Here is a 144,179-nt window from a genome sequence, read left to right on the forward strand (position 1 = left end):
GCCACTCATCCCATCCCCTCCATGCTGCCACTCCTCCCCTCCCTCCCTCCACACTGACACTTCTCCCCTTTCCTCCCTCCCTCCATGCTGCCTCCCTTCTACGCTGCCACTCCTCCCCTTCGTCCACACTGACACTACTCCCCTTTCCTCCCTCCATGCTGCCTCTCTTCACGCTGCCACTCCTCCCATCCCCTCGCTCCACGCTGCCACTCCTCCCCACCCTGCCACTCCTCCCATCCGCTCACCCCACGCTGCCACTCCTCCCATCCCCTCCCTCCACGCTGCCACTCATCCCATTCCCTCCCTTCATGCTGCCACTGATCCCACTCCCCAAGCACTGCAACTGATCCCATTCAATTCCCCCCAAGCACTGCCACTGATCCCACCATCCCTCCACACTGCCACTGATCCCATCCAATCCCCCCAGCACTGCCATTAATTCCATCCCCCTCCCAACACTGCCACTAATTCCATCCCCCCCAGTACTGCTACTGATCTCATCCCCCTCAGCACTGCCACTCATCCCAACAACCCACCAGCACTACCAGTCATCTCACCCTCCTCTCGTACTGTCACTCATCCCCCCCACATCCAATCCCCCCCGACATTCATTACACCCCCCCCCCAGTACTGCCACTGACTCCATACCCCCATCACTGCCACTGACTCCATACCCCCCATCACTGCCACTGACTCCATACCCCCCATCACTGCCACTGACTCCATCCCCCCATCACTGCCACTGACTCCATACCCCCCATCACTACCACTGACTCCATACCCCCCATCACTGCCACTGACTCCATACCCCCCATCACTGCCACTGACTCCATCCCCCCAGCACTGCCACTGACTCCATCCCCCCAGCACTGCCACTGACTCCATCCCCCCAGCACTGCCACTGATTCCATCCCCCCAGCACTGCCACTCAATTCACACCCCCTCCCCAACACTGCCACTCAATTCACACCCCCTCCCCAGACCTCCCACTTGATTCATACCCCCTTCCCCTCCCTCAGAACTGCCACTCATCCCTCCCCCCCAGCACTGCCACTCAATTCACCCCTCCCCCCCCCCAGTACTGCCACTGATTACATCTCCCCCCTCCCCAGCCACCAATGGGTTAGTGCTAAAAATGTGCAGTAACCTCTAGCAATCAGTGAGCAGTGACTGTAGCAGGCTAAATAGAACTAAAAGACATTGAGAAACTGGTAGTTGTCATTAGTAATTTGGTTTTAATTAAAAAAAAAAAAAAAAAAAAAAAAGGCTGCTCAGTCTTAAATGCCAGGGCCTATTTTTTGTCCCAGTCCGGGCCTGATAAGGAGTCATCATGAGTAAGCAAAGAGCGGTTTGATTATAATGTGCATGCAGCTACAGTGAGTGTTAGACTGATCTTCTGTTCTCTCTGAGAAGCTAGCAGAGCAGCCAATACATGGAAAAGTCTAGATGTTAAGAAGAATAGTTCTGGTCAGAAATGAGTGGTGTCTTGGTGGTGGAGGGTTCTATTGCTTGGCAGTGGCAGAAGAGACTCCCCTGGTGCATACACCCAGCAACCTGAGCCTCCATGCTACATGGGCCTTGGGTGTTCCTTGGAACCCCCTGTGGACTAAGCCTGGAACCACTGATAATGGTGAGGCCTCTGACATGGGCTGAGGGCTGAAGTGAGTGATTAACTTGAAAAGTAGTGAACAGGATGGCTAGTTATTTAGAGCCATCAATGAAGGTGGCTCTGTCATCTAACAACCAACCGCAAGGTAACGCTGTCTGTGAATATACGTTGCCAGAGAAGAGCAACAGCGCAGGGAATTGACTTTATAAATTCTCCTTGTTGCTCACCAAGTTTTTTTCCAGCATCAACTGATGATCTCTGTTGGAGTATAAAATCTTAGGCCCCTTTCACATCTTGCCAAGCAGGAACTTGCGTTCCTGCTTGTGATTTTTTTAACTGACCCTACGGATGTTGTGTCATTACACAGGTTGCTGTGCTTCCAAAGTTTCTGTCCAAAGAGAGATGTAAACAAAGCTCATGTAATTTCTCATTCACACTGCCCGCACGTTAAATGCTCCATATTAGCGTACAGGCAGCTGTCAGTTTTGGGGTACAGTGAGGTATGGCAGGTTGCGGTGTGATTCACGTTTTACCGCATCACACAGTTCCCTTTGTTATCAACCTTATTTGAAGTGCACAAAGTCACATGTCATTCATGTCACCACACAGCAAATCTGCATTTTATTTGAAACTCACTGCACTGCACCTCTGGGCTATATTGCATAGTAAACAAGGCCCATAGAAAACAGTTCCTACAAACCCTAGTGGTGACCGGTGTTTTTCCAGTGCAGTTAATTGCCAGTCACCACATTGTGTGAATGAGCCCTAAATCATTCATGCTGCATCCTGTATTTATTGGCTGCCAGGAGAAAAGCTATAGGTGTGCCTGTCAGGAGAGGGTATGAGACTAGAGAGTAGGGATGAGCTTAGTTTTTTTTTTTTTTGGATCCTAGTTTAGGCCCACCTGAGCAATACATAGAATTGAAGTTGTGTCTCCCTATTTTCAATCATCGCACAAGAAAACTGGTTGCCAAGTCGCAAAATGTCTTGTTGACAACCTTCATCTTTCATGCTGCATCCTGTATTTATTGGCTGCCAGGAGAAAAGCTATAGGTGTGCCTGTCAGGAGAGGGTGAGAGAGGGAAAGGAGGAGATGTTCCTACCAGGACAGGAAGATGGAGGGAGTGGAGGAGGAGCTGCCTACTAGGAGGAGCTGTGAATGCCAGAAGAGAAAGGGAGAGGAGGAAGAGTATCAAATTGGGGACAGTCCTCCAAAATCAGGGACAGTTGGGAACTAAACATTACATATATCTGTCTCCTGCACCCTGTACGTAGACCAAGTTGTAAGCTCTTCCCACTGTTAGCACAATTTTGTCACGCCCAAAATTCCCTGCAGCATGCCCCACCAATAACCCCACCCATCACTCCTCCCCTATTCTCAAGAATTCGGATTTTCAAAAGTTCCAAGGTATGCTAATCAGCAAAACTCACTGTCATCCCAATATTCTAAGATGAAGGTTGTCAACAAGACATTTTGCGACTTGGCAACCAGTTTTCTTGTGCGATGATTGAAAATAGGGAGACACAACTTCAATTCTATGTATTGCTCAGGTGGGCCTAAACTAGGATCCAAAAAAAAAAAAAACTAAGCTCATCCCTACTCTCTAGTCTCATACTGGCCAAATCTCTGCCCTTAAAGGCCCCTTATAGAAGATTTTCTGTCTTCCACAGGATTCTAGATCCTTCTCTTTTTAAACTCTTCCATCCCTGCTCACGGACTAACAAAACCAGCAAGATCTAAAAATCTTCATTATCCAAGATTTAAAGCAGTTTTAAATAAATAAAAAACCTTGTCAATATCGAATAGGACAAAAAAAATCTTCTGTTCATTTTCAAGACCCTCCCAAAGGTTGTCCCAGATACTTCCCTCTGGCAATAAACCTCTTTATTATCATATTGTTACTATTACTTTTACGCTTCTAAAGACTTGCCCTTGTCTTGTGTTTCTCTTTACATCTTTCTTCTCTTTTCTTTTCTTTCTCTTCTTGACTTCCTATGGTCTTCCTCTTCATTCTCATCTCTTCCTCTCCTCTATTCCTATAATTATAAGTCCTGACATTCCGTGTCTTACTGCTTTTATTTACCCTATGACCTATGTGTGCAATAATTGCCATTAACTTTCATTTATTTTTATTTTTTTCTATGCCTTTTATTAGTATTTCTCATTGCTTTTAATGGTATATCTTGTTTGCTTTATTTGCACACTATGTTTCCGACCCTCCCATAGTGTCCTTGTTTTTCATTTTTCGATATTTCCTTGTTATTTTGTAACACAATAAAAATGTAGTTGCCTCTAAATAAATAAAACAAACCAAACAGTTCCTATATAGCATCCCCCCCCCCCCCTTTATAACCATTGTAGACCTCTACAATGACTGTTAAATCCTGGCCTTCACCCATTCCAGCCAGTGTTGCCAACCCCCTGAAGTGAAATTTACTGACAGGACATCCAAAAATTTACAAACCGTACCAATTTTCTACTAGCAAAAAACAGGAAATTTACTGACAGTGCTACATTTTTTACTGACACTGCAAAAAAGTACATAAAATGGCCATTTTCAGCGCAAATATCAATATTTTAACTATAGACATGTAGCTAGTGCTATTAGCAATGTGTTCAAGTTCAAACAAAAGTAAAAAACCATATTTCGCCATTTACATGACGGTCAGGTTAATATAACCCCAGGTTAATATAACCCAGCCAGCACAGAGTTCCCCTATACATCAGAGTCTGCAGAATTCTCCATTACAGTGCAAAGGGAACTCTGATGTAAAGGGGAACACTGCAGATCATGATCTAAGAGGGAATGCTGGTGTGGGGGGGGGGGTCTAGTGACCACAGACCACCTTATATCAGAGTCCGCTGCGTTCCCCTTTCCATCAATGTTTCCAATAATATCAGGGTCTGCAGCATTGTCCTTTACATCCGGGTCCAGGGAGTTCCTCCTTGCACTGTAAGGGGGAATCCTGCAGACTCTGATGTAAAGGGGAACTCTGATGTGGCTCTCTCCTGGCTCCAGCTTGGCAGCTCTGGTTTTATACTATAGTCTCCTCTCCACAGTCCACACATGTCTGACTCCTGCCGTGACCCCCATCCGGTGGCGCTCTCACTCTTAATTCCTCTCCAGGCTCCCCCTCAGAGACTGCAGACATGATACAAAACAAGAGATGGTCTGAGATGGAAGACATGATACAAGAGATGGTTAGAGGCTGCAGACATGGTACAAGGAGATATTCAGAGAGGCTGTGGACATGATAGGAGGTGGTTAGACAATGCGGACATGATACAGGAGGTGGTTAGAGGATGTGGACATGGTACAGGAGGTGGTTAGAGGAAAACTCACCAGGCATTGCCACTCTTGTCTGGTAACCGCTGTCCTTGTGCCAATGTCAGCCCGCAGCCATACTTTTTACGGGTGGCCACTGTCTGTAACGAACATTTACGAACAGCCCGTAAATGGTTGGCAACATTGGATCTTACCAACACAATTTTTCAAAGTGACCTCTCTAAAAATACCTTGGAAATACTAATACTCCAAGGTACCAGATAACCAGATAACATTCCTAAGAAAATCTTTAATCCTTCCTCATTACTCATACCTTCAAAAATTACTATTGTAATAGCCTGGTAACCTTTAACATATATGAAGTAAAAAAAAAAAAAAATGAAACACTCTTCAAATAAACTCACACCTCCATGCTGCTAGATAAACAGACCTTATTTCTGTAGATATTACAGCCATGGATTATAAATTCAAATCTCTCAGACACAGATGGTAGACCTCTCTTTTTATGATTATCAAGGGTTTTCAGCAAGTATAAAGGGGGATTAGCAAAGGGGATTCTGTTTACACTGTCTTAATAATGTGTTCACAATGATAAATCACTTTCCGGGAGAAAAGTGCATGCACTATTTTAGGATCCTTCTATATAGTACAACCAAGGACTCTACCAATGCTAGTAACTTTCATCTCTTGTTAACCAGAGCCATGAAATCAGCAGATACCATTGTACCAGGCGTGAGACATAAATAAATTCTCCATCAACAGAGCAGCACAAACTCTCCTCTCCCACTCACACATCTGTAATGTTCTGGTACCGCTGATACCCTTGTTCCATATATTTCTCCTTTTTTGATTGCGTCTCATCTTGTTGCACAAGAGACGCATGTACCTTTAAGACCGGATGACATCATTGCTGAGCCCCGCTATGAGCGGCTATTTCAATCGCCGGTTTTCTCTCACTCATTGCTCGTTCAAACCACATGTTCATCGCACCTTCTCCTGTGAAGTCAGAGCTGCTGGCATTTCCCTTTGCTGAACTGAAGCCGGAACCTCGCTGCTGATCCGTGCCCCGCTACGGGATCACCTCTCACCATTGGACTCTATCCTTACTAAACCTATCTGTGTGATAAGTACCCCACAGGGGAATCCTTACTAACTGAACTCCTACTGTCATCTACTGCAACTACCAAGACTATCTATATCTATCTATCTCCTATCATCTGCATAAGACTGTTAGCTCTTGGGACTACCTACACTATCCTTGCACTAGGTTACTCTGTCTGAAGTATACTCCATCTGTGTCCTCTTACCATCTGCATTATACTTGACATCAGAACCTATCTGCCTATTATTACCACCTGCAACTCTCCTTATTACTCCTAAGTGCCCACTATACAATTGCCTGTCTCTCATCTATACTTCTCGTATATTCTATCCCTCCATCTATACATCTGATTGAGTATATGTAATTTGTATACAGGCTGTGCACAATGATGAAGTCCTGAGAGTTGGATATGTTGCTCAACAGATCTCTAAAAGGATACTGAGTGTAATAATTCTGCAGCTGTAAATCCATCCAGTAATCAAAAACGCATGAACGTTACAACATCCAGCTCTTTTGTTCTGCACGCTCGGCTTCTGGCACAGTGTGGCAGGAATGCGTCATGGCATTTTCGCAGGCCTCCCGAGTAGGTGTGTCACACAGACTCTTCCAGACCCGCCCCCCAGGCCCGGGCCCCCACCGGCAGCGGTGTTCTGCTGAAAACTCCAACTCACCAAAATCTCCAACCACGTCACTTCAGGTGACTCTACAGCAGCAATAATTGGAGATTTCGGCGAGTTGCTGTTTTGACAGACCACCGGCAGCCTATACAATATAGTACATGCTATAATGAGTGGACATTGTTATTCCGCCAGCTACTAACCAAACAACATGGCCGTCTCTAAAGCGGTGTTGTGGAATCTTTTCCTGTCAGGTACAAATACCTGTTACCTGTTAGTCAGTGATACCAAATCAGAGATATGTAGCTACATAGAGATCAGACAAGACACCGTTGTTGAATCAAATTGATCTGGATTTTATTATTCCGCGTTTGAGATTAAATATACCATATGACGTATGAAAAGTAGGTTGTATTAAGATATTAGTTGACCAATCCGGAGTTACTAAAACGTTTTAGCAAGCTTAGTGTTAAAAGCCTATATCTTTCTTCCTTGACTTGTTTCCAAGCCTCCTTTTGCAGCTGGTGGAACCTAAAAATGGGATGTGTTTCTACCTTTCCTTGAAGCACTTTCCTCAGGGACACCTTACTTAATCCCAACAGAAAGAGTTCACAGTTGGTTGTCATTTTTTTCCAGTAATACCATCATTTTCTACAAGGCATTAGCAAATTGTGTGAGGTTTCCCCTTTCCTTTAAGACAGGGCAAAAAAAGGAAAAAAAAATTTGAGCATCACTGTATGAGTTTAATATCATTTGGGGTTACTCTGTCATCTTGAAGCCTGAGCAACACTGGCTGACAGGCATCTCCATCCAGCTTTGCTTGGAGCTCCTAGGATACTTTATACAAGTGGAACATACTTCAATCTCTATGCTCAGCCCTCTGGCAACAGTTTAGCACAATCAAGTTTCAGAAAATGGGCAAGGATGTCCCCAAAGGGTATCAAGCTGGTAGCAACAGACGTTGAAAGAACAGACGTTGAAAGACAAGGTGAAAAAAAAGGTATTTCTGTTCACATATATTGAACATAAATAAAAATGATAAGCAAAAAGTCCACAAAATGTCCAAATCAGAATCAGTGTATCTGTGATATGGTGCTCCTTAGATGAAATTCAACACCAAACCGCGTGTCATCAGCAGCCACTGTCACCCAAACTGATATAATATCTGCTTACCAAAACTCCATGACTCTCTTTCTCAATAGAAGTCATGTACCGCATGTGTCCTGGCATTGAGCCCACGGTGATCTATGTAACTCAATGTAATTCAACTGCAGTGGTGTGAATGAGCCCTATGAGAACACTTTCACATGGGGCCATCTATCTGCAGTGCGTCCCCGCCAGTGCTTTATTAGGACCAGGAGGGCCTGAGATCATGCTGCCACATGGATTGTATGCGGCGGCCATTTTTTCATGGCACCAGTTTTGTCTGTCCTGGATAGTGGTGTCCCAGCTGCTGGGTTGTTGCTTTAAAGAGACTTATATTTGTTGGGAGAAATTGATCCTGTTTTGGTTAGAGGATAGAGTGCTTCTGCTGCCATATATTATGCAGCCAAATCCTTTAGTGAGTGCAGAGTGTTGGTTAAGGTTCCTGGCTGAGCACATTGTGGAACTCACGGAATCATCTAATTATCCATGTGGTAGTGGTGGAAGTTTTTGGCACACGTCCTATGAATTGGTAAAACCTTTACAAAATTTATTCCAATAGGGATTGATGGATTTAATATTATTCATTTCACTGATATATTTATTTAAATATATAATTTTTAGCACTTTCTAGTTTCATTGGGGATTTTTTTGAATTGTTGTCATTTATTTATTTAGTTAACTTTTACATTGTATATAAAATATAAATTTTAGGCACTGCACTTTTTATACACTATATTACCAAAAGGTATTGGAATGCCTGCCTTTACATGCACATGAGCTCAATATTGAACCCCAGTCTTAAGCCCCGTACACACGTACCGATCGTCGGCCGACAGAACGTCCTACAAATGTTCGCGGCTGGTGTGTTTGTTGTTTGTCTGTTGAAAAGTGCTCTAAACTTGCCCAGGACATTTGTCTTCCGACAGAAAATGACGTCACTACGTTCCACGCACGTTCGCCGCTACAAAAGAGGAAGTGAGTGTTTGGCCGTGACCCTTCTGGGCATCTCGCGCCGATTTCGGTAGCATTTGTTTGGTTGACGACATTTCGCTATTTTCCGAGACATCGTTCGAGAATTTATTATGGCAACCGTGAATTCGTCCGTTGCTGTCGTTAGTGTTGGAGTTTTGGCTCTGAGACGACGTACGAGCAATAGGAAGAAGAAGCGGACCTCCTGGACGAAAAATTGGTTGCTTAACCGTGATCAATTTTCTCATATGTCCTTGCTGAGGGAGCTCCAGGAAAATAATCCTGATGACTTCAGGAATTATTTGAGGATGACGGATCCCATCTTTTACCGTCTTCTTGCCCTGGTGTCCCCCTATATTCTGAAGCAGGATACTTGTATGCGGCTTGCAATTACTCCTGAGCAAAGGTTAATTGCGACGTTGAGGTATCTTGCAACAGGGAGAAGCCTGCAGGATCTGAAGTTCACCACAGGCATCTCCCCCCAAGCACTTGGTATCATCATCCCTGAGACCTGCTCTGCCATCATCAAGGTCTTGCAGAAGGACTATATCAAGGTATGTTTGATTTTTTACATTACATTACATGTATTACTAGTTTCACCCGAATTATGATGTTTTTGGATGTACAGCAATTGACACAGGCCATTATTTGTAAACTACCCTCTGTCCGCATGCACATAGTAGTAAAGATGTAGATTATCTTTAACCATTTGTAAAATTACCCACTAACCACCCCACCATTCTCTCCTATGTGTCCCTAAACGCATTGCCTGTTAACAGTATTTTGAATTTGGGTCATTTTATTGCTTTCCCTCAAACAATTATTCCTTGGCCAATGTTTTAGTACCTAGTTAATGATTTATCTAAAATACATCAGTCCATCCATTCCCACCTATGATTCTGTATGTTTATGTAATGATGTTAAAACCTTCACTGACCACAAGCCCTTATTGATGTATAAATGCCCAGTTTTACTTACCCATCCCCCACCCACATGCTAAATCTCAAAGTCAGCATATACCAAAGCTCAAGTTCAGAGGTCTTCAAACTATGGCCCACCAGTTGTTCACGAACTTCAATTTCCACCATGCCTAGTCATGTCTGTGAATGTCAGAGAATTACAAGGCCTCATGGGATGTGTAGTTCTGCAACAGCTGGAGGGCCGTAGTTTGTAAATCTCAGCTCTAGCTGGTGAGTATAATGGGCCATACACACTAGAAGATTGTCAGAACAATTTATCCTTCCGATTTACCAAAACCAAATAATATGAGGTCCAACAAACACTTTCAAATCCTATGCAATCTGGTAGGCCCTTGCACTACATAGAAAAGGTAAATCTGCACGAAAAAGTCTTCAGAGAATCTTCTAGTGTGTATGGCCCTTTACAATATAAGAACAATAGGAGGTTGAAAATAAATGTATGTAGATGTTACATCCCCATATCCAAACCTTTGCCTTCCTGTTGTATATTTTTTTAGCAAGTTGCATAAGCATTTAACAGACAACTGTGTGTGTAATTAATAATGTGATGTGCTCAAGCACTAATTTTTTTTTTTTATTTTTTCACCACAGTTTCCTTCAAACGCAGAGCAATGGCTGGAGATTTCTGATCAATTTCTGGAGAAGTGGAATTTTCCCAATTGTGGGGGTGCTATTGATGGGAAGCACGTCCGCATTGTCCCCCCTCCGAATTCCGGCACATTTTATTATAATTATAAAGGTTTTTTTAGTATAGTCATGCTAGCCATAGTTAATGCAAACTATGAGTTTATTTTTTTGGATATTGGCAAAAATGGCCGCAATTCGGATGGGGGAGTTATTGATCAGACGGAGTTCGCTCGTCGTCTAAAGAACGGCACTCTGAACCTGCCATCCAGGGAGCAAACTGTTGAGGGTATGAGCTTTGTGTTTATCGCAGATGAGGCTTTTGCGCTTGGGGAGCATCTCATGAAGCCCTACCCTCAGAGGAACCTCACCCCAGACCAAAGGATTTACAACTACCGGTTGTCCAGAGCTCGCAGAGTTGTGGAGAATGCCTTCGGGATAATGGCCAACCAGTTCCGGATATTCCTGACGTCCATAAACCTGGCACTGTACAAAGTGGATAATGTGGTCTTGTGTTGCTGCATTTTGCACAACTTCCTACGCAGGAATGCACAAAATTATGTATTGCAGCAACTGGATACTGACCCTGCTATGCCAGGTACAAGTGGAGAGGCCCAACCTTCTAACCAAGTGGAGTCCATGACGTCAATGGAAGTTGGACGGTCAGCATTGGCATCACACAGGGCCCGTCAGATCCGCCAGGAATATCTGGACTATTTCGTGGGGAGAGGAGCTGTGTCCTGGCAGCAATCACTGTCAAAAACACATTAATCTTGTTAAAGATTGGACACACAAGATAAATGTCAGAGATATATTATTTTTCAACACATTAAACAAAAATTGCAATGATTCTGTATTGTGGATTATAATCATTTGGGCACATATGCCAAACACAATTATTTGGGTTAATCATGTGTTATATATGTGTGACTTTGGAAGGGTTAATACATTCATCAGTGTGTTTCTTGACTGTAGTCTCTCACCAGCTGATCCAAAGTGATGATGGCCATGTGTTATTTTTTAGCCAGTGGTGTAAATACAAGGGCCTTCTGCACCCCACAAAATGTACACAAACCCTGTCACATTGAGAACTAGGTCACACCCAAGGTTCATCTAATGTCACCTTATATTGGTGTTCATTGTCCAGAAGTTGCCCATACTATATATTTCAGATAATACATTAGGGTATTAACAAAGTACCTACACCTGTTATGTTGTGTTCATTTATGACATCCTTCTCACTGCCCACCAATGTTAGGATATGTCAGTGTTATGTGAAACTTGATCATTGTTCATCTCAAAGTGTTATATATATATAGGTAATGGAAAGTGAACTAGAGCAACGAACAAGCAATACACTATAGATTACACTGATCTCCCTACACTGATTGCTACTGGCAATATCAATGCCATATTGAATCCTAGGACTGCTAGTACCTTGAGTGTTGAGTCACACTTATGCGATGCGGGAAGTCTGCGACTTTGCAGCCTTCCAGCATTGCATAAGGGTGACCCGCCACTTACTTTTTCCACAGGATTGTATTCCACAAGTGTTAAGCACTGTGCGATCCAATCCAGATACATCAGAAATAAAGGGTCATGTGCGACTTGTATGCGTGTTCAGTGCGAATGTAGCCATACAAAGTGTATGTCTCAATTCACACTGCACATCTGATGGCATGTAATATCGTAGCGCACTGCTCCTTTATTACATGCGATCAGATGTTCATGCGAAAATCAGCTATACAGTTTGTATGGCTCAATTTGCACTGCACTCGCACAAAAGTCGCACATGATGCATTTATTCAGCCGCATCAGGATAGGATCGCACAGTCGTTCAAACTTGTGTGATCCGATCCTGTGTGAAATGTCAGATCGCACTGTGATATGCGTTAAAACTGGGGGTATCTTTAACATTTCATTGACACCTCCAGCAACTTGCATATGGCAGTGTCCAAAATGCTTTCATTAACATGTAAATATGTGAATAGGACAGCCATCATACATTTAGTGCTTCTTTACACAGCTTTAGACCTCGACCCCCCAACGAAAGTCTAATAAAGAATTGAACACACATTGTTGAATGTAAAAATGTTTTAGTATCAAACATTCACAGGGTTAGGGTTAGGGTTAGGGTTAGGGTTAGGGTGTTGGAAAGTGCTTTTCCCAAACTTGGGTACACTCTTTAACATCTGAGTGTCATAAAACTGGCATAAAATATTATATAAAAATGGGAACATCCCAATACAAACAGTAAAAAATTTTAAAATAATTTTTTTTAAAATTTGGCAAGCATGTCCACAAAATCACGCATCTTTCCTTGCAATGCCGTTGCAGTCTCTTTTATTTGCTCGAGGTCTGAGCAGCATTGAAGAGCCTCACGGGTCAATTTGGCCAATGTGCAAGTATGTAATACATGATCTGGAAAATAAAATACAACGGAGTCAATGTGAATCACCTACATGAGGTCATAATATAGAAACATTTGGTGTGCAGGTAATCTTTAAATTCCTCTCGAGTTAATACCTACCCTGTTCTTATGCTCTTTTGCCCTAGGCTCTTCATCTTCCTCCTGACCTCCTCCAATGCTGTTGCTGATGATTCTGCCGGTCTCCTGAGCTTACTATATATTCATTAGGGGTGTGAACGCATGATGACGTCATTGTGAGGGCATGGTTGTAATGTATATATATTAAGATGCAGAGACCAGAGACGGGCAGAATGCACGGCAACAGCATTGGAGGAGGACAGGAGGAAGAAGAAGAGCCTAGGGCAAAAGAGCAGACAACATAAGAGCAGAAGATTGGACAGCAGAAGAGTGGAGAGGAGAAGATCCAAAGAGCAGAGTGGAGAAGACCGGATGAAGATCTTTAAGAACATTTCATAAACGTCTCCTGTCGTTATTCACATACACTTCCATTTATGTGGTTAATGTGTAGGGGTACTATGTACCCCATACCCATTCACATAGTGATTGGGGTCTGGGATCTGGGGGCCACCCTTTGTTAAAGGTTGCTTCCAAAGTCCTAGGAACCCCCTGGCCGCATGACCCCCCAAAACCACCAGACAGGGTTGTGGGGATGAGGCTCTTGTCCTCCTCTACATGGGAGTAAGGTGCTTTTGGGTGTGCGGTGCAGAGGCCCCCTGGCCCAAAGCAACAAAACCCCCCCATGTTGAGGGCATGTGTCCTGCTGTGGTCCAGGGGGTGTTTGGTCCGCTTGCTCGTTCTCTTTCCTGGCCTGACAAGCTGCATGCTTGTATAAGGGTCTGGTAGGGGTTTTGGGGGTAACCCACGCTGTCTTTTTGTTGTGGGCATACCCTCAAACTCAATACCACACACAAAAGGCCTGGTTGTGAACTTGGGGGGACACCCACGGTGGGTTCTTCAATTTTTTGGTGTAGTTCCCCCTCAAAAATCTTCACAACGCAAGTGGCCCCGCAAGTCAGAGCATCCTGATCCGACTTACGGTGCGACTTCCATTCAAATAAAGAGGCTCCCATAGGGAACTAGTGTTGTAAATTGGAGGCTAAAAATAACACTGATAAAAATCATTCTGAAAAAACCTACGTGGGCACACAATTGGCTCTTGGACACTTGGTCCTGGTTCCTCCACAGTTTCGGAAGTGGCTTCCATGCTGCTTGGCAAGTTGCCAGGAGATCGGGGTTCTGACATGGCTGGGGATGCCACATCCTGGCATGATGCAACATCTGCAATGTAAATTTGTAAGGGAATACAAGAATATAAGGTTAAACAATCATTGCAAATACACATATTTCTATGATCCCACTACACAAAAATCTGTGACTACCAACCTTCTTGTTGCTCTGGTGTCTGGTCACTTGTTGGCTCCACCAGAATCACCTCAGGCATAATGTCTTCATCTACATAATACAAAACATTGGCCATATCATAAAAGTCACAAGAGGTACATTTGTTAGGACATGGTGCCCTGCTTGATAGCTCTTTTAGTAACAAATATGAAGACATGTACATGGTTATCTACGAAAAATATGGTACATTAATGTTTGACAGTGCATAGGAACCAATTACCTTTAGTGGAATCTGTGCCACCATCTGGGCCCATGTCCTCCTCTTCTTCCACAACTGCCGATGGAGCTGCCAAACCTCTCCTCCTCCTTTCCCATAGTTTGGCACGGAGTTTACGTTTTTCTCCTATTTAAAGGTTTGAATAATAATCTGTGATTAATAGGAATGTTTGCTGAGAAGATTCGTGCAGGAAAGAACGTTCGTTGCAACACAATACATATATTTTTAACTATGGCTTCCTGACTTTTAATGTCATATACTAAAACATCAACAATAGATCGATCAAATCACGACATGACAACTAAAATGAGTAATCTAACTTTTTACATAGACATTATAATCTAGACATGTTAATACAACATACACCAAATTATAAAAAACATATTGCATGATTAAAAAAATAAAGAAAAAATAAAACTTACTTTTTTTCAAAATCCGATGGATTTGGGAAAGCTGATCCTGCTCACGGTGTTTGAGGTCAGACCACCGTTTCCGAATCTGATCTTTCGATCGCTCGACACCGAATTTTTTGACCAAACAGGCCACCACCCTGTCCATGATGCCATCTTTCCTGGCATTGGGCCGATCGTAATTTGCCAACTTTCCATCGTAATCCATTTTTTCTAAAATGGAGACCATCTCCACCATTTCTGGCTTTGACATGGGTGTAGCCCTTGATTTTCGGGTGGCCCAATCACTTCGGCCCCCACTAATTGAGCTCCCAGATTGTTGAGACATGGTTCGTAATTAAACAATGATTATTCCACTGCCTCAGGTGTGAGTGCCGCATGTAGGCCTGATCTTCGGCACGTACACACCCCTGCACAAGCCCGCCACTGGAGGAGGAGTTGACGCCTGCGCTGTATTTAAAGGACGCCAGATCGTTCGGCCGACGATTCGCTAGCGGACATATCGAGAGTTGGAGCACGATCGAGCGGCGAATCACGACTTTTCCCCACAAACAAAGGTACGACTCTTTTAATAGAAAGTGTGTGTTTTGGGCCCTATACAGCTTTTATTAGGAATATCTTTATTATGTGCCAAAATACATGCTATTTTAATATGTTTTGTGTTGTTTTGTGTCTTGCAGGCATATACTGTCCTGCAATATGGTGGACAATTTCACCACCCACAACTTTCTCATCAGTTTCATTGATGAATTCAGGCAACTGCCGTGTTTGTGGCAAGTCAAGTCCGCAGATTATAAAAATAGAAAACTCAGAAAACAGGCCATGGAACATTTGGTGGCCTTCTACAAGCCCGTCTGTCCTGGGGCAAATTTTACTTATATCCGCAAAAAAATAAACAGTATTCGCACTGCCTACAGGCGGGAGTTAAAAAAAATAGAGGAGTCCACCCAGTCTGGAGCAGGTGCACGGAATGTATATGTACCACGGCTGTGGTACTATGATAACATGCGATTCCTGGCAGACACCATGGAATCCAGGCCGTCAATTTCAACACTGCCTTCTACTTCGGCAGAGGGCTCAGTGTCGGTTGATCCAAGCCAGGATGAGGATTTCCTGGAGGAGAGTTTTACTCAGGTATGGCATTTCACAATATATTGTCTGCTAAAATGTAATCATGTAACAAAATTATAAGCTAAACCATAATTGACCCTTTATGTAAACGGGCATAGCAAGGGGTTGGCATGACAGGCAACCGCCAGGGGCGCAGGCCAAGGGGGGTGGGTCACAAAAACATTGGCATTGTTTTATTGTTTATTTTAACAATCCACTCAGCCTGCACACCCCAGAACCCCCAGTTTGCAGGCGGATTCATGCAGGTGTAAAACATTGAGAGCTGCTTCATGCAGGTGTAAAACATTGAGAGCAGCTGAGCCAAAAGACCAGGAGACTGAGACTGCCTCTCACTGCATCCCCAGCACCCCTCCGGTCTTACAAACACTGCTGCATCCCCAGCACACCTCTGGTCCTAACAAACACTGCTGTAGCCTCAGCATTCCTCTGGCTCAACCTTTTTTAATACAAAACTAACAGCTCCTGCAAATGATTCATCCATCCTTGCTTCCATGTCTCTGGTCTCTCACTCTGGGTCAGCAAGGCAGGTGGCTCCCTTATTCCTGTTTCCCTGCACTGCTTCACCCTCAATGCCCTACATCAAGCACTCTGCAAGTTCAGGCCCCTCTCTCTCTCTGCAACCCCCTCCTCTCTCTCTCACACCCCCTCTTTCTCTCCCTCTCTCTAGCTCTCAACCCTCTCTTTCTTTTTCACACCTGAGACAATGATTGCCCACTAGAGAGCTCTACACTGGGCAAACAAGGGGTAAATTAGAAACTTTTAATGCCCTTAAATTTTTTTTTGGGGGGGGTGGGTTACAGTTTTACATTGATCTTGGGGGGGGGGGGTTGTTGCCAAATACAGCTCCTCAACAAGGGCACTGGAGACCCTAGATACGCCACTGTATGTAAAGCCTGCTATTTGTTCACAATAATATAACAAACATGCATTTTTATATACACTATAACATTCTAATCAATTGTTCATTTCATCAACAGGGAAGTGTCACTGAGGAGGAGCCAGGTTGCAGCCAGGAGCCTGGGGAGCCTGCGGAGCCTGAGGAGCCTGTGGAACTCTTTCCACCACCACCTCCTCCTGCCAAACGGAGGCAAAAGAGGAAGCACGTGGATGACATCACCGACGAGTTTATCCAGGAGGCCACCATAGCCCTACGTCGGAAACCGGAGGCCAATGAGTCCTTCGGCAACATGACGGCAAAAATTTTGGATAAGGTGGACCTCAGGCAGTGTCAGTATGCCAGAAAAATCATCCTCGATGTGCTGCAAAAGGCTGAAAACGGCATACTTACTGAGCACAGCCATGCATGCCAGGAGCACCCGTGCCCTCCACCTCCACCTCCACCTCCACAACACCCACCACCTCGCCAAATGCCACATGGCCAGTGGCAATATGGCCAGCAGGATCCAAACCTGCCCTCATGGCAACCTGATTTCAGTTACCAGCAACTTTAATTTTTGTAACCCCCTATTATTTATTTTACCCCTGTTTGCCAGTTTCTAGTTTAATTTTGTCCAAATGGACCTTTTTTATGTTTAGTTTATTATACGGAAAGTATTGATGTTTGCTTTGTTTTTTTTTTGCTGAGATCCAAAAAATAAAGAAAATGAAAATAAAAAATGGCCTATCAGAATTTGTTAACATGTTTAATATTGTGCATAACCTGAAAAATATGTTTTAGACATTAATTCATACAAGAATAAAGGGTCATATCAATAGTTAGATCTTTGTTGTGAAAATACAAAAATAATGGTGAAGAGTTCAAATTATTTAATTCTAAAATTTGATAGAACAGATAGAATAGACAAACATTATCTTCATCATAACAAAACACATGCCTTTTTATTAGAAAAGTATGGCATTATGAGCAGCATCTTCCTTCTTCTCACATTTATCAAGATGAGCATGTGCTCCGCATTTCACCTATTTCTTGGACTTCCGCGAGCCGAAAGTTCTTTCTGAATAAAATGTTGAGTTTACTAGAGAAAATTCTTCCGGGAACTCATTTGGTTTGATCATGCGTGTTGGGATTTGTAGCTGTGTGTCGGCCGAATTGTGTACTGACAGGCGAACAATCGTCCGTTCTGGTGTCGGCATACAAAAATTTTCATGTTTGCAAGAAAGACTTTTGTCCGCGGATTGTGCGCAGACATCTGTCGGAGGCACCATACTAACACGCGTACAATCGGCAGATCCTTCGTCCACCGACGTTTGTATGCCGACGATCGGTACGTGTGTACGGGCCTTCAGTCCGCAGGGTTCAATATTGAGTTGGCCCAACCTTTTGAAGCTGTAACAGTTTCAACAACTGTTCTGGGAAGGATGTCCACAAGGTTTAGAGGTGTGCTCATGGGAATCTTTGATCATTCTTCCAGAAGCGCATTTGTGAGGTCAGGCACTGATGTGGATGAGAAGGCCTGGCTCCCAGCCCCTACTCTAATTCATCCCAAAGGTGTTCTTTCGGCTTGAGGTCAGGACTCTGTGCAGGCCAGTCAAGTTACATAGGTAGTCAGGTTGAAAAAAGACACAAGTCCATATAGTTCAACCAATAAAAGAGAAAGAAGTTACTCCACCCCAAACTCGCTAATCCATGCCTTTATGAACCTTGCTTTATGCACTGGTCCAAATCATTTGGTGGAGGGGTGATTATGGTGTGGGGTTGTTGTTCAGGGCTTGGGTTTGGCCCCCTACTTCCAGTGAAAGAAACTCTTAAGGCATCAGCATACCAAAACATTTTGGACAATATCATGCTCTCAACTTTGTGGGAACAGTTTTGGGATAGCCCCTTCCTGTTCCAACATGACTGCGCACCAGTGCACAAAGCAAGGTCCATAAAGACATGGATGAGCGAGTTTGGGGTGGGGAAACTTGACTGGCCTGCAACCTGATAGAACACCTTTGGGATGAATTAGAGTGCAGACTGCAAGCCAGGCCTTCTCATCCAACATTAGTGCCTGACCTCACAAATGCACTTCTGGAAGAATGGTCAAACATTCCCATAGACACACTCCTAAACCTTGTGGACAGCCTTCCCAGAACAGTTGAAGTTGTTATAGCTGCAAAGGGAGGGCCAACTCCATATTGAACCCTACGGACTAAGACTGGGATGCGATTAAAGTTCATGTCCCAATAAATTAAGTCCCAATACTTTAGGTAATATAGTGTATATGCAGTTTAACTGAGCTGAACAATGTTCTGAGTGGTACTGGCCTTAATAGTATAACTTACTTTTAGTTTGGATTGAGAGGAGAGGTAATAGAACACGTGCCAGTTTATATTGCTGTCTGTGTCCCCGTTAGGCAGATTCACCCTATTTGTCCTGTTTACCCTTACCTGAAAGTGAAAGTAAAAAAAAAAAATCCCATATTTTGGGTTGTCCCCAGAAATGTAATAGAGGGGAAATATTTATATGGAAACACTAGTTCTGGTGACCTGGGGTTCCACAAGAGATTCCCCTAACCACTTGATGCTTGCAATACATATATATATATATATAGTGGTTTACCGGGGATTATGGCTGAAGATATCAGCCTTAACCCTGGTATTGTTTTTTTCAGCCGGTAGCTGGCTTTCTCTTGAAATATTGTTATACAAACATGTTATTCCTACCTGCTCTGTTTAGTGGTTTTGCACAGCCCCGCTCCTCTTTTTGGGTCCATCTTTGGCTCTCCTGGCCCCTCTCTCTTGTTGAGTGTCCCCACAGCAAGCAGCACCTGCCTCAAGCCACAGCTCCCTGTGTCTTTTCAGACACGGAGCCTTGACTTGGCGCCGCCCCCTCTCTCTCCTCATTGGCTCACTGAATTTGATTGACAGCAGCGGAAGCCAATGGCACCACACTGCCATCTCAGCCAATGAGGAGGGAGAGGCAGCCGGGTGTCTCCTGCAACATTGATGGATCAGGATGGACTTAGGTAAGTATTGTGGGGGGGGGGGGGCTACTGCACACAGAAGGCCTTTTATGTTAAAAGAGATGAATAGGTTTTTTTTTTTTTTAGATTCATACTTACCTAGGTGGATGCAGTCTGATGCTGTCCCCGGCGCCTCTAACACTGAGGACCGAGGGATCGAACACCGCCAATCTCTCGGTTCTCACAGCTCCCCCCTCCTTGCTCACTGGACCGTTAGGCTGTGAAGGAGGCGGGAGAGGCTGAGCTGGGTACCGATCAAGGCATGTGGGCAGATCCGGACTCCCTGGTCGTAATGGACCGCCTCTGTGACGTCAGCAGAGAGCTGACTTCAGCCTGCTGTCTGCTGAAAACGGGTCACAAGAGTGCAAAACGAACTGCATTCTTGTGATCCACAGGAGAACAGCCAAACAAGCTGTTGTACGTCTCCTTTAATGCATAGAATGCATTAAGATAAAAAACCTTTTGACTTTACAACCACTTTAATTTGCAGGGATTTCCTCTCTCTTCCCGTTTGGATATGGGACAGGATACTGGGAAGGGAAATCTTCCCAGTAGGGTTGCCACCTCATCCCTTTAAACCAGAACACATATTAATTACACAGGTTCTGAGGCTAATATAATGCACATAAGGCCCCTTTCACACATACAGACCGTTCATTTCATTAGGCCAGTCACTTTTTTGTGTCATCGGTTTTTTTCAGTCAACATCAGTTTTTCATCCTTTATCATCCATTTTTCATCCTTTGTCATCATTTGTCATCCGTTTTATATCCATCGTCATCCGTTTTTCATCCATCGTCATCCGTTTTTCATCCATCGTCATCCGTTTTTCATCCATCGTCATCCGTTTTTCTTCCATCGTCATCCGTTTTTCATCCATCGTCATCCGTTTTTCATCCATCGTCATCCGTTGTCATCTGTTTTTCATCCATCATCATCCGTTTTTCATCCATCGTCATCCGTTGTCATCCGTTTTTCATCCATCGTCATCCGTTGTCACCTGTTTTTCATCCATCGTCATCCATTGTTATCCATTTTTCATCCATCGTCATTCGCTGTCATCCGTTTTTCATCCATCGTCATTCGTTGTCATCTGTTTTTCATCCATCGTCATCCATTGTCATCTGTTTTTCATCCATCGTCCTACATTGTCCTCCATTTTTCATCCATCATCTGTTTTTCGTCCAATCATTTTTTTTTTTAACGGATGAAAAATAGGGCTTTCATCTGTTTAAAAAAAAAACGGATGTTGACAGAAGCAGATGAAAACGGATGTAAATGAATGACCATCCATTTACATCCGTCTTTCCATAGGAATACATTGATGTCCGTTTTCCATCCATCAAGGGATGGATGAAAAATGGACAAATGGTCCGTATGTGTGATACCGTAGGGGCCTAAGGCACTAAGTGAGATTAATTAGCACCTGAATCAGCTACAGAACCTGTGTAATAATGTGTGTCCTGATTTAAAGGGATGAGTTGGCAACCCTACTCTCCAGTAGGGATGATCGAACTTTTGAAAGAACACCCGAACCTCCCGAAAGTTCGGCCCGGATTTCAGAACCCCATTGAAATCAATGGGACCCGAACTTCGGTAATCAAAAAACACCATTTTGAAGCCCTAAAACCCAAATAAATGCCCCTAAAAAGTGCCTAGGGTTCTGGGTCATGCCCCAGAGACTATTAATCACACAACAAAAGTTCTTAAAAATTGTCATTTTTGATAGAGAGCCAATTATTAAAAAAATTATTGAAAAAAAAATGAGATTTCTTTGGATTTAGTGTCTGGGGGGTCTAAAAAGTGTACCTGTGAAGTTTCAGCTCTGTAGCATGTCCAGAACCAGAAAAAAAAGATCGTTTGTATTAGAACACTTATAGAACAGGGATATGGCTCCGCTATTTTCACACCTTGCCGGTTTTGTAGCAGGCGTTTTTTTTGGGCATTTTTTGTGGGTCTTTGGAGGCAGGCAAAACATCTGAACTTCTGTATAGGGGTATATATACACACATACTTATATGTATTTATACACATACACATATATAGGTGTGATAGGAGCGGAGCCATATGGGTGATAATTATTTCATTAGCGCAAGTATAGTGTTCTGCTACTTTCACACCTATATATGTGTATGTGTATATATACATATAAGCGTGTGTGTATATATACCCCTATACAGAAGTTCAGATGTTTTGCCTGCCTCCAAAGACCCCCAAAAAATGCCCAAAAAAAACGCCTGCTGCAAAAACACACCTGGGCGTTTTTGTAGCTGGCGTTTTTTTGGGCATTTTTTTGGGGTCTTTGGAGGCAGGCAAAACATCTGAACTTCTGTATAGGGGTATATATACACACACACTTATATGTATATATACACATACACATATATAGGTGTGAAAGTAGCAGAACACTATACTTGCGCTAATGAAATAATTAACAGGCATATGGCTCCGCTCCTATCACACCTATATATGTGTATGTGTATAAATACATATAAGTGTGTGTGTATATATCAGGGCTGGGACAAGGTCATTTGGTGCCCAGGGCGAAAATGGCAAACTGCGCCCCCCCCCCCCCCATCCTGTCCCGGGTGTAATATAACTTAAAACAATACAAATTCAATTAGGTTTAGAGCCGGATCACACTTGTGCGATTCGGGAAGGCTGCGAATTTGCAGCCTGTTCCCGCATCGCAAATGCACCTCTGGCAGTTCACACTGCCATATACGATACGCAGGGGATGTCAATTAAATGTTAACGACACCCCCAGTTTGATCGCATATCGCAGTGCGATCTGACAGTTCGCACAGGATCGGATCGCACAAGTGTGAACCGCTGTGCTATCCGATTCTGATGCGGCTGAAAAAAAGGGTCCTGTGCGTGTTTGGTGCGGATACAGTGCGAATTCAGCCATACAAAGTGTATGGCTGAATTTGCATCCGCACATCAGATCGCATGTAATGAAGGAGCAGTGCACTCCGATATTACATGCGATATCCGCAGTCGCACAAATGTGAACCAGCACTTAATGCGATAGGAACATAGTTCACTCACACATTTTAATTATATGTATTTTTATATTAGGCACTTAGTGCCGATTCACACTAGTGCGGCTTGTGAGATCGCATGTAATTCGGAGCGCACTGCTCCTTCATTACATGCGATCAGCTGTGCGGATGCAAGTTTAGCCATACACTTTGTATGGCTGAATTCGCACTGTATCCGCACCAAACTCGCACATGAGGCATTTTGTCAGCCGCATCAGGATCGGATCGCACAGTGGTTCACACTTGTGCGATCCGATCCTGTGCGAACTGTCAGATCGCACTGCGATATGCAATCAAACTGGGGGTGTCGTTAACATTTCATTGACACCCCCTGCGTATCGCATATGGCAGTGTGAACTGCCAGATGTGCGTTTGCGATGCGGGATCATGCTGCAAATTCGTAGCCTTCCTGAATTGCACAAATGTGACCCGACAAATGTTTTTTTTCTGTCATACCAATTTTGTATTTATCACCTCACCAGACAGACCCCCCCCCCATCTGAATATAGTTAGTCACCAATTTGTTATCTCCTCACCAGACAAACCCCCCTCCCCCATCTGAATATACTGTAGTTAGTTAACAACTTGTAGAGATCTCTTTACCAGACAAACCCCCCTCCATCTGAATATAATTAGTTAACAACTTGTAGTTATGTAGTTGTAGAGATCTCCTCACCAGGCAGGCTTCACACGCTGCAGACAGAGAGTCAGTGTGTGTACAAGCCAGGCTGTGCTGTGACTTCAGTTCTTCTTGGCTCCTCGTGGTTGGTATGCTCCTCCCATCCAGGCTGTCTTCTCAGACAGTGAATGACATCACGGCCGGGACTACGGAGCTCCTGTCAGGAGGGGGGGGGGATGTTTTCTCCTCCGCTCTGCTGACAGAGAACAGAAGGTAATGCTTCAGGCTGTGTCGAGTGCAGGAGCGCACTCGACACATTCCAGGCAGTGACACACAGCTTTTGCCGGCCAGAATTACACACACAGTCAGTGTGTGAAAGAAGTTGTCCAGCCACTTTTGGCGCCCCCATATCTCCAATAAATGTTACCGCCCAGGGCACCCGCCCCTTCCGCCCCCGCCTTGTACCGGCTCTGGTATATATACCCCTATACAGAAGTTCAGATGTTTTGCCTGCCTCCAAAGACCCACAAAAAATGCCCAAAAAAACGCCTGCGCCAAAAAAAACACCCAGGTGTGTTATTGCAGTCATTTTTTTTTTGGGGCATTTTTTGGGGTCTTTGGAGGCAGGCAAAACATCTGAACTTCTGTATAGGGGTATATATACACACACACTTATATGTATTTATACACATACACACATACAGGTGTGATAGGAGCAGAGCCATATGCCTGTTAATTATTTCATTAGCGCAAGCATAGTGTTCTGCTATTTTCACACCTATATATGTGTATGTGTATAAATACATTTAAGTGTGTGTGTATATATACCCCTATACAGAAGTTCAGATGTTTTGCCTGCCTCCAAAGACCCACAAAAAATGCCCAAAAAAATGCCTGCAATAACACACCTGGGCTTTTTTTTTTTTTTTGGTGCAGGCGTTTTTTTGGGCATTTTTTTGGGGTCTTTGGAGGCAGGCAAAAGATATAAACTTCTGTATAGGGATATATATACACACACACTTATATGTATTTATACACATACACACATATAGGTGTGATAGCAAAGAAGCCATATGGGTGTTAATTATTTCATTAGCGCAAGTATAGTGTTCTGCTACTTTCACACCTATATATGTGTATGTGTATATATACATACATGTGTGTGTATATATACCCCTATACAGAAGTTCAGATGTCATGCCTGACTCCAAACATGTCCTCAAAAAAGCCCTATAAACGCCTGCAGCAAAAAGCAGGCTGACAGGCGAGAAGCCATACCGCTGTTCTATAAGTAACCTAAGAGAAACGATCTTTTCTCTATAGCGGTCACCCTGAAATGGAAGGGTTTTGTCACCCTGCCATAGCAGTCAGAGTCAGTTAACCCTACACTACACTATGGTCCCCTTACACTTAACACTTTCCCTACAGAAACTAGATTATTAAATCTAACTAAAGTGGAAAATAGCACCCTAACTACTAGGGCTGGGCGATAATGCGATATCGATATATATCGCGATAGTACCGTTTTCGATATCAATAACGATAACCGGTTCGATACTTGAAAGTACTTTTTATGCCCTGGGGGTCCAGCCAGTTCGTAGTCCGCCGCACAGTAACCACCTAGCTCCCCACCCAGTAACGGACCACCGCCTCGCGCCGCGCCTGGATGTGACGTCAGCTGCGGGCGCGCTGTGATGATCGGTACAGAGAACTCCCCCGGCCTGGATGTGACTTCAGTCAGCTGCCGGGAGAGGAAGCGGGCGGTGCGTACAGGCCAGGGGCTGTGATAGGATAGGTACTGGGTGGGGAGTTAGGTGGTTACTGTGCGGCGGACTACGAACTGGCTGGACCCCCAGGGTGTGGGGGCTGGCTGCACAAGGCAGCATAAAAAAGTTTCAAGAACTGTCTGTAATAACTGGCTGGACCCCCAGGGTGTGGGGGCTGGCTGCACAAGGCAGCATAAAAACGTACTAGTTTCAAGAACTGTAACAATTAAGAACTGGCTGGACCCCCAGGGTGTGGGGGCTGGCTGCACAAGGCAGCATAAAGTACTTTCAAGAACTGTAATAAGAACTGGCTGGACCCCCAAGCCACAACCCCGGATCCTCTTGTACCATGCCAGTCACCCTGCATTCTCCTGCACCATGCCAGCCACCCTGCATTCTCCTGCACCATGCCAGTCACCCTGCATTCTCCTGCACCATGCCAGTCACCCTGCATTCTCCTGCACCATGCCAGTCACCCTGCATTCTCCTGCACCATGCCAGCCACCCTGCATTCTCCTGCACCATGCCAGTCACCCTGCATTCTCCTGCACCATGCCAGCCACCCTGCATTCTCCTGCACCATGCCAGTCACCCTGCATTCTCCTGCACCATGCCAGTACCCTGCATTCTCCTGCACCATGCCCGCCGCCCTGCATTCTCACCCTAGGGTCCTTATTTTAAATGGGTAATAAAAAATATCAATATATATCGATATCGACCGATATGAAACACTGATATCGTGATACAGTTTTCAGCCATATCGCCCAGCCCTACTAACTACACTAGATATCCCTTTCCTCACACTAATAATTGCTAAATGACACTTTGAAGCAGAAGTAACAGAACTGCTTCCACTCTCTTCCATGTCCCTGTATTACAATGCTAGGAATTTGGCGGGGGGCTATCTTATATACTGGGGGGCGTATTCACTAATGATTGGCCTCTGGACCCCCTAGTCACTCCAATCACATTCCTAGCATTCTCCTGTCCCCTCAATTGGCTTTTACTGATGGTTCTGGTCCAATCACAGGCTTTTAAAGCCCATTTCCTGACCCATTGCATTTTGGTCAGTTCTGGTTGCCGAATTGAATTCGGCCGAATTTCGAACACCCAATGTTCGGGTCGAACCGATGGTCAACCCGAACCGTTTGATCATCCCTACTCTCCAGTGGGACAAAGATGGCAAAAATAAACCTTACAGGGATTATAACCCTCCCTTACTCCAAAATGAAAAAAGAAAACGTTTTGCCTATAGTTCTACTTTATTATTGTTCTGTATATTCAGGAATGAGGTTCTAGAACAGGTATCCTCAAACTACAGCTCTCTAGTTGTTGCGGAACTACACATCCCATGAGGCATTGTAAAACTCTGACATACACAGACATGACTAGGCATGATGGGAATTGTAGTTCCTGAATATCTGGAGGGCCATAGTTTGAAGATCTCTGTTCTAGAACATAGAAGAGCTGTGTTGTGGAAACTTGTCCCTGAATGCACAGGGCCCTAAACACTTGGTACATCGTTTAGTCCCGGACGGTCCCACCATAGACATGACAGGCTGTCTGCAGTGGGGCTGGATGCTGTACCTGTCCCTCCAGGATACACTGCAGACAGACAGCTTCATATGCAAGGGGCCTTATATTAAAACCTATAATACGGGGTGCTTTAGCAAACTATATGTCTTTCAGTTAGGCTCCATTCGCACCTGAGTGTATCATTTTCAGATGTTTTTTCAGTCGTTTTCCAGTCGTTTTTTTACAGGTGTTTGGAGACAGGCATTGGCATCTAACAAAAACACTTGTAATCTGCCAAAGAAGACGCTCATGTACTTTTGTGAGCTTGAGGCGTTTTGTTTCAGGCGACAAAAGGCTCATATGTGAACAGGGGCTATTGGAATGAATAGGATTTTGCGTGTTGGGCGTTTTGAAACTTCAGAGATGAGCGTTTTACGAGCTGAAAACTGCTCAGGTGTGAATAGGGTCTTAGGGTTTACATGTACACCAGAAGAGCAGAAAGCAGATTAATATCACTCTAGTAAAGGATAGAAAGCGGCCTATATGCTCTGTGTTAGTGTCAGAGGAGGAGATAGAGAAGGGGAGTGAATACTGGTGATTGTGAGCAAGAGGGGTGGGGGAGGACATTCTCAGGCTTGTATAATAGCGGGCTAAACTCTCACTTCTGTTTTCTTACTTGATCAGTGAATGACCAACAAGGAAACAGATTTACCATACAGAAGCTTCTAGCAAGTAAGTGTCATGGTTTCTTTCCTGAAAAGCTGCCTCTGCAGGGAACATAATGTGCACATTGTGCTTGTTCCCTCTCTGCCTGCACAGGCCTATCTGCTGTGCGATCATGAGACCCTAATCCTTCTTAGCTGCTAAATACCTCTCATTTCTAGGGACACTCCCTGAATCTTTCCTTAAATGATCTGTTTTTGTGCCTCGTTACAGCTTATAATAATATTAATAGCATTAAGGAATTGTAGGCAGACTGCATGCGCTTTCTAATCCAGGTTTGTCTTCATGCCAGCAGGTAATTGCAATCTGAGATATGATCACAAAATGCTAATTATTTAATTTATACAAAAAAATATTGCGCAAATTGTTTTTAACTGTCGGCAGCACTAATGTCTTATTTACACTTCTAGCTGAGGGGAAAATAGGTATTAGGCTCGCGGCACGATGTGGGAACCCTGTGAATCACTGCGGGTTCCCAACTAGCAGGCAGTTCACACTGCCATATACAAACTGCTGGGAGTGTCAATAAAAAGTTAATGACACCCCCAAAACAGTTAGCATATCGCTATGCGAACTGTCAATTTGGACAGGAATTAGATCGCATGGGTTGTCACCTCGTTCCTTTAACCACTTCCGCTGCGGAAGGTTTTGCCCCCTTAATGACCAGGCCATTTTTTGCGATTCGGCACTGCCTTACTTTAACCACTTGCCTACTTTGCACTTAAACCCCCTTCCCATCCAGACCAATTTTTAGCTTTCAGTGCTCTCACACTTTGAATGACAATTGCGCGGTCATGCAACACTCAACCCATATAAATTTTTCGTCCTTTTTTTCATAGAAATAGAGCTTTCTTTTGATGGTATTTATTCACCGCTGGGCTTTTTATTTTGTGCGCTATAAATGAAAAAAGACCGCAAATTTAAAAAAAAAAACGTTTTTTTTTTAGTTTCTGTTATAAAATTTTGCAAATTAGTAATTTTTCTTCATAAATTTTGGCCAAAATGTATACTTCTACATATCTTTGGTAAAAATAACCCAAATAAGTGTACATTATTTGGTCTGCGTGAAAGTTAGAGAGTCTACAAGTTATGGTGCTAATCATTGAAAATTGATCACACCTAATGTACTGACAGCCTATCTCACTTCTTGAGACCCTAACAAGCCAGGAAAGTACAAATGACCCCCAAATGACCCCTTTTTGGAAAGTAGACATTCCAAGGTATTTAATAAGAGGCATGGTGAGTTTTTTGAAGTTGTCATTTTTTCCCACAATTCTTTGAAAAATAAATTTTTTTTTTTTTTTACAAAATTGTCATATTCAACAGGTTATTTCTCTCACATGGCATATGAATACTTACAACTACACCCCAAAACACATTCTGCTACTCCTCCTGAGTATGGCGATACCACATGTGTGAGACTTTTTTACAGCCTGGCCACATACAGAGGTCCAACATTGAAGTAGCACCTCCAGGCGTTCTCGGAGCATAAAATACACTTTTCATTTCTCAACCACCTATTACACTTTTGAAGGCCCTGGAGCACCAGAACAATGAAAAAGCCCACTAAATGACCCCATTTTGGAAAGCAAACACCCCAACGTATAATCTATGAGGCATAATGAGTCTTTTGAACATGTCATTTTTTTCCAGAATCTTTCGGAAAATGTGGAAAAAAAATGAAAACGCATTTTTTTTACACAAAGTTGTCCATTTATAAGATATTTCCAACACATAGCATGCACATAGCAAAAATGACACCCCAAAATACATTCTGCTACTCCTCCTGAGTATGGCGATACCACATGTGTGAGACTTTTTTACAGCCAGGCCACATACAGAAGTCCAACATTGAAGTAGCACCTCCAGGCGTTCTCGGAGCATAAAATACACTTTTCATTTCTCAACCACCTATTACACTTTTGAAGGCCCTGGAGCACCAGCACAATGAAAAAGCCCACTAAATGACCCCATTTTGGAAAGCAAACACCCCAACGTATATTCTATGAGGCATAATGAGTCTTTTGAACATGTCATTTTTTTCCAGAATCTTTCGGAAAATGTGGAAAAAAAATGAAAACGCATTTTTTTTTTACACAAAGTTGTCCATTTATAAGATATTTCCAACACATAGCATGTACATAGCAAAAATGACCCCCCAAAATACATTCTGCTACTCCTCCTGAGTATGGCGATACCACATGTGTGAGACTTTTTTACAGCCAGGCCACATACAGAGGTCCAACATTGAAGTAGCACCTCCAGGCGTTCTCGGAGCATAAAATACACTTTTCATTTCTCAACCACCTATTACACTTTTGAAGGCCCTGGAGCACCAGCACAATGAAAAAGCCCACTAAATGACCCCATTTTGGAAAGCAAACACCCCAACGTATATTCTATGAGGCATAATGAGTCTTTTGAACATGTCATTTTTTTCCAGAATCTTTCGGAAAATGTGGAAAAAAAATGAAAACGCATTTTTTTTACACAAAGTTGTCCATTTATAAGATATTTCCAACACATAGCATGTACATAGCAAAAATGACACCCCAAAATACATTCTGCTACTCCTCCTGAGTATGGCGATACCACATGTGTGAGACTTTTTTACAGCCAGGCCACATACAGAGGTCCAACATTGAAGTAGCACCTCCAGGCGTTCTCGGAGCATAAAATACACTTTTCATTTCTCAACCACCTATTACACTTTTGAAGGCCCTGGAGCACCAGCACAATGAAAAAGCCCACTAAATGACCCCATTTTGGAAAGCAAACACCCCAACGTATATTCTATGAGGCATAATGAGTCTTTTGAACATGTCATTTTTTTCCAGAATCTTTCGGAAAATGTGGAAAAAAAATGAAAACGCATTTTTTTTTACACAAAGTTGTCCATTTATAAGATATTTCCAACACATAGCATGTACATAGCAAAAATGACACCCCAAAATACATTCTGCTACTCCTCCTGAGCATGGCGATACCACATGTGTGAGACTTTTACGCAGTCAGGTCACATACAGAGGCCCAACATGCAAAGACACATAGCATGCACATACCATGAATTACCATGAATTACACCCCACAATACATTCTGCTGAGCAAAGGGTAAACAAAAGCTTACCTGTAGTTTTAGAAGCGCAGTTGTCCACAGGAGTTGAGTCCAGGCAGCAGGCAGGGACTTGATCAGCAACAGTGCATGCAATTCTCCAGGCAAGGATACCAGTCCAGTGTCAGTGCATGCGGCAGGCAGAGGCATGATGGCAGTAAGTCCTGCAGGCAGAAGTAGGGCCTCTGTCGGGATAGAATGGGGACAGGGGTAGAGGCTTCTCCCACCCAAATCGCTTTGAAGCCTCCGGGATCCAGACCCTAATCTGAGAAGAAGAAAAACAAAAAAAATTGTTTTCTTCATCCAGAAAAACATTTCTGGTCCCCTCACATATGCGAGACCCCTGTGGTATGAATCCCACTACTTCCAGAGGCAGGCAAAAATCGTGGTCAAACAGTCCAGGGTCAGTTCCAGAGCAGGCAGAGGTAGGTACAAAATCGGCAGGCAAAGGCGTGGTCAAATAACAGTCCAGGGTCAGTTCCAGATCAGGCAGAGGTATGAACAGAATCAGCAGGCAGAAGCATGGTCAAAAAACAGGCCAGGGTCAGTTCCGGAGCAGGCAGACATAGGTACAAAATCAGCAGGCAAAGGCGTCGTTGTATAACAGTCCAGGGTCATTTCAGGAGTATACAGTGGCATAAGGGGTGAAAGCGGAGGACTACGTTTACCATACTAATAATTTAGACAAGTATGGTAACGGCGGAAACAGTCGTCTACACAGAGGCCTGGTTGGGAAGGACACTGGGGACAGTAATAGCGGGTGTCTTTTCGAATTCCTGCCTTGGTACACACCCTACATTTTTTCTGCCGTTTTTGGTCTCTTTGTGTGGGAGGGATTTTACTTGGAAAATGGCGTTCAGACAGTCTGCTTATTACGTCAGATCTAATGTTTTCTGGTGGGCCGTTTGGAAATATGAGGGTTGTGAAGATTTCCTCCAGGTAATAAAGGAAGGGTTGGGGGCTTTCGGTGGATTTGCGGTATAAAATGTAGGAATTGTATATGGCCAAATGAAAAATATAAATTGCTACTTTTTTGTACCAATGATAGGTACGTCTTGTGGGTAGATAGGGTTCCATCATTTGGTCGTTGAAATCCACTCCCCCCATGAATAAGTTGTACTCATGTACACATGTTGGCTTTCGGACTGGGCCATTCCTTCGTCGGGATTCCACATAGTTGTCATTGTGGATCGAAGACAACATGTACACGTCTCTTCTGTCCCTCCACTTCACAGCCAGAACTTCCTCATTTCTCAGACTCGCCGTCTCCCCTCTTCTCAGCTTGGTGTTTACTAGCCTTTGAGGAAAGCCTTTCCGTTTTTTTCGGACCGTGCCACATGCAGGAGTCTTCTTTCTGTGAAGGTTTCGGAACAGGGGCAAACTGGTGTAGAAATTGTCTACGTACAGGTGGTAGCCTTTTTCAAGGAGGGGGTAAATGAGGTCCCAAACGACTTTCCCGCTTGATCCCATGTAGTCCGGACATTCAGGGGGATGCAGCTGGGTGTCCTTCCCTTCGTACACCCTGAAGGCATAGGTGTACCCTGTGGCTCGGTCACATAGTTTGTAAAGCTTCACCCCATAGCGGGCCCGTTTGCTGGGAATGAATTGTTTGATGCCCAGCCTGCCAGTAAATTTCACAAGGGACTCATCCACACATATATTTTGGTCTGGGGTAAATAATTGAGGGAATATTTCTGAAAAATAATTTAGAAGTGGCCGAATTTTGAACAGCTTGTCAAATGCTGGGGAATTTCGGGGAGGGCACTGGGTATTGTCGTTGAAATGTAGGAACCTCATGATCATCAGATACCTGGCCCTGGGCATTACTGCAGAGTAGATGGGCATATGGTAGATTGGTTTGGTTGACCAATATGCTTGCAGTTCGTTTTTTTTATTGAGTCCCATGTTGAGGGTGAGGCCTAAAAATATCTTGAACTCCTCCACCGTTAGGTCTCTCCACTCAAAGGGACGGGAATAAAAAGATGTGGGGTTACTCTGGATAAATTGATGTGCATACAGGTTGCACTGGGCCACAATGGACGTCAGCAGGTCCTCCGTAAAAATTAAACGGAAGTAGTCAATTGGGGCAAAGTTCTCAGTGTTGACCTGGACTCCTGGCTGGGCAGTGAAAGGGGGGATGATGGCTTCTCCTGAGTTGGGAGGAAGCCACAGGGGGTTCAGAAGGGCATAGGGAAGGCTGGCGTTGGTCCTAACCCTTTGGGGGCGAGGTGACACCCCACTTGAGCTTGGCCTTTCTTGCCGAGGCACTGCGGAGCTGGTGGATGGCACTGCGGAGCTGGTGGATGGCACTGCGGAGCTGGTGGATGGCACTGCGAAGCTGGTGGATGGCACCGCGGAGCTGGTGGATGGCACTGCCTCCTCCTCACCAGAACGCCTTCGTTTGGCAGGCGGGCAGTATTCCTCCTCGTCGGAGTCGGTCTGCGTCCCGCTGCTAATGACCGGCTCGTAATTTACTTTGGAGTCAGACTCTGACTCCGAAGATTCCGAAGCAGAAAGCTCCCTGTCCATGTCCTCACTGATTATATTGAAGGCCTCCTCGGCTGAGAAAAAATTTTTTGCCATCGTTGGTGACACTGATGGGCACGGTGACACTGATGAGCACTGGGCGGCACTGATGGGCACACTGGTGGGCCCTGGGCGGCACTGATGAGCACTGGGCGGCACTGATGAGCACTGGGCGGCACTGATGAGCACTGGACGGCACTGATGAGCACTGGGCGGCACTGATGAGCACTGGGCGGCACTGATGGGCACACTGGTGGGCACTGGGCACACTGATGAGCACTGGGCGGCACTGATGAGCACTGGGCGGCACTGATGAGCACTGGGCGGCACTGATGAGCACTGGGCGGCACTGATGAGCACTGGGCGGCACTGATGGGCACTGGGCGGCACTGATGAGCACTGGGCGGCACTGATGGGCACACTGGTGGGCACTGGGCACACTTATGAGCACTGGGCGGCACTGATGAGCACTGGGCGGCACTGATGAGCACTGGACGGCACTGATGAGCACTGGACGGCACTGATGAGCACTGGGCGGCACTGATGAGCACTGGGCGGCACTGATGGGCACACTGGTGGGCACTAGGCACACTTATGAGCACTGGGCGGCACTGATGAGCACTGGGCGGCACTGATGAGCACTGGACGGCACTGATGAGCACTGGGCGGCACTGATGAGCACTGGGCGGCACTGATGGGCACACTGGTGGGCACTAGGCACACTTATGAGCACTGGGCGGCACTGATGAGCACTGGGCGGCACTGATGAGCACTGGACGGCACTGATGAGCACTGGGCGGCACTGATGAGCACTGGGCGGGCACTTATGGGCACACTGGTGGGCACTGGGCGGCAGTGATGAGCACTGGGCGGCAGTGATGAGCACTGAGCGGCACTGATGAGCACTGGGCAGGCACTGATGGGCACAGGTGGGCACACTGGTGGGCACTGGTGGGCGCACTGGTGGGCACACTGGTGGGCACTGATGAGACTGGGCACACTGATGGCACACTGGTGGGAACACTGGTGGGCACACTGGTGGGCACACTGGTGGGCACTGGTGGGCACTGGTGATCACTGGTGGGCACTTTTTACACACTTACGATCTCTCCTCACACTGCAGTCTGTGTGTGAGGAGGGAGAGCTGGCAATGAGTGATGATCTCAAATGTTTACATTTGAGATCATCTCTCATTGGATGCCTCGATCGTGACGAATGGCCGCTGTGATTGGCCATTCGTCACGATCTGTGATTGGCTGTGTCCAAGGGACACGGCCAACACAGATTATCCCCGGTGCGCGCTCGCGGGAGCGCGCGGGGAGTCTGTTACTACCGAGGCAATGACAGATGATCTCATATGTTTACATATGAGATCATCTCTCATTGGATGCCTCGATCGTGACGAATGGCCGCTGTGATTGGCCATTCGTCTCGATCTGTGATTGGCTGTGTCCAAGGGACACGGCCAACACAGCTTCTGCCCGATGCGCGCTCGCGGGAGCGCGCGGCGGGCGTGTTTATGGGAGGCCGTTTAAAAACGGCCTCCCGAAAATTCAAGTCCGCGCTGCAGCCGTATATAGGCTGTAGCGCGGATGTGAGCTGGTTAACAATTGCGTGGTACCCAAATGCAATTGATGCCCCTTTTCCCCCACAAATCGAGCTTTCGTTTGGTGGTATTTGATCACCTCTGCGTTTTTTAGATTTTGTGCTATAAACAAAAATGCGACAATTTTGGGAAAAAAAACACCGATATTTTTTACTTTTTGCTATAAAACATTACCACTAAAACATTTTTTTTTTTTTTTTCAGTTTAGGCCAATTTTAATATTTATTTGGTTTGCGCAAAAGTTATAGCATTTACAAACTATGGGATAGATTTTTGGACTTTATTTTATTAGTAATGGCAGCGATCAGCGATTTTCTTTTTTTTTTTTTTTCTTTTTTGCGGGATTGCGGCGGACAAATCTGACACTAAGTGACACTTTTTGGGGACCAGTGACATTAAACTGGAGTTCCGGACTATTTTGCAACTTTAGTGATTCCTGGAGTGCTCGCTATGCTGATCAACAATTAAGCATTTTCAATTTTTTTCGGGGGTCCCTTACCTTTAATTTCAGGGCATTTTTGATCGTACTTCCTCCTTCTCCCCCCCCTCTGTGGCCACGGCCACCGACATCACTTCCGCCTTTGCATTGCATCCTGGGAGCTGTTTGTCATCACTCCCAGGAGGCTGGAATCAGGAAGAACTCCCAGAACACTCCCTGGAATCAGGAAGAAGGACACAGCAGATTACACTGCGGCTTCAGATACCCACATCCAAGATGGCCGTGCCCATTTTGACTAAAATCCAATACCGTACACCTTGTAAGTATGAGAATAGCGGTTCTGTAAAGGGCGATGGATTAGTATTATAGGGGTATTTTTTGTTAAAAAAGGTATTTGAGGCTGGAACTACAGCGATCAGTGCTAAATAATATGCAAAGTTACTGTGTAAATGACACTGGCAGGGAAGGGGTTAATACAGGGGGTGATCAAGTGGTTAAGTGTAAGCCTTATTGTGCTTGCTAAGTGGGGGGAGCTCTGTGAAAGGCACACAGAGATTGGTGTTTCAGTTTCGATCTCGCTGTGCCTGTCTGACAGGAGAGCCGCCTGCTTTATTTACATAGGCAAGTGGCTCTCCTGTCAGTTTTCCCGAAGATTGTGGGAGGCTGGCGGCGATCAAGCCCGCTCCTCCCACGGTCTGGCTCCCACTGTATCCAATCACAGTGGAAGCGCAGCTCCAGCGGCACGCGTGCCACTGACACCACATGCACATAATCACGTACATGTAAATCTGCGTGAGGCGGTTGGCAAGTGGTTAAACCAGGACACACATTAATTACACAGGTTCTGTGGCTAATTAGGGTGGTAATTAAACGAAGTGCCGGTCCACACATATGCAATGATTGCATGTGATTTGCATCGCACTGCTGTGTAAATCACATTCAATGTCTGTGCAATGTGAATTCAGCCGTACAGATTGCATGGCTGAATTTGCATCGCATTCGGACCAAGGTCACACAGGACCCTTTTTTTTGGTCCGCACCAGAATCGGATCGCATGGGTATTCACACTAGCGTTGCCACCTCATCCCTTTTAAACCAGGACCTATGTGATCCGATTCCTGTCCGAACTGACAGCAATATGCGAACTAATCTGGGGGGGGGGGTGTTGTTGACTTTGTATTGACACCCGCAGCAGTTCGCATAAGGCAGTGTGAACTGCCTGCGTGTCGGGTGCGATGTGGGAACCTGCAGTGGATTTGCAGGGTTCCCGCATCGCACCAATGTGAACCAGTACTTGGTGCCTTATCTGCATTAAATTAGCCACAGAACCTGTGTAATTAATAGGTGTCCTGCTTTAAAGGGATGAGGTGGCAAACCTAGTGTGAACACCCATGTGATCCGATTCTGGTGCAAACCAAAAAAGGGGCCCTGCATGAGTATGGTCCGAATGCGATACGAATTCAGCTATACAATATACAATCTGTATGGCTGAATTTGCATCGCACAGACATGCCATGTGATTTGCACAGCAGTGCGGTGTGAATCATATGCGATGTCTGACATAGCTACAGTGTGAACCGGTCCTTGGGCCTCATGCACATGTTTTTTACAGCTGCTGTTTGTGGTGTCAGGCGTTTTTTTTTTTTTTTTTCTGCAGCCAGTAAATTCCTCAGCATGTTATCCTATGTGTCCATGCACACATAGGCCGTTATCAGCAGTTTTTGGCAGGGGTGTTTTCTGGCTGGAATAAAAAACTAGAACTAATGGGTTTTGAGAGGAGTTTTTTAACTATAAAAACACTAACACACTAACTCTTGATAAAAGCTGAAAAAAAGCTTTAAAAATGTGGCTATTCGGCATTTATCAGCGTTTTTGAGCTTTTGTGGGAGTATAGTTTTGTTAAAAAAAAAAAAGCTGAAAATCTCCTTCTACAGGTAATGCTACTAGTTATTTTATAACGTCCTGTGTGTATGAGACCCTAGAGCTGCGTTTTTTGCAGAGGTGATCAAATACCTCCAAAAGAAAGCTCTATTTGTGGGGGAAAAAAGAACATCCATGTTATTTGAGTACAGCGTCGCATGACCACGTAATTGTCAGTTAAAGAAACGCAGTGCCGTATCGCAAGAAAATGTACTGGTCATTAAGGGGTAAAACCTTCCAATCCAGAAGTGGTTAGACCTGTTTTATGACTGCATTGTATAGTAGATTATTAGAAGATTGTGAGTATAGTTGTATAACCTTGTCTTTATGAACTTCCTTACCTTCAATTTACTAAAGGTCATTTTAACAACTTGGTAACCGCACTATAGCAGTTTAAGCCCTGGTTCACGCATGGATGTGGGTGATGTCATGGCGCTCTCTAATATAGCTGGGTGGTACAAGGGAGGGGGATGAGAAGGAGAAGGGGGTATGGAGCAGAGGAGAGGGGGATCCAAAAGGTGATGGGAGGGGGGGCCACGTTCGGCGGCTGCCAACTGGAGCGAGGAGAGGCTCTGAGGAATAGAAAGCGGGAAAGAGCAGCGCCGGCTTAGTGTAGCATAAATTTATTCAGCAATAATGAATGTAGCAACTTACTCTGAGGTAAGGTTAGATAGCTACGATGGGTGTAGTGGGCTCATCCATCTTCTCCTGGGGAAGTGCCGTAGAGGAGGGTGGTTTGGTGCCGGTGGTGTGGGGAAGCTGTTGTTCGGCAGCCTGTCCGTAGGTTTCAGCGGTGGCGGCGGAGCGTTTACAGCAGGGCTCCGGCTACCTGCTTCCAGTCTGACCAACGTGCAACCCCTATCTTCTTCCTACCAGAAATGACGTTGGGCAGACCGGAAGCAGGTAGCCGGAGCCCTGCTGTGAACGCTCCACCGCTGAAACCTACGGACAGGCTGCCGAACAACAGCTTCCCCACACCACCGGCATCAAACCACCCTCCTCTATGGCATTTCCCCAGGAGAAGAAGATGGATGAGCCCACTACACCCATCGTACCTGTCTAACCTTACCCCAGAGTAAATTGCTACATTCATTATTGCTGAATAAATTTATGCTACACTAAGCCGGCGCCACTCTTTCCTGCTTTCTAAGCCCTGGTTCACATTGATGCTACTTTGAAAACGTGCTACCTAGTTGAAGTAGCACGATTTCAAAGTAGCAGGTCAGCGCGATTTTAAGGTGCTGCTTGAAAGACATCTGTGCGGCTTCATGCACCGATGTCTATTGAAGTTACACCTGAAATCAGCAAAAGTAGTGCAGGAACTACTTTTGCAAATCAACGCAGCGCCGCAAAGTTGGCGTTGTACCGATTAGACCGTTGTCATGCGATTTGACCTCTCCCTCCTCATTGGCTGAGACAGCAGCTGGGTGCCATTGGCTCCAGCTGCTGTCAATCAGTCAGTGAGCCATTGATAAGAGGGGGCATGGCCGAACCACGCAGAGCAGCGGTTCAAGCTCAGGTGCCCCATAGCAAGCTGCTTGCTGTGGGGGCAGGAGGGAGCTGGGCTAGGAGCGTTGGCAAGGGACCAAGAAGAGGATCTGGGCTACTCTGTGCAAAACTACTGTACAGAGCAGGGGAGCATAACATGTTTATTTTAATAAAATTAGACTTTAGTATTACTTTAAATATGGAGATTTTTCAGTAAATGTGACTGGCCCCAGATTCCACCACCTTTATCAGTTGACTTGTAATAGGACCACCAAAAAGAGTAGAATGGAAACCCTGATTGGTGAAGATCGTTTGAAACAAGCTCCAATAGTAGGAGTGAGTAGGAAGAATTATATTTCTATTGCATGTTCGAAGACAAACAGATATTATTTTATCACATACAGTATCTCACAAAAATGAGTACACCCCTTACATTTTTGTAAATATTTTATTATAAATTTTCATGTGACAACACTGAAGAAATGCCACTGCTACAATGTAGTGAGTGTACAGCTTGTATAACGGTACACATTTCCTATCCCCTCAAAATAATCTAACACACAGCCATTAATGTCTAAACCACTGGCAACAAAAGTGAGTACACCCCTAAGTGAAAATGTCCAAATTGGGCCCAATTAGTTTTTTTCCCTCCCCGGTGTCATGTGACTCGTTAGTGTTACAAGGTCTCAGGTGTGAATGGGGAGCAGGTGTGTTAAAGTTAGTGATATCACTCTCTCTATCTCTCATACTGGTCACTGGAAGTTCAACATGATACCTCATGGCAAAGAACTCTCTGAGGATCTGAAAAACAGTATTGTTGCTCTACATAAATATGGCCTAGGCTATAAGAAGTTTGCCAAGACCCTGAAACTGAGCTGCAGCACGGTGGCCAAGACCATACAGTGGTTTAACAGGACAGGTTCCACTCAGAACAGGTCTCACCATGGTTGACCAAAGAAGTTGAGTGCACGTGATCAGCGTCATATCCAGAGGTTGTCTTTGGGATATAGATGTATGAGTGCTGCCAGTGCCAACTTAAGAGCATTAAAGAGCCCCGGGCAATGCAGTGCACTGGGGGGCCCTGCCTACACAATCACCCATGAGAATAAAAATGCAAATTATCGATAAGGCAATATTTATTGGTACAGCAGTGCCAGGCTAATTACAGCTTCCAGGTTCGGTGGCTGGGTCTGGTGAACACACACACACAGACGGGAGTCAGACTCCACTGTCCTGTGTGCCTGTTCCCGTAGAGGCGGACAGGCATTCCTGCAGTTGTGGCCTCCCCCTCCATGACCTAAGTGGTCTGAGAGCAGCGCAGGGACGACAGGCTCTTGCCACCTGCTAAGTTCAGTGGTGGGATGCACATGGTAATCGGGACTAATGCTTGGCTGGGCCCCCCCAGGCAAGTAGAGCCCCCCCAGGCAAATGGAGCCCCCAGGCAATTGCCCAGCGTGCCCATTCGGTAAGATGGCCCTGAGTGCTGCCAGCATTGCTACAGAGGTTGAAGGGGTGTGGGGGGGGGGGGGGGTCAGCCTGTCAGTGCTCAGACCATACGCCGCACACTGCATCAAATCGGTCTGCATGGCTGTCATTCCAGAAGGAAGCCTCTTCTAAAGATGATGCACAAGAAAGCCCGCAAACAGTTTGCTGAAGACAAGCAGAATTAGGACATAGATTACTGGAACCATGTCCTGTGGTCTGATGAGACCAAGATAAACTTATTTGGTTCAGATGGTGTCAAGCGTGTGTGGCAGCAACCAGGTGAGCAGTACAAAGACAAGTGTGTCTTGCCTACAGTCAAGCATGGTGGTGGGAGTGTCATGGTCTGGGGCTGTATGAGTGTTGTCAGCACTGGGGAGCTACAGTTCATTAAGGGAACCATGAATGCCAACATGTACTGTGACATACTGAAGCAGAGCATGATCCTCTACCTTCAGAGACTGGGCCACAGGGCACTATTTTAACATTAGAACGATCCCAAACACACCTCCAAGGTGACCACTGCCTTGCTAAAGAAGCTGAGGGTAAAGGTGATGGACCTGGCCAAGCATGTCTCCAGACCTAAACTCTATTGAACATCTGTGGGACATCCTCAAACAGAAGGTGAAGGAGCGCAAGGTCTCTAATAGCCACCAGCTCTGTGATGTCATCATGGAAGAGGATTCCAGTGGCAACCTGTGAAGCTCTGGTGAACTTCATGCCCAAGAGGGTTAAGGCATTGCAGGAAAATAATGGGGGCCACCGAAAATATTGACATTTTGGTCCCAATTTGGACTTTTTCACTTAGGGGTGTACTCACTTTTGTTGCCAGCGGTTTAGACAATGACTGTATTGAGTTATTTTGAGGGGACAGCAAATTTACACTGTTATACAAGCTGTACACTCACTACTTTACATTGTAGCAAAATGTCACTTCTTCAGTGTTGTCACATGAAAAGATATAATAAAATAATTACAAAAATGTGAGGGGTGCACTCACTTGTGAGATGCTGTATTTCTGTAATGTGTAAAATGAGTTTGATAACCCTCTCTCACCAATCCTTGTTTGCTGGTCTTAATGGCAGACCCCTTTTCAGCTTAATAGCTCAAACTTCAAATGGATGATGTATGAGATATGATGAGGGACCCTTGGGTGCATACTGAGATGTAGACTGCAAATGATGATTGGCAAAATTATGTCTTGACACCTTAAGAAGTTACAATAATTGTCTAGAGTCCTCCCCCTTAAATTATTGAGGGGCATATACGAAAATCTAATATCAAACTCCCTTCAAGAAATGACCACCAACCACACTTTGTTGTAATAATAGCCGCAAGTTGACGATTGTTACTGGCTGGCTGACTTCAAGGTGGCTCGCCCCTTTTTTTTTGAGGTAAATGCGGCCAAAAGTAAAACTGACAGCTTTGTTGAATGTTAATTGCTTGCTGACCATATACAGTACATATACGATGGCAAGGTGGATCTCCTGTGCAAAGGCACGTACCTGTACGTAATTCTGCACTTCTGGGTCTTGGGTGTCGCAATGTCCCGCTAGAAGTTGCTGATTGCCGCCATAAAAATAAAAATATATTCCATAAATCTATCCCATAGTTTGTAGACGCTATAACTTTTGTGCAAACCAATCCAATATACGACGCTTATTGGGATTTTTTTTTATTTTTCACCAAAAATATGTAGCAGAATACAGATAGGCCTAAATTTACTTTTGTATGTGTTTTATAACAGAATGTAAAAAATGTCATTTGTTTATAGCGCACAAAATAAAAATGATCAGAGGCGATCAAATACCCCCAAAAGAAGGCTCTATCTGTGGGGGAAAAAAGGACCTCAATTTTATTTGGGTACAGGGTCACATGACCGCACAATTGTCAGTTAAAATAATGCAGTGCCATATCGCAAAAAATGGCCTCGTCATGAAGGAGGGTAAATCTTCTGGAGCTGAAGTGGTAACGATGGCTGCCGTCCTCTGAGGTAATGGTGGCCACAAGTGAGGCTGAGAACTTGTTCTGTGATTGTTACTGACTGTTAAAGATGGCTGCCATCCTCTAAGGTAATGGTGACCTTAGATGAAACTGACAGCTTTGTTGATTGTTAAAGATGGCTGCCGTCCTCTTCCTGAGGTAATGGTGACAGTGGCATGACAGGAAAGTCTACTATGCTCGGTGGTCAGATCCCTGCATCCTTCCTCTTCTCTGGTCTGATTCAAAGTTTTACTCACTCCTAGCTTTAGACAGAGCCTGGAAAACCACGCATCCTCGGTGCTCCCTTACATGTGCCTGAGTCTAGCTATATACCCAGAGCTCCTTTTAGATGGGCCATAGCCTAAAAACCCTACATCCCAAGCGCGTTCACGGTGCTCCTTTAGATGTGACCTAGCATAGCTATACAGTCTTCTTGGGGTACTGTATCATCACAAGGTTTTTCACCATGTAATGCTTGCCTGTTACTTCCACATACAGTTCTTCATACTTTGCGTCTAAACACAGCATTACCAATCATCTTACTGGGTTGTAAATGTGTACTGACCCAAATATCCACCCCTGACCTTATACATGTAGCACTGCCCCCACACACTCTTCCGCTCGTTGTCTCCAGTGACCAGTCTAGTGGATTAGGGGGTGGATATCCACCCCTGACCTTATACATGTAGCACTGCACACATGCACGCGCACACGCACGCACACACACTCTTCTGCTCGTTGTCTCCAGTGACCAGTCTAGTGGATTAGGGGGTGGATATCCACCCCTGACCTTATACATGTAGCACTGCACACATGCACGCGCACACGCACACACACACGCACACACACTCTTCCGCTCGTTGTCTCCAGTGACCAGTCTAGTGGATTTGGTTTTTCAATGTTTTTTATTTGGAGAACTTCTGGATAGGAGAAGGGATTAGTGGGATACTTAAAATTCAACTATGTACAGGTGAGGACAACTCTCACATGGCCTCACTTAGTGGACCTGAATAGCAGATCTATTGAACCATACATCACTTGCATGGGAAATAAGTCCTTTTGCTTGTGTTAGCAGCAGACTCGGTGAACTCTGTATTTTTAGGACACTAGCTAGTATCCCCTTGGGCTTACACCCAGCCTGCTGACTTTCTAGCACCAAGAGAGGGATTTTAACAGCAACAGTCTCTAGGATCCCTTGAGGGGAGTCTGTACTCAGAAGGCCCTGTCCGCAGGTTGTCTTCCTCCATGATACCAGACGAGATCCATTGACATCCTCCCTCAGTCAGCTCTCAAAAGAACCCCTGGGTTTCAACATCTGTTTCTAGTCCTCAAGTCAACCACCATAGGCTGCGAGGTCACCCACCTTGACCTCGCTCTCCAGCCGAAGACCAGGAGCCCCATGTGCCCCCAGATAGAAGTACAGTCACCCAGTATGCACCAGAGCACCTCCCATGCCTATTGGCCAGGGCTGTACAGATATCCCCCCCCTGCTCGCATCTGCATGGTTTCCTTCCACTGTCCAATACACTGTATTAATATTGGATCAATGTGAAACATCAAGGCAGGAGGAGCAGCATCAGAGCACACTGGGCAGGTTCTATCCAACAATCGCAGCTCTCTGTTAAGCAGACAGCTCCTAGATTTATAGATTTACCTGGCTGTCTCCCAGTTGAGCAGAGAAATCAAAAACTATATACAGCTACACTAGCTGTAGCACCGATCTAGGAGGGTGCTACAAACCTTTTTTTTTTTTTTTTTTTTTTTTTTTTTACCGAATTTTCTTGTGTATACTTCTTCTTTCCTGGCTGCACTGATGCTCCCTTAGAAGGCTATGTTATTAATGCCTTCAGGGAGATATCTTAGCTACTTTCCAGGATCTTGAGGTATTGTCATACTGCATGTGTGCAAGAGGAAGCATGAGATGTCATGCACCTCATCTCACATATGTACTGTAAGACCACATACTTTCTTGCGAGATCTCGGGGAGAAGTTGTGTTTTTTTTTTTTTGTAATGTCCTACGGAACGTGCACAAGATGAACTGGACATCATGAGCTCCATCTCACACATATACATACCTTTTTCAAAATGGCAGTGCAGGAGCACAGGCAAAAAGGACTAAAGCTGAGTAATTGGTCTGAGTTTTTTTTTTTTTTTCTCCGCTAAGCACTTAAGGACACCCCGCCGCAGATTCCAAACATTTTCCAACAGTCCCATTTGACAGAAATTGATTTAATGATTGACTTCTGTTAAACAAGTGGGCCACGCACACCTACTGAAATTCGGCTGGTCCTGAGACTTTTAAAGCGGTTGTAAACCCTATAAAAAAAAAAAATAAAAAAAAAAAAAACCTGCAAGACAAAGGCATAATGAGCTAGTATGCATCGCATACTAGCCCATTATGTTTAACTTACCTTAAAACGAAGCCCCGACACGGACCCCCGGACATCGATGGCGCTGCCATGATCCCTCGTCGTCTCTTCCGGGTTCGGCGGCTCCGGCGCGCTGATTGGCCGGAAGAGACGGCTCCAGCGCGCTGATTGGCCGGAGCCGCGATGACGTCACTCCCGCGCATGCGCGCGGGAGTGATTTTTCCGGCAAGCTCCCGGCAAGTTAATTGAAGGTCCCCCCGGACCTTCAGAGCGCATGCGCCGCTCGCGCGAGCGGCTGCATGCACTGTAAATATCTCCTAAACCGTGCCGGTTTAGGAGATATTATTTGTACCTACAGGTAAGCCTTATTATAGGCTAACCTGTAGGTAAAAGTGTCAAAAAGCGGGATACAACCGCTTTAATCTGAGTGTACCCAGTCTAAAGTAGAGAGGCAGCATGGATGTATGGCACTGTACTTGTTTAGGTACACGGTTTCAGATATTTGTCTTTTCCTTAAAATGGGGGGGCGCTTCTTTTAAAGTTGATCCAAATTGAAACTTTGGAGGTCTGAATGCATACATTTCTGACCTACACAATATAGAGCAGCAGAAAACTTTATCACTTTATACTTAAGCGGGATCTGCAAAAAGTAAAAGGCAGCAGCTACAAACACTGCTGACCTATACAAAACAAGCTGCTTACCAGCCCATTAAATTCTGCGCTGTCTTCGTACAATCCTAAATCTTCAGCAGTCTTTGGTCCATGAGCTGCCATTTTGGATTTGGGAGCCAACTGTGACTTCCCGATCACATGCGGGAGATGTGCAGATTGGAGGAGACTTTTTCCCAAAGCCTCCTGGGACACGTGACATATCTGAGGGTTCAGGTGGGTAGGCAGGCAGACTTGACAAAGATAATCCTTACCTGGGGGAGGAATAATGGAGTTGGAGCAAGCACTTTTATGGAAAATGTACTTGCTGCCCAAAAAAAAAAAAAAACGAATTTCCAATCTACAAGGGGAGAGTAAGGGCCTACTTTAACAAAGTAACAGGGTTGATGGTGGAGTCATTGACCCAAAATGCACAATTTGGACAATGACCAAATATGGCCACAAAGCTGTATTAGGTCAATGTCACCAGTATCCCCAACCCTTTTGTTATGTGAAACTGTGGGAAATTCCACAGGTGCAGCTGACTGTCATAGTTTCCCATGAGTTCAGGATGATTTGAGTTTGGTCTGCTCAATAAGTCATCCCTAATTACAATACTTTATAATTTACATGACATACATCACACATAATCTTGCATATTCTGATTTATCATGTCATTTAGCATGTTTCCTGGAACAAAGTGCACTGTTGCATACATACAGTATGTGTTACAAGTGATAAAAGTAATCTTGTGGCAAAACAAACGTATGATATAAATTACAAGTGTATTGGTTTAGTATGGGATTGTACACCCCATTAACACCCATCATACCATAAGAACATACCTAAAATATAAAATAAACACACAACAAGGATTGTGGAAGAGTTTAGGCCGCGGCCCCTTTATTGGGTTTAAAACAATTTTAATTATGAAATGAACTTTAACTTTTAATACCAAACAGAACCGCTGTTAACCATTAACAGACCAACATGCTTAGTCACTAAGACTCAAGCAGCAATATCTTATACCAACCAAATAACAGTTTACCAACCACTGTCCACCCACAAAGTGGGCGACATTACCCAAAAAGATTGACTTTCAATATCAAACAGAACTGTCGTTAATAACAGACTAGCATGCTTAGTCACTACAACTCAAGCAGCAATATCTTATACCAATAACAGCGTACCAACCACTGTCCACCCACAAAGTGGGCGACGTTACCCACATAAAGGTGGACCGCGACGAGGGGAAATAACAAAGGGGGAGGGAGGGTGGGAGAGCAGGTTAAAATATCCAGAAGGAAGGCTGAGGAGAATCCCAGCGGTGAGTCCAGCTGACAGACCTGAGGTAAATGCTGACTCCGCCCAGTGACAGGAGAGGATATAAGTAAAAGGTTACACTCATTGGCTAGATGTTTCCCGCCAAAAGATTTGTCACCAATACAGTGCTCAGCAGCTGAGGTAAATCTTCCTAGCAACAGCAGGCATCTTGTCACCTGAAACAGAAAACAAAAAGAACCAGCAAAGCAGCCATAGAGAGACATGTACTTAATCAACATAGACCTCTATTAAAAGTAAAATTTATTTATAAAACAAATGGGTGTTAGGGATGACAATCCCATGGGGCCACTTCTCTATTTTATTCTTTCGTGGCCCTAACATGGGATTGTACACCCCATTAACACCCATCATACCATAAGAACATACCTAAAATATAAAATAAACACACAACAAGGATTGTGGAAGAGTTTAGGCCGCGGCCCCTTTATTGGGTTTAAAACAATTTTAATTATGAAATGAACTTTAACTTTTAATACCAAACAGAACCGCTGTTAACCATTAACAGACCAACATGCTTAGTCACTAAGACTCAAGCAGCAATATCTTATACCAACCAAATAACAGTTTACCAACCACTGTCCACCCACAAAGTGGGCGACATTACCCAAAAGCCAGGTTATCAACCTGGCCCCACCCCACCACCGCGGCCTAAACAATCACTCTTTACAATCCAGCACTGAAAATGCAATTACCAATATTGGAGAAAATTTACTAAAACCATACCTCCCAAATTTCTGAAATTCTAAAGAGGGACACCCTTTTACACAGTAAGTAGAAAAGAACACATCCCTGGTTACAGGGACCTCAAAGATCTAATATGCAGAAAATAATTGACTAAACAAAACAAGTGCTTTTTTCTTACCTGTACTTTTCAACAATAATGGCCCTCCAAAATAACAAATGCAGTAATCTAGAGGCTGGATAAAAATTTTAGTGCAGCATAACACCTTTGGCAGTAAAACTGTACATTTTGTATAGAGATGTATACATCAGACCAAAACGAGAGACAACTGAAACTGCATGAGAGACAGAGGGATTTGGTCGCAAAGGAATGAAGGTTGGGCTCTATGCCAAACACTGCTAGATCTCTGATGAAACTCTTCAGTTCACAACAGAGAAAAATAAAGTCACTAATAATGAGTATACAGGAAATCAGCATATTAATTAATGCACATTTTGTAGTAACTTTACCATGAACTGAAGCCCAGGCCAAGAAAACCATTAATTGTAGACAAAACGGTTCCCTTTTACTTAGAAGGTCTAATATTTTGAATCCACCTAAATCATTCCCTTCCAGGTGAACAACAAGGATATCCAACACAGTTCACACTTGCAAATAGGGAACATGAGCATCCCCATATACCCTGTAGGAGAGCTGTAATTTTAACAGGAGGAAAAATAAAATCCTCTGCACTAGAAAACATATGAATATCAACTATTCATACTATTAATGTATTTTATATATTAATATTATAAAAGATGGGGACGCGCGTAATAAATGCAAAGAGCAGGACGGACATAAAGAGCAGGGCACCCATCTATGTCCTGATGCACTCCCTATGTAGCAGCTGTATATCCTGCACCATCAACATCTTTTATGAACAGATTTAAATTATGATTCTGATAGAGGAGAGCCATTTACATGGAACAGAAAAAGAAAGGAAAGCCTTGCGAATAGTCAAAATTGCTGAATCAGCTCTATTGGGCAATGCGAATGGCCTAATGCAAGAAGTGATAACTACCTATCTTTGTCTTGCTAATCCGATTCTGCAAACACTGACCAGCAAGTTTACAAATTACCTCAACTAACCAGACTGAACGGAATGGGAAAGCAGTTCTGTTTTATATGCAGAAGAAGAGATTGATTCCATAGCAGTGGTGAAAATACATGACATGTATTCAATTTGTGACCCAATAGCAGCATATAAACATAGCTTCTAAAGTCTGTTTCAGGACTTCTTACCAAAAGCGAGAATTATATTCAAAGTCATTGTGTCTCAAACTAACAGTTTTGATGAAGAAGAGTGGAAACAACCACTTTGATACATGTCATATAAAGGCCAAAAGAGTTCTGAAAAGTCCTAAAAGGAGATGCAACCAGTGGCATAGATAATGTAGGTTGTTTCAGCAAAGGAATTGAATTTCAAATTGCATATAACTGCATGCAAAAAACAAACTGGTGGTAACTGGTGTCCTGAAATACTTGGAACAAGGCAAACAAAGCATCTGCTATTAAATGTTTTGCTACCCTGAAAATCTCTTATTTTAACCTAAATATAAAATGAAGGCCAAGAAGGACCCGATATCCTAGACAGTTAATTGCATAACAATGCTATTCTAACAATCACCACTAAGAGGTTCTGGAAGCTGAACTGCTGGTACCAAAGTGCCACATCCACAACAACAAGGAAGAGCCCAAGTGAACAAAATTCTTAGGGATACTGTGAAAATACAATATTCTGGTCAAAATGCTGAACACTATTTACCAGAGCAGAAATGACCACATTCAATAGATTCTGTTGCATTTGTAGACAACAGAAAATGCTAATCTAAAACAAATTCTGACCTGCCACATAGATCTAACATTTTAAGTTGAAATAAATTTTCGCCAAAACCAGTAGATACTCTTTAACCTTCTAACATAACCAACATGGTGTCAATAAGGGAATTAAAGGCCTGAGATGACAAGCACCCATCCCACTAGTAAAATTCTGCTCATAGGCATAATGTGTGATACAAACACCAAAAAAAAAAAAAAAAACTGAATCACATAAACAGTATACTAATTTCCGATAAGGTGGTTCTGAATAGATACATTGTCTTTTGTAGGAGTCTAAAACTCTCTCCTGGCATATTTTATACCAACATCCAGGTAATAAACGTGAAACAAGGCAGAACTGTCATTCAGCAGACAAAGGGACATGATATGTTGCATTAACCATCAAACTGGAAGACCAGGGGATCACTTTCCCCATGCCTACTGGACTCTGGCTTTGAGAACAAACTTCCTTGCAGCACTATAGTAGAAATGCACCGTGATTTACTAAAAGAAAAGCAGAGCCCTGTACTGAATTGAGAAGGAGCATTGGAGAATGCACATCTCTGTGGCTGAGCCCCAAAGGGGTAATTTAGCTTCACAATTGAATCTTCATCCTGCTTATCAGGAAAATACATTTGAGATGAAGCGGGAAGAGAATGACCAGGGAGTTATAAGCTCCAGACCAAAAGCAAAGAATAAAGAAAAAAAAATGTAATGTCAGATTTGACTAACAGGGCATCTGGCCCAAATGGTCTAATCACAAAAAGAGCAAAATATACTGTAGATTTAGATATATCAATAAGAATAGGCTATCAGCATTAGATCATAAAGAAAAAGAACACTTAGAAACTGACAAATGATTAAACTCATTGGACTCTTCAGGAATCACAGACAAGAGGTGATAACCTAAATAAACCAAATGGAGGAACTATATGAGGCAGGATCCTCTCTTCATAAATTTCTTTTGAAAATGATAAAACACAATCATGCCTACATGCCACGTTCTGTGACACATTGTGTACTGTATGTGCACTGCTCTTTTACTTTTCCTAATAAAAACAAAGTGGGAAAACTCTATAGCTATAAAAACACAACATCAGGCAACTCCTTCACAGATGTAAAACTGACAACCCTTAAACGCCCTAATTTCTGAAAAGGAAGTAAATTCAACCCTCAGACAAGCCAATGAGGATAAACTGACTGATTAGCCTGCTAGGCACATATATAACCACACAATCTCCCCTAACAATCACTGATATAATAACAATGACAGCCTTGAACCCTGACATGCTGTATACTGGAAAGAAGCACTAACTAGTCTAGCGCAGTACCTGCAATAATTGCTGCAAATGAACACACAACAAAACATTTCACAGGTCAGAAAAGTGATAAGTGAAATGTAACTTAAAGCACTAGAGACAGGAGAGTGAACAGGAAGGGGTGACTAAAGAGCACACTAAGCAGGGAAGACACTGACACTGAGGAGACTGAAACAGACAGAACAGTGATGTCTGTGTACATTCCCAGCCCTCAGAGCCTTCACTCACCCCTAGCCTGTGATGATGATGATGATGAAGGTCCTGTTGGAGAGGTGTTGATCACGCTGTCAGGCCATGGTAGCAGCTTCAGACCTGCTGCCTACCTGGCTCATGGTGGAAGGAACAGGGTCTCTGTGGGTGTCTGAAGAAGACTAGGGCCTCCTTGTCCTGCATATTCTTTCATGGTAGCTCCTGCCCTGTTGGCCTGTGCGCTGACACTTCCACTCAGCGGTCCTCCTCTTCTGGTCCCTGCCAAGTCCCAATGGCCGCCCGGTCCCAGTGGTGATGCGATGCTCCTATGGTCTTGACGTAGGTTCTGGTCTGCCTACAGATAGATGAAAAGTTCCCTAGCTGGCCTCAGGTAACCTATCACCATCAGTATACAGGGTAGCCCTGGTACTTCAGGAATGAGAGGCACAATACTGACCGTCCACAGATGTAAGTGATGATAGAGCTGTCACCACTAAAAACTGAGGGGGGAAACAGTTAAAGAAAAAAATAAATAAATAAAAATAAAAAAAAAAAACAGAGGCAAGCCTTCCTCCAGGGGAATTTGTCCTTTGAGGTAGTTCATGAAGTAAAATATCCATTCTGGGCTGAGAGCAGGTTAAAATATCCAGAAGGAAGGCTGAGGAGAATCCCAGCGGTGAGTCCAGCTGACAGACCTGAGGTAAATGCTGACTCCGCCCAGTGACAGGAGAGGATATAAGTAAAAGGTTACACTCATTGGCTAGATGTTTCCCGCCAAAAGATTTGTCACCAATACAGTGCTCAGCAGCTGAGGTAAATCTTCCTAGCAACAGCAGGCATCTTGTCACCTGAAACAGAAAACAAAAAGAACCAGCAAAGCAGCCATAGAGAGACATGTACTTAATCAACATAGACCTCTATTAAAAGTAAAATTTATTTATAAAACAAATGGGTGTTAGGGATGACAATCCCATGGGGCCACTTCTCTATTTTATTCTTTCGTGGCCCTAACATTCTCTTTTAAGGGTAGGTTCATACATTTGTGGTTGGTGCATGCCTCAACTGTGCGGGCTCAGCAACCCATTCATTTAAATAAGCTGCTGTACCCGTGGGAAACGTTGGAAAAAGGTCCCTGCACCTTTTTAAAATCGTAGCCGCACAGAAACATTTGCACCATGTGGTTTCCCACACACAAACAGGTGCTACGTTTTCAGATGCATGGAGGTACCATTAAGGATTATTGGCACCCCATGTGTGTGCTAGAAAGCAGCGCGTTTCATCTGTGGATGCAGGAGTACAGTCACTCACGCCCACATATGTGAACCTAACCTAAATATAAAAGAAAGACCTCAATTTCTGAATGACTTTATAGTTGATCTACAGGGAAAGGAAAAATCCTCCTTTACAGTGAGACCCGCTTCACACTGCAAGGGTTAAATGATCATTTAGGTCTAGGGGGGCACAAAATTGACCTGATCTTAATCTCCCCAGCCATGGCATTCTCCTATGCTTACATTTAGGCATAGGCAGGCCTATGGGCTCTGCTTTGGATCTGGATGATGTAAGAGGACCTGCAACCTTCAGGGCATAGAGAGAAAGAGGCAGCAGGGACTGGTTTTGCAGAATTGGGAGGGTGCCTGTGGGAGCATAGGATCAGGTAAGTACAGCTGTGTTTTTTTTTTTTTTTTACCAACCAACCTAAATGAGCATTTAACACTTGTAATGTGTGGCAACCCCACTGCAATAAGAGCATTTTTACTTTCCCTGGAGTTATGTAAGACCAATATCGTCTACATGTGACATAAAAAAAAAAAAAAACCTTGCAGAAGAAAGAAAAGGGTAGATTGGTATTCCCAATAGCTACAGCGAAATAGCCAGAGCTCAAAACTGTAAAAAAAAAAAAAAAAAACACATGCACTGTGCATGTAAGCATCAGTGCTGCATATTAGTGCCTCATCAGTGCCACCCTATCAGTACCTGTCAGTGCAGCCTCATCATTGCTCATCAGTGCAGGAAAAAACATATTTATTTACAAAATTTATAACCTAAACATTTTTTTTTTCTTTTTTTTTTCCAAACGTATCGGTCTTTTTTTTATTTGGCAAAAAAGAAAAAAACCTTGCGGTGATCAAATACCACCAAAAGAAAGCTCTATATGTGGGGAAAAAAATGACGTAAGTCTGGTTTAGGTTTAGTGTTGCATGACCGCGCAATTTTCATTTAAAATGCAACAGCGCTAAAAGCTGAAAATTGGCCTGGGCAGGAAGGGGATGAAAGTGCCCTGTGTTTAATTGGTTAAAATGGTGAGGGACTGCATAGCAACCAGCAACTGTTGAGACAATGAAGACTTTGGTGAGAAGTATATAATGTACAGTATTGTGTATATAGTGCAGGAGTATGTAATGTACAGAATGCAGGGGGCAGGAGTATGTAATGTACAGAATGCAGGGGGCGACTCCGTTTTCCCGGCCCCACCCCCCGATCCCATCCTGGCTTTGTCCTTTCCCCCCCCCCCCACCCCAATCACATTCCAGCTCTATCCACCCCAAATGTCCAACCCAAGCTCTACCCACCCGAAATGCCCCCCCCCCCCCAGCTCCATCCACCCCCCCCTTCCCATGCTTCCCTCTTCTGCAAATTAGTATAGTTGTTAAAAATCAGACCTCAGATCAGCAGCGTTGTGGCAGAGTGGTGTACTGTTCCCAGCCTCCTCCTCTGTGTACAAGAAAACACAGGAAGGAGGAGGGGCGGGTGCAGTGCACTCCTCTCTCTTCACTATCAGAGGCAGCCAGTCTTTGCCATGTGTTGCTCGCGGCGTGCGGGAACAAAGCCGCCCTGCACTGCTATGGGCATTTCGGGACTCAGCCCTGAATCACCGGGATCCCGGGACACGGACCATTTTCCGGGACGATCCCGGCAAATCAGGGACGGTTGGGAGGTATGGAGTTATGAGAAATGGTCCTCTCCAAATTGGATATTGTGCTAAACCTGTAGGTAAATAGGAGAACCAGAACCTTTGCGAAGTGGAAGAGTGGGCTTGATAAAGTTGACAGGGCCATCATTATCACACATGACATCACGGACATTTTGTGGGCCTGCTATATTTTACTGCTGTCCACAGTGGTTCTTATCCATGTGATATACACACCCAGTTTGCTACTCCTGCTGGTTCTTCCTGATATTCCCCTGGTTAACATCCTGGTTCTAAGCACCTTACATTACATCCACGCAGAGGGGCTTGCTCACAATTGACCACCTTGAAAGTTGCCACCTGCTGGAGACCTATTGATTAACTTTTTAATGTCTTTTAAACAAGTCCTTTTCTTATTAGGTTTCATTTTTACTAATATGTTTAACCATTTGCCGACCACCCCACGTATATATACTGTGGGGCGGTGGCTCCTAAAGGCAAAATCCCGTACCTGTACATGATCGCCTCTTCCGGGTTTGTAGCGTGCACGTGTGCCACCGGTGACCAGCTCCCACTGTGATTGGGGCCCGATGTACCCCGGGACCTGCTGATCATTCCCGACAGAGGCAGAACAGCGGTCTGCCTGTGTAAACAAGGCAGAATGCCGTTCTGTGACAAGGAAAGACAGAGATCCTGTGTTTCTGCTAAGAACTTCCCACAGTACAAGAACCCCCACACAGTTGGAAAGCACTCACTAGGAACACATTTAACCCTTTGATTGCCCCTAATTTTAACCCCTTCCCTGCCAGTGTCAGTACAGTGACCATGCATATTTTTTTAGCAGTGATCACTTTTATTGGTGTCACTCGTCCCCAAAAAGTGTCACTTAGTGTCCGATTTGTCTGCCCCAATGTCGCAGTTCCGCTATAGGTCGCTGATCGCCGCCATTACTTGTAAAATAAATAAAAATTCCATTAAAATATCCCATAGATTGTAGACCCTATACATTTTGTGCAAACCAATCAATATACGCTAACTGGGATTTTTTTTTAGCAGAATACATATTGGCCTAAACCGATGAAGACATTTTTATTTTTTTTTAACCACTTTCCATCTGCTCACATTGCTGCTACTGCAGCAATGTGGATTGTTATCGTCCAGCGACGTACACCTACGTCGCTGGACTCCTCCCCTTGTGGGCGGCGGGAGTCGGGCCAGGGGAGGAGCAGCGGCGTTCGCCGCTGCTCTTCCCCGATCGTCGGGGAATCGAGTGTGGAGAACCGCCCGCTTGTGTAAACAAAGCGGGCGGATCTCCTAAGTGACAGGCAGTGACAGATTGCAGGGTTCAGCATAGCTGAACATGCGATCTGTCCCTGTGTCACTCAGTCACCTCCCCCCCACATGTCAGTAAGCACCAGGCATACATTAACCCCTCCCTCTCCAATAAAATTAACCCCTTCCCTGCCAGTGTTTCCTTTTTTTACAGTAACAGTGCATATTTATAGCACTGATTACTGTAGTAATGTCACTGGTACCCCCAAAAGTGTCAAAATGTCAGTCAAGGGTCCGATCTGTCCGCCGCAATGTCGCAGTCCCGCAAAAAAAATCGCAGATCACCGCCATTACTCGTTAAAAAAAAGAAAACACCAAAAATGACAGAAATCTTTCCCTTAGTTATTAAACGCAATAACTTTTGCGCAAGCCAATCAAAATACACTTATTGCGATTTCTTTTTTTTTTTTTACCAAAAATATGTAGCAGAAAACAAATTGGCCAAAAATTTAAAAAAATTTTGATTTTTACATTTTTGGGGGGGGGGGGGGGATTTCATATAAAAAGAAACGTGAAAAATATTGTTGTTTTTTCAAAATTTACGCTCTTTTTATGTTTATAGCACAAAAAGTAAAAATCGCACAGGTGATCAAATACCACCAAAAGAAAGCTCTGTTTGTGGGGAAAAAAGGACGTAAATTTTGTTTGGGTACGGCGTCGCAATTGTCAGTTAAAGTCGCACAGTGCCGAATCGCAAAAAGTGGCCTGGACGTAAGACAGCAAAATCCTCCGGTGGTAAAGTGGTTAATTGGTGTTTTTTATAGCAGAAAGTAAAAAAAAATTATATATATATATATATATATATATATATATATATATATATATATATATATATACACACTATAATTTTTTTTTTTTTTTTTTTTTTTTTCGTTTTTCAAAATTGTTGGTCTTTTTTTGTTTAGCACAAAAGATGATCAAATACCACCAAAAGAAAGCTTTATTTGTGAGGAAAAGGACATCTCTTTTTTTTTGGGTACAGCGTCGCACAACCGCGCAATTGTCAGTTAAAGTAATGCAGTGCTGTATTGCAAAAGATGGCCTGGTCATGATCAGCAGGTAAACCTTTCGGAGCTGAAGTGGTTAAATAAATGCTACACTTGTAGTGGTGCTTGTCTCTCCTTTTTTGTTTTTATAAAGGACCTCTGTGAGCAGAGGGGGGATTCCATTTCTGGGAATTAACCAATAATCTAATCAAGGTAATTGGGAGAAGTTGGAACTTGTGCAGCAAGAGTATAACATTAACCATAAACCTATAGATCCACACCAGTATGGGAATAATACAAGCTTTATATAAGAAAAGATTAATTGTACATAATCCAATGTACAAACAGGCAATGTCAACAAGAGACCCAACTAGAGTCCTTGTGGAATTGTGAACATATACCTGGGTATACATAGTTCTTAAAAAATAACTCCAAAATGTTGAGGCAAAGTAAACTTGTAGGGGCCCTTGAGGATGATTGCAATGTAGTGACAATCGTGATGTCGAAGACCTAAAGACAAGCGCAGCAATGATGGGGAGATCTTTCAACTGTTGTCCAGTCAGCCCGGAACTCGGCTTCTTGCCAGCAGAAACTGTGGTGTGATACTGGAACTGTCAGCCTATGTACCCTGCGTCTTAGTACCTAGTAACTTCTAATCTCTAACTACCAGAAGTAGCCATCAGATGCCTTACCTGGTACCTAAAGAGAACCTAGGGGTGACCCCTGCAAGCACCCAGTGGGAAAGATATTGGACTATGTAGGTACCCAAATATTAAACAATTGACATATAACATTTTAAATTTTTATATATACAAAGATATTAAAAGGACATAGATTCACAATTTTGATAAAACAGCAATTGATAACCTAATCAGATCATACAATAAACAAACAGGTAGCATGATATCCTCAGACATATGACGTAGAACATGAATTCTCGATGTACTGTATACCCTCCACATGTTTACGGCTATAGCCACTTCTTCAGGGGGTATTGTATAAATTTAAACTAGAACAAATAAATTACATTTTAACAGTGAACCAATGAATTATAATGAGGGGAAGATGGTCACTAATTTGCTTACCCATGAGGAACCAGCACTAGGATGGCAGTCGAGACAAGGGCGCCACAAAGGCTCTCCCACGGCAGACAGAGGGGGCAGGTAATGTAAGTATATCAGCAAATTTCTGGAAAAAAAAAGATATATGTTCTTAGTGCAGCAAGACAAAACACAGGAAGGGGGGTAAGCAAGAAGATGGTAGGAAGAGGGGAAGGGAAGATGTAATGGAAATAAGTGGGAGGGGAAGGGGAGAACAAAGAAGGAACACGATGGGGATAGGATATGCACCATAGCAAGAGCTGTATTCTACACATGTATCATAGACTGACCTGGGTTTGAATAATCAAAGAGAATCCTTTGTGTCAAAATCACCTGAGACCCCACCTGGGTAGGGTGATTACCAGGAATCTTTTCAATGGTGCCTAGGAAGTTAGGTAATCTGAGGTCTACTCATTCATAACAAGGGTGCCTCAATGCATCACCTCTCTAAAATACAGAAATAGTAACCTATTAAAGGACCAGTAGCTACAGGAGATAAACACATACTTCATGGTATAGCCATGAGGGAGTCCTAGAGGCCATGGGCTCAGCGCAGTAATCCAAATGTGTGTGTGTGTGTGTGTGTGTGTGTGATATAGATATATCTGTCTCTATATTTTCCTCTACTGGAGTAACTAGCATAAGGTAATAATTCCACTGGTATATTAGAACGAAAAGCAGCTGAGCAAAGGTCTCTCACATGAAATCAAAGGGACACCTATCTAGGGTCTCAGGAATAGTAAGGAACTCCCCCAGATTGCAGCAGTCACACAGCGAGACTGCCATGTGGCTGCTTTAATACCACAACCTGATGCATTCACTCACTCGCTGGTGTGTGACGTCATTGGGTCCACCCCCCAAACTGCGCATATACGGCCACCTGAAGGATGCGCCTAATTATCAGTGCTTCTGTCCTGGAAAAAATACAGCAACAGCTCCTCCATGGATGGTGATGTATTTAATTCTGCCCCTTCTTCCTGGAAACTCCCTTTTTCTAAAGCATTACAGTTCTCTATTTGGGGTTTCTGACCCAGCTAACAGGGACAGGAAGTACTTGTCTATAACCTACTAACTCTGTGGTGATTACCAAGTAGCCCCTTTCTGCAAATACAGACAGTAGATCCCTACATCTTGATTAACTGGTATGGACCAAACTTTTACTACTACTTGAAACTTTTACTACTACTTTTAGTTACACTCTTATTTAAATGGGTCCATTTTTTATATTTATGCATTAAGGCAAAATAATATACATTGCAGTTTACCAGTCCTTCAAAGTGATGGATGCATTATTTTTCTTTTTTCCCTTTTATATTTCCACTTGGTAATCCTGCATATAACACCCTTCCTGTCTCATGGTGCTACACTAATTTGTCCACTGTATCTAAGGAGGGAGCCATTGCTTTCTCACAGGCTGGATTTCAAATATGTATTTTTTTGTTCCTCACTATTACATCATTGTTGATTGGATTAGTAGTTTACACAATAAAAATAAGATCAATTCACAGGTAGTGACAAGGTTATAGCATTTCTGGCAATATTCGCATGTATATTCTATAATTGCTAAAAATAGTTTTAATCCTGAAAATCTCAATCTAATAAAGCCACCATGTCTAGGGTCTGGTAAGCTGCAAAAAATGACAACAATTTTGATTTTGGGTTTAGATATGCTTTGTCCACCTCCTCTTCCTGCTTACAGATTAGAAAGTGTTTTCACTAGTACCATTTTTATCTGATTCACTGACAATTGAGATGTTTAAACAAATCAATCATGCAACATGTCTCATTTGTATTTCAATTAATCCATTTTGTATGACAGGTCAGTAATCATGGTTGTATCAAAGTCATGGACAATGGTGAAGCACTTTGATGGTGCCCCAAAACCTGAGGATTTCAAGCTGGTTGAAAAGGAGCTTCCGGCACTCCAAGATGGAGGTAAGACTTCTGACCTAGTGTTACTTCATAATCTAGAAAAAGCATTAAATAAGCATTGATTGCATGTAAATATGCGTTGAATAAAACTATTGTTACATTTATGTCAAGCGCTTACCATGAGATACATGCATATTCTTTCATACACCCTCCAAAACTATGAGACTCTCTAATAAAGAAACCTTCACATTTTTCTCTAACTCCCTATTGCCCCCTGGGTTGCCCAACATTTTCAAGAACCAGTAGAGAGGAAAAAAATGTTGGCTTTAGAGCTCCTGGGGTGCTTGAGAAGCTGTATTTAACCTCCTCCCACCCGGCCAATGCACATATAGGGCCGGTTCAGGAACGTACTTCAGAAGAAGGGGGATCACGCAGTCGTTTGCATGCGCAGCTCCGGGATCTTGGTGTGCCTGCGTCCCCTGGACACAGCGCAGCACTGTTCCGCAGGAGGGCCCTGTGATTGGCCCTCCTGATCACATGACGGGTGTGTCCAATCACAGCCGTCATGTGATATCAATGGAGCCGTTGTCATGGTGATCGGCTCTGCTTCTCACACATAGTGAGAAGAAGAGCGGATTTGTGCTGGCAGGTGGCGATCATTGAGAATAGAGCTGTTTTACTGCTCTTTACTCACTGATCACCCTTCTATTGTCCCCAACATAGGTTCCCCAACACACCAATACAGTGTCCTCAGCACACAGTGTCCCCAACACAGTAAAAACACCTGTCGCACATCTGTCCAGTATAATAATCTGTTACAGTGAACATCTGTCTGTGATCATCTGGCGCACATTTGCCACATCTGTTTGTGATCATCTGGCGCACATTTGCCACATCTGTTTGTGATCATCTGGCGCACATTTGCCACATCTGTCTGTGATCATCTGGCGCACATTTGTCCTCAACACAGTAAAAACACCTGTCACACATCTGTCATGTACAATAATCTGTTACATTGAACATCTGTCTGTGAGCATCTGCAACATCTGTCTGTGAGCATCTGGCGCGCATTTGCCACATCTGTCTGTCATCATCTGGTGCACATTTGCCACATCTGTCTGTCATCATCTGGCGCATCGGTCCATGATGATCTGCCACGTCTGTCACAGGGCCTTCAAAAATGTGATAGGTATTCAGGAAATAAAAAGTGTAGTTTATGAACCTAGAACGCCTGTAGGTGCTACTTGGATATTGGGCCCCTGTATGTGGCCAGGCTGTGGAAAAGTCTCACACATGTGGTATCGTATGAGTAGCCGAATATATTTTGGGGTGTAATTGTACGTTTATCTATGCCATGTGTAAGAAATAACTTGCTAATAGACTATTTTGTGGGAAAAAAAAATTAAAAATCTTCATTACCCAAACTATTGTGGGCAAAAATTGCAACTTCAAAAAACTCACTATGCCTCTTACTAAATAGCTTGGACTGTCCTTTTTATACAAAATGGGGTCATTTGGGGGGTATTTGTACTGTCCTGACATTTTAGTGCCTCAAGAAATGAGATAGGTTGTCAGTACATCAGGATTGCTCAATTCTCAATGATGCGTAGCCTAGCTTGTAGACTCTATAACTTTCACACAAACCTATTATCATACACTTATCAGGATTTTTTTTATCGGACATGTACATTCTGGACAAAATTTATGATGAAATTTGATTTTATTGTATTTCTTTTAAACAAAGTAGAAAATATTGTTGTTTTTTTTTTCAACATTTTCGCTATTTTTTTTGCTTATCGCAAAAAAAAAAAAAAAAAAAAAACCCCAGTGGTGAATAAATACCACAAAAAGAAAGCTCTATTTGTGTGAACAAAATGATAAAAATTTCATTTGAGTACAGTGTAGAGTGATAAAAATTTAATTTTAGTACAGTGTAGCATGACTCAGTAATTGTCATTCAAAAATTGACTTAAAGCTGAAAATTGGTCTGGGAAGGAAGGGGGTGCCCAGTATTGAGGTGGTTAAAATTGCATGCAGACATCTGAAGGCAGAATTCCTTTTTAAGGAGTGCAAATGGTGGCAAACTCAATGCTACTAGGCTATATCGTGTAACTGCTAGGTTATTCATTTTGAATTAGCTGACAGTTCATTCAAAATAAATCTGCTGCTTTCACATATCATGGCATAACTAAATTGAAGCACGTGGCTCCATCTAGTGGCCATAATGCAGTATTTCCCTGTGTTTACACTTTTCTTAACTACTTGAAGACCAGACTTTTTCTGTAACTTTTTGGTCAAAAGTTTTCAATCAATATTTTTTTAAATAAATAAACCTATATCTAAAATTAAAGGAACACTTTTTTTTTTTAATTCAGAGTATAGCATCAATTCAAGTAAACTCACAGGGATATTGCACTGGTCAGTTAAGTAGCAGAGGGGGTTCTATGCTGGTGAAGTGGGTCCTGAGTTCCTTCTGGTGCACAACCATGCCCGGCCTCATGTGGCAAGAGTATGCAGCCAGTTGCTGGAGAATGAAGGAATTAATACCAATGAATGACCTGAAGCTCGCCTCCCCTAAATCCTATAGAACACCTCTGGGACATTATGTTTTGGTCCAACCTGCGCGATTTTTACTTTTTGCGCTATAAACAAAAAAAGAGCGACAATTTTGAAAAATATTTTTCACATTTTTTATCAGAAATTCCCCAAAAAAAAACGTAAAAATCAAAATTATTTAACATTTTTGGCCAATTTGTTTTCTGCTACATATGTTTGGTAAAAAAAATCACAATAAGCGTATTTTGATTGGTTTGCGCAAAAGTTATTGTGTTTACTAACTAAGGGAAATATTTCTGTCATTTTTGGTGTTTTTTTTTTTTTTTTTTTTAACGAGTAATGGCGGTGATCTGCGTTTTTTTTTTTTTTTTTTTTTTTTTATACGGGACTGTGACATTGCGGCGGACAGATCGGACCCTTGACTGACATTTTTGACACTTTTGGGGGTACCATTGACATTACTACAGTAAGGTTGACATACTCTCCTTGATAAAGGCCCCCCGGGCCGAAACACGTAGGACACTTGAATACCCTCCCTATGGATCCGACGCTATACCCAAAGCGTGGAACAATAGAGAGACAGTGATTGTCACCTTACCGCCGTGTCACCCTTTCCTACTTTCTTCTTTACTCCCGATCACTAATGGGTCTATAACCCATACACCAAATATATGATTACTTCAATATTTTCTTGGATCTACTGTATATATTTGTAAAATTATACTATATGTTTTCAATGCATATAATCTATAATCATATAATCTATTTTATTTTAAAAAAAAACAATAATTTCTTATGAACATACACATAAAGCCCCTAAAGTCCCAATTTTTGACCTGAGGCACCAAACCCCATATTCAAAATTTATCTCGGGATGATGGCTAAACAGAACTGAAAAGTTCTTTAGGAATCGCACACCTATACAACATTACTACAGTAATCAGTGCTATACATATGCACTGTTACTGTAAAAATGACACTGGCAGGGAAGGGGTTAACTTTATTGGAGATGCAGGGGTTAAATGTGTCCCTAGGGGCGTGTTTCTAACTGTAAAGGGGTGTGGCTTTTCGAGTAACCACAGAGATATACGATCCTACATAGCAGGACCGTATGATCTCTGCAGTTACACAAGGGAGAATGACAGGCGGCTTTGTTTACATTAGCCGCATGCCTTTTTCCCTCTGCACCGTACGATCGCGAGTGACCGGCGGGTGTCCGCCGGTCACACGCGCAGACTTGTTGGGGGAACGAGCGAGGACGGGTGCGCGCCTCCGGCGGCGCGCGCTCGCCCCCTAGAGGCTCACAGGCTAGCGACGTAGTCCTACGTCACTTTGCCTGTACGGGGCTGACCGCCGCAGTAAATAGTCGTGCGGCGGTCGGCAAGCGGTTACATTTTTTTAACTGCTGGTTATCCTTAATGGATGTGTTCAATGTCTTATGACAGGCCTGTTTTGAAAGAAACAGACATCCTGCCAGAATTCAATTAGTGGTTTTATGTCTGAGTTGAGATAACGGTTCTTTTGTGTAAAACCTATGCATTCCATGAGTTAACTGAGGTGGGGAGGGGGGAGAATTTCCCTAGTGTATAACTGTTCTGCCTGTCATGGCTGACTTGTAATGACTGAACAACATGGCTGCTTACGGCAGCTTTTCGTATATATATATATATCCAGTGCAGGATATCATTACAGCGACAAATGACGGCACTTAAAAATCTCCATAGGCAATGGGACGCTTTAAATTTTTTATTTTTTCTTGGTTTTTACCGGTCCTTGAGAGATCTGGGGGCAAAAGGACCCCAAATCTTTTTTACCTTTTTTTTTTTAAAGGCAAAATTATTTTATTTTTTCGCAAAACAAATATTTACTATGGCCAGGGAACCTGGAAGTGATGTCAGACGTCGCTTTGGTCCTCCAAGGCTATAGATGAGTGACCTCTCATCTTGGTCCAGCTAATGGCTGCATCGGATCGCTTCCGGGCTTCACCAATCCGTTAGGTAAGCCCTGAACTACCGGAGGAGGGGGGGGGGGGGCATTGGCAGGGCACCTCTACTGCCGCTTCTAAAAGGGATCCTGCAGCGAAGTTGCCTATGGGGCCACTTTTATTTTACAGTGAAATAGCTATAGTAGAAAAAATGACTGGGTTATGATAGCTAGCTGCTGCCATAACACCATTATTTTTAATGTCAAATTAATGACATATTTTTACTATGGGCCAGTCGTTGCGTGGTTTGTAATGAAGAACATCTAGGTCGGATGTTCTTCCTTTAACAAGAATAGCATGCATCAGGAAAATACTGCATTATGGCCACTAAATGGAGATGCGTATTGCAATCTAGTTATGCCATGCTATGCAGAAGCAGCCCATTAATTCTGAATGAACTACCAGTGCACCTTTACACACAAGAAAATGTAACTGCTCTGCTCTGATTTTGGTAATGCAGTGCGTTCCAAAACAGGCTAGCTGAAAAATGTAATAAAGGCCTAATAAAATCTCTCTGGCAGTAGATCCTTTAAGAACTTGCCGTCATGTGTCTGTTGGGAAGCTGTGATGAATGTGACATCTTCCTGCATAGGGCTCTATCCCCAGCCTCATTCAGCCAAGAGATTTCCCAGTTAAGTCATAGGTTGTAATCCTCAGACATAAAATCTGAACAAAGCATATCCCTCTATAGCATGTACATGTCTCAATCCAGAGCACAAAGTGTCATATTTTTGTTTTCTACAGTCTCAGCTCTGTTCCTGTGCGGTATAAAGGAGGGTTGTGTCCCTTCCATCCAATTCTCCTTACCGAGCTCTGCGGAGTGTAACTTCAGTTCTCTGCACCCTTTTTTCTGACAGCTCAGACCTGCTTTCTAAATTCTGGACTTTGAAAGGATGTAGAGAAGAGGGGACTGCAGATAAACGGGTACAATTTATGTAGAAGGGATTTATTTCATTTCTGTGTATTACCTGAGGCCAGTCACTTCACTGGGTATTTATAAGGGTTTACAACCACTTTAAATTTAAACAAAGGGTCCACAATGTTTGGTAATGACCTCACCAATTATGGTAATGCCCATTTTTTGGAAACTACTGGAGTCACAGTGGATGCAGACCTGATGTAAAGCTAGTCCCAACGGCCACAGCAACTGTTGGGTGGGTAGAGCCTGATGGGGAACTAAGGGACTAGTTTGCCAGTTCCCCTTTAGTTTTGAATGTTAGACTGAATAGTAGTTATGAGCTGCCAATCAAAAGCAAGGCAGACTTCATTGGACAAACAAATGGCCACTGCCCTCACTTATAACTGGCCTTTTGCAGCAAGGAGCACATGGAAGGGCAACGCATGCAAAACAAAACCAAAGGAAATTTCCAGCTCAACTTAACGACCAGCCTGCAACCAACCAAATTATCCTGTCTAACAGTATGCATTAAAAACAGGGGTTTAGTTTGCACATTTGCCAATACATGCACAGGCTATAGAGCCCCTTTAAGGAATCCCAGTATTTTCTCTAGTCTTAACTCTAAACTTTGAGAGCCTTCTTAGGGGAAGCACATGCATCATAGGAAACTACCGTACCCTCTGTTCTGCCAACCCTACTATAAAACTCCTTAGTCATGTGCCTATCCGTGTGATGGGTGCAGCTGCTGGGAAGGGAGTGTATTATATTGATCTGTACTGCAGCTGTGTTGGCAGCTACTATAGAGGTGATTTGGGGGGTCATTCTAAATGAAAGGGATCAAAATCCATTGCAAATTTATATTGGCCTGTGCTGTACATTCTATCTAAGATTCAATAGAAGCCAATAATTACAAAGCTGTGTTTCATGAACCATAATTTTATAAACTGCTTTTGTATATCAATAATTAAAAATTGATCATCTTTTTGTTTCTTTAACTTTTAGAATTGTTGCTGGAATCAGTGTTTTTGAGTGTGGACCCATACATGAGGTAAATTATATCAACAGAGAAAGTTGTGTGTTTGTTTTTTTTATTTTAATTGCTGTGATTTCATAAGCAAAACCTAAGTAGGCTTTATAAGGTTAGGTTATTACTATTACTATGTTCCCTCGGTATGTCAGACTGATAATATCAGATGTTTTATAACTTTGTAGCCATTTGGTAGTACAGGGTAGAGGGCTGCATTGGGTTTGGGCTCCCGTGGGACCCAACGCAAATCTCGTGGGAGCGGTCGGTTTTACCTTTGCTGCGGGCGGTGAGTGGGCAGTCAGAAAATTTTGTGGGAGACCCGCGGGGCCCAGTGGTCAAATTCATTTAAGTAGTCTACGTTTATAACTATATAATTTTTTTTTTTTTTTTTTTTTAGTATTGATTTACTTTTTTTGCAATAGCCTGTTAAGCAAGCTATTGAGAATGTGAAATCTGAGATTTTTTTGAAGCATTCGATTTATTTTGGTTTGTATTTAATTTGTTAAAATTATATCTAGCCTATTTTCAAAGTTCTCTGTTTATTTATTTAATGGTAAAGTTATTTCCTACTTAATCGTTTGGTGCGTATGTATGCATGCGATAGGCCTATAGCCTGCGTTTAAAAAACTGAGGTGCCGCTAGTTGCGGTTTTGTTTTGACGGTTAATGTTTTATAACGTAAATAAAAAAAAATACCCAATGTTTTTGTCATATATGGTGCTTTGGTTTAGCATTGGTTACTTCATCTTATTTAAACGCAATCATGTTTAAAGTCTGTTGTTCTGGATGTTAACTTGAACTAATGTTTAGTCTGAGTATTTGTGTGCATTTTTCACAAGCTCTGCGATAAAGTCCGTGGGAGCGGGCGGGAGTGGACACAAACATTGCGGGTGTGGGCGGGAGTGGAACACATAGGTTGCGGGTGCGGGCGGTCCTGGTCGTACATTCAGCGGGAGCTGGTGGGTGCGGGTTTAAGAAAACAGTCCCGCGCAGGGCTCTCTGTTTAGAAAGTTCTCCAAACTTTCTAAACAGAGAGCCAGTTTACTGTCCTTCAGGCTTTAAGCAGGGCCAGACTGTGGCCAGTGGGACTAGAAAACGCACTGGCGTCCGTGGGAGTAACCAGTGCTCTGTTTGGTTTCAGTGGTAAGATTAGTGTCAGTAGGAGGAACAGTGCCCGATTGTTGGTATTCGGGAGGAATAGTGCACCATAGTTGTCGGTGGGAGGAATGGGGCCGCATTTCAAGTTTTGCTACAGTTGGGATAAATTGGAACCTATTGTAAGATTTTATTGCTGTCTGAGGTCCGTTGGGGGGGCGTACCCTCAATTTATATCCAAAAATCATCAGGGACCATCACAATTAAAATGGTTGTGAAATCAGAAGGTTTTCTCTACGGGTTACCTGTAAATGAATTAACCATTTAGGAACCGGAAGGTTTTACCGCCCCCTATAATGACCAGGTCATTTTCTGCGCTACAGCACTGCGTTACTTTAAATGTCAATTACACGGTCATGTTACGCTGTACCCAAATAAAATGATTAAAAAAAAAAATAATTATTTTTTAAACTTTCTGCTATAAAACATTCCCAATTAAAAAAAAAAAAAAAATAAAAATGTTCATAAATTTAGGCCAATTTGTATTTTTCTACATATTTTTGGTAAAAAAAAATCCCAAAAAGTGTGTATTGATTGGTTTGCACAAAAGCTATGGCATCTACAAACTAGGGGATAGATTTGTAATTTTTATCTATTTTTTTACTACTAATTGCGGCGGTCAGCGATTTTTGGCAGGACTGCGACATTGCGGCGGACAGATCGGACACTTAACTGACACTTTTGGGGGACCAGTGACCTTACTACAGTAATCGGTGCTAAAAATATGCACGGTTACTGTAATGACACTGGCAGGGAAGGGGTTAACCCAGGGGCGATCAAAGGGTTAAATGTGTGCCTAGTGGATGCTTTCTGTGTGGGGGTTGTATTCACTGGATGCACAGAGACCTGTGTTCCTAAAAAGGAGGAACACAGGATCCCTGTGTTCATCACGGACAACAGCGATCTGTTGTGTTTTTATATCGGCAGACCACCGTTCTGTCTCCTTGGGGAGCAGGTGCCGACCCGCTGATTGGCTCCCCCCTCTAGCCAATTGGCGCGTGTGTGCGCCTCCGGCGGCATGTGCCACCCCTATCTGCTACATGAAGCAACAAGAGCCGACCTGCCACAGTAAAACTACGGTGGCTGGTCGGCAAGTGGTTAAGATCAAAAGCCTTCTGTGTGCAGCAGCCCACCTAATACTTGAGCCCCATCTTTATTCCGATGTCAAAGAATGCCTCGGTCGTCCAGGACTCTCCCTCCCTAATGGCTGAGACACAGTATTGGCTCCCACTTCTGTCAATCAAACTCAGCCAATGAGGAGAGAGGGGCGTGGTCAAACTGCGGCTCTGTGTCTGAATGGATACACGAAGCTGCGGCTTGGCTCGGGTGCCCCCATAGCAAGCTGTCTGCTGTGGGGGCACTCAACAGGTCGGAGGGGCCAGGAGCTCCAGCCAGGGACTAAAGAGGTGAATCTGGCCTGCCCTGTGCAAAATCATTGCACAGGGAAGGTAAGTATAGCCTGTTATTTTATTAGGAGAAAAAAGACGTTCTAAACACTTTAAAGTGTAACTAAAGCCAACACTTTTTTTTTTTTTTTTTAGTTTTGGGTGGAGATGGATTAGAATGTTTGTCAGTGTTTATTGCTGACTGTGCCCCCGTTAAGGAGATTCACCCACTTTGTTCTGCTTACAATGATTATTGAAAATGAAAGTAAAAGTACATTTTGGGTTGTCCCCAGAAAAGTAAGAGGGGATATCTTCCAATAGGGGCACTAGTTCTGGTGACCTGGGAGTCCCCAAGGAATTCCCTTTTAATTTGCAGGTATTTCCTCTCACTTCCTGTTTGGCTATGGAACAGGAAGTGGGGAGAAATCTCCTCCAATGGGACACAGAAGGCAAAAAATCTGGCTGCGGTTATAACCCTTCCTTACTATATCCAAAATGAAGAAAAACATTTTGCCTATAGTTCTACTTTAATGTGGCTTTCTGCTCCAATGCTTCTCTATTGGTCCTTAAAGCGGAGCTCCACCCAAAAGGGGAAGTTCTGCTTTAAGCACTCTCCCACACACCCCCATGCCACATTTTAGCATGTCATTTTTTTTAGAGGAGGGAACGGGTACCTAGTTTTGACAGGTACCTGCTCCCACTTTCAATCGGATCACCTAGGCGACTCGAGCGGAAGTTCTCCTCTCCCCCTCCCTCCCTACTGTCTTCCGGGATACGTCACAGAAGATTGGCTGACCTTCGAGGGAGGCGCAGTTCGACTCGTGCATGCGCACTGTGCACCCGGCTGTGAAGCTGCAAGCTGTCAGTCGGGTGCCCAAACTTGCAATGCCAGCGCTGGGGAGAGAACAGAGGGTTGAGGTGGCCACATTGCTGAATCATGGGACAGGTGGGTGTGTGTTAAAGTCAACAGCTATACTTTTTATAGCTGGCTACTGTTAATAACACAAACCCTACTGGAACTCCGCTTTAAGGTCACCCATCCCAATATGTGGGCAATTGGGGTTCCGGAGGAGCAGGATGGGAAGATCAGAGCATGGCCACAAAACTGGTTGCTGTTTTGCATTTTAAAGCAACCCAGGTTTTTCTATTTTCATGCTACAGATTAGATAACTACTGGTGGGTGCCTACAGAAAGATCCTGCTGGAGGATATAGGTTTGCCTTAATTAACAGTCTTCCCATGCTAATGTGAATAAATTAAAACCTTTTGGAATGTTACTTTGGTATAATTCCTATAGCGTATTTTGGTAATAACAATCAGATTTTTATAATAAATTTCAAAATATGTTTAATTCCATTGACCTTTTTTGTGTACTTTGGTGGATTTTATTTTATGTTGGAAACAAGAGTGCTTTAATTTGATGTCATGTGCCTTGTTTTGCCTCTCACAGACCATACAGTAGACGAATAATGAAGGAAGGGGACGTTATGATAGGAAGCCAGGTTGCCAGGTAAGTTTCCACCTTCACACAAGGAGAAAAAAATCTGATTCTATCTTTTAAAGTATAGGAATTGAAGCCCTTTTTGTGCTATTGCATATTGGAGTTTTGAGGTTGGGGCCTGCTTTTCTTGCAAAGCCCCTGTTCATCCCTGGGTTTTTCGCAAACCACTGACCAGTGAATATGTATTCAAGAACCTCTCTCGCCAGTGTTGGGGCAATTAAAATCATCTGATGTCTGATAGTTGTTAGCCCGGGCAGGCTTTATTACTTCATCTTCTGAGCTTACAGTGTGTGCGGTGAACCAGCAGGCTTCAAGTGGATTTTAGATCCCCCCCGACACCTTAGTGGTTGTAAACCCTCCTATATACCCAGTGAAGTGACTGGCCTTAGGGGATACAAGGAGATTAAACATATCCTATTACATAAGTTGTACCTGTTTATCTGCAGCATCTCTTCTCTACAGCTGTTCAAAGTTCAGAATGTATAAAGCTTGTCTGAGCTGTCATAAAAAAGGGGGCGGAGAGCCGAGGTTGCTCTCTACAGAACTCAGTGAGGAGAGCTCTGTGAGCTGATTGGAGGGAACTGACACCCACCCCTCCACTCAGCACACTGGAACAGAGCTGAGGCTGTCACTCTGCTTCCTCCCGTTCACCTTTTTTCTCTCTTGGTGTCAGAACAACTTGTCAGAAGTGATTGACGCTGACAGAGGAATGAAGCAGTAGACAGAAATTACACCTATGCTCTTAGTGTGCTCTTAACACACTATAGAGGGATGTGCTTTGTTAATATTTCAGGTCTGAGGTTTACAACCACTTTAGGTAAAAATAGAAGTATTAGGTTAGCCTGCACAGTTATGACAGCTGAATGTGTAGCTTTCTGTATAAGCCCAGCAAAATTGAAGAACAGGGCTGCACTCCACAGAGCAACTACTGGTAAGGGTATTGTGTATAGCTGGCTGTTGCCACAGTCCCTGCCTTTAGGCCATACCCTGTGACGTGTTTGGCTTCTGATAGGGCTCAATCATAGAGGTCCTTAACGCTGATTAAAGTGGTTGTAAACTCTTACAAGAGAAAATCCACAGACAGGCAGACTTTTTATAACAGAAGAGACCCTAGAGTTCTTTTCTGTCACAAATGCACCCCCCCCCCCCCATGCCTGTCAGCGGATAATGTGATCTGAGACGCACATGCGCAGCTCAGACCACATTTACAGCCTGCTCTGCGTGCCACTGTGAAGTGCCTGCAGTTTGGGAACCAAGAAAGAGGACCAGATGAAGATGGACCAAAGAGATCCTCATCAGCGCAGTACTGAAGGGCACTGTCTACAGGCAAGTCTGTCATAACGTACTAGTATACAGTGCATACTAGTACATTGTGACCTAAGACTGCACAGGGGACCATTTAAAAAAAATAAATACATTTACTAACTGCTTTTAAGCCCTAGGTTTCGCCTTTCCTATCAGAGCTGTGGCCTAGAGTTGGACTGTGCCAACAGCCATCTATACACAAACTTACCAGTGGGAGTTCCATGGAGTGTGGCTGGTTCTTTGACTTTTATTTTTTTTTCCCATTACGACACATAAAGAACAGTACCTGAGCTAAAGCTTCCTGTTTATTTTCTGTATCTGTTCTGTTCTGTAAATGGAAGTATTCTGGTCTATGGTCCATTCTCTGGTTCCTGCTCCTTTTTGTCTTTCACTTTATAATCCTACTTGTCTGTCACATTATACACCTTCCTACCTGCACTTTGTGTTTTTTCACCTGCATAAAATGTGCTTTTATCATGTAGTTTTATAGTGTCATTTGTTGCCTTGTAAACACAGCCTATAATGTATTCAACCTTCACATTCTTTTCTCAGAAGTTCTTGTTTCTGGGGCATGTAGCATGCTACTGCACAGGTTAATGCATGACCTCTGTCTGTAGTCCGATAACTGACATTTTCTGTAAGTAAACTACGGTACATATCCCAGGGTCCCTCAATCTAGTGCAAGTGAAAGCTTGCTACATGTTATTTAGATCTGATAGTCCCAAACAGGCAGAGCATACACAGAGATCACTGATGCAGCTGAAAATTTTTTAAATTTTTATTACATTAGCATTCCCAAATGTTGTGATGTAACGCAAAGCAGATGGCAGTGCAGGCATTTGACGTTGCGTGACCTGGAGAAGGAAGTTGTCATCTCTTTTGGTGAATAGGGACAGGCTAACTAGAACAAACCATGGACATAGGGAAATTGATCAGTCATGACACTACAAACTGCAGCCACATGTGAGCCCAACATTACAATGTAATGCATACAAACACAGGGTATATAACTACACTAATATCTAGGTAAAACATTCAAAATATATTTATTTATAATACCGTTTATGGATAAATTCCAGGCATGGTATATTTTTACATAGTTAACAATGGTCCAGCTTGGACCAATATAACTACGTTTAAAAACCATACCTGGCAGATGGCCCTGAAAGTTGGAAATCACTGAAGGAGATTTCACTACTCCAGAGATCTTGACTTTCTTCCGAGTCCCATGCTGAGCGACTGGCCTGATGCATTGCGAGCACAGGTCAGCCACTCTACACAGGTGACATTCAGGGAATGATTTTTCTGAATGGAATGCAAAGTGTCCTCTGATTGGATGCAGTGGAGATGCAAGGTGGTGACATCACAGCCCCCTGTGTTCAAAATGCAGCAGGCCAGCCACTCAGCACGGGACCCTGAAGCAAGTGGAGATCACTGGAGCCTACTTCATTGACTTCCAGCTTACAGAGGCATAGGCCAGGTATGGTATATACATAGTTACATTGGTTCAACGTAACTATATAAAAATATACCTTACCTGAAATTCATCTTTCAGTATTATCAGGGTAAATGTATTGTATAGCAAACTTGTATTATATTGTATACTTGTAATATTGGTTTTGCTGTGCCTCCTTTTTAGTATGTATTGTACACTTCTTCTTCTCTCAGCATTGCTTACTGTTCTGTAGGGTAACGGAGAGTAAAAATCCCAAATTCCCAGTGGGAGGATACTATGTTGCACAGGCTGGATGGACAACACACTTCATATCAGATGGCAAAGCACTACATGCATTACCCTCCAGCTGGCCTGAATCTCTGCCTAAGTCACTGGCACTTGGAGCCGTAGGCATGCCTGGGTAAGTTGTACAGAACACCAATTCAAAGTACTTTCTCTTATTTGTTATTTAAATTTTCCTCAGCATGGACACCACAACCACTTGGCTTGATTAAATATCTTGTTGGATACTTATTGCTCTTGGAGTGTTGTCCAAAATAAGATAAAAACAATCCATATTGAAATGTAAGAAGTTTTTCTGTTACACTGACCTTATGAGTCTAAGATTCTGCTGTTCCTAGCATAAACCTAGGATCAAGAAGGATGTAATGCTGATCAAATTGATGGAAAAGAAATGGCCAGAGGTGTTATTAGTGGGATGTCCATGCTCAGTCCTACCATGTCATGGTGTCTTTCTGTCCAGCTTCTTCTTTTCTGGTCAAATGCTTATGGGAAGCCATATTGACTGGGAAAGGTTTTCTGACCTTTTATAGTCACTTTATTCTCTCCCCACTGTCCCCAGTGAGACCCATCAGAAAATCACCAATTTACATTGTTCCTGATTTATCAGAAACTGACCAGGACCATAGGTTGCCATCTAATGTCTATGGGTACATTTAAGGGCAATATAGTATACCAGCCTATTAAGTAAGGCCTTGTGCATATGGACTTTAGCTTGTATAAAACGGTGTGTACAGCAAGTTTCTACAAAGCACTTATAGAGTTTTTATACAGATTCAAGTACCTTTGTTAAAGCATCCATCAACTCCCTTTTGGAGAGTCTAAACATACTGTAGATCCTAATAGGAGTGCTGGCTGTTCTAAGCTGCTATCGGGCTTCAGTAAGCGGTTTAAAACTTGTTTAGATAACTTTGCAAATTTTGTAAATGCTTGTCATATACACTTGTCTTGCTTGTCATATACACTTGTCTTCTAACATTTCGAAGCCTGTATGTACATGGACTTGGGTAAATAGCCATGTGAAAAATGAAGTCATCGGTCAGAATTCACCCAATGACCTAACTTCAGTTAAATAAAATATATATAACTCCCTGGTGTAACTGCAGAGATTATACGATCCTGCTATGTAGGATCGTATGTCTCTGTGGTTACATCAAAAGCCACGCCCCTTTACAGTTAGAATCACGCCCCTAGGGACACACTTAACCCCTTGATCACTAAAGTTAACCCCTTCCCTGCCAGTGTAATTTTTACAGTAACAGTGCATATGTATAGCACTGATTACTGTAGTAATGTCACTGGTACCCCCAAAAGTGTCAAAATGTCAGTCAAGGGTCCGATCTGTCCGCCGCAAAGTTGCAGTCCCGCAAAAAAAATCGCAGATGGCCGCAATTACTAGTTAAAAAAAAAACAATAAAAATGACTGAAATCTTTCCCGTAGTTAGTAAACGCAATAACTTTTGCGCAAACCAATCAAAATACGCTTATTGCGATTTTTTTTTTTTTCACTAAAAATATGCAACAGAAAACAAATTGGCCTGAAATGTTAAATAATTTAGATTTTTACATTTTTTTTTTTTCGGGGGAATTTCATATAAAAAATTTTGAAAAATATTGTTCAAAATTGTCGCTCTTTTTTTGCTTATAGCGCAAAAAGTAAAAATCGCACAGGTGATCAAATACCACCAAAAGAAAGCTCTGTGGGAAAAAAGGGCGTCAATTTAATTTTGGTACATTTTTGCACGACCGCGCAATTGTCTGTTAAAGTCACGCAGTGCCGAATCGCAAAATAGGCTCTGGTCTTTGAGCAGCCAAATCCTCCAGGGGTTAAGTGGTTAATATAGGTTGTAAATATGGGAGTTGGGTTATACCTCTATTCTGCACAATGTTCTTATAAAAGAATGATTGATTGAACAAGTACAAAGCATTACGTTTTTATCCTGTTCTGTGACCAGAGGTTTTTGGTTTTTGCTCTGCATTTGAAAAGTTTAAAGTGGAACTCCAGGCACAGACAATTTTAGAATTTCTAAGGGAAAAATAAATGACCTCTAGTCTTATCTACATACTAAATGAGCACACTGCTGCTCTGTACTGTACAACTATTCTTTTTTTTTTTTTTTATATATAGTGAATACTACAAATAGCACTGCACAGCTATTAAAGGTACAGCTCCAATACATGAAAACAAGGCTGCAAAAAAGAAGGCGCCATTGGTCTTCCTGTGTCATGCCTAGCCCTACAAATTCAGCAGGGGGGCCCAGAGGCAGAGAAGTAACTCCCAAATTCTGGGCACCAAGGTGGTAGGTAATTCCTATTTTAAAAAAACGTTCCTGGGTCTGATTTGTTTAGTGGGGCAAGGAGGGCGCAAAGGGGACTATTTAATCACTTTCAGGTTCAAGCAGGGTATTCTGCCAACAGGTTTCTTGACAATTACATTAAAGTCCTGTTTTTTTCTATATCAATGTGCCAGGGCCCGATTGGGATTCTAATGCAATTGTCAGGAAATGCAGAGGCAGATGAATTACTTTCAGCTTCAAGCAAAGTAAATATTCTTTCTGCCCCCTGGTTCCCTTTGCCCAGCTTGGTGCTCAGGAGAAAAGAATAGGACCAGAAGTATTAACGGTGCCCAGAGGATCCACCCACAGGAGAAGCACTGCACCCGGTCCCCAGGTAGAAGAAGCCAGCTGGACCAGATGCTTTGCGGGAGACTGGGCCGGGACTCTGAGCATCAGCACTAGGTTGGCCATATGGTTTAACTTTGAAAATAGTGTTCATTTGTAGTCAAGTCAGGCTGCACAATGTTTTTACATCCAGTTGCCCTCCCACATATCAAAAAGATTGTGGATGGTATCTTTGACTCCCCAAAATATATTGAAATGCATCTTCTTCTTCTTTCTTCTTCCATTTGATGCTGCAGCAATACCCTGGCCATGTTTGGAGTGACACATTTCAGGGGTATTAAGGTAGATTATGTAAGAGGGGGGGGGGGGGTGAAGTGATTGGCGCTGCCTGTATTAGATTAATAAAATTAAAGTGTGGTGTCAGTATATCCTCTGGCCATGTATGGTGTACAAATGACCTCAAACAAATGATCTCACATATGTCACATATACAAGAAAAAATATATATTATGTGCAATAAAGTGCCAATATAGATAAAAAATGTTGATAATAAATATCAAATAACCTCAAACAGATGATATCAAATGAATCACATATACATAAATTATCATGTGCAGTATGTGCAATAAAGTGACAAGTGGTAGGTAAATGTAAATTAAAAAATCTAATAATAAATCAAGGTGGTTCAAAGTGCTGGGTGATGGTGGAAAAGTGATCTGTACCAGATCAATTAAACAATATAAATAGTGAAGAATCCGTGTAAATGGATCAAGACACATAAAGTGCAAAATGCTAACAAGTGACAGTGGCAATATACAGCCACGAATGGTGATAGAAATTTCTGAAAAAGTGGTTAAACCACAGAATGGTGGCTCGACATAAAAAGTGCGGAATCCATAAGTGATGCAATATTGCTGAGAAAATAAAAATTAAAAAATGTAAAAAATTGAGGATTAAAATATGAAAAATACAAAAAAAAAGTGTGTGTGTATATATGTATATATGTGTATATGTATGTGTGTATATATGTATATATATATGTATGTATGTATGTGTGCAAAAAGTCCAAAGACGGTATAAATATGTGCAGAGTCCACAAAATTGGTAAGGTGCTCTCTTGGTGATTCGGAGTGGATGTGCGGGTGAGGAATCTGGTGCTCCCCTCTCAATATAGCCCGTGCTTACCAGAGCAAAGTACCCCTGCTGGGGTGAACGCTTATCGATATTGGGGATTGCTCCCATGTAGCAGGGGCCTGGAACCCTGTTCACCTTAGCTATGGTCCTCCTCTCCAATCACTTCTCAAGGGTATCAATATGGGCTCATACACATCAAACAGGCATCAGTATTCAAAGGGTAATGAAGAAAATCCCAGGACATGTATAAAGGAAGAATGCCTCATATAGTGAAGTATTGCTTAATAAAAGATTCCTTTATTTGTATAAAAACACCAGGTACTCACATTAGCAGTGGTTCAAACAATCACGTCTGTCATAGGAGCCGCAACTTCCTTGTTTGCGGTATGTATCTGGAACACCGTGCGTTCCACCCGCCGGATTTGCGTTCCAAGCCGACAGACCAACAAGCGGAAGTGACGTGGTTACGATCTTGACGCGTTTCGTACTCCTGATGACGTCATTGTGATGAAACGCGTTGAGCGTAACCACGTCACTTCCGCTTGTTGGTCTGTCGGCTTGGAACGCATATCCGGCGGGTGGAACACATGGCGTTCCGGATACATAACGCAAACGAGGAAGTTGCGGCTCCTATGACAGACGTGATTGTTTGAACCACTGCTAATGTGAGTACCTGGTGTTTTTATACAAATAAAGGAACCTTTCAGGGTTATATCTCGAAGTGGGCCGCAGCCAATTTTCTTTTATCTCCACTCCTTAGCGCGGATCCCCCTTCTTTCTTCCATTAAGGTAGATTAGTGTACATTTGTCGCTCTCTGAAGAGTGGATCCGTTTTCAAAGGGTGTTTGACAGAAGAGTGGATCAGTTTTCAAAGTGTGTTTTGACAGACAGTAAAGTGTTACCTCATCTTCTGATTTATTCCCTAAAAAACATGCACCACCTTTCTGCAACTGTGTTCGTTGTTCACGGCTATGAGGTGGCCCATTCAGTGGAATGGGTCGCTTTCCACCCTCAAACATGACAGCGGGAGTTAACTTTTGAATACTCCCATTTACTGCAATCTGCATCTTACATACTCCAGACCCCTGTATTCTATGCATTACCCAGTCCTAACCCCCTGAACTATGTAGATTACCCACTCCTGATCCCTGACCTCTGTATGGTATTCATTCCTGACCACTGAACTATGTATATTACCACTCCATACCCCCTGAACTCTACGGTACTCACTCCTGACCCCTGCACTCTGTACATGCCTGACCCCTGAACTATGTTTATATCCAGGGCTGCTGTTAGAAATCGCGGGGCCCCTTACAGACTACCGAGCAGGGCCCCCCCAAGCAAATATTAAAGATATATTTAGCTAAAATTACAACAAAATCACTATTAGCAGACACAAATATAACAACTCGCATAATTCCTACTAAATCGAAAAAAAAAAAACTATGTTAAATAAAAAAGAAGATGAGATGAGAAAAATATACAGGCTGGGCAGTTGGAGCTCAGTGATCAGAGAGAGAGAAACAAAGTTACAATTTACAAATAAACTCCTGAGCAGAGATAAGTGCTGGGAGGGGGGGCCCACACAAGGGAGGGGATTAGTGAGGGACAACTGTCTCTTTCTCAATAGGTAAAAGCTGATAGCAGGGAGAGGGACAGATCAGATTCAGGTGCAAGAGGAAGATTTCTGTATTTGTTGTCCATCACTAATCCCCCTCTCTGTGTGGGCCCCCCTGTGTGCTCGGGCCCCCTACAAGAGGGCTGGTAGTCCCCCCCCTATCAGCGGCCCGGTTTATATCCCTGACTTCTGCACACTGTATTATACACACTCCTGAAATGGACAGATGGTTGAATGCAGCCTATAAATGAGCTAAAACCGAATGATCACAATACTCTTCAGGCCTGGGAGGAGAGCCAGAGAAAGTGGGGAGGTTCACTTGCATTTACAACACACGGACTTGGCCAGTAGGGTCAACGAGGCCTGTATGGCCCATTGGCACCTGTTGACAGGTGATCCAAAAGTTAACCGGTTTATTTCGAACTGTACACAAATTCTGTGTAGGAACACAAAATCACTGGTGGACATATTGGTCCAGAGTGATATAGAGTGGAGGCCTCCAATACGACATAGAACTGTCAGGGTGCGCAGGTGTGGTATGTGTAATTACTGTACCTATAATGTGTTACTGATAGGATCACAAGATGAAAAAATAAAGAAAGAAGGCTGAAAAAAAATGCAAACACCAGATGTAAGGACTGGTAAGCTGCAAATTATTACCTTTAATTATTGGGTTAGGAATAGAGTTGAGCGGACACCTGGATGTCCGTGTTCGGCGGGTTCGGCCGAACTTGAAAAAAAAGTCCGGGTCTGTGTCCCGGACTTTTTCCTAACTTTACCCGGACACCGAACCCCATTGAAGTCAATGGGGACCCGAACTTTCAGGCACTAAAATGGCTCTAAAACACCAATGGAAAGGGCTAGAGTGCTGCAAATGGCAGCAAAACGTAGTTAAGAGCATGGCGAGTGCTCTGCAAACAAATGTGGATAGGGAAATAACTTAAAACAACAAAAAAAAAAAAAAAACAGAAAAATAAAACAAATGTTCTTCATCTGTGAAGGACGAGGCCCATATGGAGTAGGAGGGAGGTTGAGGTGGTGGTGGATGTGGCGGTGTCATAGGCGTGCGCACAGGGTGTGCCTGGGCACACCCTAATCACCTAGGGCACATTAGCATTATCGCTCTGGTTGCCAGTGAGGAGATGGGAAAGATCTCCCTCGGACCTGCTCTGCTATAAGAGAAGTGCCACACACTTCTATTTCACTTTGCCAGCAGGGAGAGTAATGTATCGGGGCCATGTACATGTAGGCAAACACATGCATGTGTATTTAAACTTTGGGGTGCACACCCTAATGCAATAGGCTGCGCACACCTATGGGCGGTGTAGGTGGAAGCGGCGGTGGAGGAGAACGAGGTAGCCAACACTGCTTTTTTTCACTCATTTTAAATGAGGGTACACCCCAAAAGAGTGAGAGAGAGCAAAAATAGAACAATGGCTGGGTAAGGTCGGTATCCATCTCTATTCTGCACAAGGTACGGAAAAGTCCCGTGGGATCCATGCCTGGTTCATTTTAATGAACGTGAGCTTGTCCACATTGTCTCTGGACAGGCGGCTGCGCTTGCCTGTGATAACGCCCTTAGCCGTGCTAAATACACGTTCAGATAATACACTGGCTGCAGGGCACGCCAGCACCTCCAAGGTGGTGAAGTGGTGCTGTTCCGCAGAGAGACTCACGTGTGCGTGCTGCAGCTGAATCTCCACTATGGCCTGCTGCTGCTCGCACAGTCTTTCCAGCATGTGCAAGGCCGAAGTTACGCTGCAGCGCTGACAGGCGAGCAGCAGCAGGGTGAGAACGCCGACAGTGGGCACAGACGGCCCGCACTTTCTGCAGCAGCTCTGACATATCGGGGTAATTTTTAAGGAACCTCTGCACCACCAAATTCAGCACATGCGCCAGGCAAGGGATGTGCGTCAAACCGGCTAGGCCCAGAGCTTCTATGAGATTTTGCCCGTTATCGCACACCACCAGGCCGGGCTTGAGGCTCGCTGGCAGCAACCACTCATTTGTCTGCTGTTCCATGCTCCTCCACAACTCCTGCGCGTTGTGTGGTTTTTTTCCCCCAAACAGGCAAGTTTTAAAACTGCCTGCTGTCGTTTACCCCTGGCCGTGCTGAAGTGGGTGGTGAAGGTGTTCCGCTGACCGGATGAGGAGGCGGTAGAGGATGAGGAAGCGGAGTAGGAGGAGTTAGGAACAGGAGGCAAACTGAAGCGCCCTGCAATCCTCGGTGGTGGAAGGACATGTGCCAAATTGCTATCCGCCTCATGCCCATCCGTCACTGCATTTACCCAGTGTGCCGTTAGGGAGATATAACGCCCCTGACCGTGCTTATTGGTCCACGTATCGGTAGTTAGGTGGACCTTGGCACAGATGGCGTTGCGCAGTGCACACCTGATTTTTTTCCCCCACTTGGTTGTGCAGGGAAGGGATGGCTTGCCTGGAAAAGTAGTGGCGGCTGGGCACGACTTACTGTGGGACAGCCACCGACATAAGGTTTTTAAAACTGTGCGTCTCCACCAGATGGAATGACAGCATTTCAAAGGCCAAGAATTTTGAAATGCTGGCATTCAGGGCCAGGGATCGCGGGTGGGTAGGGGGGTACTTCCTCTTCCTCTCAAGTGTTTGGGAGATGGAAAGCTGAACGCTTCCACGGGACATTGTGGAGATGGTTGGTGACCCAGGTGGTGGTGTTGCTGACAGATCGTCTGTTTGCGGGGTGGCAGGTGCCGGTATCACTACAGATGTGGATGGAGAGGCCGAGACTGCAGCAGAAGAGGAAGCAGGAGGAGCCAGAGACCTTTCTTGGTTTTGAAGGGGTCTACTCCACTGCAGCTCGTGCTTTGCACTTAGATGCCTGATCATGCAGGTTGTGCTCAGGTTGAGAAGGTTTATGCCTCGCTTCAGGCTCTGATTGCACAGGGTGCAAACCACTCGTGTCCTGTCATCAGCACATTTTCTGAAGAACTTCCACGCTAGAGAACTCCTTTGAGCTGGCTTTGGTGCGCTTGTTCCCTTGCTGCGTTGGGCAGTAGCAGGCGTAGTGTCTAGGGCACGGCCGCTCCGCTTCTGCATCCTGCTCCCTCTTCTGCTGTGCTGGTGGCTGTGCGACCACCGCCTCTTCTCCAAACTACTCGGGTCACCTGCATGACCTTCATTCCATGTGGGGTCGAGGACCTCATCGTCCTCCACATCATCTTCCACCCAGTCTTCACCCCTGCCCTCCTTGTCGGTCTCCACAATTCTGAATGCCGCAGCAGTTGGCACCTGCGTTTCGTCATAATCGGAGACGTGCTGCGATGGTCCTTCCATGTACTCATCTTGAGAAAGAAGTGGTTGGGCATCGCTGCACTCAATCTCTTCCACTTCTGGGGCAGGGCTAGGTGGATGGCCCTGGGAAACCCTGCTGACAGTCCTCAAAAAGAAGAGACTGCTGTATGACTTGGGGCTCAGACTGCTTGCCTGATTTGCAAGGGGGTGAGGTGAAAGACGGTTGGACATTGGCTGAAGGTGCCAACTCTGACCTTTCTGCAGTAGACTGGGTGGGAGACAATGTGAAGGAACTGGAGGCACTGTCAGCAACCCAATCTACTATCGCCTGTACTTCTTCTGGCCTCATCACTTCTAGAGGCGCGTTATGCCCTACCAAATACTGCTGCAGGTTCTGTCGCCTACTCACACTTGAGGAAGGTGTTTTACTTGTGCGTGTAGCTGGCACAGATCAACCACGTCCTCTCCTTGCAACAGGAGCTCTACCAGCAGCACCACGACCCAGGCCACGGCCTCTATTTGACTGTCTCCTCATATTTCTGTAATTTATGATCTTGCCCTAGAAAGGTGTTTATTGAATAGCGGAACAAAACAGTATCGCACGGGTGTATCTCGCAGTCAAATATGCAAACTATGCCGTAATTTAATTTTTTACACTCCAAAAGGGTGTATATTGAATAGCGGAATAGGAAAAATTTTATAATACGGTGTATCTCACACGTACAAACACAGACTAGGCCCCGATTACAATTTTTTGTACCCTAAAGGCAGGATGAGGAAGAGGAGTAGGAGGAGTTGGGAACAGGAGGCAAGCTGAAGCGCCCTGCAATCCTCGGCGGTGGAAGGAGATGCGCCAAACAAATTTAAAAAGGTGTATCTCACATGTACCGATACAGACTATGCCGTAATTACATTTTTTACACTCAAACAGGGTGTATATTGAACAGCGGAATAGGAAAATTTTTATAAAACGATGTATCTCACACGTACAAACCCAGACTAGGCCCTGATTACTATTTTTTGTACCCCCAAAGGCAGGATGAGTGGGAGGAGTTCGGAACAGGCGGGAGGCACACTGAAGCACCCTGCAATCCTCGGCGGTATGAGATGCGCCCCAAAAATTGGAAAGGTGTATCTCACACGTACCGACACAGACTATCCCGCAATTTAATTGTTTTTACTCCAAAGGTGTAGATTGAATAGCGGAATAGAAAATATGATATCAAAAGGTGTATGTATCTCACACGTACCGACACAGACTATCCCCCAATTTAATTGTTTTTACCCCAAAGGTGTAGATTAAATAGCGGAATAGAAAATATTATCAAAAGATGTATGTATCTCACACGTACAGAACCAGACTAGGCCCCGATTACTATTTTTTGTACCCCCAAAGGCAGGATGAGGAGTAGGAGGAGTTCGGAACAGGCAGGAGGCACACTGAAGCACCCTGCAATCCTCGGCGGTATGAGATGCGCCCCAAAAATTGGAAAGATGTATCTCACACGTACAGGTGTATCTCACACGTACCGATACAGACTATCCCGCAATTTAATTGTTTTTAACCTAAAGGTGTAGATTGAGTAGCGGAATAGAAAATATGATATCAAAAGGTGTATGTATCTCACACGTAGACACCCAGACTAGGCCCAAATTACTATTTTTTGTACCCCCAAAGGCAGGATGAGGAGTAGGAGGAGTTTGGAACAGGCAGGAGGCACACTGAAGCACCCTCAAATCCTTGGCAGTATGAGATGCGCCCCAAAAATTGGAAAGGTGTATCTCACACGTACCAATACAGACTATCCCGCAATTTAATTGTTTTTACCCCAAGGGTGTAGATTGAATAGCGGAATAGAAAATATGATATAAAATTGGTGATTTATCAATAGCACATGTGAACAGCAGTGTCTTATATCAGTCAGCTCCGCTGCAGGCTATGGAGGGAAAAAAAAAAGAAAATTCCCCTTAAGTTTGTAATTTTTAACTAGATTAGTACAGACTATGCCACGATTTAATTTTTTTAACCCAAGGGTGTATATTGAATAGTGGAATAGAAAAAAGTGTATAACTTTTGAAATCACTCAATAATAGCACATGTGAACACAACAGTATTGTCACAGTCAGCACAGCAGCACTGAAGGAAAAACGCTGCACACAACTGACTGATAAAAAATACTTTGTTCTCCCTCCTCCTCAGCGGGCAAAAAGATTGTGTTCATACCACCCCACACACAGCAAAATCGATGTGGACCACTGACCCTGCCTATCTCCAGCCTCTCCCTAAAAGGATCGATAAGATCGTTCACTGCCGGCACTGCAAACCCCCCCCACACAGCAAAATCGATTGTAGAACACTGACCCTGCCTATCTCCAGCCTCTCCCTAAAATGCCCTAATATCTCGCCCTGCCTGCAGCACTCCGACCTGTCCCTCAATTCTTTTCGGACACAATATTTTTGCCTGTCTGTCCCTAATCAGCAGCCAGCATGTATGTGTGCTCTGTCCCTGTACTACAGCAGAATGACGCAGCGGCGCTCGGTCTCGAACTTATAAAGACTTGGTCACATGCTTCAGATGGCCAATCACAGCTACTAATACATTTGTAGGCATGGCTGGGATGGCTTAAGGCACACCAGTTAAACGCTTGTTGATTGGCTGTTGAAAGCCCGCCATTAAAAGCGTGCCAATACATACAAACCCGGAAATAAAATGACCGAACACGGATTTTTACCCGAACATACAGTAAAGTTTTCGGGTCCGTGTTCGGGTAACAAAAATCCAATTATTCGGTACGAACACGAATAATAGTCTGTGTTCGCTCAACACTAGTTAGGAACACTTTGAAATACATTGAGAGTTTGGACAAATCTCATGTTTAGCGAGCTTTTGTAAAACTGACTCATATTTTACCAGTTTATCTACAGTGGTCCTGCCCACTGGATCTTTCTATATTGGGAAGACCATCTTTTACTGACACTTACATAGGACCACATTTTGAGATTTCAACGTACCATTTGAAAGCTCCCATTGTTCGTCATGTATGTTTGCACCACGGCAGGGACCTGATGTGTATGAGCTGCTGTGTAGTGGGAGTAGTCTGTTGCAACATAAGGCTAGGTGAATTTTGGAGCTGGAAGGGACTAAGCCACCTGGCCTCAATGCTAGTTTGAGTTTCTCTCCATTCTTCTCTTGAGTCATTTTGTAAAATAAAACAAAGGGATGGAAGGGGAAGAGCGAAAAGGAAGGAAAAAGAGGGGTGAAGAAAACAAGTGTTGTATGGATGTTTATGTCCATCAAGGCTAAACCGTCGGTATGGTGATGGCTCCCAGTTGTCCTATACAGGGGCTTAATTGCAGGGGTTGCAATTGCAACTGGGCCCCATGCTCCAGGGGGCCTGTGCAGCTCCCCTGTACACCTAGATGGGGGGGGGGGGGGGATGGGCAGCATGTAGAGAAATCACTGTCCTCCTTTTTCCTCCTGTAGCTGCCTCCTGTAGCTGCAGCAGGAAAGAGGAGATTGTTTCCTCTGTAATCTGCCCCGCCGCTCCTCCTATCCAGTTCACTTGTGTTCTGCTGTTGCTGGGCCCCTGTGTGCTCCCCTGGTTCCCCCCCCCCCCCCCCCCCCCCCACACACTGTGCTCCTTTCCCTTTCCTGCCGGCTCCTGCAGGGGATGTGTCAGTCGAGAACCAGGAAGGGGTCAGTAAATATGTAATTTACCAGGTCCTCCCTTTTCTGAATGGAGAGAGTCAGTTAGTGACATTGTAAAAAAAAATAAAATACAATTAAAATACCAAAAAATAAAAACTGACACCAGTGGGTAAACTTCCAGGATCGCAAAGGTCACACTTGCGACTGGGCCCTGGCATTCCACCACTGTGGGGAGACCCCAAGATGGCGGGAAGGGGGCCCACTTCCGAACTTGTGAAAGGGTTCCGCAACGAAAGTGAAGAGCCCCAGGCTTGAATGGAAGGGCCCTGGCCAGGTGTACTGGGGGCTCTTCATGGTTTTCTGCATTGGGGCCATGAAAGTTCTAGTTAGGCCTCTGGTCATATACAGTGGGTACGGAAAGTATTCAGACCCCCTTAAATTTTTCACTCTTTGTTATATTGCAGCCATTTGCTAAAATCATTTAGGTTCATTCTTCTTCCTCAAGAATGTACACATAGCACCCCATACTGACAGAAAAACACAGAATTGTTGACATTGTTGCAGATTTATTAAAAAACTGAAATATCGCATGGTCCTAAGTATTCAGACCCTTTGCTCAGTATTTAGGAGAAGCCCCCTTTTGATCTAATACAGCCAGGAGTATTTTTGGGAAAGATGCAACAAGTCTTTCACACCTGGATTTGGGGATCCTCTGCCATTCCTCCTTGCAGATCCTCTCCAGTTCTGTCAGGTTGGATGGTAAACGTTGGTGGACAGCCATTTTTAGGTCTCCAGAGATGCTCAATTGGGTTTAAGTCAGGGCTCTGGCTGGGCCATTCAAGAACAGTCACAGAGTTGTTGTGAAGCCACTCCTTCCTTATTTTAGCTGTGTGCTTAGGGTCATTATCTTGTTGGAAGGTAAACCTTCGGCCCAGTCTGAGGTCCAGAGCACTCTGGAGAAGGTTTTTGTCCAGGATATCCCTGTACTTGGCCGCATTCATCTTTCCCTCGATTGCAACCAGTCTTCCTGTCCTTGTAGCTGAAAAACACGCCCACAGCATGATGCTGCCACCACCATGCTTCACTGTTGGGACTGTATTGGACAGGTGATGAGCAGTGCCTGGTTTTCTCCACACATACCGCTTAGAATTAAGGCCAAAAAGTTCTATTTTGGTCTCATCAAAACAGAGAATCTTATTTCTCACCATCTTGGAGTCCTTCAGGTGTTTTTTTAGCAAACTCCATGCGGGCTTTCATGTGTCTTACACTGAGGAGAGACTTCCGTCGGGCCACTCTGCCATAAGGCCCCGACTGGTGGAGGGCTGCAGTGATGGTTGACTTTCTACAACTTTCTCCCATCTCCTGACTGCATCTCTGGAGCTCAGCCACAGTGATCTTTGGGTTCTTCTTTACCTCTCTCACCAAGGCTCTTCTCCCCCAATAGCTCAGTTTGGCCGGACGGCCAGCTCTAGGAAGGGTTCTGGTCATCCCAAACGTCTTCCATTTGAGGATTATGGAGGCCACTGTGCTCTTGGGAACCTTAAGTGCAGCAGAAATTTTTTTGTAACCTTGGCCAGATCTGTGCCTTGCCACAATTCTGTCTCTGAGCTCTTCAGGCAGTTCCTTTTGACCTCATGATTCTCATTTGCTCTGACATGCATTATGATCTGGAAGGTCTTATATAGACAGGTGTGTGGCTTTCCTAATCAAGTCCAATCAGTATAATCAAACACAGCTGGACTCAAATGAAGGCGTAGAACCATCTCAAGGATGATCAGAAGAAATGGAAAGCACCTGAGTTAAATAGGAGTGTCACAGCAAAGGGTCTGAATACTTAGGACCATGTGATATTTCAGTTTTTCTTTTTTAATAAATCTGCAACAATGTCAACAATTCTGTGTTTTTCTGTCAGTATGGGGTGCTATGTGTACATTCATGAGGAAGAAGAATGAACCTAAATGATTTTAGCAAATGGCTGCAATATAACAGAGTGAAAAATTTAAGGGGGTCTGCATACTTTCCGTACCCACTGTATATACATGTATCTGCAATAGATGTGGGAGGCACGAGTTCCATGGGGAGGATTGGTTATATACAGTAGCTATATAATTTAACACATATGTAGTCCCTTATTTCAAGTATAGAATGCATATTTGATGTGCAAGCTTGTAAAACTTTTTATTGGCTGTCCAGAGATGGGGGACATCTATTGGGGGAAGTAAGGAAATTGCTTCTTCCCCATTTGATTCTTTCCTTCCCCCTCATCCCCTTTGTCCTTTATACCGACAATGCTGAAATTAAGATGTTGGCTGTGCATGACGTCCTTTTGCAATGGGCATTGCTGCTTTGGGTGACCATTTTGATGGTCATTTATGATATATACTGTAGAAAAACCATGCCACATTTATTTGCCTTTAAAGCAGCCGGGGTCCGGTTTGTTTGTCCAGCTGCCTACTGGTGACACATTGGACAAGGACTATCTTTTGCTGAAGATACAAATTCATCACTCTGAACAGTGGAGCTGTGAAGTATATGGATAGGTGATAGAAACCACTCGGGTGCTCAGATGTCCTCTCGTCCACCAATTAACAGCATACCAAACGAATGAGCGTTCTGACAGCTCCAAAATTCCTTCTGAATCTTTTATTAATACATGACCACGAGTAAAAGCAAAATGGCTAACGTGTTTTGGCAGTAAGCCTTCATCGCAGCACAGTTTAAAATAAAATGCATGACCTAGATTTACAAAAAATAGGGCCCTCCCCTAATTCATTGATTTCCTTAAGCAATCGAAAATCACTGCTACAGGTGTAGTATTGCAGGGAGGTTTGCATCAAAACACACTATGGTGATACCCTTGTGTTAAACAGTGAGTATCTAGACAAAATTAAATAGACAAAAAGGAAAAAATGAAAACACATTCCCAGCAATATTTGCACGATTCCCCCTTCAACACAGACCGTGCTGCCAGGGGAATCCCTTCTGCCAAACAATGGTCTCCTCCCAATGGGAGGGGGGGGGGGGGCGAGCAGCAGAAGCCGTCCCCGCCAGGAGAAGACATTGATTATTGCTAGCGGCTTTAGTAGCCGTTCGCAACAATCATCAGGCGCCGTTCACATGTAGGCGTTTTGGGGCGTTTTTGGGGAGTTTTTCTGCTCTAGGATCAGCTCTCAAAACGCCCAACAAGACAAATCCTATTCATTTCAATGGCCCCTGTTCATATCTGAGCGTTTTGACGCTGTGAGCAAAACGCCCAACGCTCAAAAAAGTACATGAGCTTCTTTTTGGGCAGATTACAGGCGTTTTCCATTGGTCTCTATTCAATCTAAAAACGCCTGCACAAAAATCGCTGTAAAAATCGCGGTAGAAAACGCTACTCTCAGGTGTGAATGTAGCCTAAGAGAATCCGGCAGGCTGGTCGCACCCAAGTTGATTGATCGATGAACTTGGTATATTCAGCCTGCTCAACAGTTTGAATCTCGGCCGGTTCAGCTGTTCTGTTTGTCACTCTTTGTAACCAGCTATTAAAATCGTTACATGGACTACAGAGTTGCTGTCTCGTTCCATTTATTTGTTCCTGTTCAGCATTAACCGTGTATAGCCGGCCTTGGGGTCTTTTTTGACCCACCTCTCCCCTTGATTTACATAACCTTTTGTATTCTGTAAACCATTACCAAAAGACTAGGCATTCTCTTAATGACCAAGGAATTGGGGACGCATAAATAACACCAGAGATTCTGTGTATGAGAGCCACAAAGTACTACCCTGGATCTAGCATGTGGTGTAAAACGGAATTTTTGTAAAATCTTACCTGTAAAATTCCTTTCTCTGAGTCCTCCGACAGTCGCCGCCTCTTCATATTCGTCACATATGGGGTATTAGACTTTGCTCCGAAGGAGTAGCTAGGCAACAGAATATGTTAACATTAAAGCTTTTAACATATCCCACCCTCAAGGGGTGGTCCCCTCAGTCAATACCCTCCTACTTCCTGCAACCATATCTCAGTTTTAGTGGAATAGCAGTAGAGTATACAACCAAACCCCAAAAGAGGGGCGGGGGCGGCGACTGTCGGAGGACTCAGAGAAAGGAATTTTACAGGTAAGATTTTACAAAAATTCCGTTTTCTCTTACGTCCTCCGACAGTCGCCGCCTCTTCATATTCGTCACATATGGGGACGTCCCAAAGCAGTGCAAACATGAGGGGTGGGAAACGCATCCGCGCCGAAAGGCAACGCAGTCTCCACATCAAAGAAAGGAACCTTACCAAAGGAAGGAAACCAGCTGGGCAACAGCAAAAATAAGTGCTCAACAGGAGCAACAACCCAGGAAAAGACAAAAAAACCAGGGGATACAAAACTTATCCCAACCGCCAGGAGTCCCCCAACAAGGGACCCTAGGGAACAGCCGCACTAAGAACCTTGCGGCCAAAGGAAGCATCCGCCGATGCCTGAACATCTACTTTGTAGAATTTTGTGAAAGTGTGCACGGTCGACCAAGTCGCCGCCTTACACACCTGGGCTACAGAAGCCCCATGACGACAGGCCCAAGACGTACTCAGAGATCCAGTAGAGTGCGCCTTCACAGGCACAGGGGGAACCTTCCCCTGCAAAGCATAGGCCTGTTCAATGGTCTGCCTGATCCATTTGGCGATGGTAGAGGCCGAAGCCGCCATGCCCTTCCGAGGACCCTCTGGAAGAACAAACAAGGAGTCCGTCTTTCGAAAAGACTCAGTCGATTTAAGGTAAACCCTTATCGCCCGAACAACATCCAGAGAGTGCAATCTCACCTCCTTTGGATGTTTAGGCTTCGTGCACAACGAAGGCAAGACAATATCCTCATTAAGATGGAATTCCGAAACTCGTTTCGGCAGAAAAGAAGGATTAGGTCGCAAGACCACCTTATCCAAATGAATAACCAGGTACGGAGACTTGCAGGACAAAGCCGCCAGTTCCGACACTCTGCGAGCCGAAGTGATCGCCACCAAAAAGGCGACCTTTTTGGACAACATAGACAACGAGATCTCCCTGATCTGTTCAAAAGGAGCACATTGTAACACAGAGAGAACGAGATTCAAGTCCCAAGGGGGCAGAGGATCCCGCCTCGGGGGAACCAGATGCCGCACACCCTGAACAAAGGTGCCAACCAATGGGTTGGAAGCCACGGGACGTTGAAACAGAACGGCCAGAGCAGACACCTGACCCTTTATCGTAGCCAGCGCCAAACGCTGATCAACCCCCGTTTGAAGGAAAGACAGCACACGGGACACCGAGTACGTGCGGGGTGAAAACCCCTTGGACTCACACCAGGCAAAATAGGCCTTCCAAGTACGGTAATAAACCTTCCCCGAGGAAGACTTCCTCGCGTTGATTAAAGTATGAACGACCTCCGGAGAGAGACCCCCTCTCCTTCAGGACCTCGGTCTCAACAGCCAGGCCGTCAAAGCCAGCGACTGTAAAGCAGGATGGAATATCGGTCCTTGAGACAGTAGATCGTCTCGAAGAGGCAGACGCCACGGGGCGTCGACCGCCAGATTCACGAGGTCTGCGTACCAGGACCGGCGAGGCCAGTCCGGTGCCACAAGAATCACCGTGTTGCGTTCCGAGTGTAACCTGCGAAGGAACCTGGACAGCAACTGAATCGGTGGAAACGCGTACATCAGCCTGTACTGATGCCACGGGGCCACTAACGCGTCCGACGCGTCTGCCCGAGGGTCGCGCGTCCTTGCCCCGAACCTCCTCACCTTGTTGTTGAGGCGAGACGCGAACAGGTCCACATCTGGAAGACCCCACTTCGCGCACAACGTCTGGAAGACAGCCGGATGGAGAGACCATTCCCCCTGATCCAGGGTCTGGCGACTCAGATAGTCCGCCTGCCAGTTCTCCACTCCCGGAATGTGAACCGCCGTTATCGCCGGGACATGAGTCTCGGCCCAAGACAGAATGTCGGCCACTTCTCGAGCCGCTCGGGCACTCCTGGTGCCCCCTTGGTGGTTGATGTAGGCCACCGCCGTGGCATTGTCCGTCTGCACCCGAACCGGGCAACCCTGCAGCCGGTCCGTCCAGCGATGAAGACAGAGATTTATCGCACGCAATTCCAGAATGTTGATCGGAAGGGAAGACTCCCCCTCCGACCAAGTCCCCTGAGCGGACAGAACGCCCAGAACTCCACCCCAGCCCGACAGGCTGGCATCCGTGGTGATTACCGTCCACGAGATCGGACGAAACGACTTGCCCCCGGACACCAACGGGGACTGGAGCCACCACAGAAGGTTTTCCCTGGTGCGAAGACTCAACGAGATTTGAAGATCCAGAGATTGAGGTCGCCCGTCCCACCTGGACAGGATCTCCGCTTGGAGACCCCGCGTGTGAAACTGTGCGAAAGGAATCGCCTCGAAGGCCGAGACCATCAATCCCAGACATCTCATACACGTCCGCAGAGACGAGTTCGGAACGTCCCTGAGGGACCTGACTTCCTCCCGGAGAGTCCTGAGTTTGTCTTCCGGCAGGAAGACCTTCGCCTGCACCGAGTCCAGTATCATTCCCAGATAGGGGAGACGAACCGACGGACTCAGTGTTGACTTTGGAAAATTTATCGTCCAACCAAACTCCTGCAGAGTTTGCATTGTGACAGACAGGTCCTCCTCCAGACCCTGTCTGGTCGCAGACCGAACCAGAATGTCGTCCAGATATCCCAGGACAGAAACGCCCTGGGCCCTCAATAATGCCAGAACCGGTGCAAGCACCTTGGTGAAGACCCGCGGAGCCGAGGCGAGGCCAAAGGGCAACGCCACGAACTGGTAGTGATCCTCCGCAATGGCAAATCGAAGGTACCTCTGATGACCCTCGAATATGGGGATGTGAAGGTACGCATCCTTCAAATCGATGGAGGCCATGAATTCCCCCGGAACCAGGGCAGCCACCACCGACCGCAGGGATTCCATGCGGAACTTGCGAACCCGCACAGAGCGGTTCAGAGCCTTCAAGTCCAGAATCGGACGAACCTTGCCCTCCTTTCTGGGCACGGTGAACAGATTGGAATAAAACCCCCGAAACCTGTCCCGATGAGGCACCGGAACCACCACTCCCTGAGCCCTCAGGTCCCGCACCGCCAGGTGCAGGTCCCGCAGGCGCTCTGGAGACAGTTGAAGATTTGAGGGAAAAAATCTGCTCTCCGGCCGAGAGAGAAACTCGATCTTGTAACCAGATCGAACGATTTCCAGAACCCATCTGTCCCGCACACGGGCCAACCAGGGCTGAAGAAAACCGAGCAAGCGTCCCCCCACCCCAAAACTGGGTGAGGGCGCCCCTTCAGGCCGAACTGTTATGGGCTGCAGGTCCGGATTGGCCGGACTTCTGTTTCCCAGACCAGGGCTTCTTCTGAGAGCCTTGACCTTTGAACGGTTTGCCCTTGTAGTGCGGCCGAAAGGCACGAAAGGACCCCTGAGGGGACCGAAAATTTGCATGCTTCTTCCCAGAAGCCCCCTTAGCCTTGGGGAAATGGGGCAAGAGAGTGCTCTTACCCCCGGTGATCCCCTTAATCAACACATCCAGGGACTCCCCAAAAAGGCGAGACCCATCATAAGGCAGATTGGCTAAGGTCTTACGTGAAGATTGGTCCACCGACCAACATTTTAACCAAACCAGGCGGCGAGACAACACCGCCATGCTGTGCACACGTGCAGCCAACGGAATCAGGTCCAGGTCCGCATCACACAGATACATGACACCCTGGTGGATCTGATCCACCATATCCAGGGTCGCCGGCGAGGCCGAATCGGCCACTAGGACGCGCCTAAGCATCTGCGTCCAACTTGCGATCGCCTGGGCCGCCATGAGAGAAGCAAACAGAGCCTTAAGCATAGAACCCGTAACAGAATAAGTATGACGGGCAAGAGACTCCAGTCTCCTATCCGTGGCATCACGGAAAACAGGGGAACCCTCTGCAGGAATCGCAGTGGCTTTGTTCAAAACCGCAATTGCATGATCCACTGGTGGAGGCACACACCACCTTTCATCAGTGGCAGGCGAAAAAGGATAACGCAGCTTGAATTTACTTGGTACCGCAAAAGGTTTGCGCAGATCGCGCCATTGATCCTTAACAGCGCGCTGAAAATCAGCATTGCAGGGAAAAACCTGCGGCGTCCTGCGTTTTCTCTGCGTCCCATAAGCCGCCAAGGCAGCGGGGGGACACACTTCATCCTGCAAACGCAGCGTTTGCTTAATGGAAGCAATCAACTCATCCATGATTGCAAGCTCTTCAGGCGAGCCAGGGGGAGAATTATCGACCCCCTCAACTTCAGCCTCCACCTCAGACCCCACTAGATCAAGAGAGGAGCGGGACCCCGATAAGGAGGCCCCTGCCAGAACAGCCCCATCACCTTCACCCTCAGAATCAGAGGAAAGAGCAACTCTGGGCCTTTTAGTAGATTGAGCAGCCACCAGCATTTGCACCTGAGCAGCAAGGCCAGCCACAATAGTGGCTAAATCCCCCCCCTGGGGGGGAAACAGCGGTCCCCTGGCTTTCCACCAATACTGTAGGAAATTTGCCCTCCTGAGAATCCATTGCCCCTGTAATGCCAGACAACCAAGGGTTAACTGCACCTTTTTAGCAAGCGCGGCAAGCGCAGCCCACCGCACCACACTCAAGCACAATGAGACCCCCACAGGGAATATGCAAACTGAACACAGGCAATGGATAGCAAGAACAGAAGGATAAAACCTGAGGAGACCCTCGCCGCTGCTGCTGCCTCGATCGGTGTTCCTGGAAAGAGGAAGTGATGCTGCCAGGGCGCTCTATGTAAGCCTATGGAGGCTACAAGAAAATGGCCGCCATGCATGTAAACCATGCGGCCGGAGCGGGTGTAGGCAAAATGGCGTCGTTTGGCGCCGAAACCGCCGCTCCACAGTGCATTAAAACACACATTACATTCCAATATAAGAATACATGTCAGATCGCCGCAGCGATCGCTGTATATGCCCAAACATGCCAAAAAAACATGCCCCACAGCACACAGCTTCTCACACTGCCCAGTCTGACACACACAGTGTCATACAGCTCCCCCCCCCCCCCTTGCAGCCCACAGCATGCAGCCAAGAGATAGGGAGACAAGCAGTGTGAATAGAGGCAGGTTACACAGTCCCAGACTGACACCCCCCCAGACAGACAGGTCCCCACATAAATACACTTACCTCACATGGCGTGGGGGACCCGCACAGGCGAACAAGCCGCTGCACATGAGGCAGGGAGAGTCGCAATTCAAGACGCACAAAATGGGGGTTAAGAAACCGCACAGCGTCCAGTGAGGTAGCCACCTCACCAATCATCCCTGCACCGAACAGGGATGGGTCGTTCACTATGCCAGGAGCGTTACCTGGCTGAACGCTCGATGGCAGACTGGGAAGCCACTGACCCACGACCTGCGACCAGGGGGATCAGCCCGAGACCCAGTCCGCATGATCCTCTTCGTCCGAAGAACTAACTAACGCTGACAAAATAACAGCTAATTAAAGGTAGAGAGAAAAACTCAAACAAAATATTAAAAAGAAGAAAGAGTCTGGGACAGAAAGTCCCAGCACAGAGAGAGCCAGCCACTCCTGACAAGCTAGACATTAAAACTGAGATATGGTTGCAGGAAGTAGGAGGGTATTGACTGAGGGGACCACCCCTTGAGGGTGGGATATGTTAAAGCTTTATTGTTAACATATTCTGTTGCCTAGCTACTCCTTCGGAGCAAAGTCTAATACCCCATATGTGACGAATATGAAGAGGCGGCGACTGTCGGAGGACGTAAGAGAAAGAGAATTTACGAATTGTACAGTATGAAGCAGCGATCTTAATAATACACCTAGAGGTTTTTGGAAAATTTAAAATGGTCTGTGCCTATAGTTCCTGTTTTATGGCATCATCATTTTTGTGCACTTTACATTTTTCTGCTATGATAAATAAACTTGCATCCGTATAGTACTGTCTTTTCTGGTCTCTGGATGGCACTGGATCAAATTAGTATCCTGGGGAATATATTGTTTGTTTTTAAATGAGCACACATTCTAAGTTATCATTGCAGTACTGTTTTATTTTTAGATAATTTTGTGACATTCACAAAGTCCTTTGTTTTCCATAGTCTGATTAATCTAATAATTAGTTACAATTACATTTTTAGATTAACCTTTTAGGAGTCCTGCATTTAAGCCTCATCCAGCCTCCCTGCATACCTGTTGAAATAAGACTTCAACCACACAGGGAGTGCATTGTTTTCAATAAGTTTGTTTGCTCATAGAGTTGCATTGTGTGCAAAGCTCAACCGTTGTTTAGAATTGTAACACAGTAAGCAGAATCCCACCATGTAATTAACCACTTCTGTACCGGGCCATTTTTGGCGCTGTGCTATAAATTTTTTTGCTAGAAAACTACTCAGAACCCCCAAATATTATAATTTTTTTTTTTTTTTTAACAAGAGACCCTAGGGAAGAAAATGGCGGTCAATGCAACTTTTTATGTCACACGGTATTTGCGCACAAATTTTTCAAACGTGTGTTTTTTAAAAAAAAAAAGTTTTATGAAAAGAAAAACAAAACACTAAAGTTAGCCCAATTTTTTTTGTATAATGTTAAAGATGTTACGCCGAGTAGTCTCTATGGTGTACTTCCGCTGCCGGCGGATTCCTTCTCTGGCTCTCCAATCGCACGGGTGAGCCGGTAGATATCCCCACTTAAAGCCCAGGATGTCATGAATTCCAGCAGTAAGGAAGTGGTTAAAACATATGACTGTCTCCGTGTACATATATTCTAAAAAATTGTATCTAGAAAATATTGAAGATTTTTATAGGAAGCTGATCTTTTACAAGTATATCTTAACTTTTGACTGCCAATGACACGTACCACACATTAAGGCATTCAAAGGCTTTACAACAAGCTTAGTTTTTTTCAGGCAGATATAAGTCCCCTGGCCAGTTTTTATGGCCACTAGAAGTGCAATTTTAAAGGTTGACGTGTTTGGTATTCCTCTACTCAACATAATCTTTTTTTTACATTTTCCCAAAAATTGGGAAATTCTGTTGTGTGGGTTTTTTTTTTTTTTTTGTTTTTGAAAAACCATTGCAGAAATAATTTGTAGAAATTTTCAAAGAATCTATATAATTTTTACAGGGCCTCTGCGTTCAGAAAATGTATAAATGTTTTGGGTGTCGGGTAAATTTCAGGGCTTAAATAGGTAAAAAAAAATGCTTTGGCAGCAAAAGTTAAAAAAAAAAAAAACATTCAGATAAAAGGCTAATAAAATGTATGTTTTATGACTCTCCACACTAAGCACTAGAAGTGTGATCTCTGCAACTGATCTAGTTGTGGCAAGATAGCTGTAATTTTCAGTCTCAGAAGTATTAGCAGACAGTGACTCGATCCAAATGACATCCTGCAGATCGTAAAAAGCTTTTTATTCCAAAAACGTGTACAGATCATAACAAATAAACAACCAAGCAAAAGTTAGTGTGTGTAGTTCCCGCAGAATATGGCACATGTGGTGAATGGAGGCTAAAGCATGTAGAAGGGTGGGACTAACTACATAGAGCATCCCCTAGCTACAGAGTGAGGAAGGGACAAAATAATTTAAAGGCAAACAAACAATGCATGTGTAATATGATAGTGTATAGCCAAGCATTTCCCAAATACTATATACCCCCCAAACCTCTCTCTCCTTCTTCTCTAGAGCATGTATCCGCATAATTTGTTGTAACTATTTCTGTAATGAGAAAGCTTTTATGACTCTGTGACATTAACACCTAAAGTATTAGTGAATTTTAAATGGTTTGTTTGGACCAAGCTGGGCCAACCAACTATTTACTTCCTTAAAGTGGAACTACACTGCATCTGGGCACCACAAACCAAAAAACGGTATTGCATTCATTTATAGTTTTAAAGCAAACTCTCCCATCTAGCCATGTCTCCATACTTTATTTTGCTGAGAAATCATTTAAACAAATGCCCCCTGGCATTCCTGGCCATGGCCATCTTGAGTAAGGGCAGATGATTCATGTAGCATTTACTTCCTGAAATCCATCCCAGGCCCTCCCTTCCTTCCTCAAGATTCCTGGATGTATAGTATATTTGCCTAGGCATGGAAATCAGGAAGTAACTGGGAAGAAATGAAAAAAGTGTAAAACTTGAGTAAATATGATATACTTTCCTGTCTATTTACTAGCAGCATAAGGATTAGAAATAGTCCATGTTGATTGAGAGAGTAAAGTTCCACTTTAACAGATGCAGCCACTTTAACGGATGCAGCAATATAATAAACTGTATGCAGCTTCAGCTACAGCAGGACGGGTACTTCCCGTCTTGTTCCATAAGAACATAGAGTTGGACTGAGTTCTGCTCAGTCCTTCACAGGAACTTTTGCATTCTTTGCACTATACAGGGCTTCCTCTGGCTGAGGTGGAGTGGTGGGCAGATGACTTCATGATCTCCACCTCAGCCAATCAGAAGAAGCTTTGTATTCATTCATATATTACAAAGCTTCCTGTGAATGGCTAAACAGTAAACCAGACACTGCGGGGAAGATTTACCAAAGCTGGAGTGTGCATAATTTGGTGCAGTATAGAAGCCAATCAGTTTCCAGGTTTTATTGTCAAAACTTAATTGAACAAGCTGAAGTTAGTAGCTGATTGGCTACCATGCACAGCTGCATGAGATTGTGTGTAAAAGCTGAGATTACCTCTGTATACATTTTTCTTTTTAACACAGGAACTGTAGAATCTCTTTATTGATTTTGCTCATCTCAGAAAGATGCAGACTTAAAGTGATTGTAAAGTTGTGTGGTGTTTTTAAAAAAAAAAAAGTTCTTTTGCCTCCTCTGTGCAGTTGGTTTTGTACAGGGCAGCCTGGATCCTCCATTTCTCAGGTCCCTCTTCGCCGCTTCTGGCCCCTCCCTCCTGTCAGGTGCCCCCACAGCAAGCAGCTTGCTATGGGGATCACCCGAACCGAGCTGCAGCTCCGTGTCCATTCAAGACACCGAGCTGTCATTCAGTCCCGCCGACTCTCTCTCCTGATTGGGTAACTGAACTTGATTGACAGCAGCAGGGGCCAATGGCACCTCTGCTGTGTCTCAGCCAATCAGGAGGGAGCATCCGGGATGGCTGAGGGACTCGGGGACATCTCTGGATAGAGACGGGGCTCAGGTAAGTATTAGGGGGCTCTGGGGGGCATTGAAAGAATTTAACAACCAATGCGCATTTGTCTGATATATTAGTGTCAGTGCAATAACTGTTTTAGTTGAATTCTAATTGACTGCTATGGTTAATAGTAAATTACAGCACTATGTGATTTAACAAAAGTCACCACAACTGTGATTTTAATGTGCTTTCATTTAAACAGTCTGACAGCATACTTTGGCTTGTTGGAGATCTGCAGTCCCAAGGATGGAGACGTGGTTCTTGTTAACAGTGCTGCTGGTGCTGTGGGTTCTATAGTGGGACAGATTGCAAAGATCAAAGTAAGTTACCTTTTTTTTCTATTTAAAAAAAAATTTATTGAAAATTGCAACAGTGCATTACAAAACCCAAAGAAGAAAGCATCCATAGTCAAAGGGGGATGATTACAAACCACTTGATAACATAGGCGGGTCAACAGGTAACATAGCAGGGGCAAAGAGCATTGTGGCGAGCCTGCCCCAGGGGAGACAACAAGAGTAGGAATTAAAATTGGCACCAAAAAAAAGTTATAACAATGCAATTAGCAGGAAGGTCTATCGGAACAGGTACTAGCAGTTTCCAACCATCTACCCCACACTTTTTCGTATTTGGCAGGGCAACCCTTGTGACGATAAATCTATTTTTTATATAGTAGGGTAGAATTCACGTCTGCTCTCCATGCCTGAAAAGAGGGGGGTTGGGGCCGCATCCATGTCCGGGCTATCAACTTGCGGACACAGAATAGTGTTTCGTGTAGAAATGTAGAGAGAAATTTATCTATGTCCGAGTCAGGGAATAAGCCCAAGAAACATACCCTTGGGTCCAGCTGTAGTGGGGAGCCCATATGATCATGTAGGAATTTGATAATCTGGAGCCAGAAGGGTTGAACCAGTGGGCAGGACCAGATAAGGTGATAGAATGCACCTGAATGTGCATGGCATCTAGGACATTGCGGGCTGAAGTCAGGGCGATATCGTGAGATGCGTGCCGGTGTTAAATATGCTTTGTGGAGTATGTAAAGTTGGGTCAATCTATCAGGAAGCCTAGGGGAGGAGAGGCGTGGGCATTCAAGGATAGAATCCCAGTCCGTTTCATCCAGTGGGCCCAGGTCCTCCTCCCATAGAGCTTTAGCCCTGTCAGACACTGCATCAGTAGCTTTACAACGGAGTTCCAGATAGTGCAGATATCAGCTTGGTTGGGTTGTCCCCGAGTATTATGTCAAGGACTGGAGGTTTAGTCAAAGCTGGGGTAGCAGCATGGAACTGGGCCTGTAGTGCATGTCGTAGTTGAATATATCTAAAGAACAGGGAGGGTGGAAGGTCAAAGTCAGTCTTCAATGCTTGAAACGAGCGAACCCCGGTGGAGCACATAACGTGAGACAGGTACAGAACGCCGCGGCTCGCCCATCGCCCGACAGGGTGGATAGTTCGCCTAGGTGCAAGTTCCGCCACAGGGGGGTATGGGTGTGAGTAGGTTTGAGTGCTAGCTTACGAAGGGCCAGTGCCCAGATGCGGCGATGATGAAAAAGCATAGAGTTGCAAGGGGAGGGGGGGTCAGGGGGTCCCGTACCCGAAAGAGCACTTGTGGTGGGGTATGAGTGAGAATGTCTGCCACACGGCAGACCAGGGACTGATACCGGGGGGGCCTCTGAAGCACACAGGAAGTAAAAGTGCGAGAGCTGAGCGGCCAGATAATGGGAGTGGACGTCAGGCAATGTCACCCCACCCTGCGTGGTAGGGTTTTTGAGGATTGCCCATGACCGCTTGGGCTGGCTCGAGCCCCAGACAAACGTATTTAGAATGGTATCTAGAACCTTGAAGAATTTAAGGGGTACCAGTGTAGGAGCATGCCATAACACATGTAGGAGTTTGGGGAGCAATATAATTTTCACTAGGTTAAGCCTACCCATGACACCAAGGGGCAGTCGAGCCCATGCCTGCATGCGCTGTTTCACAAGGGGGATAAGGTGTTCAGCATTATCAGATATGTAATCCTTAAGCGTATTAGTAACAAGAACACCCAGGTACTTAATCCTGGATACCCTAGTCAGGGGCAGGGAAGCAGAGTCCGCTGTGGGAGGGGAGGAATCAAGGGGCAGAATCTGCGATTTAGACCAGTTGATCAGCAACCCAGAGTGTCGTCCGAAGCTGTCAATGGTGTGGAGTGCATTGTGCAAGGAGGGGCTCGTGTCCGCAAGGTACATTAGCATATCGTCTGCATACAGACTGACAGTGTCAGTGATAGACCCCAGGCTCAATCCTCCGACACCAGGGTGCATCCGAAGGAGAATGGCCAGGGTTCAACTGCAAGGGCGTAAAGCAGCGGGGCACCCCTGGCGAGTGCCGCGACCCAGGGGGGATGGGATCGGACACCCACCCATTCACCGCGACCCTGGCCACTGGATGGTAATACAGTAATCTAACCCAGTTTATAAAGGATGACCCAAAGCCAAAACCCACCATGCACTCCCAAAGATATTCCCACTCTACCGATCAAAAGCCTTAGCGGCGTCCAAGGAAACTACCGCTCTGGTACCAACTTGCTCATGACAGGCTTGGATGTTCATGTACAATTTACGGATGTTCATAGCCGTATTCTTGCCCGGCATGAAGCCAGTTTGGTCCGCATGAATGAGACAAAATTACTTCATTAAGGCGCATAGTGAGGACTTTTGCCAAAATGTTTATCAGCCTGTAGAAGTGAGATGGGGCGATACGATTCGGGGAAGTGGGGGTCCTTGTCAGGTTTGGGAATGACAATAATAGTGGCTTCACGCATAGAGTCAGGGAGGGTATTAGTGTCGTAAGCATGTTTGTATAACGCGAGTAGTTCAAGTGTCAGTTCCTCCATGTAAGTGGCATAGAAATCCAGAGGCAACCCGTCAGAGCCAGGGGCCTTGGCAGGGGCGAGGGAGGCAATCGCGGAGGCTATCTCGTCCTCAGAAAGGGGGGCGTCCAGGGCATCTCGCTGGAAATCCGACAACTGCTGGAACAAGATGGGTTGTAGGAAAGTCCGGGTCTCAGAAGTAGAGGTAGTTTTCTGGGAAGCGTACAGCGTAGCGTAGAAAGAGCGGAAGTGCGCAGCCACTAGTGAGGGGTCCGAAACATCGGCACCTGTAGGGTCGGTCAGGGTCACTACGACAGGGGGCCTAGAGTCCTGATTGCCCAAATATGCTAGGAGCTTGCCAGCTGTCTACCCTGTTCAAACACACGGTTATAGAAGAAGAGTTTCTGTCTAACCATCTCATAATGAAAATGATCAACCACACGAGTGAGGGATTTGAGTGCCGAAAGATTGGAGGGAGAGGGATCACGAACGGAAGAGTCAGTAGCCAACGCCAGTTGAGAGACAATCTGCTGGAGCACAGCCCTAGAGACGATTTCAGGCGGTTAATTTGGTGGGAGAGGACAGAGCGGACATGTAATTTAAATATCTCCCAGACAGAGGCCGCACTCGCGGAACCCGGTTAGTGGAGAAGAACCCCCACTCACGTGGGAGGTCCCCTTGCTCAACCACCTGGGGGGAAAGGGACAATGTCGCCCAGCAAGGGGCGTGATCCGACAGGGACCTGGGTTCAAACCCCGAACCCACCAACATGGGCAGAAGGGGGGCAGAGAGCAATATTAGGTCTATTCGCGACATGGTCCAGTGTGTTGCAGAGAAGCAGGAGTAGGCCCTAGTGTGGGGATGTTGATAGCGCCACGCGTCCACCAGTGCAAACTCTGCAAACAGGCGACCAAGTCTGGTAGTATCAGGCAGGGAGAGAGAAGTGGGTACATGCATGCGGTCCAGGGAAGGGTTTAGGACCATATTAAAATCCTCACGCCAAAGAGCCAGGACAGTGGGGTGCTGTGCCATAAATGAAAGACCCTCAGATACAGTGGTTACATTATAAGGAGGGGGCACATAACAGGCAAGAAGCAAGTAGGGTTTGGTAAACATGAGCAAGTGGAAGAAAACAAACCTGCCCTTGGGTTCCGTGCATACATCAGTAATGGAAACCTGGGCAGTCTTGGCAATGAGCATTGAAACGCCACGTGAGTGAGAGCTGTAGACAGAGTGGAAAGCCCACCTGATCCACGGTATTCTCAGGGCCCGCCGGAGGGAGTCAGTGGCATGGGTCTCAACTAGTACCACCACATCCGCTCTGTAAGACTTGAGACTTAAGACTTTATTACACATATGTAATAAAAGGAAAAAAGTCAATAACCCATCAAAGCAACCCTCCCCCCACCCGGCTCTCCATCGCTTGAACTTGGCGGGAGCATAGTTCCCAAACTCTGTGCAGACATGCCATGACAAAAGCAAAAAAGGGGGATGAAGGGCATAAGAAAAACAGGGGCAAAGGAAACAAAGTACCAGACACGTCTGCACAGTAAAAACTGAACTGGGGCGAACCAACGCTGGTGGGTTCAACAGTGGTAGGACTCGTTGCAGTGTCTGAGCATTGGGGCCTACGTCAGTCTGCAACCATGATCCGCTCTCGATCTAATAAAAGAATATGGCGTTCACCTGAAAAAAAAGAAAAAAAGGGGGGGGGGAGAGTTAGCACACGCTTCCCCCGAGGGGCAGAACACCAGACACAGTATCCACAGGAGCGAAGAGGGGCACCGGGTCAGGAAGTTCCAGGACATGGGAGGATGCAGGAGTTGATGATCTAGAGCAGTGTTTCTCAACTCCGGTCCTCAGGGCACACTAACAGGCCAGAATTTAAGTATTACCTTGGGGAGATGCAGACTTGAATACTGCAATCACTGAGCAGCAAATAATATCACCTGTGATGTATTTCAGTTATCTTGCAAACCTGGCCTGTTGTGCCCTGAGGACCGGAGTTGAGAAACACTGATCTAGAGCAAAGTCAAAGCCTGGTATAACTGTTCAGTCTCCCAAAAAAGGGGGGGGACAAAAAGGGGGAAAGAAATAGAGAAGGGGGGGAGGCAAGGGGTCCACAGACCAGAGTGCTAAGGTGGTAATTCCAGTCATATGGGGAAAATGTACAAGCTGGCTCCCATAGATCCGTTGCATACCCGTGCCTGGCTCTGGATCAGCCCCCGGGGGGGGGGGGGGCTTAGCACTAGGGAGAGGAAAAATTAGGCATGAGGGCACAGGTATAGTCGTTAGGCAGGGTGATTCCCGCCCGCGCAGCCTGCTGGTCCAACCAGGTGGAGGCTTGGTCAACGTCTTCAAAGAAATGCGCCCGATCATCACAAACCACCCTGTGGCATGCAGGGAAGAGCATGATGTATTTCAAATGGTGGAGGCGTAGGCGCAGAATTTTATCCCGGTCCCAATAGTTGAGAAACTTGGCAATAAAAGTTCTAGGGGCAGCCCCCTCAGGGGGGCGGCGGGCTGGCATGTGATGGGCACTTTCCACAGTAAAGGTGGTAGAAAAGGCCTCCCTCCCATAGGTAGAGATTAACAGGGTCTCAAGGAAAGTGGCTGGGTCTGGGCCCTCAGCGCCTTCAGGCAGCCCAATAAAGCAGACATTGCAGCGCCTGGCCCTGTTCTCCATGTCCTCTTGCTTCTGGGAGAGCTGCTTCAGCAAGGTTTCAGTAGTGTGCTGTAGTGGGTGTATAGTGTCCTCTGCGCGGCCCAACCTAGTTTCTGCCTCTGTCACCCTGTCTTTAAGCTTTGCCATGTCCTGTCTGATGAGGGAGAGGTCTATCTTTACCTCATCAATTTTGCTGGTCAGCATGGTCTGACAGGTGGCGATCGCTTCCAAGACTCAGGAGGTGTCTGCGGCTGTAGGGGTCTCTGCGCCATCTTGTCCAGGAGAGTCTTTCTCCTGCCGCCTGAATTTATCCAGCTCAGGGACAGCGGAGGACTTAGTTCGCGGTGGTGACATGCTGCGGGGGGATCCAAGGCACGGATGTGGCGAGTGCAGGCAGGGAGGAGAGTGGTGGAACACCCAGGATGGTCGAAGCAGGAGAAGGTGAGAGCGGAGCTCACATGCGTCCTATGCCATTACCGTCCAGGCCATGCCCCAAAGTAGGTTACCACTTAAAGTTCTGATTCCCTTGTAATTCCCCCCCCCCCCCCCCAAACAAAAAGCTCATATGATTTTAGATGAAGCTTGCCTAAAGAAACATGTGTTCTGTCATTGCTCACCTTTGAACATGCTATTTGCCTGGCTCTCAAGCAGGTCACATGGCTTCTGTTCTTTGAGGCACTAGCCCAGTATTCAGCAAAGAAAATCAGAACTTGTAAATGGCAAACTTATTGCAGTTCATTGGTTCAGAGCCCATAGGAATACATAGAAAGCCAGGCAATTAGTCTTTTCAGAAAGTCAGTAGTGGAAAAATGTTAGATTTCTTTTAGGGAGCAACTCAAAACAGAGAATTGGCATAAATGTGCTAAATAAATATGATCCACTACATTGCACCGCTCTGCAGCCAATAGCACTGCAAGAAATGTCACAATGACATTTCAGTAAAGTTCAAGGAAAAAAAGGTTGTCGTGTTTCCAGCACATTAGCACTGCAGCATTCTCACTGCACGCCGGCGGTTGCATTCTACACTACTGATGTGAAAGAGCCCTAAAGTGTCACAGCTATGAAAGTAAGGTCCCTTTCACACTGACTAACTGATCAGGTCTGCCTGTCAGTTTTTCAGGCAGACCAGATCGGACCCATCGTTTGCTCTCTTTCAAACAGTGGATGTCAGCGAACATGTGTTCAATGACACCTGCCGGCATCCGATCCTATCCTGTCCGCTAAAAATAGATGGATAGGGATCCATTCCCCATCCATCTGGCGGATCTGACAGCCCCATAAAAAACAGCGGGCTGTGTCTGTGTCCACTCTGCATCAGTGGAGCGGACAAGGACCTGTCACCCGCCTCCTCAGCAGGGATCAGCAGAGTGATTCCCCCTGCTGAACAGGCAGATCCTGTGGCAGACTCGGCCAGTTTGAAAAGGGCCTTAAAGTATCTATGTACAATTGCAGTCAGTCCCAAATCAAAAACGCACAGTGCAAAGAACTAAGACCTGAAATGAATAATGAAAAGTAAACACCAAGTAACTTATTTATTTTTTTTTTTTGTCTCATCAGGGCTGCAAAGTGGTCGGATCTGCTGGCTCAGATGAAAAAGTTACGTATTTAAAGGAAATCGGTTTTGATGAAGCTTTCAACTATAAGGCAGTGGACTCTTTGGTGGAAGCACTGAAAGCAGCATCTCCAGAAGGCTATGACTGTTACTTTGAGAATGTAAGTTAGCTTCAGCTTTTTATGTTTCGTAATAAATAATTGAAAAAAATGTTATTTTTTTGTAAATGAAAAATGTGCAGTAACCAATCAGCAAAAGACCTTTTATAAATAAGACCGGCTTTGGGTTACTAAATGTTTGCATGACGTAATTAGCCTCTTAGTAAAGTATTTACAGTGCCTTGCCAAAGTATTCGGCCCCCTTGAACTTTGCGACCTTTTGCCACATTTCAGGCTTCAAACATAAAGATATAAAACTGTAATTTTTTGTGAAGAATCAACAAGTGGGACACAATCATGAAGTGGAACGACATTTATTGGATATTTCAAACTTTTTTAACAAATAAACTGAAAAATTGGGCGTGCAAAATTATTCAGCCCCCTTAAGGTAATACTTTGTAGCGCCACCTTTTGCTGCGATTACAGCTGTAAGTCGCTTGGGGTATGTCTCTTATCAGTTTTGCACAACGAGAGACTGAAATTTTTGCCCATTCCTCCTTGCAAAACAGCTCGAGCACAGTGAGGTTGGATGGAGAGCGTTTGTGGAAAGAACTGGAAACTGCTGTTCACAGATTATCGATTGGATTCAGGTCTGGACTTTGACTTGGCAATTCTAACACCTGGATATGTTAATTTGTGAACCATTCCATTGAAAATTTTGCTTTGTTTTGGATCATTGTCTTGTTGGAAGACAAATCTCCGTCCCAGTCTCAGGTCTTTTGCAGACTCCATCAGGTTTTCTTCCAGAATGGTCCTGTATTTGGCTCCATCCATCTTCCCATCAATATTAACCATCTTCCCTGTCCCTGCTGAAGAAAAGCAGGCCCAAACCATGATGCTGCCACCACCATGTTTGAAAGTGGGAATGGTGTGTTCAGGGTGATGTGCTGTGTTGCTTTTAAGCCAAACATAATGTTTTGCATTGTTGCCAAAAAGTTTGATTTTGGTTTCATCTGAACAGAGCACCTTCTTCCACATGTTTGATGTGTCTCCCAGGTGGCTTGTGGCAAACTTTAAACGACACTTTTTATGGATATCTTAAAGAAATGGCTTTCTTCTTGCCACTCTTCCATAAAGGCCAGATTTGTGCAGTATACGACTGATTGTTGTCCTATGGACAGAGGCTCCCACCTCAGCTGTAGATCTCTGCAGTTAATCCAGAGTGATCATGGGCCTCTTGGCTGCATCTCTGATCAGTCTCCTTGTATGAGCTGAAAGTTTAGAGGGACGGCCAGGTCTTCGTAGATTTGCAGTGGTCTGATACTCCCATTTCAATATCGCTTGCACAGTGCTCCTTGGGATGTTTAAAGCTTGGGAAATCTTTTTGTATCCAAATCCGGCTTTAAACTTCTCCACAACAGTATCTCAGACCTGCCTGTTGTGTTCCTTGTTCTTCATGATGCTCTCTGCGCTTTAAAAGGACCTCTGAGACTATCACAGTGCAGGTGCATTTATACAGAGACTATTTATCATCATTAGTCATTTAGGTCAACATTGGATCGTTCAGAGATCCTCACTGAACTTCTGGAGAGAGTTTGCTGCACTGAAAGTAAAGGGGCTGAATAATTTTGCACGCCCAATTTTTCAGTTTTTTATTTGTTAACAAAGTTTGAAATATCCAATAAATTTTGTTCCACTTCATGATGGTGTCCCACTTGTTGTTGATTCTTCTCAAAAAATTAGTTTTATATCTTTGTTTGAAGCCTGAAATGTGGCAAAAGGTCGCAAAGTTCAAGGGGGCCGAATACTTTCGCAAGGCACTGTACATGTCTTTGCATTAGCATGTATACATTTGCACAGTCATGATGCAAGCAACAATGTATCCTAGCAACAATGTATCCTTTTTATCTCCGGTGTTTGTGAATGAGTTGTATCACTGTGTTCATTCTACATTTCTTGGGAATGTGGAGATTTCAGGAGCAGGACCAATATGGGAGCAGCAGATCTCAGTTCTATCAGGACAGTTGTATTTATGGAAGCCTGTCTAAAGGCAGACTCTGTAAAACTAAAGGACACTTGGACATGTTGTCTGAAGCATAAACCTATTTTATCTTTATATTTGCAAACCATGGTAGAAATGTGGTATCCGAGGTCTTGTAGCTCCCAGATTTTTGTTCCTTTTTTTCTGAAGAATATCCTTTCCTGTATTCATTTTCTGCAGTATTGGAATGTAACTGATCATTTCTTCTGCTTTAGGTTGGAGGAAAATTTGCAGATGCTGCCTTGCCACAAATGAAAGATTTTGGGAGAATTGCTGTATGTGGTGCCATCTCTATGTACAACGACGCAGTGCCTCCTTCAGGTACATGAATATTCATTTTCTTCCAGGTTTACAGACACCGAAATGTAACCAAACCTATAAAGAGGATCTGTTTTTATAAATGTGTTCACTCAACTTTCATATAGGATTGACATATACATACGGCTAAAAGAATCTAGTTCGAAAAAATGTGTGATTTAGTTTTTGATGAGTAGAATAACATTATTTCCCAATCTATTTGTCAAGTATTTTGATTCTCTGAACACCAGGTTGCATTTAACTTTAAATAGTTTGGTTGGACTAAGCTGGTTCAAACAAACTTACCTTCACTAACAGATGCGTCCACTGAGAGCGCTGTATAAACAGTATGTAGCATCAGTCATGTTCAGTATACAGCATTGAGTTCCATTGGAACTTTCTATCCCAATCCTGGAACAAAAATGAGCCGTCTCAGTGCTGCACAGCCATTCACAGGAAGGCTTGTATTTTGTGAATGAATACAAGGCATACTCTGGCTGAGGTGGAGAGGCAGGCAGATGTTTCTGCCCAGTGACGGCTGGTGCATATTGGGCGCAGGGGCGCCGCCCCCCCCCCCTATCCATGCGTCTGGTCCCCTAATCTACATGCGGGGCGCCGGACTTCAATGGGGCTTTTTTTTTTTTTTTTTTTTTTTTTTTTTTTTAGCCATGCGATTTAGAGCTAGAGGCTCTAATAGGCTAAAGAAAAGGGTGGGCTTGGGGTGCAGTTGTGACAATAGCGAATGAAAATTCGCTATTGTCAGACGGATCCTCCTCCTGGCCAATCAGGAAGTGGGTTCTGAGACCCGTTTCCCGATTGGCCAAAAGGAGAAGCCATGCCATTGGGCATGGAGGAGGAGACGCAGAAGACTGGGAAGAAACCGCCGCCGGTGTGGTCCGGAGGGGGTGTGTGTATGGTGCGGGACATCTGCTGACCCCCCGGCCCATGGAGCACCAACCGCCACTGTTTGTCACAATTTTGTTTCCGGGAATGGAACGGTAAGTCCCCATAACGCTGTTGGAACATGGAGGAGCTGTATACTGTATGTAGCTGATGCTATATACAGTATATACAGCTCTCCCAGCAGACACATGTATTTGTGAAGGGAATAGCTTGTTTAGACCTGCTTGTTCCAAACTATTTAAGTCACTAGAAACCTAGAGTTGGGCTATGTTCACACTGATGCGAATTGGATGCAGGTTTCCTCGCATTCAATTCGTATGACAGGAGACTGTGACCAGTTCTCAATGGAGCCGGTTTACACACCACCGAGGCGGCCGCAGTCCGCACCAGAAAAGGGTTCTGTGCGACTTTGGCTCCGAATCCGGTGCAAATTCAGCCAAAAATTCAGACCTGGTTCGCACCTGAAACAGGAACACACCGGACCTCCTGCTGTGAGCCGCGGCCGCAGCATGTGTGAGCCCAGCCTGAGACTTCAGCATTTTCCTATATTTTTGGGGGAGTTCAGTCTGGGTGGCTGCAGGTACTATGATGAGATCTCGTTCTATTGCATGAATGTTTTTTAAATTTGTATACTGAAGTCTACTGCTGCGGGTGTGTGAACTTCCAAGGCTGGGCAGGATCAAGGACAACTTCAAAGTAGGCATAACTATAAAAGGGAGATCTTATTGTTGCAATCTCCAAGATCTATAAGAGGCTAGTGGTTGTCCCTGCCCACCATACACTACCTCCAAATGACATTTCACTTTTGAGTAGATTAACTTTTCAAGTAAAAATAAAGGTAAATATCAGTTGACAAACGTAGGACATTAAAAATGCAACCACTAAAATCTCATATAATAATTAAAGTGATGTTAAGGGTTCAGATTTATTTTTCTAAAATAACAAATGCATTCTACTTGCCTGCTCTGTGCAATTGTTTTGCACAGAGCTGCCCCGATCTTTCACTTCACGGGTCCCCCGCTGGTGCTCTTTGCCCCCCCCCCCAGCTAGCCGCTTGCTACCTGTGTGGGCTTGATCCCATACATGGTGTGCATCTGCTGTTGACACACATGATGTCATTCAGCCCTGTCCCCAACTCCTTCATTGCTGGATTTGATTGACAGCAGCAGGAGCCAATGGCTCCCACTGCTCTCACTTCCAAATATATACACTGCCTTGCGAATGTATTCAGCCCCCTTGAACTTTGCGACCTTTTGCCACATTTCAGGCTTCAAACATAAAGATATAAAACTGTAATTTTTTTTTTGTGAAGAATCAACAAGTGGGACACAATCATGAAGTGGAACGAAATTTATTGGATATTTCAATCTTTGTTAACAAATCAAAAACTGAAAAATTGGGCGTGCAAAATTATTCAGTCCCTTTACTTTGTGCAGCAAACTCTCTCCAGAAGTTCAGTGAGGATCTCTAAATGATCGATTCAATGTTGAACCAAATGACTAATGATGATAAATAGAATCCAAAAAGATTTCCCAAGCTTTAAACATCCCAAAGAACTGTGCAAGCGATAATATTGAAATGGAAGGAGTATCAGACCACTGCAAATCTACGAAGGCCTGGCCGTCCCTCTAAACGTTCAGCTCATACAAGGAGAAGACTGATAAGAGATGCAGTCAAGAGGCCCATAATCACTCTGGATGAACTGCAGAGATCTACAGCTGAGGTGGGAGACTCTGTGCAGTATACGACTGATTGTTGTCCTATGGACAAATCCGGCCTTTATGGAAAGTGGCAAGAAGAAAGCCATTTCTTAAAGATATCCATAAATAGTGTAGTTTAAAATTTGCCACAAGCCACCTGGGAGACACACCAAACATGTGGAAGAAGGTGCTCTGGTCAGATGAAACCAAAATTGAACTTTTTGGCAACAATGCAAAACGTTACGTTTGGCGTAAAAGCAACACAGCTCATCACCCTGAACACACCATCCCCACTGTCAAACATGGTGGCAGCATCATGGTTTGGGCCTGCTTTTCTTCAGCAGGGACAGGGAAGATGGTTAAAATTGATGGGAAGATGGATGGAGCCAAATACAGGACCATTCTGGAAGAAAACCTGATGGAGTCTGCAAAAGACCTGAGACTGGGACAGAGATTTGTCTTCCAACAAGACAATGATCCAAAACATAAAGCAAAATCTACAATGGAATGGTTCACAAATAAACATATCCAGGTGTTAGAAGAATGGCCAAGTCAAGTCCAGACCTGAATCCAATTGCGAATCTGTGGAAAGAACTGAAAACTGCTGTTCACAAACGCTCTCCATCCAACCTCACTGAGCTCGAGCTGTTTTGCAAGGAGGAATGGGCAAAAATTTGTCTCTCGATGTGCAAAACTGATAGAGACATACCCCAAGCGTCTTACAGCTGTAATCGCAGCAAAAGGTGGCGCTACATATTAACTTAAATTAACGAAATAATAAATTTCGTTCCACTTCATTATTGTGTCCCACTTGTTGTTTCTTCACAAAAAAATAGTTTTATATCTATGTTTAAAGCCTGAAATGTGGCAAAAGGTCAAAGTTCGAGGGGGCCGAATACTTTCACAAAGCACTGTATTGGACCTAGATTGGCTCAGATAAGTATTTAGGAGGGGCTGGTGGGGGAAGCTGCACCTTTAAAAAAAAAAAAAAAAAGAGAATGCATTAAGGTAAAAAGAACCACTTTGATCTAATTTTAGAAGCCATATTCAAACTTTAAATAGTTTGTTTGGGCCAACAAATGGCTCCACCAAACAGTTTTTTTTACTGACCAATGCGCCTGCTGGGGGAGCTTTTCAATCTGTACGTAGCTTCAGCCAAATGCAGTATACAGTGCTGTGTTCTGATAGTGGGGCAGGGACTTCTTGTCCTGTTCCCAGAACAAAATAGATTCGGGCTGAGCCATTCACAGGATGCTTTGTATTTTATGAATAAATGCAAGGCTTCCTGTGATTGGCTGAGGTGGAGAAATGGGTGGATGTCATGATCTTCTCAACCAATCACAGGAAGCCCTATATAGTGTTTGTAAACTTCATTAAAAAATACAGCGTAACAACCCTATTGTTAAATCATATTTACATTGTTTCATTTGTATGTAACTCCAAAGGAGTGGCCTTTGATCTGCACATGACTTCAGTTAAAGCCTAAGGCAGGCCATACATTAAGTGTGTCTATGGGAATGTTTGACCATTCTTCCAGAAGTGCGTTTGTGAGGACAGGCTCTGATGTTGATGAGAAGGCAAGATCCATAAAGGCATAGATGAGCAATAGATAGAACACCTTTGGGATGAATTAGAGTGCAGACTGTGAGTCAAGCCTTCTCATCCACATTTATGCCTGACCTCATATGCCCTTCTGAAAGAATGGGCAAACATTCCCATAGACACACTCCTAAACCTTTTGGACAGCCTTCCCAGAAGAGTTGAAGCTGTTATAGCTGCAAAGGATGGGCCAACTCAATATTGAACCCTACAGACTATGAGTGGGATGCGTGTAAAGGCAGGTGTCCCAATACTTTTGATAATGTATGTATTTCTTCTTCTGAAAATAAGTTATCTAAAGCCAAGTTACCTGGTCTCCCCTTGATCTCGTCCTGGCTGGATGAACCGCTATTTTTTTTTTTTTCTTGAACTTGTGGAACAGATGTAAAACGCTTTCTATGGTATGTTTACAAGACCAAAAGGGAGCAAATAAGAGACCTGTATTGTAAGGGTTTACATGCACCCTCAGGACTGAATCTGTGTGATTAAGGCAATGGGGATGTGAGCTATATTTATGCCTTAACCACTTGCCGACCAGCCACCGTCCATATACGGTGGCAGGTCAGCAGGTTCCCGCAAATCGCTGTACCTGTATGGCGGTTCGCAGGAGCGATCCTGGGGGTGCGAGCACGCCACCGGAGGCACGCGCTCACTCGCCAGTGGGAAAGCTGATCCACGGAGCCAGCAGCTACGATTGCCGCTGGGCACCTGCGATCGCTCCCTGTGAAGAGAGAATGGCGGTCTGCTGTTGTAAACACAGAAGACCATTGTTCTTTCAGCTATCAACACAGAGCTCCTGTGTTCCTCCTATTTAGGATCACAGGTCTCTGTGTTGATGTCACAAGCCCATTCCCCTAACAGTTAGAAAACCCCCCCCAGGCTCACATTTAACCCTTTGATCGCCCCTGGGTTAACCCCTTCCCTTCCAGTGTCATTACTACAGTAATCAGTGCTAAAAATATGCACTGTTCCTGTAATAATGTCACTGGTCCCCCCAAAAGTTTAAAGTTAGGGGGCCGATCTGTCCGCCGCAATCCCGCTAAAAATCGCTGATTGCTGCCATTACTAGTAAAAAAAGGCAAATCTTTCCCCAAGTTTGTAGACACAATAACTTTAGTGCAAACCAATCAAAATATGCTTATTGGGATTTCTTAACAAAAATATGTAGCCGAATACAAATTCGCCTAAAATGAAGAAAATTTCGATTTTTAAATTTTTTTTTTTTTTTTATTGGGAATGTTGTATAGCAGAAAATAAAAAAAAAAAATAATAATAATATAATCTCTTTTTTTTTTCAAAATTGTCGCTTTTTTTTTGTTTATAGCGCCAAAAATAAAAATCACACAGGTGATCAAATACCACCAAAAAGATCCTATTTGTGGGGAAAAAAAAGGACATTTTGTTTGGGTACAACGTCGCAGGACCGTGCAATGGTCCATTAAAGTAACGCAGTGCCTAATCGCAAAGAATGGCCTGGTCATTAAGGGGGAAAATCTTCCAGTCCAGAATTGATTAATATGGGTACATATAGATGGCCACACACAACAAGTCTTCCAAAATCTTATTTGTTGTGAGGCAGCAAATAAGCCACTGTACAGACACCAGTTTAATGCCAAGTACAAATCGCAGTCATTAGGGTGACTTCTAAATATGTGAAGAAAGCGAGTTATTAATCCTTCGTGCTCACTAAAAGACTTCTGTGCGTGACCATCATGGGTTATAGATTTATCTTTATATTTAGTTAAACATTTTCTCATTTCTCATGTTGATGCTTTCTCATTAAAGGACCTTACATACAGCCAACTATCCTGTTTAAACAACTCAGAATGGAAGGATTCATTGTGCACCGCTGGGTGAACAGATATGAGGAAGGTGGGAAGCAGCTCCTGCAATGGGTTTTAGAGGTAAGACTATTACTCGGATATTTACACCTGGCATTCTTAAGAGAACCAACTGGACAAGGCATTACTGCAAACATAATTTTTTTTTTTTGTTATCAAATGAAAGCAACTGAGCATTTCAGGCAGCTTGGTGGAAAATCTCCTTCTTGCAAGGCAGTTCTTCCCCCCCCTTTAGTTTTTTTTTTTTTTTTAACTTTCCTTTGTGTTTGTTTTTTCTTTTTCATATACAAAGAAAATAAATCGCACCAATTTTGATATTTTCATACATTCATTTTACAAAGAAAAAAAAAGGACCCTTGTTCTCTTCTCTCTCCCGCCTCTCCCCTCTCCATATTTTACCCAATTTTTACTCTATTCCTCCTACCACCTTCTTTGTTTTCCTCCTTTCTCTCTTTTTTTTTTTCCTTTCTATTTCTATTCACCCCTTATCTCTACATATTTCTTTGTTCTTTTGAATTCTACCCATTTTTTCCTGGTGGTGTTAAACCTCTTTAGTTGATCTTCTTCATAGCTATTTAAATATTCTATTTCATAAAAACACTCCATTCTTTTAAACCATTATTTTATTGTGGGACTTTCTGAATCTCGCCATTTTTTTGGTATTGCCCCCTTTGCCGCATTCATCAACTGGAGCACTATCGTACTCCTATTTTGCTTTATTGAACTGTTTGTTTTATGGAATACATACCCTTGGGTCTTTAATTTCTATATCCGTGATCTTTTATATACTGCCGCACACTCTGCCAATATACCCGTATCTTTGGGCACTCCCACCATACATGTGCCATTGTACCCCTCTGATCACACCCTCTCCAGCACAATGGGGATTTTTCTAATTCATCTTTATATTCTTACACAGGTGTTATATACCACCTGCCCAAACGTTTAAATTCATCTCTGTCGAGTCTATATCTATCGCCGTATTATGGACAGCTCTCATGACTACACTTAATTGTGCTCCTCCAAATGCGATCCCAATTCTTTTTCCCATTTTTCAATGAATAGAGGTATTTTCGGCTCCGCTAGCTCTGTAAGTAATTTATAAATCTGAGAGATACAAAGTTTTGACTTCGTCTGCAAATTACACAGCCCTTCAAATGGAAGAAGTTCCTCCTCCGACCTAATAGGCTGAGATAATGTTAATATGAAGTGTCTCCGCGGAAAATACAGCCATTCATCCAAAATCATTCATTTATTTTTCGGTTTCCATTCCTGATATATAAATATCTTTCTCTATCGTCCATTGACAGATGCAGCTCTTATACTACTTAGACCATTGGGTTATGCTGCCCCCTGCAGGAGTAGTACTAGGCAGGAAAAAAAGCAATTCACCACGCCCATGGGACTGTCCCTATATGCATACCCCACACACACACCCTGCTCCAGCAAAACCTTTTTTTTCTGCCTACTGCCTAGTTAAGGAGTAGGACCTAGGTTTCCTGCTGGGACTTTGGTCTCAGGTTTTTAATTCTTTTATGAATATTTTGTTTTATTTATCTTTACTCGCTTTGTTAGTTAGTGTTCAGGGGGATCCGCCTGGTGATTTACAAGCAATGCCGGCTGAGGTTTTGCACTGGATAATCTAGATCCCTAAGGTCTCCCAGCCTGGCCTACGAGCATGAGCAGGTTATAGTCCTGCACTAGGCCTCACCATGACGGAGCCCCTTTTTGGATGGGGACGAGCCTGCGAGTGGATGTCTCAATGGGATGTGACGACCTGGAAAGCCCTGAGTCCTACTCCTCGGCTGGCAGCACCCCCACTCTGGGTGGGAGGTGGTCTGTCTGGAGCGGAGCCCACCCGGTCCATGGTATGGTGAGTAAATGCAACCCCCCCTTGTCCCTTGGTGATCTCGGGGGGGTGGGGGGACGTGGACCCTCTCCTGGGGATAATGGGTCCTGGACTTCCTAAAAGATCTACCTGGGCCCTGTTCCCTGCCCCCCTCTCCCGCACCCTGGGGGGCACTATTAGTGCAGCGCCCTGGGGGTGGTGGAGATGGTACTTATTCCTGCTGGGTCTGGTTGTAGATCCCTTGTGGCCTTCATATTTGGGGTTCCTGACCGCATGGTGTGCCGTGGGTGCCGCCATCTTTAGTGTGGGCAATAGAGCTTTTCCCCATTGATTTGTATGGGGCAGCCATTTTCCCTGTGCTTCCCATAGACTTGCATTGGCAGCCATTTTTGTGTAGCGCTATGGAGCTACACAGGCAGCGTGACCTTTCACATACCAGGTTGATGTCATATCCTGTGTCTCACTTTCCTGCTGCAAAGACCGATTCAGGAGGTTTTCTCTAAAGGTGGTAAAGTACTGGGGTCTTTGTAGCATATCCCTGCGCACTCTATCTCTATATATATATGACCGCGATTGGTGCTTTTAAGTGACAGTACTCCTTTTTTTTTTTTTTTCTGTTTTTACTATGGAGTCCCAGGTAGTGATTTCACCCTCAGACCCCCTTAGTGCGACTACTGGATCTTCCGGATCGCAGTCGCTGGCCATGATTTCAGCAGCACTGGAAAGCCTGGCGACCAAGGTCGATTTTTGTTATAAAAAGGGTTACTAGCCACAAACGGCCGCTGCCTTCACCATCATTGGTGGGGTCCTTTGATTCAGAGACTTGTATGGTCGCCACGGATGCCCCCCTACCTGAGGGGTCGCTGTCCTCTCAATCGGATGGTGAAGAGGACCTGTCCTCTTCAGCTGCAGCTCGGGAATGCGCTTTGGTGGAAGCCCTGATTGTTTCAGTAAGGGAAACTTTGAGCATTTTATGAATTTTAATGATATTGAGATTTTACTGTTTGCCCTGCACCATTAATAGGTGTTCTAACTTCTCTCCACTCTATCCAAAACTAAAAAAAAGTTTTGCCTTTAGTTCTAGTTTAGTGAGGGCCCACCCCACATTCAGAAAAAAAATGATATATAATTCCATTTTTTTTTTTTTCTCATTCTCTTCAGGGTGTTAACCGGTGAGGGGGGGGGGGGGCGAAGCTTGCCCCGCTCATTTGTTTGCTAAGTGGGGTGTGTCCTCAATTTGTGCATACTTAGTGGCTCACTGCTTTGTAGAGCTAGCTCTGAGGAAGGGGGTCTGTCCCCTGAAACGCATAAGCTTTTAAGATAAGATACCTGTCTCACCTGCTGGTGAATTTGATGAGCTTAATGCACTAGGCATTTATGTCACTGTCATTTTCTGTATTATTATTTATTTATATATATATATATTTTTTTTTCAGTTTTATTTGTGCACAATGTCCATCTTTTCTGTAGGCAGCAGTATAACCCTAGGCCACTTATCAAATATGTGTCCCTCAAGGAACTCCAAAAAAAAAATAAAGATTTTAAGGGGAGTCCAAAAATATATATTTTTTTTTTTGTAGTTCTTAAACAGAAAAACAAAATGCTACCAACGGCGTTTTTAACATATCAAAAGATCAGTAATTACCATAGACTTTATACCTTGTGGGTTTTCTGTTGACTCACATGATAAAAGCAAAACAAAAAAAAATGTTATCTCTTTTTTTTGGTTAATTTCCTTATTGCCAATTTAAACTTTTTTTCATTTTTTTTCTTTTTTTTTTTTTTTTCAGGGCAAATTGAAATATCATGAGCACGTCACCAATGGATTTGAAAACATGCCAGCAGGATTCATGGGAATGCTCAAGGGAGAGAACATTGGGAAAGCAATTATCAAAGTATAGATTTTCATTCATGGAAAAGGAGGGGGGGGGGGAACAGTTGTTACTTTTATCCTCCCATTCTTGACTTGCTAAGAAGTAAAGCAAGGATATGGATGACCATCCTGAAAATGTGCCTGTAAAAACAAATTGGCAGTGACCGCCACCTTAATTCAGGCCTGACTGATTTCCTTCACTAAACTAAACTGTTTAAAAAAAAAATGAATTAATAATAAACAACCTGAACATCATAATCTTTTATATTCGAATAACCGTCCATTACTGTCCATTAAAAGATGTGTTGATCACATTTGATTACTCCTGTTTGGCATCATATCATATTGGCAATTTTCCACACAGTCTGTCCCCAAAGGTGTTGCTGTAGCAGGGACGTGCGGTGAGGTCAGTGGCTGATGAGGCACTGGCTAGTATGAGCCAGATACACACAGGTTACATATTCGCAAGTATATGTATTTGATTCTCATTATGTAGGCAATTGCAGTTCTACTCCTTTATCAAAAATATTTACAAACGCTGTCCCTTTTAAGATGTTTTTCATTTACTCTTTTTGTTGATGCTGGAAACCTTATTACTAGCAAAGCTGACAATAAAGATTGTAGAAAAAAAATAAAACATGTCTCTTTATTTTCTGAAGCCAGAAATATAATAGTAATATTCAGTAATAAACAAGTAAACAATGGGTCCAGGGTTATGTACTAAAAGGTGAAATGCAGGAGAATTTTAAAACCGTGAAAGTCCTACTAAAAAAAAAAAAAAAAAAAAAAAAAAAAAAAAAATATATACACACAGTATCTCACAAGTGAGTACACCCTTCACATTTTTTAAAATATTTTATTGGATCTTTTCATGTGACAACACTGCTTGTATAACAGTGTAAATTTGTTGTCCCTTCAAAATAACTAGACACACAGCCATTAATGTCTAAACTGCTGGCAACAAAAGTGAGTACACCCCTAAGTGAACATTGGGGGTTCTGAGTAATTTTCTATCAAAAAATGATGATTTTTACATGTAGGAGAGACGTTTCAGAATTGGCCTGGGTGGCAAGTGGTTAATTACCATAAATAATATACAAATAATTATTTTTAGATTTGTTTTTAGGGTAATTTTACTATATTTTCAAAAACTGTACTCAAGGTAGCTTAATGGACAAATTACTGAAGTTATAATGTCAAACCAGCAATTTCACAGTAAATGGATAAATAATAAATTATGTTATAAAATATAGCATAATGGTATTATATCTTGCTTGATTAAAAAAAGTACCTTTTCAGCAGCATTTCCCTCTTAACAGTGTGAGAAAAACCTGGGATTATGGGTAAACCTTATACCCATAAACCCATGTTTTTTCCTTGTAGTTAAGAGGGCTGGAAGGGAACATTTTAGACACATGCCCCCTTCTATGACACTGCAGCGAGAGGAGAGCCTCCACTGCAGAATTGTTATTGGACAGCTTGGGCCAATGGTGCTCCAAGCTGCCCATTGAGCGCAGTGCCTCTGAAATCAGAGGCACTGTGAGCTCATCTCCTCAGCAGAGGCGTACCTAGGGTCTCCAGCACACGGGCGTTCCGCATGTCCGTATATCATCCTATTCTTTTGCGGGTGATATACGGACATAATGTATGTCAATGGCATTGCGGATGTCAGCAGATGACCATCCGCTGACATCCGATTTTCGTCCTTTCAGTTCTGTTACGTTTTTTGGAACGGAACAGAACCCCATTTTCTCTGTCGCTCATTGACAGACGCAGTCCTCTTGATTAATATCAAATTGGGTTATACTGCCCTCTACAGGAGTAGGACACTAGGCAGAAGGAAAACGTTCTGGGCACACCTTAGGGGCAGTCCCAGAGGGTATATCCTCTCTCTCTCTCTGCTACAGGATGTTAGGTCCTTACTCCTGACTAGACAGAAAAAAAACTAAGTTCCTTGCTGGGATCTTTGGTCCTGGCAAGATTTTTTTAGAAATTTTTTTTTTTTAGGCAGCTTTTTTCTCCAGTTGTTCCTGTGAGATCTTCAAGCAAGTATGATGGAGCTGGGCGACGGGCTGGATGTTGAGATCCAGTGGTCACCCCAGTCAGCCTACGAGCGCGTGCAGGCCCTAGCTCCGCGCTGGGTCGGCCGCGACAGTCCCACTGGACGGGGACTGACCCTGCGAGTTAAACGTCTCGCCGGGACGCCGACGACCAGTTGGAAACTGAGTCGCGGCATCCGTATTGGTCGACAGCCCCCTCACCTTGGTGGAGAGGGGTTCTGTCAGGAGTTGGCACCCGCCTGTTCCGGTATGGTGAGTAAAATGTTCCCCCTCTCCCCCTGACGGGTTTTTGGGTGGACGTGGGCCCCTCCCTGGGATGATTGGACCCTCATGATCCTGGGTCCCCCCTCTATCCTATAACAGGTGTCACAGATCCCCCTCTTGAGGGTGATTTGGTGAATAAGAACCAGGAGGCTTGGTTTGGGAGCGGACTATCGGAAGTCACTGTATGAGTGGGCACTGTAAAGGGACCATGACTGAAGTCAGTGGCTGGCATTACTGTTAGGATGGTCATGTAAGAGGGTGATTATGATCCTACCTGATACATAAGGTTGCAATGCCTGGACTACCGCCATCCACCGCCGACATCCTCCCGCAGGCCGCACACCTCCCGCAGGCAGCACAGGCCGATGCCTGCCTTCCGCAGGCTGCACGATGTAGCAGGCGCTGCCATCTTTCCACAGGGCCGCCATCCTCCCGCAGGTCGCGCGGGGCCGCCATCTTGGCGTAGCCTCGTGTCTCCAGCATGGGGGCGGCCATTTTGGAGATGACCAGCTACCTCGAGGAGTAGCATGGGAAGCGCCGGAAGGCGTGGAAAGGGGCGGGGCCGCCTCCTTTACCCGGGAAAACGATCCATAAGACTTCCTATCTGTAAGAGACAGCGCTGTGAGCAGGTTGATAGAAACTTCTGTGCATCAGGTGGTGAGCCTTGGGGTCTCTCTCTCTCTCTCTCTGGGGTCCAAAGCAGGTAACACTGAGGGGCGCTGTTGCGCTGGGGGATTGCAAAAAAAAAAAAAAAAAATTTCTTTGCAATTTTTTTTTTTTTTTTGTTTGCTGGCAAGTGTCTTGGATTAATCATGGACCCTGCCACACAAGTATCCCTACCTGATCCCCTCGAGGTGGCCGCAGGACCCTCCAGTGCCCCACTTATGATTGATGCATTATCAGCAGTTTTGGAGTCTTTGGTATCCCAGGTGGAGGTGGCCTGTCAGGGACGGGGGGGCAAGAAAGCGACCCCCGCCTACCCCTATTTCACCTGACACTTCAGATACGGATTCTGAGCTTGTCACTGCAGCTGCAGGTCCCTCTGCTGGGGCTGCTGTCTCGGGTACGGTCTCCTCCACGGTGGACGCACTAGTCATGTTTGTCCGGGAAACCTTAAATCTTGAGGTTACACCGGCAGAGGTAGCTGACACGGAAATTCCCTTTGGTACCAGCAAGCCTACCAAAATGGGGAAGGTTTTTCCCTTGCCCAAATGTTTTGGTAATCTAATTAAGGAAGAATGGGATCGTCCGAAACGCACCCCTGCTATTTCCAAACGCATTGCTAGGCACTATCCGTTTGAGGAATCCCTCCTTAAAAAATGGACGGTACCACCAGTGGTGGACTCACCGATTTCCAGACTAAATAAAGCCACTGTTATCCCGTTGGAGGACGCTCCGTCCTTTAGGGATCCGGTGGATCGAAAGGTGGAAGCGGAATCCCGCTCCATTTTTTCCCTGATAGGGTCAACATTTAGGCCAGTGGTTGCCATTGGTTTAGTTTCACAAACATTGACAGAATGGACCGAATTGTTACGCCGTGACATAAAGGGGAGAAGTATCCCCCCGGCAATATCAGATTTGCTGGAGCAGATTATACAAGGGCTACAGTTCATCTGTGACACCGCCCTGGACGCCACTCCCTTGCTAGGGCGTGCATCGGTTTCAGCAGTGGTCCTCAGACGCGTGCTGTGGTTAAAGTGCTGGTCGGCGGATCAAGGATCCAAAAAAGCTTTGGCTAATCTCCCTTTTCAAGGGGATCGCCTGTTTGGGGCCACCTTGGATGAGATTATAAAGGATCTCACTGGGGGCAAGAGCACTTTTTTGCCACAGACTGCTAAGGGTAAAGGACCTCGAAACAGGCGAGGACCTTCCTTTTCCACTCATAAAAAGTTTGTTTGTTCCGCTGGGGCGGGCGATAAGGGGAAGCCCTCCAAAGCCCCTTCAGGGGGTTTCAAAGGGCGCTGGTCGGGTAAACAAAAGTCCGGCTCAGCCAAACCTGAAGATAAGACCAATACAGCCTGAAGGTGCGCCCCCACCGGTTTCTGGATCCATGGCTTTCCAGAATCCCGGACAAAGGGGTTCGCGAGGTCATACGGTCAGGATATAGGATCGAGTTTCGATCACTTCTACCGGTGCGATTCTTCCCTTCCAACATTCGACTATCCCCGGATCGCTTATAAGCTTTGCGGGGGGCAGTAATGGACTTGATGCAACAGGGAGTGGTAGTTCCCGTTCCATGAGCAGAACGTTTTCAGGGGTTCTATTCAAACCTATTCACAATACCCAGAAAGGAGGGCAAGGTGCGTCCAATTCTGGACTTAAGAGCACTCAATCATTTTGTCCGGGTACAAGAATTCAAGATGGAGTTCATCTGAACAGATCAGTGTTGTTTTCACTTTTCCCAAGGATCATTCCTAGTTCCCACCAGGAGCTGGAAGATTCAGTGAACGATTCGGATGTTCCTGTCCGTCAACTGGCCTTCCCTTCCGACTTGCATGAGGATCCTGGGACTGATGGTTGCCTTCTTAGAGGCAGTACCGTAGGCCGAGTCTCATGCCTGAATTCTCCAAAAGGAGATTCTTTTCAGATGGAATCGGAATCCCGATTCTCTGGACAATCGGATCCGGTTGAGCGAGCGGACCAGGGAGTCTCTGGTCTGGTGGCTTCGGTCTCCGATGCTCAGCCAGGGGAAGTAATTTCTTCCGATAGAATCCTGGTTACCGATAAATGTATTGAACTGAGAGCGATCAGACTTTGTCTATTTTACTGGACCGAGCAGCTCCAGGAAAGCCCGGTTCGGATCCAGTCGGACAAGGCCACGACCGTGGCTTATGTCGATCACCAAGAGTGCCCTGGCGGCCATAGAAGTGGCCAGCATTTTTCATTGGGCGGAATGGTTTGTTCCGGCTCTCTCCGCGGTATTCACTCCGGGGGTGGAAAATCGGCAGGCAGATTATCTCAGCCGTCAGATTCTGGATCAAGGGGTATGGCCTCTTCATCCAGAGGTATTTCACCAGCTGTGCCTTCATTGGGGGATCTGTTGGCAGCTCGGCTCAACAGGTAGGTGCGGAGGTTTGTAGTCCGCTCCCGAGATCCTCGAGCGGACACAGCAGACGCGCTGGTCGCCCCGTGGGGACAGTATCAGCTACTGTATTGTCTTCCCTCCTCTCAAGTTGCTGCCGAAACTTTTTCGCAGGATAGAGGTGGAGGGAATTCCAGTTATCCTGGTAGCTCCGGACTGGCCTCGTCGACCCTGGTACGCCGACTTGGTCAGGCTGGTCGCGGACGCTCCTTGGAGACTTCCTATCAGGGAGGATCTGCTGTCTCAGGGACCGATCTTCCATCCTGCTTTACAATCGCTGGCTTTAACGGCCTGGCTATTGAGACTCAGGTGCTGAAGGACAAGGGATTGTCAACTTCAGTTATTCCTACTTTAATTAAAGCAAGGAAAGCGACTTCCAGAAAAGTCTATCATCGCACATGAAGGTCTTGTATTGCGTGGTGTGAATCCTTTGGATTTCCTCCACGTGCCTATTCGGTGACCCGAATCTTGGCTTTTCTGCAACAGGGGGTTGAGCAGAAGCTGGCCTTGAGCACTGTCAAGGGTCAGGTTTCAGCGTTAGCAATTTTCTTTCAGAAACCTTTGGCTACCCATTCCTTGGTGCGGAATTTCATCCAGGGGGTGCGGCACCTGGCTTCGCCAGTGCGCGCGCCTTTACCGCCCTGGGATCTTAATTTGGTGTTGTTGGTTCTTCAGAAACCTCCCTTTGAAAATATCAGGGAGATTCCCTTGCTTACATTATCCCAGAAGGTGGCCTTCTTGGTGGCCATTACTTCTGCACGCAGGGTGTCAGAACTGGCCGCATTATCCTGTCGTTCCCCATATCTGGTGGTTCATAGGGATTAGGCGGTTCTTCGTCCGAATCCATCCTTCCTTCCTAAGGTGGTTTCAGAGTTTCATCTGAATGAAGATATTGTGTTACCTTCCCTGTGTCCTAAGCCCAGTCATCCTCGGGAGTTTGCGTTACATTCCTTGGATGTAGTTCGGGCAATCAGGGTATACTTGAAAACTACGGACTCGTTTCGTAAGACGGATTCACTTTTTGTGATCACGGATGGCCCCAAAAAGGGGTTGCCTGCATCTGCCGCGACTATCTCCAAATGGATCAGACAGACGGTGGTACAGGCTTATTCTATTAAGGGTCGGAATCCTCCATTCCCTGTTAAGGCGCACTCCACTCGGGCGCATAGTGCTTCCTGGGCCTTCCGCCATCAGGCGTCAGTGGTCCAGGTTTGCAAGGCGGCTACCTGGTCGTCGGTTCATACCTTTACAAAATTTTATAAAGTTGATGTGTTGGCATCGGCGGATGCCTCTTTTGGCCGCAAGGTTTTGCAGGCCGCAATTTGAGGAGACCGTTGGTCTACCTCTGTTTTTTTTTCTGTTGGGTTTTCAGTGGAGTCTCATCCTTTTTGTCTGATGAGCCTTTAAAACTTCTAGTTGGCACCGGTTGGGCCTTCTAGATTGGATTTTGATTTCTGTTATCCCACCCCTCATTTGTGGCACTGCTTTGGGACGTCCCAATTTGATATTAATCAAGAGGACTGCGTCTGTCAATGAGCGACAGAGAAAAATGGATTTTTGTAAAATCTTATCGTAAAATCCTTTTCTCTTAAGCTCATTGACTGACGCAGTACCCGCCCCTCTACTTTTGAGTTGGGTTGGGTTAAATTCTCTGACACTGCTTTGTGACATAACTAAAATCCTGTAGCAGAGAGAGGATATACCCTCTGGGACTGCCCCTAAGGCGTGGCCAGAACGTTTTCCTTCTGCCTAGTGTCCTACTCCTGTAGAGGGCAGTATAACCCAATTTGATATTAATCAAGAGGACTGTGTCTGTCAATGAGCTTAAGAGAAAAGGATTTTACGGTAAGATTTTACAAAAATCAATTTTTTGTTCCGTTTAAAAAATGTAACGGTTGCAAAATCGGATGTCAGCTGTGTCATCCACTGACATCTGCAATGCCCATAGACATGCTTTATGTCCGTCTATCATCCGCAAACGGATGGGATGATATGCGGACGTACGGAGCGGATGACACAAGTGTCATCCGCTCCGTGAAAAAAAAAAAGTGCCGGAGCGGATCGCAATGCAGTCTGCTCCGTGTGAAAGAGCCCTTGGATATTCTGTTGTTTGTCTTTTTACGTCAATTTCTATTAATTTTTAATCGTCTGCGTATCCATTAAAGATAATGTTTAGGTTATACAGTCCTTTTTCAATTGTTTTGACTCAGAAACAGATATTGCATATAAGCATAGTAGTCAGATGAGATTTAGGCTAAATAGAGCTTTTTTTGGTGGTATTTAATCACTACTGGAGTTTTTATTTTTTTTGCTGAACAAAGAAAAAAAGACCAAAAAATGTAAAAAAAAACCCCACTTTTCTTAGTTTGTTAAAAAATTTTGCAAACAGGTAATTGTTCTCCTTCAATAATGTGCGCTAATGAGTCTGCACTGATGGGCCCTGATAAGGTGGCACATATATATATATATATATATATACACAGTATAGAGGAGGCCAGTCCACATCCTGTGTATGTATGTAGATAGATTATATATAATATGTGTGTGTATATACACACAATGTATGTGTGTACATACAGTGCCATGCGAATGTATTCGGCCCCCTTGAACTTTGCGACCTTTTGCCACATTTCAGGCTTCAAACAAAGATATAAAACTGTAATTTTTTTGTGAAGAATCAACAAGTGGGACACAATCATGAAGTGGAACGAAATTTACTGAATATTTCAAACTTTGTTAACAAATAAATAAAAAACTGAACAATTGGGCGTGCAAAATTATTCAGCCCCTTTACTTTCAGTGCAGCAAACTCTCTCCAGAAGTTCAGTGAGGATCTCTGAATGATCCAATGTTGACCTAAATGACCAATGATGATAAATAGAATCCACCTGTGTGTAATCAAGTCTCTGTATAAATGCACCTGCACTGTGATAGTCTCAGAGGTCTGTTTAAAGCGCAGAGAGCATAATGAAGAACAAGGAACACACCAGGCAGGTCCGAGATACTGTTGTGGAGAAGTTTAAAGCCGGATTTGGATACAAAAATATTTCCCAAGCTTTAAACATCCCAAGGAGCACTGTGCAAGCGATAATATTGAAATGGAAGGAGTATCAGACCACTGCAAATCTATGAAGACCTGGCCGTCCCTCTAAACTTTTAGCTCATACAAGGAGAAGACTGATCAGAGATGCAGCCAAGAGGCCCATGATCACTCTGGATGAACTGCAGAGATCTACAGCTGAGGTGGGAGACTCTGTCCATAGGACAACAATCAGTCGTATACTGCACAAATCTGGCCTTTATGGAAGAGTGGCAAGAAGAAAGCCATTTCTTAAAGATATCCATAAAAAGTGTTGTTTAAAGTTTGCCACAAGCCACCTGGGAGACACACCAAACATGTGGAAGAAGGTGCTCTGGTCAGATGAAACCAAAATCAAACTTTTTGGCAACAGTGCAAAACGTTATGTTTGGCGTAAAAGCAATACAGCTCATCACCCTGAACACACCATCCCCACTGTCAAACATGGTGGTGGCAGCATCATGGTTTGGGCCTGCTTTTCTTCAGCAAGGACAGGGAAGATGGTTAAAATTGATGGGAAGATGGATGGAGCCAAATACAGGACCATTCTGGAAGAAAACCTGATGGAGTCTGCAAAAGACCGGAGAGTGGGATGGAGATTTGTCTTCCAACAAGACAATGATCCAAAACATAAAAGCAAAATCTACAATGGAATGGTTCACAAATAAACATATCCAGGTGTTAGAATGGCCAAGTCAAAGTCCAAACATTAATCCAATCAAGAATCTGTGGATTCTACCAAATAGAACTAGAGGTTGTATTTGATCACCTGTGCGTTTTTTTGTTTTTTTGCGCTATAAACAAAAAAAGAGTGACCGTTCTGACAAAAAAAAAAAGAAACAATTTTCACTTTCTGCTATATAACATTCCCAAAAATTCAAAATCAATTTTTTTTTAAACATTTTAGGCCAATTTGTTTTCTGCTACATATTTTTGGTAAAAAAAAAAAAATCGCAATAAGCGTATTTTGATTGGTTTGCGCAAAAGTTTACTTGCTGCATCTACTAACTGCGGGAAAGATTTGTCATTTTTATTGTTTTTTTTTTTTTTTTTATTAGTAATGGTAGCGATCTTTTTTGTGGGACTGCGACATTGCAGCGGACAGATCGGACCCCTGACATTTGACACTTTTGGGGGGACCAGTGACATTACTACAGTAATCAGTGCTACAAATATGTACTGTTACTGTACTAATGACACTGGTAGGGAAGGGGTTAACACTGCAGGTGATTAAGGGGTTAAATGTGAGCCTAGGGGATTGATTCTAACTGTTTGGGGGTGGGGCTTGTGAAATGATCAGAGACCGGAGATCCTACATAGAAGGATCACAGGCACTGTGTAATCATTCCAGAGAGAACAACGGTCAGCTGTGTTTACAACAGCTGACCGTTCTCTCTCAGCAGGGAGTGATCACGGGTGGCAGGTAGCAATCAGAGTCCCCGCTGACAAATGGGGGCGGGAGCATGCCGGTGATGGCGCGCGTTCGCCCCCTAGCTGAAGGCGCGCGACCGACGTAGAAATACGTCGGTTCGCGCAGGAGGGGCTGCCTGCCGCAGGAAATCGGCGGCGGGCGATCTGGAACTAGTTAACCACTTGCCGACTGCTCACAGTATATTTACTGCGGCAGTCAGCCCCTCACAGGCAGAGCGACGTAGGTCTACGTCGCTAGCCTGTGAGGCTCTGGGGAGCGAGTGCCACCGGAGGCGCGCTCCCGCTCGGTCACGTACCCCCCGCGCGTGTGACCGGCGGACCCGATGTCCGCCGGTCACTCGGCGATCGTCGGGGGAGAGGGAGCGGGAGAAAGGCAGGCGGCTAGTGTAAACAAGCCACCTGTCATTCTCCCCGGTGTAGAAACGATGATCACACGGTTCTACTATGTAGGACCGTTGATCATTGTTCCTACACCTCAAGCCACAGCCAATCACAGTTAGAATCATGCCCCTAGGGACACGCACAGCCCCTCCCTCTCAAATAAAGTTAACCCCTTCACTGCCAGTGTATTTTTACAGTAACAGTGCATATGTATAGCACTGATTACTGTAGAAATGTCACTGGTAACCCCAAAAGTGTCAAAAATGTCAGTCAAGGGTCCGATCTGTCCGCCGCAATGTCGCAGTACCGCAAAAAAAAAATCGCAGATCGCCGCCATTACGCGTTAAAAAAAACCCCAAAAATTACAGAAATCTTTCCCTTTGTTAGTAAACGCGATAACTTTTGCGCAAACCAAAATACGCTTTTTGTGATTTTTTTTTTTTTTTTTTACCAAACATATGTAGCATAAAACAAATTGGCCGAAAATGTTAAAAATTTTTGATTTTTACATTTTTTTGGGGGGGAATTTCATATAAAACAATGTGAAAAATATTGTTATTTTTGCAAAATTGTCGCTCTTTTTTTGTTTATAGCGCATGATCAAAAAAAATCGCACAGGTGATCAAATACCACCAAAAGAAAGCTCTGTTTGTGGGGAAAAAAAAGGACGTCAAATTCGTTTAGGTACAGCGTCGCACGACCGCGCAATGGTCCGTTAAAGTCACGCAGTGCCGAATCGCAAAATACCCCCTGGTCAGGAAGGGGGTAAAATCTTCCGGGGCTTAAGTGGTTAAGCGACATAGGAAGTTATGTTTTCAATCGACAGACCCCCGAGGAAGGGTATTTTTACCTGAAACGTGTAGGGCCTCTTTAGAACACATGCTTGATCATAGTCCCCAATTATGCATCTTTGTAAGCTGCGATTTTTCCATTTATTATTATTGTATGACACTCAGTTTTTGTATACGTTTTATATTGTTTGTATAATAAAATTTGCTATTTTATTGTAAAAAAATTTGTACATACCTTTTTTGGATGTCTAGTCACGCGTATAGTCCCACTAGGGCAGGGGTGGGGAACCTGCGGCCCGCACGATTGTGACGTCCGGCCCGCACAATCGTTACGTCCGCCCCCCCCCCGTGCCGCTGTGTCAGAAGGAGCCGATGGCTCCGTCCTGACACTGAGTCTCCGAAAAGGGTGGACCTGAGGCGCAGAGCAGTGCGCCTCGAGCCCACCCATTTGTGTGACAATAGCGAATGAAAATTCGCTATTGTCTCACGGATCCTCCTCCTCCTCGGCCAATGCCATTGGCCGAGGAGGAGGCGGGAGGACTCGAAGAGACGCAGGGACTGAATAGAGGAAGCCGCCGCTACAACAGGTAAGTCAAGTGCACTGGTCTGGGGGGCTTGGCACGCTGTTCACTCTGCATTGAAGGGTGCATGCCGTGGACTCTCTGTATTGAAAGGGGGCACGCCGTGGTCTCTCTGTATTGAAAGGGGGCACGCCGTGGTCAGTCTGCATTGAAAGGGGGCACGCCGTGGTCAGTCTGCATTGAAAGGGGGCACGCCGTGGTCAGTCTGCATTGAAAGGGGGCACGCCGTGGTCAGTCTGCATTGTAAGGGGGCACGCCGTGGTCAGTCTGCATTGTAAGGGGGCACGCACAGTGGTCAGTCTGCATTGAAAGGGGGCACGCTGTGGTCAGTCTGCATTGAAAGGGGGCACGCTGTGGTCAGTCTGCATTGTAAGGGGGCACGCTGTGGTCAGTCTGCATTGAAAGGGGGCACGCTGTGGTCAGTCTGCATTGAAAGGGGGCACGCTGTGGTCAGTCTGCATTGAAAGGGGGCACGCTGTGATCTCTCTGCATTGAAAGGGGGCACGCTGTGGTCTCTCTGCATTGAAAGGGGGCACGCTGTGGTCTCTCTGCATTGAAAGGGGCACGCTGTGGTCTCTCTGCATTGAAAGGGGGCACGCTGTGGTCTCTCTGCATTGAAAGGGGGCACGCTGTGGTCTCTCTGCATTGAAAGGGGGCACGCTGTGGTCTCTCTGCATTGAAAGGGGGCACGCTGTGGTCAAATATAACAGGCTAATTTTTAAGTTGATTATTTTGTACGGCCCCCGAATGATGTTACAAAAATCCAAATGGCCCTTGGCAGAAAAAAGGTTCCCCACCCCTGCACTAGGGGATACTCTCGCATTTACATATTTTGGGACGATGACCACCTATATCCAGGTATTGCATGATGTGGTAAACAATTTTTACCATTTCCTTGGAGGTGCTTGATAACAGCATAGAAGAGACAGTGGACAATAAGGACTTGGGGGGTCGTGAGTATTCTCTGCCTTGCATGAGGTTTTTACAAGCTGCAGGGCACATCTGCAAAGTTCCTCTGCCCTCTCCCCACCTCTGGGAGGTATGTATAGGGGCTAAGGGTTGTGCGAGATGCCTGGCAGTAGTTTTCTAAATGTCGGTTACTACCATAGGTGCAGAAGCAAACAGTCAGCCCTTGTCACTATGTCAGGCCATTACTTTGCAACCTTCTCAGGCCAAAACCTGTGGCTGCCATGTTTACTCTAGGCTGTGAGTATTCTGGTGTGCATTCCACTAGCCTGCTTACAGCCTTGGATATATCTCCTGTTGGTGCTGGCTGCCGGAGATAACTGGGAGGGAGGCTGGGTCCTCATTGAGAGCCATAGGGACAAGGTTTTATCACTGGTGTGAGTTTTGAGGTCCCTTAGAGGCATTCTTGCAAATTGGAAAATGTAAGGAATCCTTCCATGTCACAGACTTCTATCCTGTCCTCGGCCAGGACCCCCTCCCTTTGGAGCCTTCAGGGGCCCCTGGTAATTCCCTTCTCTTTTAAGCCTTTACTTCCACCATGGGTGGCTTTGTTTTGCTCATATGCATGTTCTGCTTCAGAAATCCTGTAAGATGCCCACCCCCTTTTTCCCCCTCTCCTGATTTTTTTTGAAGAGTCAGATATGAAAGGCACTGCTGCTGTGTTGCACCAAGCTACTTGAAGATCTTGTGTCTGACTTATGCAATAGTGAGGGTGAGGTGTCTGCTTCTGTTATGCTTTAGGAAATAAAGCTAACATTAAATCTGTCCAGGAAATCTTAAAGATTGAGGATACCCCTAGTACTTCTGGGTTGCCTCAATTTCTATATAGTTCCCACAAACCACAAAACAAAAAGTGTTCTGCAAAGGTCTTTCCATATAGCTCCTATTTTATCTACAAAGAGTGGCAGCTACCAAGTTCCTAAGACTAACACCTAAGAAAACACCCGTGGTTTCACACGGGTGTTCTCCACAATGCGCATCTGCCTGCTCAGCAGAGTATCTCTTTGCTGATCCCTGCTGAGCAGGTGAATTACAGGTTCTCTATGGGGCTGTCCAATGGAAATGGACCGCCTGTCTGTTCCCATCCGACTGTCCTTGATCTGCTGGATGGATTGGAAATGCATTTCTCATCTTTGTTTTTGGTGGACAGGATCAGATCGGATGCCGGTGAGTGCCAGCAGACACATGTCCACTGACATCTGCCGCTCCATTGAGAACAATGGCTGGTCTGATCAGGTCTGCCTGAAAAAATGTTTCTTGGTATGCTATCCTATTAACCTCTCCATGACCATGCTAACCGAAAAACTTTTTTTTTTTTTTCAGTCTTTTTTTGTTTGTTTAGCAAAACTAAAAAAAAACAGTAGTGATTAAATACCACCAAAATAAATCTCTAAGGCTCCTTTCACACGGCCGCTCCGCTGCTTTCCGTGTGTCCGCAAATCATCCTATTTTTTTGCGGATGATTTGCGGACATTAATGTAAGTGAATGGCACTGCGGATGTCAGTGGAATACCATCCGCTGACATCCGATTTTCCTCCTTTCAGTTCTGTTCCGTTTTTACGAATGGAACAGAACCCCATTTTTCCATCCGTGTAAAAAACGGAAAGGAAGGAAAATCGGATGTCAGCGGGGTCATCCGCTGACATCCGCAATGCCATATACTTACATTATGTCCACAAATCATCCGCAAACGGATGGGATGATATGCGGGCACACGGAGCGGATGACAGAAATGTCATCCGCTCCGTGGAAAAAAAAAAAAAAAGTCCCGCAGCGGACCTTTCACACGGAGCGGCCGTGTGAAAGGAGCCTATCTGTCTGATAAAAATTTAGTTTGGGTACAGTGTCGCATGACTGTGCCATTGTCATTCAAAGTGCAACAGAATATTAGGGGTTTTAGCGATCCAATTAGGTGGCAAGTAATGTTTAATACAGTAAAGCAATTTTCCCCCGTCCATTATCTCCCTGCAGGAAACTCGTTTAAAATTGTCTACTTTAAACTGTCTGAAACTATCACAATTTAGCACATTAATACCTTTCTACTTCTACTACATATTCGAGAGGTGTTTTTATATTGAATGCAAATGATGTTGATTTTGCATGTGTAACGAAACAACCGACCCACACTGTACTTGTGGGCTTCCGTCAGTATACGGCTTCCTACAGTCCAGTACATAGATATATATTCCAGCCGCCCTACATACAAAAAATAGCCTAAACTTAGCTTGTATGTGTCTGAAAACATCAACTCCTTATTGAACAAGAAACAGACTTTAATACACTTGAGAATGATGTCAGTCACTACATGAACAATGGCTCGAATATTTACCCTAAACATCACACTATGGTTAGATAACGAGGTACAGCTGACTCCTTGCTAATCCCATCTAGACAAGGTTATCATTAACACGCTAATTAACTCAGCATACTAAACCTCTTAAGCCCCGGAGGATTTGGCTGCTCAAAGACCAGGCCCTATTTTGTGATTCTGCACTGCGTGAATTTAACAAACAATTGCACGGTCGTGCACCGCTGTACCCAAATGAAATTGAAGTCCTTTTTTTCCCACAAACAGAGCTTTCTTTTGGTGGTATTTGATCACCTTTTATTTTTTTTGCGCTATAAACAAAAAAAGAGCGACAATTTAAAAAAAAATAACAATTTTTTCACATTTTTTTTTAATATGAAATTCTCAAAAAAAAAAAAAATGTAAAAATCCAAATTTTTAACATTTTAGGCCAATTTGTTTTCTGCTACATATTTTTGGTAAAGAAAAAAAAAAAATCGCAATAAGCGTATTTTGATTGGTTTGTGCAAAAGTTATTGCGTTTACTAACTTCCGGAAATATGTATATCATTTTAATTGTTTATTATATTTAACTAGTAATGGCGGCGATCTGCTATTTTTTTTTTTGCGGAACTGCGACATTGCAGCGGACAGATCGGACCCCTGACTGACATTTTTTACACTTTTGGGGGGTAACAGTGACATTACTACAGTAATCAGTGCTATAAATATGCACTGTTACTGTAATAATGACACTGGCAGGGAAGGTGTTAACTTTATTGGTGATCAAGGGGTTAAGTGTTTCCCTAGGGGCGTGATTCTGTTAGGGGGCGTGGCTAGTGAAGTAATCACAGAGAAATGCGATCCTATATAGCAGAATCGCATAGCCTCTGTCATTACTTCAGGGAGAATGACAGACAGCTGTGTTTACATCAGCCGTCTGTCTTTCTCCCTCTCCTGAGGGAGATCGCGAGTTGCCGGTGGACATCGGAACCGCCGGTCACATGTGCAGGCGCTTCATTTGCAGGTTTTATTAGGGAGATTGGCCTGGTGGATGTCTGGAGAATATTACATCCTTATGATAAAGTTTTTTTTTTCTTGTTTCTCAATTACCCATAAAACATTATCTAGAGTAAACTTGGCATAGCCGCTTCTACAATGTTACCGGTGATAACTGAAGTGAACTATGCATCTAGGGCAGGGGTGGGGAACCTTTTTTCTGCCAAGGGCCATTTGGATTTTTGTAAACTCATTCGGGGGCCCTACAAAATGATCAACTTAAAAATGAGCCTGTTATATTTGACCACAGCGTGCCCCTTTCAATGCAGAGTGACCACAGCGTGCCCCCTTTCAATGCAGAGTGACCACAGCGTGCCCCCTTTCAATGCAGAGACACCACAGCGTGCCCCCTTTCAATGCAGAGACACCACAGCGTGCCCCCTTTCAATGCAGACTGACCACAGCGTGCCCCCTTTCAATGCAGACTGACCACAGCTGCTACCTGGCCTTCAGTTCATACGTTCACAAAATTCTACCAAGTGGACCTTAGAGCCTGTGAAGGGGCTCACTTTGGTAGTAGCGCGTTGCAAGCAGCTGTATAGTCTTAAGTTTTTTTTCTTTGCTCAGGGGCAAGTTTGGGACCCTGTGTCCCCTCCCCTCAAGGTTATTTCTTTAGGACATCCCAAATAGTTATTACCAGCTCTGTGTCCCGTGATGTACGATGAAGAAAATAGGATTTTTCCTACAGCTTACCTGTAAAATCCTTTTCTTGGAGTACATCACGGGACACAGAGCTCCCTCCCTCTTTTTTCTGGGATCTTCATTGCTTGCTTCAAAAACTGATGTTCTTCCTGTATGGGAGGGGTTATATAGGAGGAACTTCCTGTCGGTTGCCAGTGTCCATTCACCTGTAGGTGGCGTATAACCCAAATAGTTATTACCAGCTGTGTCCGGTGATGTACTCCAAGAAAAGGATTTTAAAGGAAATTTGTAGGAAAAATCCTATTATTTTAAAGGGGGGAGGGGGGGTGATTCTTTTCTATACCCACTCTATATTATCTAGGCCATTACTGTAAACCACTTAAGCCCTGGAAGATTTTACCCCCTTCCTGACCAGGCCCTATTTTGCGATTCGGCACTGCGTGACTTTAACAGACAATTGCGTGGTCGTGCGACCTAAACAAATTTGATGTCCTTTTTTTCCCACAAACAGAGCTTTCTTTTGGTGGTATTTGATCACCTGTGCGATTTTTACTTTTTGCGCTATAAACAAAAATAAGAGCGTAAATTTTGCAAAAAGAACAATATTTTTCACATTTTTTTAAAAGAAATTCCCCAAAAAAATAATGTAAAAATCAAAATGTTTTAACATTTTAGGCCAATTTGTTTTCTGCTACATAGGTTTGGTAAAAAAAAAAATCGCAATAAGCGTATTTTGATTGGTTTGCGCAAAAGTTATTGCGTTTACTAAGGGAAAGATTTATGTCATTTTTGTTGTTTTTTTTTAACGAGTAATAGCGGTGATCTGCGATTTTTTTTGCGGGACTGCGACATTGTGGCGGACAGATTGGACCCCTGACTGACATTTTTTACACTTTTGGGGGTACCAGTGACATTACTACAGTAATCAGTGCTATACATATGCACTGTTATTGTAAAAATGAGGGAAAGGGTTAACTTTATTGGTGATGCAGGGGTTAAGTGTGTCCCTAGGGGCGTGCTTCTAACTGTCAAGGGGTGTGGCTAGTGGTGTAACAACAGAGACATACGATCCTACATAGCAGGGAGAATGACAGACGACTTTGTTTACATCAGCCGCTTGCCTTTCTCCTTCTCCACCGGGAGATTGCGAGTGGCCGGCGGACATCGCGTCCACCGGTCACACGCGCGGGGATGTGCAGGAGGGGGCGGGAGCGCGCCTTCCGGCGGCGCGCACTCGCCCCCTAGAGCCTCACAGGCTAGGGACGTAGTACTACGTCGCTTTGCCTGTGAGGGGCTGACTGCTGCAGTAAATATACTGTGGGCGGTCGGCAAGTGGTTAAATAAAGATCTCTCAGGAAAAAAAAACAAAAGATATGAAAAAAAGAAAAGAAAAACCTTGTAACAGAGTCCCACCGGGGAACTAGGTCCCGACTCCTACACTAGGCAGAAAAAATGGAGCTGTCTATCACAGCTGAGTGGGTTTGGCAACAAGTCAGAGCTGTCCATTGGCTGTGCACTGTTTTTTTCTTACCTAGTGTCCTTCTCTTGAAGGTGGCACTATAACTATATGGTCAAGAATGATATTGAGCTGTGTCCTTTAAAAGAATGAAAGTAGTACAAATTTTATTCTAGAATTCGTCCTGCATAAAAACACATTAAAATTATGATTCTGGTACAAAGCATTACAAAGTTGCATTACAAATTAACCACCTCAATACCAGATACATTCACCCCCTTCCTGCTCGGGCCAATGTTCAGATTGAAGTCACACTTTGAATGACAATCACTTGGTCGTGCAACACTGTACCCAAATGGAATGTTTATCTTTGGATATCTTTATCTAAAACATTGGAGGAGAATGCGAAAATAGAGAAATTGATCCCCCAGGGTCCCCTCTCAGTAGTGGCAAACTGGTGCCCCAGACCACAACAGAGCCATCACCAAGGGGAGTGACACTATCCAGGGCACTTTGGTTTCCACAGTCCTGCGCTGGCTGAGGCTCAATCACCGATCCACCAAAACAGGTGGCACAACCAGTAATCTGCAAATGGGAACATAACCAACAAGGCATGGTGAACATAAACAAATACACTGGGCCATATACTAGAATTACAACATCCCACAGAGAAATATGGACAAACATAACAGATTCAACATAAAAGGCCAATCAATCTCGAACAGAAGGCTGAAAGCCTATTAATCCTAAATCTTTTAATTCAGAGAAAGGAGGATTCATGATAGCAGCAGAGGTTGCCAGGCAGACAGACAACCACAGAATGAAATGTTGATGAAAAGGAGTTGCTCTGGCAGCATCATATCCTAAAAAATGGCCAACCAGCCATAGAGGCTGGAAGGAAAAAGACCCCGATTGTAAACCACTTGAATTATAATGATTTAAAGAGGAAGAAGAGTGACAAGACACCCATTCAAAAAGTAGGCAGGTTGGAAAACCATACCACAACCCAGACTGGTGAACAAGACTGAGGTAAACTAACATGACAGCCTTAAAATTATGCCTTTACTTGCATGGAAATGCCCAAGGTGTGAGGCATCGATGTATACGTGGCTATGTGCATCCTAAAGCGTTACTAAACCCACAGTAAAATCAGTCTGTATAAGCAGTAAAGCATGCTTGTTATAATCACTGTTGAACCTTAGGGGTTAATCCTCTGCATTGTGTAAAAGGCTGTTTGATCCTGTCTTCTCTGATCCTCCCCTTGTTCCACAGTCCCCAAACGATCTCCTTATAGAACAGAGCCTTGGGGCCAAGCTGCATATGCTCAGTTCGGTGTATATTGCTAGAGAGTTTTTTTTTTCCTTGGGAAAGTGAATGAGCAGCATAGGGCCGATCAGCACTTTACAGAGGGTTAGGGGTTTTGAAGGTTTCATAGGACAATCAGGCGAGAATGAAACCTCCTACAAGCTTTAACCAGACACCGATAAAAGTCACAAGACTGTTCGAACTGCTTAGGAGAAAAGATATTTAGCGGTTTATTTTTACCAAAACAATTGCGTTTCCATGTTCTTTGTACTTCGGAGGATGTATACCAGATACAGTGAATGCAGGGTCCTGGGTTTAGTAACAATAACTGTATGTGTGTGGGATTCTTTATTTTACATTTTTACTACTATTACAAAAGGGGCCCGTGGGGCCACTGGGGTGTAAAAATGGTACGGTGTCTTCACAACCAAGAATACTCAATGTTTTTAAAGTTTGCTTGACTTTAATTTGCAATCACATTTGAAACTAATATTACCATAACCTGCAAGATGTCTCAAAAATTTCAGTAAGTTGGTAATGTCTTTTTCCACTTTACATTCCTTGAACTTAGCAAGAGCCGTTGAATGGATTTTTGCCAATGACTGTCAAACTCAATTTCCTTCATCTAAAAGGTTGTGTAAGGATTACTGAAGCTCAGTAATCTCATTAGCTTACTTAAGCCAGGATAAATACAAAGTAGTACATAAGTCCAATGCAGATCGGTGTGCAGCATCTTCTGGTTCATTTTACCAAGTAAATCAAACAAAGCTATTCACTCTATTTTGTGCAAAATGTAAGTCTATTTCCACCTCATGGCAAATGGGAAGAGGCTATTATCAGCTGTTTTCATCAGTCCTGACAGTACATTTTAGAGAAGATATTGAAGGAGGAAAAAAAATAATAGTATTTTTACTTTAAAGCTCCAGAACCACAGGTATTTTAAGCACCACTGCAAGGAAAAAATACAGAATTTGGTATATGAATTTACACAGATTGCTGGTAATCTGGTACCTTAAAATTGTACTGATCCGTGTATCCTCTAGTCAGCCCTCTAAGGGTTCCATGGCTTTGTCTCCCAAATGTCAACTAACCACTTCAGCCCCGGAAGGTTTTACCCCTTAATGACCAGGCCATTTTTGTGATTCAACACTGTGTTGCTTTAACTGACAATTGTGCGGTCGTCCCCTGTACCCAAAAAAAGATGTCCTTTTTCCCCCACAAATATAGCTTTCTTTTGGTGGTATTTGATCACCTCTGCGTTTTTTCATTTTTGCGCTATACAAAAAAAGAACGTCAATATTTTCTACTTTCTGCTATAAAACATTCCCAATAAAAAAAAATGTAAAAAAAAAAAAAAATCAAATTTTTTTATCACTTTAGGCCAATTTGTATTCTGCTACATATTTTTGGTAAAAAAAAATCCCAAAAAGCTTATAATAATTGGTTTGCGCAAAAGTTAAAGCGTTTACAAACTACGGGATCAATTTATGGACTTTTATTTTATTTTTTTTATTAGTAATTGCAGCAATCTTTATTGGGCCTGCGACATTGCAGTGGGCAAATCTGACATTAAGTGACACTTTTGGGGACCAGTGATATTAATACAGTGATCAGTGCTAAATAATATGCACTGTTACTGTATAAATGACACTGGCAGGGAAGGGGTTAACACTTGGGGTGATCAAGGGGTTAAATGTGTTCCCTATATGTGCTATCTAACTGTGGGGGGGGGGGGGGTGGATTGAACAGAGGCAGAGAGATTGGTGATTCAGCTTAGCTGAATCACAAGATCTTTCCCTGTCTCTGACAGGAGAGCGGTCTTGCATTGTTTACATTCCAGACGGCTCTCCTGTCAGTTTTGCCAAAGATGGCGATCGAGCCTGCTCCTCCCGTGGTCTGCCTCCCGCTGTGTCACAGCAGAAGTGTGACTCCGGCGGCATGCGCGCCACCGCCAAAACCACGTGCACATAATCACGTAGATCTACGTGATTATGCGCAGCCGAGCCGCCCTGCCACAGTACATCTGCGTGGGGCGGTCGGCAAGTGGTTAAACACTCTGATCACAACACTGCACAATAAACTACCTTATAAACCTTTTCCGCACACTCATTGGATACTTTGGACCAATATCACTGTAGGTCAGAAGAGTTTGTGTCAGCAAAGTCACTGTGCTGATATTATACAACCTGCTGGGATCTTGCAGCCAGGTGGCTTATCCACAAAATACTTCTGAACTGCAAAAATGTTGGTCCAATGTATCTAACAGGTTTAGAAGCTTTTTGGGTTTGTAAAGCAAGGGCTCTCAAGCTGAAGCCTAAGAAAAGTGTGTTATAGAGTGATAGAATGTGGTGTTATTGCATGAAAACAGTCCCCAAACATCTCCTACCTTTGGAGGATGACTCTCTAAGGTCATATAGCGATTAACTGTGCAGGTTAAAGTATGCACTTCGGCCAGGTAAGGGAGCAAAAATTATAATTATATATATATATATATATATATAACAAATTGAAAAGGATTAAAAGAGGTGCATGGAAGCCAGCCAGCCCCCAGTCTGCCACCAACCAAGTAGACCTGTCTCGATATAAATAAGGAACAGGGGTTTAGTTGACACGCATTTGCAAACGCATGTGTAAGCACCCTGTTTTATCTGCAGTCCCTAAAACTTTTAAATTTGAGTGTCTCCACTCTGGGAGCACATGGCTGCTAATGCGTGGATAGGAGGCAGGTGGGAGGGAGCAACCCAAACTTCCCCCAACCCACCTCCATCCACGACTGGTATAGTATCTCAATGCTCTAATAGCAATGTTCTTAAGATGGTACAAACTGAAAATGACCAGCTTCCTATCCACCCATTAGCAGCCATGTGCTCCCAGAGTGGAGACACTCAAATTTAAAAGTGTTAGGGACTGACTGCAGATAAAACAGGGTGCCGCGTCGTGGCTCTGCAGCTTACACATGTGTTTGCAAATGCGTGTCAACTAAACCCCTGTTCCTTATTTATATCGAGACAGGTCTACTTGGTTGGTGGCAGACTGGAGGGTGAGTACATCAGACTGGGGGCTGGCTGGCTTCCATGCACCTCTTTTAATCATTTTCAATTTTTTTTTCCGATACAGGGATGGAGACGCTGGGCATACCTGCCGGTGTCTCACTTAAAGTCCCACATAGCCCACATTGTGTATATATATATACATATATATATATATATATATATATATATATATATATGTATATATATACAGAATTTTTGTAAAATCTTACCTGTAAAATTCTTTTCTCTGAGTCCTCCGACAGTCGCCGCCTCCTCTAAGTCATCACTATTGGGTATTGTCCTCTGCTCCGCAGGAGTAGCTAGGCATATAGACTTAGTTAAAAACAAAAGGCATTTGCATGTATACACCCCTGGGGGCTGTCCCATCTGGCCAATACCCCCCTGCAGTGACCACTCCCAACTCAGTTTGGTAGCATAGCAGTAAGTAACAAGAACCCCAAAGAGGGGCGGGGGCGGCGACTGTCGGAGGACTCAGAGAAAGGAATTTTACAGGTAAGATTTTACAAAAATTCTGTTTTCTCTTACGTCCTCCGACAGTTGCCGCCTCCTCTTAGTCATCACTATTGGGATGTCCCAAAGCAGTATAGACATGAGGGGTGGGATACGCAACCGTAGAAGAGGCAACGCCGTACCCATATCAGAGAAAGGAACCTCACATACACTGTAAGAGAACCCACTGGGCAACAGAAAAAAACAATGCTCAACAGGAGCAACCGCCCAGGAAAGCAAACACCAACAGCCAGGGACCCATAAAAAAACAAGGGTCCTTCATGGCACTGCCGCACTGAGAACTTTGCGGCCAAAGGAAGAATCAGCTGATGCCAGAACACCTACTTTGTAGAATTTTGAGAAAGTGTGCACTGACGACCAAGTCGCAGCCTTGCACACCTGGGCCACCGAGGCTCTATGCCAACAAGCTCAGGACGTACTCACAGATCTAGTAGAGTGCGCCTTAACAGGGAAGGGTGGAACCCGTTCCTTCAAAGCATAAGCCTGTTCAATGGTCTGTCTGATCCATTTGGCAATAGTTGCTGCGGACGCAGCCATGCCCTTCCGAGATCCCTCAGGAAGAACAAACAGGGAATCCGTTGTACGAAAGGATTCAGTAGACGACAGGTAACCTTGATCACCCGGACAACATCCAAAGAATGCAAGCAATCTCCTTCGGATGCTTAGGCTTCGTGCAGAGCGAAGGCAGAACAATTTCCTTTTATTAAGGTGAAATTCAGTGACCACCTTGGGAAGAAAGGACGGAAGTGTTCTCAACATGGAGAACCAAGTAAGGGGAGCGGCAAGAAAACGCCGCCAGCTCCGACACTCGGCGAGCCGAATTGATCCCCACCAAAAAGGCGACCTTCTTTGACAACAGAGGCAAAGAGACCTCCCTGATATTTCCAAAGCGAGCACGCTGTAACACGGACAGAACCAAGTTCAAGTCCCATGGAGGAAAAGGCTCCTTCCTGGGAGGAGCCAAATGTCGCACACTTTGAATGAAGGTGCGCACCAAGGAATGAGACGCCACAGGGCGTTGGAAAAAGATAGCCAGTGCAGACACCTGGCCCTTTATCGTGGACAGCGCCAGGCGCTGATCCACTCCAGACTGGAGGAAAGCCAAGATTCTTGACACCGAGTAAGAACGAGGGGAGAACCCCCTGGACTCGCACCAGGTGAAATAGGCCTTCCAGGTACGGTAATAGACCTTACCAGAAGAGGATTTCCTAGCCTTGATTAGGGTAGGGATAACCTCAGGGAATAGACCCTTGTCCTTCAAGACATGGGTCTCAACCACCAGGCCGTTAAAGCCAGCGACTGTAAAGCAGGATGGAAGATCGGACCTTGAGACAGGAGATCTTCCCGCAGAGGCAGACGCCACGGAGGCGCCACTGCCAGGTGAACGTCGGCGTACCAGGACCGGCGAGGCCAGTCCGGCGCCACCAGATTTACCATGTGCGGTTCCGAGACCAATCTGCGAAGGAACCGGTATAGTAACTGAATCGGAGGAAAGGTGTACATCAGACGATACTGATGCCAAGGGGCCACCAACGCATCCGAGGCGTCTGCCAGAGGATCGCGCGTTCTTGCCACAAATCTTTCCACCTTTCAATTTAGCCGGGATGCGAACAGATCCACGTCTGGGGATCCCCACCACGCACACAGCATCTGAAAGACCTCCGGGTGTAGGGACCATTCCCCCTGATCCAGGGTCTGGCGGCTCAGATAGTCGGCCTGCCAATTTTTCACACCCGGAATGGGAACTGCTGAGATCGCCGGGACATGAGTCTCGGCCCAATACAGAATGTCGGTCACCTCCCGGGCCGCTCGAGCACTCCTGGTGCCCCCCTGGTGATTGATGTAAGTCACCGCGGTAGCATCGTCTGTCTGTACGCGAACAGGCAGGCCCTGGAGACGGTCCGACCACTGGAAGTGACAGAGTTTTATCGCTCGTAGTTCCAGCACATTTATCGAGACGGAGGACTCTTCCTCCGACCAAGTGCCCTGGGCAGACAGGTTGCCCAGGACTCCACCCCAGCCCGACAGGCTGGCGTCCATAGTAACCACTGTCCACACCAATGGACGGAAGGACTTGCCTTCCGCCACCGACAGGGACTGGATCCACCATAGAAGAGCCAATCTGGTCTGGCGACTCAAGGAGACATCCAGATCCAAGGACTGAGGAGGTCTGTCAATCCTGGCCAGGATCTCCGTCTGGAGAGCCCGCGTGTGGAACCGGGCAAAGGGAATCACATCGAAGGCCGACACCATCAACCCCAGGCCCCGCATGCAGGTCCTGAGTGACGAGGACGGATTGTCCCTGAGGGACCTGAGTTCGTCTCGCAAAGTCCGGAGCTTGGCCTCCGGCAAGAACACCTGTGCCTGAGCAGAGTCCAGAACCATTCCCAGAAAGGGAAGGCGAAGCGATGGAGACAACGCTGATTTTTGAACGTTGATGGTCCATCCGAACTCCTGGAGCGTCTGTACCGTGACGGACAGATCGCGCACAAGGTCCTGGCTGGCACGCGATCTCAGAAGCAGATCGTCCAGGTACCCCAGGACCGCAATGCCCTGGGCCCGCAGCAGGCCCAGGACCGGCGCCAACACCTTGGTAAACACCCTTGGTGCCGAAGCGAAACCAAAAGGTAACGCCACAAACTGGTAGTGGACCTCTGCGATAGCAAACCGAAGGTACCGCTGATGACCCTCGAAAATGGGGATGTGCAGGTACGCATCCTTCAGATCTATCGAAGCCAGGAATTCTCCTGGACTCAAGGCGGCCACAACCGAACGGAGAGACTCCATTCGAAACTTCCGAACACGCACGAGGCGGTTCAGTGCTTTCAGGTCCAGAATAGGACGCACTTTGCCCTCCTTCCTGGGCACAGTGAACAGATTCGAAGAAAACCCCCGAAACCCGTCCCGATGAGGACAATTACTCCCTGAGCAAGCAGGTCCTGCACCGCTTGATGCAAGTCCTGCAGACGCCCCGCAAGCAGATGGAGAGTGGAGGGAAAGAATCTGTCCACCGGCCGGGAAAGGAATTCGATCTTGTAACCTGATCGAACGATTACCCAAAGCCACCTGTCCGATATCCGGAGCAGCCAAGGTTGGAGGAAACCGCGCAAACGTCCCCCCACCCCTGAAACGGGTGAGGGCGCCCCTTCAGGCAGAGGCGGATTGTCCCGCCGAGCCGGCATTGCCGGCCTTCTGCTTACCCGCCCAGGGCTTCTTCTGGTTGCCCTGAGCCTTGAAGGGCTTGCCCTTGGATTGGTTACGAAAGGCACGGAAGGACCCCTGATTGGATCTAGGCGCAGAACCCCGCTTACCTCGGAAAGACTTGTTCTTTGGGTTCTGGGGCAGCATAGGGCGCTTGCCCCCCGTGACGCCTAAAACCAGGGTGTCCAAAGCCTCGCCAAAAAGGCGAGAGCCAGCATAGGGAAAATCGGCAACCGTTTCCCTTGAGGCCTGGTCGGCCGACCAGCCCTTCAGCCATAACAATCGCTGTTGAAGCACCGCGACACTAGAGAGGCGAGCCACTAAGGGGGCCTCGGCCAAGGCTGCATCACACAAGTACATTACTCCTCGGTGGATTTGATCCACCAATTTCAGCGGGGCAGGTGCAACACCAGCAGACACAAGATTGTGCTTAAGCATCTTAGTCCAAGCAGCAGCCGCCTGAGCCACCAGAACGGACGCGAAAACGGGTTTGAGCAACGAACCCACCACCGTATAGGAATAGCGAGATAGGGACTCCAACCGCCGGTCCGTGGGACCCCGGAGAACCGGGGCATCCTCAGTGGAAACTAAGGTAGCCTTGTTCAGCATGGCCACAGTGTGATCCACCTGTGGAGGCACACACCATTGTGATTCCGTAGCCGGATTAAAAGGATAAAGCAACCCAAACCGACTAGGTACCAGGAATGGACGTGTTAACGTGCGCTACTGTGCATTAACAGTGTCATGGAATTCTTCCGGGCAGGGAAAAACCTGCGCAGACTTGCAGTTCCTGTGCGTCCCAAACGGGGACACAACGCCCGGAGGACAGGGCTCATCCTCTAAATATAAGGTGTCCTAAACAGACACAATCAAATCAAAGATGGTCGCCCGTTCTGCAGGCGACCCCGGGGAGGGGGCATCAACCCCTTCCATCACAGTCTCCCCCTCAGACCCCAAGGGGTCCAAGCATGAGCGGGACCCTGAAAAGGGCACGCTCGCAGCAGCAGCCATATCACCATCTGAATCAGAGGAGAGGGACAATCTGGGTCTCTGACGAGCAGCACGTTCAGCCATCAGCATTTGCCTATTGGACACCAAAGTCGCCACTAC

The 144,179-nt window shown here is 44.8% G+C and overlaps 1 protein-coding gene across 1 annotated transcript; it reads left to right on the top strand.

Moving 5' to 3' along the window:
* The first annotated feature begins 27,373 nt into the window (after nt 1-27,373).
* LOC309545022 (prostaglandin reductase 1-like) lies at nt 27,374-116,973 on the top strand. Its single transcript, XM_082244125.1, has 10 exons — nt 27,374-27,505; nt 58,610-58,725; nt 65,103-65,148; nt 69,116-69,175; nt 72,160-72,327; nt 97,861-97,978; nt 104,725-104,880; nt 107,074-107,179; nt 113,143-113,261; nt 116,838-116,973. Exons 2-10 carry the CDS (start codon nt 58,620-58,622, stop codon nt 116,946-116,948), a joined length of 990 nt encoding a protein of 329 aa, XP_082100251.1. The 5' UTR covers nt 27,374-27,505; nt 58,610-58,619; the 3' UTR covers nt 116,949-116,973.
* Nucleotides 116,974-144,179: the final 27,206 nt, after the last annotated feature.

This window comes from Pelophylax lessonae (genome assembly GCF_965119305.1).
Source record: "Pelophylax lessonae genome assembly, chromosome: 1".
NCBI lineage: Eukaryota > Metazoa > Chordata > Amphibia > Anura > Ranidae > Pelophylax > Pelophylax lessonae.

Coding starts and splice junctions, on each gene's coding strand:
- LOC309545022 (XM_082244125.1), top strand. CDS start 58,620: ATGGTTGTATCAAAGTCATGGACAATGGTGAAGCACTTTGATGGTGCC. Junction 72,328..97,860: donor GGAGCCGTAGGCATGCCTGG/GTAAGTTGTACA, acceptor TCATTTAAACAG/TCTGACAGCATACTTTGGCT. Junction 107,180..113,142: donor CGACGCAGTGCCTCCTTCAG/GTACATGAATAT, acceptor TTCTCATTAAAG/GACCTTACATACAGCCAACT.